Source organism: Sarcophilus harrisii, chromosome 1, assembly GCF_902635505.1.
Source record: "Sarcophilus harrisii chromosome 1, mSarHar1.11, whole genome shotgun sequence".
NCBI lineage: Eukaryota > Metazoa > Chordata > Mammalia > Dasyuromorphia > Dasyuridae > Sarcophilus > Sarcophilus harrisii.
The window spans coordinates 673,148,381-673,290,048 of NC_045426.1; the positions used below are offsets into that span (position 1 = coordinate 673,148,381).

A 141,668-nucleotide genomic window follows, 5' to 3' on the forward strand; every position below is an offset into this window, starting at 1 on the left:
TAGGAAAGTTTCGGGCACCACCCAGGCTGGAAGTAGGTCATTTTCCTTGATGTACATTCCTCATCACCCTGTGCCAGTGTCTTCTTTCTGAATCTGTATATTAGCTAACGCCCCTCGTAAGTAAATCTCCACAAGAAACACACATACCCCTGGTGTACAGTGTGTACAGAGAAGGGTGGGTATTACAAGAAAAGGGGTGGAAGCTAGACTAGGACCCCCCATTGTAGGAGTAGCAGCAGGAGAAAGGGGAATATTAACAGGATAACTAGACAAGGGGCAGAGATGCCCGGGCCCAAGACAGGCTTGGCTCACCCACTCTGACTCCCTGAAGCCGCAGCCTCCTCCCTTCCTCACCAAGCCTGGCATCCCCCACCCTGCCACGCCACTCCCAGCTCCTCTGCCCAGCAAAGCCTTTTTCCCTCTCTGGAGGGTTCCTCGGCCTCGTGGGCCTGCAGGGAGCACTCCGGTCATTCTTGTTGACACATCCTTCTGAATTTGGGTATTTACGACCCGCTGGCCCCCACAGATAACCCCAGAAATGATCCTGAGAAAGGAAAGGCCCTCAGGAGGCCTGGCTGGGCTGGGGTCCCCACGCTCTCTTCCCCTGCCTCGGTCCCGTCTCCACACCCAGCCGCCATGCTCCTAGGAACAGGATCTGGGCTCCCATCTGTGCCCCAAACCCCCGCCTGCGAGAACAGGGGCCATGGGCAGCTCAGAGGTGGAGAAGCGTGGCCCCCTTGTGGCCACTTGGCGAGTAACCGCCCAGAGCCTGCCTGATAGGGGCTTCTGGGAAGACTCCATAGTCTGGGGTCCAGGAGGCAGCAACAAGCAGAGAGGAAGCTATGAGCGTTTATTTGGGGGGAGGGGGAGGACAGGGGTCAATTCAGTGCAGGCCCCCCCGCCCCGCCCCAGGGCAGCTCAGTCCAGTGCGGGGTCCAGTGTAAGTGCTGAGGAGCGGGGGGTTAGGGCTGCTGCTTGGGGAGTCACCCCTGCCCCTCCCTCCGCTGGGGCCCAGTTGGTCCTGGAGTCACTCCCAAGATGGGAGGATGGGATCCTCCCCAGAGAGGGCTCAGGCCTCCGCGGGAGAGCCAGGGGGGTCCTGGGGGCGGCCCCTCCGGTGCCGTAGACTCTTCTCTTCATCCTGTAACAGCAACAGCCTCGTGAGGGGCCAAGGCCAGCTCATGACAGAGGCTGGGACAGGGCAGAGGGGAGACAGCGGGGGCCAGGAGTCAGGAGAGCTCAAGGCGAAACAGGAGGAAAACAGTGGCCGTTTCTACTCACAGTCTCAAAGGTGCTGTTGGGAGTCCCCCCTCCAGGGGAGCCCCCTTCATCTCGGGCTCCGTCAGGCCCGCCATCCTCCTCGTACTCTGTCAGACAGTCCGATTCCTCGCCTGGGATTCAGGAGAGAGGCACGGGTGACCAGGTCATCTCCCCGCTAATCCTGCCCCCAGCCCCAGAGGCCCCGGGTCTCCGCATCCCCTCCCTCACCATCGGCGTAGCTGTCAGACACATAGCTTTTGGTCGGCTCGATCCGGGACACGATCTCTGCTAAGTCAGTAAAGCCGGCGCTGGGGCAGGTCAGCACCTGAGAAGCACCAGAGGAGGCCGGGTGTCTGTGGTGGGGGGCGGGGAGCCACCACGGGCCTCAGTGGGGATGTGGGGCTGGGGGGCTAGGGGAGAGGTCAGTGACTCACGTCAGTGGTGCGCCGACTCTCGTTGAGGTCAGCCGAACGCCTGTCCCTCAGCATCTTCTCAATGATGTCCCCACGGCTCCAGCCCCCAAACACCACTTTCCCATGCTGGTAACCCACATCCTGCGGGGCCAAGGGGCAGGGGCTCAGGCAGAGATCTCCCCTCCCCCACCCCTTCCTCCATCGGGACTCCAACCCCAGCCCTTGACCCCTTCCTTGCCCCCCTCCCCCCCCATACTCACATAGATCTGGTCAAACTTGCCAAAGTCCATGGTTTTGAAGCAGTCTATGGGCGGGCGCAGATACTCACAGTAGGAGCTTGATTTCACTATCTCTAGCTGCCGCACACAAGACACGTAGGCCAGGCGGGACTGGATCTCGGCCATGTCCGGCACCTACAAGGGAAGAGGGCAGCCCTGAGCCCCGCCCACAAGAGCCTCTGTCCCCGCGCTCTGGGTCGGGGGCTCCCTCACCTTGACCTTCTCGGCCCAGGGGTTGAGCCGTTTCCAGAGCAGCCACCAGCCGGACAGACTGTCCCCATAGTTGCTGAGGTCAGTCTCATCCTGACTGCCCACGTCAATGGCTATCACTGTCTTAGCCCCCATGTTCCGGGCGATATCAGCTGTGGGCAGAAAAGGGCGGTCAGCCTGGATAACGGGGGCTAGAGGGAGGGCCAAGGGGTCGTCACAGCGCAGGCCTCGGGAGGAGCACGCGGCATTTCCAAGAAAGGCGCCCTCTGACGGGCGGCCTCCGGGCCCGACTCCCCCCACAGCACATGCTGCCAGTGGCCGGGGCCCCTCAGTCCCTGGGAGGGGCTGCCCAAGGCCACAGGACAGGCGGGGAAGGAGCACCTTCCCTCCCACGCCGCCGTCACAGGACGGGGAAGAGAGGCAGAGACGGAAGGGGACCAGGGCAGCGGCTCGCTGCCCCCCCCCATGCAGCTCTTTGGGAGGCTTTCCTGCCACTCTGTGTGCCTGTGCCTGCATCTTCAGGGCCCAAAAAGGGGTGAACTGGAGCGCCTGCGCTTGAGGGGGAATGGGGCGGCAGGAGGTGGGTCAGGACAGGGGAAAGAGACGGTGTGGGAACAAGAGGGTCCAGCCCTAGGGGCCGGGAGGGGCAGAGGGGTCACCAAGCCTGGTCCAGAACTGCTGGAGCTGCAGACTGAAGCCAGGGGGCACGCTGGTCTGCAGGCTCCCGGGCACAGCCATGCCCACATCCGCACATGCTCACTTGTGCCTGCCTGCACTGCCCTGCACCCACCCCAGGCCCATCCACTTGCCTGGCAGGTTGTTGATGTAGCCGCCGTCCATGAGCAGGTGGCCGTCCTTCGGGTCACAGAGTGGGGGCAGGTAGCCCGAGAGCGTCATGCTCGCCCGGACGTACCGCCACAGAGACCCTGCCCAGGGAGGGGGGACACCACGTCAGGCCCCCCACCCCAAGGGCCCCCCCTCACCTGAGGGGGAGCCAGGAGCAGAGCCCCCCGGTGCTGACCTGGGACATTGTTAACATAGCACCCATCCACCAGGTGGTGCCCATCCGAGGGGTCACACAGGGGGGGCAGGTACGGGGTGTAGGAAGAGCTGGCCCGGACGTACCGCCACACGCTGCCTGCGGGGGACAGAGTGGGAGGGGGAGTGTGAGAGGATAGGGGGACAGAGGTGGGGGAGGCGACAGAGTGGGGCAGGGTGTGGGGGAGAAAGGAGGACCGGGAAAGGGATGGAGGGCACTGGACCTAGCCACATGCAGCCTTCAGAGAAGGGCAGACCATGAGGGGCAGAGCACAAAGATGGATGCAGCAGGAAGCACTGGACCAGATGTCCCCAAACATTCCTTTCAAGGGGACAGAGAGGAACGGGACCATGAAGGGGGGGAGAGTGACCAGGGGCCTGCCAGGAATGCTATCGGATAAATGGAAAAGATTAGGGGAAGAAGGGCCCGGGGACCTGAGCAGAGATATAAGAATATAGAGTAACAAGAGGAGTACTGTGCTACGGAGGGATGGGAGAATTGAGGAAGAAGGAAGAAGAGAAGAGGGCCCATTAGGTGAAGTTTCATCCCAGGGGAACTGGGGACCTTTGGTGGGAGCCCCATGTCTGCTCCCAGCTCAGGGCTTGTGCGTCCAAACCATCCAGAGGGTCCCTGGAGGGTTAGCAGGTTAGAGGTTAGAGGTCAAAGGGGCTGGGGAGCCCTGGACAGCACCCCAAGGCAAACAGGCAGCTCAGCTGTTAACAATGTCCCAGATGGCTCAGCCCCGGCTTCCCCTGCACCCAAGCCCCCAGCCTCCATATCCCTTTAAAGCTGAAAATCATCACTTCCCCAATCCTCATCACCTTGATCCCCTCCCTGAGAATCCACTGCAAGAGAAGCACAGTCCAGCCCTCCTCCACAAGTTACCCCAGGGGGAGGGAACTGGCCCAGGGACAGCGCCAAGGTTACTGTCAAAGGGTTAGTACGTGAGTGTTCCATCAGACCAGGGCCCAACACCCTCCCTGCTCCCCACTTCCTCGACGGCCAATTCCCCCAAAGGGGGGGTGTGGATATGGGCCCTAGGAAAGGGGATCTGGGAGGGCCTACCGTCCTTGTGCACACGCATGGCCGAAGCTGTGATATCTGTGGTCACATTGAAGTAGGGCAGCCACAGATCCTGGGGGGAGAGAGACAGGGATTAGTGAGCAAAGATGGCGGACAAGGCGAGGGCAACAACGACTGGGGGGACTGATGGGAATGCCGTTAAAACCTCACTTTTCTCTTGGTAGGAATTTCACCTACAGATTTGAAGAAGCATTATAATGATAGCTAACTACAGAGCACATTAAGGTTCAAAGCATTATAATAATAGCTAACTACAGAGCACATCAGGGTCCAAAAACACTTTACATATATTATCTCACATTTGATGTTCATAACAACAGTATCTTAAGAAGGAGCCTCTTCCTCTCTCTCCCTGTGACCCCAGGAATATAACTCCAAGGATAAAACTTACACCTTTGGAAGTACATTTAGTCTCAGAAGGGAAAAGGGAAAGAGTAATAAGGGAAAGGTACAAGAAAGGGGAAGGGACACACATAAGAACAAATGTCTTTCTACGCTTGTTTCCTCAGCCCTTAGAAAATAAGCTTCCTGTGGGGAGATTGATTGGTTCTTTGTACTTCTATCCCTAGATAGAGCCTGACATATAAATGCTTATAGATTGATGGATGGATGGATGGATGGGTCTCCAAGGGGAGATTGGGACATCTTTGAAGAAGCCTGAAGACCTCTTCTCAGAATCACGTTCTCAAATGCACAAAATAAAATACACAGGATTAAAAGGAAATCAATTATATAAAAAGACAGCTATCAAAATCCCTATTCTAATTAATGAATTTTTGGTAGAATTTTGAACTGATCCAGACATTCTGGAGACCAAAGGACTAGAAAACTATACATGACCTTAGACTTAGCAATACTATCACTAAGTCTGTATTCCAAAGAAATCAAAAAAAGGGAAAAGGACCTGTCTAGACAAACATATTTATAGCAGCTTTTTTTGTGTGATGACAAAGAAGTGAAAATTGAGGGAATACTCATTAATTGGGAAATGGCTGAACAAGTTGTGATATGTGATTGTAATGGAACACTATTGTAGTATAGGAAATGACAAGCAGGATCCTTTCAGAAAAATATGGGAAGACATGTAAACTAATGCAAGATGAAGTGAGCAGAACTAGGAGAGCATCAATTCACAGTAACAGCAATAATGGAACAATGATCAACCATGAAGGACTTTTATATTCCGGTCAAGACAATGACGTCAAGCAATTTCAAAGGAACCAAGATGAAAAAAATGCCATCTACCTCCAGAATATATGAAAATACATTTTCTTCAAATCAGTTCCAAATGATCAGTGATGAACAGAACCAGCTACACCTAGCATAAGAACACTGGGAAATGAATATGGACCACAACATAACATTTCCACTCTCTCTGTTAATGTTTACCTGAATTTTTGTTTTTCTTACCAGGTTATTTTTACCTTCTTTCTAAATCTGATTTTTCTTGTGTAGCAAGACAACTGTATAAATACCTATATATATATATTGTATTTAACATATACTTTAACATATTTAACATGTATGGGACTACCTGCCATCTGAGGGAGGGGGTGGAGGGAAGGAAAGGAAAAGTTGGAACAGAAGTTTTTGCAAGGGTCAATGTTAAAAAATTACCCATGTATATGTTTTGTCAATAAAAAGCTATAATAAGAAAAAAGAAAAAGAAAATATATTTTCCATGAGTTCACACATATTGCTTGCCTTCTCACTGGATAAGGTAGAGGCAGGAGGAAGGAAGACAATCTGGAACTCAAAATTTAAAAAAAATCAATGTCAAATTTTTTTTTTTTTTATATATAGCTGGGAAATATTTAACGAAATAAATAAAAATATATTTAAGAAAAAGAAAAAAGTACCACCCTTAATCTAAGCTGAGTGGGCATGACCGGGGAGAGATTGTCACCTCTGAAGCTTGGGAGGTGTTAGACAGGAAGTGGGCAAAGTGTAAGAGATGAGAGCCTCAAGACAAGAAATAGCAGAGATGCTAAAAAGGAACATGGGGAAGGGGAAGGGAGAGGAGGGGAGGTGCAGGGGGAGACTTCAAATTTCAGGGAAGAGAGGATGTCTATTCTCCTTTACACGGGTGGGAATATTCATGAGGGAAAGGCTAAAATGGCAGCTGGGGCACAGGAATTGGTCTGGTCTGACAGGTAGGGCAGCTATAGGGCACATATGGGGAAAACAGAGTGAGAGCTCCTGCCACGAACGAGATTACAGCATGGACTCTGAGTGTAAAGATGAGGCTGCACTGAAGAGAACGGAGGTAACTGCCAAAAACTGGAACATGCCAGAGAAGGGGCGGCAGCAGCAGAGTGAAGCCAAGAGGGTCTGAAGCGGGAGGACTGATCCCGGGAGCCCAGGGAGGACACACCTGACATTCTCAGGAAGGCTCATGTGCCTATGCCCTCCAGGTAACCCAGCCTCATCTGTGAGGGATGTGTCTGCTCCTCTGGGAATCGGGTGGGAGGCTCAGAAATCTGAGCAGCAATCCCAGGCTAATAATTACGGCATCACCTTCAGCCCATGCCCAAAGCCCTGGGGCATGAGGTTTGGCAGGGCCAAGGAAGCAAGGCCCGATAAGAAGGTCATGGGGGTCATGGGGGGCCCAGGAGAGCCAGACCAGACAGAACAAGGGCAGGACAGGAGGGGGATGATGGGAGCCCGGCCAGAGCCTGCCCAGGAAGACTTTTCCCATTGAGTAAAAGGGGCTCCCGTCCGATCCCTCGGAGCCGTGGGTCTGAAGGCAGGGCCAGGCCCCGCTCCCCTTGAGGCCTCCCACAAACTCTGCCGAGCGTAGGCCACTTGCCACCGCCTCTGTCTCAGAAAGAGAAAAGCAAAAACAGGGAGCGCAGCCCTTGTGGCCATGGTACAATGGGACGGGAGAGCGGGCCAGTACTGGGCCCCAACATGGAGCCAAATGCCCGAGGCTTGGCCAAAGGAAGCAGGTAAGGGAGGCAGCAGGGCAAAGATGTCAGAGTTGGGGAGAGGGAGAACAGGAGAGAGAGGTCTGGGGATCAGGAAAAGGAGCACTGAAAGGGCAGGGGTCCTGTAAGGAGGGAGGCGGCACCTCAATCTGCCTGTCCTGGAAAACGCGGTGGATACTTCGGTTGAAAGCAGAGCCTGAGAACATGGAGGTAACGGGGTACGTGAGGTCCAGCACCGGCTCAAACACTGACGTCATGCTCTGTGGGAGACGTGGAGAGAAAGTCAGGGAGCTTGATGCTAGGGAGCATGGGAGCTACCAAGATTCACAGGGAGATGCCCAGAGGGCCTGAGGGGGTCTGAGTGGGGCACAGGGGGCCACTGAGGTTTACTGGTGGAGAGGGGAAACCGAAGGACCTGAGGCACTCACAAGGAGCCACTGAGGGAGTCTGAGGGGTACACAGAGGGCCACTGAGGTTTACTGGTGGAGAGGGGAAACCGAGGGACCTGAGGCACTCACAAGGGGCCACTGGGGGGATCTGAGGGGGGTACAGGGGGCCACTGAGGTTTACTGGAAAGGACCAAGGGACCTGAGGCACTCACAAGGGGTCACTGAGGGAGTCTGAGGGGGGCACAGGGGGCCACTGAGGTTTACTGGTGGAGAGGGGAAACCAAGGGACCTGAGGCACTCACAAGGGGCCACTGGGGGGATCTGAGGGGGGCACAGGGGGCCACTGAGGTTTACTGGTGGAGAGGGGAAACCGAGGGACCTGAGGCACTCACAAGGGGCCACTGGGGGGATCTGAGGGGGGCACAGGGGGCCACTGAGGTTTACTGGAGAGGACCAAGGGACCTGAGGCACTCACAAGGGGCCCCTGAGGGAATCTGAGGGGGGCACAGGGGGCCACTGAGGTTTACTGGAGAGGACCAAGGGACCTGAGGCACTCATGAGGGGCCACTGAGGTTTGTAACAGGCCTGAGGGGCTCAGAGGGGTCTCAAGCCCCGTGGCAGCCGGGGCTGGGGAGGAAGGGCCTGGGAGTACCTTGGCCCATTCACGAGCACGCTGCTTAGTACGACTCGCACTGCGTTCTTCTGCGTAAAGGGCCCCAATGAAGGAACCAATGGATGTGCCGCCCACCATATCCACAGGCACACCAGCCTCCTCCAGAGCTTTCAGCACTCCGATATGGGAGCAGCCCCTGGGGGCCAAGGTCGATGGTCAGCCCCCGGTCAGAAGCTGGCCTCTCTTTAGTTCCTTCCCTCCTCCCTGCTGTCTGTCATCGTTTACCTGGCCCCACCCCCTCCCAGGACGAGGGCAATGGTGTTCCCGGTCAGCACCCGCGCCAAGCGGGAGAAGTCGCTGTGGCGGTCAGCCCGGCGGGAGAAAACCTTCTCGTAGAGCTCTCGCTGGGGAAGTAAGGGGAGAAGGCGCACTCAGTGGGGGCAGCAGGGAGTCCAGGCGGCCAGCGCCCTGCTCTGGGCACCTCTCCTCCACGCTGTGTGCTCACCCGCCCTCCCTCACCCCCAGCCCCAGCTGTACCAGCTTGGCAGGGCTGCGGCGGGAAAAGAGACGGCGTGGGCAGCGCAGGTGCAAGTGGCCTGAGCACCAGCTGCGCATGTTGAGCCACTCCACTGTGCGGGTGGGCCCGGGACCCTCCTCCCGGTGCAGCAGGACCAGCTGCTTCAGGGCCCGCACGGCCGTGCTCTCCAGCCTCTGCTCCAGCTGTACAGGGAGCAGAAAGGGGACCCAGGTCAGAACAGAGCCACGGGGCCAAAGGTCAGGGATGTTTGAACCGGAGAGGGCAGGGGTCAGGACCTGGCCAAGCGTGGGTTCCTGGTCCCCCAGGCCCACGATGAGGATGCAGTCGGCCTGGCGCAGGCAGCGCACGGTCCAGGGGGTCAGCGAGCCATCTGTCTGGTAGAGCACGATGCGGTGTGTGTCCTCTTGCTGGGCCAGCCAACCAGACAACCGGAACTCCTGGATGCTACAAGAGGCTTGAAGCATTAAGTGCCAGCACCGGCAAAGGACCCTGGCCCCTACTTCCTCCCGCCCCCTCCATCTGGAGATTCCCACCTGTCCAGGGCCGAAGCCCCGAGTCGGGCCCGGATGATGTCGCTGTTGAGGAGCAGAGTTGGGCCTGGGGGAACAAGGGAGGCATCTTAGGGGACACCCCCTGTAACTCTGCATCCCATCTGGCTTCCTTCCATGGACCCCCTCCCCAGGGCCAACTACCGCACCCCCTCTTTCACACTGACCAATGGCTCTCAGAGCATGCTGCAGCTCCAGGGTGAAGGCCACCATGGGCACCTCTGCACAGACCGGCAGCACAGCCACTGTCGCGAGGTTACTGGCTGGGTTGGTAAGTTCCGAAGGAGGCGGTACACCAAGGCCTGAACCTGGGGAGAGACCAAGATGTATCCTGACCATCCATAGCCTCTCCCAAACAATCCCTCCACTTTCAGCCCCATCCCTACATCCCTCGCATGGCCTTGGAGCCCTCCCTGTCCTTCCAATCCTCTGCCTGGGCTCGAGACTCCTCCCCATTCCTCCAGATTCTCCCCTAACCCATAAGAGGGTTAGATACAAAATGGGAAGCAAATAGACCAGCTTCTTGTGGCCCAAAGGAATAAAAGGAGCGAAAACAGGGACACAATTAGCACCCAAAAGTCTCCCAGTGACTCAGGTCAGAGGACTGCATATCAAACCACTGGGCTATCTGCCTATTGGCAAGAAGGGGACCATGTGGACTTGAAGATGGGAGGCGCATGCAAAAGCCCAAGCTATTACACACTGGAGGTCTCAGGCTCTGGAAGACAGGACAGGTGCCCCTGTGATCCCAGTTGTGAGGCTGAAAGCACCTCAAAACCCCAAAACCCACAACAATAAAACTCAAGATGAAAACACCAAGCCAAGATAGGTGGGAAGAGAGGGCAGACAGCAAAGGGCTCTGGATAGAAATTTAGAAAGCAGCAGTCATCTAGAGCAGATGCATGAGAAGTGGGTCCCCTATTTCCACTGTAAGAAATGGGGGGGCATCACAGTCCCAAAATGCCATAAAGAAGCCCTGAGGAGGACACTAAAGGTTAGAGAAAGATCAGAGATTTAGAGCTAGCAGGGGCTTTGGCAGCCATCTAGCACAAATCGCACATTTTACAGATGAAGAAACAGGCTCCAAGAAGGTGCCTTGCCAAGACTGCTCAGCTAATAAAGTGGCAGAGGTGAGACTGGACCCTGTGAGGATTAAAACTGTCCTACCTACAATAAAAGAGACAGGCAAAGCAATCCCTACAGCCCCACACTCTAAATCAGAGTTTTTTCTCCAGCACTGCCTTTGTCCAGAGATGTCCTGGGAAAAGGGGATTCCTCTCTGTGGTCCCTTCTCTTCAGAGAGTAAAACCTGTGATCTGGAACATTGCTTATCCAGCTGCCTGGAAAGCAGACAAGCTGCTAAAGCAGCAGCAAGAGATATCCGGCCCAAATCCCCAGAGATGCCCAAACCCACCCAGGCTGGTGGGAAGAAAGAAGGAGAAATAAGGTAAGGGTCTGGGGAGTCCTGAAGAGAGCTGCCAAGGCCTGCAGCAGCATCCACCCCCAGACCCAAGCAAGGCAAGGACTCAAACCAGAAACAGCAGGAGTGGGCTAAGTCTAGTTGAAGAAAGGGCGGGCGGCCACCTTAGATGCCCAGGCACTCGTGGAGAAATAAGGGAAGAGTAATTACCCTTTCATTCCTTCCTTTCTCTGGGCCTGTTTTTCTCATTAATAAAATGAGAGGGCTGGACTAGGCCAGACTACCCCTCTTCATGACAAGGGTGTTCCAGGAGAGCAGAAAGGGAACATGGGGGATTCATTAGCAGAAGCTATGGAACATATGATCAGAAAGACAGTGAAACTCATGTTCATGGGAACTTGAGACTCCCCTAAAATAGGAAATCAAGATGGTATCTTGGGGTGGTCCTGGTGAGTGTGGGAGCTAACAAACCCAGCCTTATGAGAAGGAGCTTTGTTAGGAAGGTACGGAAGGAATACTGCTGCCTTCTTCACTGCTAAGCCCTTGGTCCAAAGCTCATGCAAAGATGGTCAGGATGCTGTTGTCAAGTCCTGGGAAGACCCAGTCAGAGCCAATTGAAAAGTAATGTGGTGTACTTAGAGACAGGAAGACCCGAGTTCAAAATTTCCCTGAGACTAGCTGTAAAAAAGGGACACTCGTCAGCAAAATGAGCATCCTCACAGTAGTGAGGATTAAATGAAATGATTTATGTAGCACTTTTAAGATTTATAAAGTGCTTCCCATCTAAATCAGTTAAACAAGTGATAAGACTGGAAAGCCACAACCATGCTGATTTGGGCCAGAAACTGCCCCCGAATCACCCATATGGTTCTATTGGAATCACATTATCAGAAGAGACCAAAGGTAAAGAAGGGATCTTTCTAGATCTGTTTCAGTCACAGTAAAGTGGAGATAAGAATAAATTAACAACCTAGCATATCATAAAGGGTAGAGTTATGGTCCTGGCAGCAGACCATGTCTACTCTTTGAAAGCCAAGTTAAGATCTAAGTGTGCAAATACTCAGCACTGAGGAGCTGTCCAACAGAGGTGGAATTCTTTGGCCCAGGTGACCCCAAAAAACAGAAAATCACAAAATGTTCCTCAGGTCTGGGCTGCCCCTATCAACTCTCCAGTGATGATAACAGAGGGGCACAAAGTGTGAGGGACAGGTTTTAGACCTTCAATCACCATTAACTTAATCATGCCCCAAACAGAAGATGTTTGCCCACTGAGTCAACATGCTATTGGAGGAACTGAATGATGTCAATACTGACTTTATGGCATAAACTGAAACCAGAAAATAGGGGCAAAGTTCAGCTTAAAGAAAGAAAGGTTCACAAGTCCTTCTGAGAGAGAAATTAAAGAATTTGGGGGAGTTGTTTTTGTCACAGACCCAAAAGGAACAAGAAAGAAATGTCACGGAAGGGGCCATGGTATGATCTCACTTTGCAGTGCTTGGGATGAGCACAAGTCAAAAAGCCCAACAGAAAAAAAGGAACAGCTTGTACAAGGAGGACATGGGTGGAGCAGCTCTCTCCACCTCAGGGAAGTCCTTCTAAACTAATAAAACACATCTTTGTCCTCTTTGGGGGAGGGGGATTGGGAGAGACAAGGAGAAAACCATGGGTGTGGAATTTGTTGTCAGATGTGGATGTTTGGTCAGCAAGCATTGCTTAACTCTTTTTCTTTCCTACTAGGAAAGGTTCAATGGGGAAGAGAGAGTATATAAGAGAATTACTGTAATACATATAAAAAAAATCTCCATTATCATCTATTTTTTCCATTGGGGTGAAGAGAGTCCTCCAAATTAAATCAACATGGAAGCATGGATCTAAAGGTGGAAGAGATCACATCTGTTATCTACTTCCTCATCTTTCAGAAGAGAAAACTGAGGCTCTGCAATAAATATCAAAAAACAAGTGATTTCAGTGCAAGAGTAGGTACAGCGAAAGATGGTGAAAAAATATTCAAAAAATAAGCATCTTGCTTCTGCATAAAGCCTTCCAAGAAGGGAAGCCCATTCAACTTTTCTATAGCTCTAGAAAGTTGAGAAGTTTCTCCTGACATTGAGCCTAACTGGTTTCCTGCAACTTTGCAATCAGATTGCTCCTGCTCCTGCAGTATGGGGACAAACAGAATGAGTGTAGTTCTTCCTGAATATGATACCTGGGCATAACTATCCTAGCCCTCTGATGTCATTTTTCCCCCCAAGATTTTTCTAATGTTTCAAATCATTCTACAAAGCCCCAGTAAATTCACAAGTAGATCAGCTACCAAACTGCTTGAGTAAAATTGAAGATTTCAACTGAATGTGCACCCAGCCTCATGCTTTCGTAGTTTTCCATTAATTAAAAAAAAAAAAAAAAAATGATGAGAAGTTTGCCAATTAGTGTCAATGCTGTCCAGTCTGAGTCTTGTTGCTACTGAATTTGTTATCTTTTACTTGTATGAACTGACCCAGAGTAAAGTGAGAAGAACCAGAAGTAAGAACCATATCACAAAGACAAAAAACAGCTCTGAAAGACTCGCCGAAGCTGATCAGTGCAAGGACCAACCACATCTCCAGAGGACGGAAGATGAAGCATGTTACCTCTACCTCCTGATGGGGGATGGGCATTTCCAAGGCCATCCTCCACAAAGCCATCAATGGATCTTCCTAAAGTCTGAATCAATAAGCTCTAGTGGGGTTCCCTATAACCTCCAAGAGCAAATATCAAACCCTGTTTGGCATTCGAGGCCCTTCACAACCTGACTCTTTTTTACCTTTCCGGTCCTCTTATACCTTACTCCCCTGCAGAGATGCAGTGATCCAGTGGGCTTCTGACTGGTCCTTGAGGAAGATTCGCCACTTTCCAGCTCTGGGCATTTTTACCCCCATACTGGTCCCCATACTTGGAACTCTCTCCCTCCTCACTTCTACCTCCTGGCGGTCTCTGACTTCCTTCAAGTCTCAGCCAAAATCTCATTTTCTACAAGAAGCCTTTCCCAATTCCTCTAATGTTCATATCCCCCCCCACTAATTATGTCCAATTTATCCTGCACAGATTTTCTTTTTACATAGCTTTTTGCATGGTGTCTTCTCCATTAGATGGTGAGCTCCTTTAGAGAGGGGACTGTCTTTTGCCTTTCTCTATATCCCCAGAGCTTGGCCCAGTGTCTGGCATATGGTAGGCACTTAATATTCACTGACTGATTGTTGATGATCTGCTTCATTTAAGTCATTGTGGAGATCCCACAAAGTGGTTGGAGCATCACATCTGTAGTTCACACACCAATGATAATAATTAGCTCTACTTCCATGGATCACCAGCCCAATGTTCTCCACCATGTTTCTCTTTTCTGGCTCCTCCTGGATGTCCTTACCTAGGTTATGCTCCTGCTACACAGTGCTATTGTCTTCTTTTTTGATTTTCTCCCCCCCCCCCCCCTGAAGTGCTCCCCCCCCCCCCCCATTCAAAATCTTTATCAAAAGCTCTCTCCTTCCCAATGTCCCTTTTGATCACCCCAGAACTCTTTCCATTCCTTTTTTAAAAATCATATATCATTGACCACATTCCACCAATAATGTTAATTACTCATGCATGAGTCTTCTCTCCTTTATTTGATCATTAATCTTTTAAAGGAAGGACCATGACTCATCCTCACCCTTAATAGCTCCTAACACATGGCCCTGTATGAGGTAGGTACATGGCAAAATGGTGAATTAATGAATGGCTTATTTTTATTTTAACCTAATTTTAAATGTATTTCAGAGGGGAAAACCTATAAAGCATCTATAAATGTGATTCAGAGAGTTCCTATCTCTCCATGTGGAAAAAGGAACCAAGAGACATTCCCTAATAGACAAGCTACAGATAATGGTCAAAAAGTCCCTCAAGAAAAAAATACAAACTATTAAGCTACCATTTGAAAGGCTGCTCCACATCACTAAGAATAAATTACCCAGAATCAAAGCCTCACATGGCATGCTCTCTCTCTGGGGCTTAGATGTGCTCTCATATCACTTCCCTGGCAGACAAACCATCCGGGTCTGGGAATAAACAGTTGTGTTTGATTGCAAAAACAGAATCAGAACTGAGATGGGCCAGGATAGTCTGGGGGATTTGAAAAAAGAAGATATGCTGGAAGTCCAGAGTATGAAGGGTGGAGCAATACTTCTGCACTAGCATCATCCCAAAGAGGCAAATCCCAAAGACTAAAAAGCCTTCAAGTCACAAGAATAAGAAGGAACCTTAGACTTCCCAGATTGGCACCCTCATTTTATAAAGGGGAAAACTGAATTTTAGACAGAAGAGATTTACTCAAGTTAGAGGCAGCAAGAAGCAGAATTTGAACCCAGCTGCTCGACCATCTCAGAGCCATTGGATCTATGCCCTCCAAAGCCTGCTAAGCCTCATCCTGGCCATGCCCGGGCAATGTCCAAGGAAAGGATGGACAGTTTGAGAAGAAGCTGGCAATGGTGCATTCACAAAAGGACTAGACACAAAACACGGGCCCTGCAGTGCCTGGGGGTGTGAGATTTATTCTGGCCAACTCAGATTTCAGCAAAGGGAGAAGCAGGGGAGCAGAGAGGAGCCCTCAGCAGGGCAACAAAACAACACTTTCTATGTCACAGGACCAAAGACTTGGGAAATTCCTTTGGTGTAATCTCCTTCATTTTACAGAGGAGGCAACTGAGGCCCAGAGCGGGGAAGTGGCTTGCCCAGGGTTACAAAGCAAGGAAAGCTCTGAAGCAATGTTCAGAATAGATTTCCTGAGTCTAGGGCTCTACCCACTACACCATCCAGCTGTTTAGGACATTCTGCCAACTCTCAGACAAGTATACACTGTTAAAAATACAAAAGGATATACACCATATGGTAAAGTACCTAGATTTTTGAAAAAGTTAAATGAGTTAGAGGAGGAAATAGACAATAAAACTATACTTTTCTCTCTCAGAACTAGATAAATCTAGTCAAAAGACAAACAAGAAGGAAGTTAAGGAGATGAATAAAATTTTGGACAAGTTAGACATGATAGGTCTCTAGAGAAAATTGAATGGGAATAGAAAGGTATATACCTTTTTCTTAGCAGTAGATGGCACTACCATATATATTATATAGCAAATACACACATATGTATTATTATATATTTAATAATTCTACAGTAACTATAAAATAGTATTAGGACATAAAAATCTCACAACCAAATGCAGAAAAGCAGAAATATTAAAGGTATCCTTTTCAGATTATGATACTATAAAATTATATTGAATAACGGGTAACGGAAAGATAGATTAACATTGAATGGAAACTAAGTAATGTAATTCTAAAAAATAAAGGGGATCAAAGAACAAATTACAGAAACAATCGATAACTTACTAAAGAAAATGATAACAATAAGACAAGATGCCAAAATTTATAGGCAGCCAAGACAATACTTAGGAGAAAATTTAGATTTCTAATTGTTTACATCAATTAAAGAGGGAAAGAACAGATCAAAGAATTGGGAGTGCAACTAAAATAACTAGATTTACATCCAAGGACTCTGATAAAGGCTTCATTTCTAAAATATAAAGACTCACATTTATAAGAATACAAGCTATTCTCCGATTGATAAATGGTCAAAGGATATGAACAGACAATTTTCAGACAAAGAAATTAAGTTCATTTTCTAGTCATTTGAAAAAAATGCTCTAAATCATTATTGATCAGAGAAATGCAAATTAAGACAACTCTGAGGTATCACTACACAACTCTCAGTCTGGCTAAGATAACAGGAAAAGATAATGATAAATGCTGGAGGGGATGTAAGAAAATTGAGACACTAATATATTGTTGGTGGAGCTGCAAACTGATCCAACCATTCTGGAGAGCAATTTGGAACTATGCCCAAAGGGCTATCTAACTGTGCATACCCTTTGATCTACCAGTATCACTACTGGGTCTGTATCCCAAAGAGCATTAAAAAGGAAAAAGAACCCACATATGCAAAAAAAATTTTGTGGTGGGAAGAAACTGGAAATTAACTGATATCCATCATTGGGGAATGGCAGAATAAATTATGGTATATGTATGTTATAGAATGTTATTATTCTATAAGAAATGATCAGCAGGATGATTTCAGAGAGGCCTGAAGAGATTTATATGAATTGATGCTAAGTGAAGTGAGTAGAAACAAGAGAGCACTGTACACAGCAACAAGATGATGTGATGATCCACCTTGATAGACTTCGCTCTTTTCAACAATGAGGTGATTTGGGCCAATTCCAATAGACCTGTGATAGAGAGAGCCATCTGCAACCAGAAAAAGAACTATGGGACTGAATATGTATCACAACATAGTATGTTCACCTTTTTTGCTGTTGTTTGTTTGCTTTTCTCATTTGTTTTCCTTTTTGATCATATTTTTCCTGTGCAACATGATAAATATGGAAATATGTATATAAAAACTGCACATGTGTAATATATATTGGATTACTTGCAGTCTAGAGGAGGGAGTGAAGGGGAAAGAAGGGAGAAAATTTTGAAATGCAGGGTTTTGCAAGGATGAATGTAGAAAACTATTTCTATTGTATTTTGAAAATTTGAAAATAAAAGGCTATTATTAAAAAATAATAAACTAGAAAAAGAACAAATGAAAAATCCCCAATTAAACACCAAATTGGAAATCCTGAAAATCAAAGTACTAAAAGTAAGAAAATTACTAAATAAATAAAAACAAAAATAAAATGCTTAAAGATAAACCATTAGTTAATTTGATTTTTAAAAAAGAAAAGAAGAAAACCAAATTACTAATATCAAAAACAGAAAGAGTGAATTCACCACCAATGAAAAGGAAATTAAAATTAATCAAATAAATCAAACTATTGGGGGCTATTCTGCCCAATTATATGGCAATAAATTTGATAATCTAAATGAAAAAGATGAATAGTTCTACAAAAATATAAATTACCAAGATAAATGGAATAAATAGAATACTTAATTAACCCAATCTTAGAAAAAGAAATTGAACAAACCATCAATGAACTTCCTAAGGAAAAATCCCCAGGGTCGGATGGATTCAAAAGCTAATTCTACCAAGCATTAAAAGAACAATTAATCCCAATACTATATAAACTACTTGGGAAAATAGGTAAAGAAGGAGTCCTACTAAATCCCTTTCACATCATAAATATGGTGTAGATATCTAAACCAGGAAGAGTCAAAATAGAAAAAGAAAATTATAGACCAATTCCCCTAAGGAATATTGATGCAAAAATTGGAATAAAATACTATAAAGGAGATTACAGCAATATATCATAGTTATTATACACTATGACCAGGTGGGCTTTTATAAAAGGAACAGAGAGCTGGTTCAGTATTAGAAAAACTATCAGCATAATTGACGATATCAACAACAAAACCAACAGAAATCATAAGACTATCTCAATAGGTGCAGAAAAAGCCTTTGACAAAATATTACACTCATTCCTATGAAAAACACTAGTGAGCATAGGACTAAATGGAGCTTAACCTTAAAATGACAAGCAATATTTAGCTAAAACTATTAGCAGGTATTATCTGTAATGCAGATAAGCCAGAAACCTTTCCAAACAATCAGGGGTGAAGTAAGGATACTTATTATCATCTTTATTATTCAATATCGTGCTAGAAATATGTTAGTTATAGCAATAAGACAAGAAAAAGAAAGTAAAAGTTAGTTATAGCAATAAAACAAGAAAAAGAAAGTAAAGGAATTAGAACAGGCAATGAGGAAACAAAACTATCATTCTTTGCAAATGGCATGTTATACTTTGAAAATCCAAGATAATCAACTAAAAACTAGTTGAAATAATTAACAATAGCAAAGTAACAGGATACAAAGTTAGCCCACATAAATCATCATCATTTCTATCTATTACCAACAAAATCCAGCAGCAAGAGATAGGAAGAGAAATTTCATTTAAAATAATTTAGACAGGGAAGCTAGGTAGTATAATGGATAGGGCACTGGCCCTTAAGTCAGAAGGACCTGAGTCCAAATCTGGCTTCAGACACTTGACATTTACTAGCTGTATGACCCTGGGCAAGTCACTTAACCCTGATTGCCTCACCAAAAAACAAAAAAACAGTAGACAGTATGAAATACTTAGAAGTCTATCTGCAACGACAAACCCAGAAACTATATGAATATAATTACAGAATACTTTTTACAGTCACATCTAAACAATTAGAAAAATAATTGTTCATGGGTAGGCTGGGCCAATGTAAAAAACATTACAATTCTACACAAATTAATCTATTTACTTAGCACTATACCAATAAAACTACCAAAAATCATCTTATAGAGCTAGGAAAAATAGTAGCAAAGTTCATCTGAAAGAACAAAAGGTCAAGCATATCAAGACATTCAATGAAAAAAAAAAATGTGAAAGAATAATGTCTAGTTGCTCCAGATCTAGAACTGTATTATAAAGCGATAATTATCAAAACAATCTGGTATTGGCTATGAAATAGTCATTGATCACCAGGAGATTAGGTATACATTACATTACATTAAATGACCATAGTAATCAAGTATATGATAAACCCAATTGATCAATGGTTAAAGGATATAAATAGGCAGTTTTCAGATAAAGAAATCAAACCAGGGAGGATTCTGGGAAGATGATGGAGTAGGTCAGTAAATTTCAAGCTCTCCAGATTTTCCCCCACAACCTCAGGACCAACACAGACTGGTGAAAAAAATCAATAAGAGTTGGGGCAGGATAGGGGTCTTCGTGGCACAACCCAAGAAGAATCAAAGAAAGACCCCGGGCTGGGGATTAACCCATGTGAGGTGTAAACGCTTCCATACTGGCTTTGCAGAAACACCTAGTGGGGATCATTGGGGATAGCTGGGTTTGACTGAGCCTCAGTCCCAAACCACAGAAACTTGTACCTCCCAGATGGCTGGAATTGGGTGCCTGAGTCCAGGAAAACAGAGGGGGATTAGGAACTCCAGCCTCAGCTGGGCTGCTGAGATACAGTCCTGTAACCGAAGTAACCAGCACATCGAGAGTGCAGAAGAAGTAGGGCTGGGACACTACTGACTGTGAGAGGAGCTTTTGGTTTGGGGTTCCAGGTCAGAAGGAAGAGCTGGAGTGAAGCTAGGGCCATCCACCCCACAATGCTTATACTAATACTTAAAAAAAAAAAATGAACTGGCAAAGAAGAAAGAAGCCCACCATAGAAACTTACTATGGGAATAGGGAGATTCATCTTCAGAGGACACAGAAATAAAATAAACTTCTACCCCAAAGAGTAACATTAAATGGCTAATTTATTAGCCAGGGAAAATTTATAGAAGAACTCAAAAAAGAATTTAAAAATCAATAAAACTGAGAAAAACTAAAGAAAATACTGAGAAAACTACTGAGAAAAAACTAAATAAAATAAAATAAAAACCATGCAAGAAAAACAAGAAGATTATGAAAAAAAAAAAGTTAACCAAGTAGAAAAGGAGATGCAGTCTTAAAGATGAAAATAATTCTTGGAAAATTAGAATTGGGTAAGGGGAAGCCAGTGAAGCTATAAGAGACCAAAAAATAACAAAGCAGAATATAAAGAATGAAAAAATAGGAACAGAATGTAAAACAGCTTATAGGAAAAACAACAGATCTAGCAAACAGATCAAGAAGAGAAAATATAAAAATAATTGGATTGTCTGAAAATTGTGACCAAAGAATCTTGCAAATAATGCAAAAAATAATCCAAGAAAATTATCCTGGTGATAGAACATGAGGGGAAAGTAAAAAACAGAGGAAAAAAAATCCACCAATCACCACCTCAAAGAGATCCTTTGTGGAAAACACATAAGAATATTATTGCCAAATTTTGAAACTCCCCAAATAAAAGAGAAAATTTTTGCAAGAAATAAGAAAAAAAAAAAAAAAACAATTTAAATATGCTGGAGCTACAATTACATTTGTACAGGACTTATCGGTAGTCACAATAAAAGACTGCAGGTCCTGGAATCATATGTACTGGCAATCAAAAGAACTAGGCCTGCAGCCAAAAATATTATTTCCAGCAAAATTATGCATAATATTGAATGAAAAAAAATGGACATAAGATAAGCTTGAAGATTTTCAGGACTTTTTTTCAAAATTGACTTCAATAGAAAATTTAACATATAAGAACAAATCTCAAAAATCAATTTCAAGGAACTTAAGATGGATAAATTGCTTGCTTTTAACATGGAAATGAAATGCATACAATATGTTTAAACTTGACACTAATAATGGGGTAGCTCAAAACAAAGATTGGAACAGAGTTAAGGTAAAAATAGTAATTATGTTATACAATCATACATACAAATAAGTAATTATGTTGCACAAATGAGGAAGAGTAGCCACTGAGGCATTAGAAGGAGGAGGAGGGCTCCTAGTTGTGAAACCCTATTCACATTGGCAATGGATTAAATAGACAACACTACATACATACCATGAAAGGCATAGCACCCTCCAAAATCTACAAAGAAGTAAGGGGGAAGAATGGGCAGAGGGAGAACCAAAGGATGGAGGAAGAAGGCAAGGGAGGGATCTATGGGTGGGGGAGGTTAAGTAATGTCAAGGCAAGTTAAGGAGCAGAATTAAAGCAGTCAGCAGGTACAAGGGAAAAGAGAAATACAGAGACACTACAACAAGGATCAGGAGTAGAATTTATTTAAAAAAAATAAAAGTAGGGCTAGTAATCATTGCTCTTAGATAAAGTCAAACTTAAAGATTCAATCAAGAGAGAAATCTACATTATATATCAGTCATACTAATATTGTTTTAGATGCATGTTCACATATGGGTAAATGTGTGTGTATATGTGTCTGAGTATACATAGATATGTATGCACATTGCTCTATATATGTATACAGATATATGTATGTGTATGTATGTGCAGATGCAAGGTGGGGATGGGAGGGTGGGTACATATGTATGTGTGTATGTATATATGAACATATTTGTGCTTAACTATAGTGCTTGGGGGAAGTGAGGAGGCTAAGAGGAAAAAAAGAATAAAGTAAAAAAAGTACACAACAGAGAACAAAAGAACAAGCTACAAGGAAGCAAAGAAAAGATGGATACTCATGAATATAACATCTTTTACTATTATATATCCTTTCTTGAACTGATTTTTTATTGTTATATATTTTCAATCCTCCTTGATGTTCTGACATGACACATGTTGTTTAAAATATGAAGAAAAAACTTTTTTTTTAAAAGAAATCAAACTTATCTACAATTGTATAAAAAATGTTCTAAATTACTACTGATTAGAACAATGCTTAAAACAACTCTGAGATACCATCTCACAATTATCAGATTGGAAAATGATGTCTGTTGGAGGGGATGTGGGAAAACTAGAACATGAATGCAATATTAGTAGAGTTGTGAACTGATCCAACCACTCTTGAAAGCAATTTGGAATCATGCCCAAAGGGCTATAAAACCATACATACTCTTTGATCCAGTAAGAGCACTACTAAGTTTATCTCCAAAGAGATCAGTAAAAGGGGGGAAAAGATTTATATGTACAAAAATATTTACAGAAGTCTTTTTGTGGTGGCTAAGAATTCGACATCAAGGGGATACTCATCAACCTGGGGATGGCTAAACAAGTTGTGGATTTTGATGGGATATTATTGTGCTGTAAGAAATGACAAGCAGGATGATTTCAGAAAAACCTGGAAAGGCATACAGGAACTGATGCAAAGTTAAGTGAACAGAATCAGGAGAACAGTGTACTATTCGATGAAGAATTGTAAATGATTTAGTAATACAATAATCCAAGACAATTGCAAAGAACTAATGATGAAACACACACCTATAGAGACAGAACTGATCTCGTCTAAATACAGACTGAAGCATGCTGTGTTTCACTTTCTTTCATTTTTTAAATATGAATCTTATACAAAATGACTAATGTGGAAATGTTTTACATAGTTGTATATGTATATGCGTAATCTATGTCTTGACTGCTTACTGTCTCAGGGAAGGGAAAGGGAGGGATAGCATTTGAAATTCAAAAGTCTAAAAACAAATGTTAAAAAGCTTTTTAAACATATAATTGAGAGAATATATATATATATGTATATATTTTAAACTTTTTTTAAATACAGAAGAAGCCACCCTTGCTAGAGAAGACATGTCCCTTCTTCCCAGACCTGAACCTAGGCTTTCCTAGGAGACCCTGTTATTTGTTCAGTACTTTCAGTCATGACACTACAAGATCTCTTCAAGAACCTGTTTGAAGTTTTCTTGAAACATCTGAGCTGGATTTGAACTCAGGAAGTTGAGTCTTCCTGACTCTATCTACTGCACCATCCAGCTGCCCGCCTAATCTAGAAGCCCCCTTGGTCCCTTCAGTGGAAGTCTAAAAGACGAGGTAAGACCAGCCAGAGCTGTATGCCATGTCTGTGGTCAGGGATGGGCTGGCTTAGGAAGAGCCTCAATTTCCCTGAGAGCTCAGGGGCAATGAGAAGAATAGAGGAGGAGAGTGAGTTCCCTCGGAGAGGGCAAGACTTGGGGACAGGGAAGGGTGGCAGGCCAGGCTGATGTGGCCACTGAGAGCTGGGAAAGGGGACACTACTGGGGCCATACTCCCTGATATTAAAAGGCATCAGAGTGGCCTTTGGAAAGGAATTCTGTGCCATCACAATTTTCCTTTTTAGTCTGGTCCTTGCTGCCCCATCCCATTCCAAACAATGGCAATCAGGGCCTGCTTCCAGGGGTGGAACAAAGATCCCTGAGAGGGACAGGTCCTTCCCAGCAACGGGCAGCAAGCGATTCAGGCCTAGGACCAAGAGAGGCAGAGAAGGGGGACTACAGGAAACGAGGGGCTGTCTGACAGGTCTGAAGGAGGGAAGCAGCAAGCAGGAGCCGGACGGGGCCAAGCAGGGTTCCCAGGACTCAGACGCTGAGCCTCGCGCTGTTCTCCAATCCTCCTCCTCTGTGCCGACGCATCACAGCCCTTACCTGGAAAAGGTCCCTGCAGCTGCTGCAGATTCCCAAGGATCTTCTGGCTCAGGAGGTGGATCAGCCGGGTCACAACCTGTGAGTTGCAAACCAGAGATCACACCAGGCAAGAGAATGCCCAAGTCCCCATCCACACTGACTTTGGGCATCTCCCGAGAGGGTACCTGAAGCCCAGATCACCTGAGAAGTGCCTGGAAGCCCAGTTCACCTCATAACTAAGACCCCAACAGTCCCAGCCTCCACCCTGAAGGATCATTGGAATGCCCCCTCCCTTCCCCTGGGTCCCTCCCATACCTGTGGGTACCTCCTCTTAATATGGCTCAGGGTCCCCTCAGGCAACTTGGCAAGCTCCGTGTCCCGCACTGCATGCACTGTTGTGGCCCGGGGTTGCCGGGTCAGTGCTTCCACCTAAGTCCAACCAGGACAGGGCAGTAAGCAGCCTGCTCCCCATTGGGCACAAGGATAGAGGACCCATGGGGAGGTCACTAGCAGCAGGGCCCAAGCATTAGCAAAGGAAGAGGAAAGCTAAGCTGGGAAGTTAAAGCGGAGGAAGCACTGGGACAGGATGGGAATTCAGGATGGGAAGCAGGGGACATAATCAGAGCCAGGATTAGGAAGGGTTGGGTCCTGGACAGAGGTAGCTCACCACCCCGATAAGATCCCCACGGCCATATTCCCCGACCAGTTCCTTCTTGCCACTGCCCCTCTGGATGACAGAGCGCAGGCGCCCATTGAGTACAATGTAGGTACAGTCTGAGCGATCACCCTGTCTGGAGGATAGGGACACAGCAGGTGGGGAAGATCAGAAAGCGCCTGGTTTTCCCCCAGAGAACTTCAATGATAAAGCAGGGTGGGACTGGGAGAACAGAGGCCCCAGGAAATCATGAAGGAGAAAAGGATACCCAAACAACCATCAATCACAGGGACCTTCAGCAACTAGAACCTGGGAGATTCGAGTTGAAGGATTCCAGGGCTTAGGGTGTCTAATGAGAGGAAATACAGATGGGAAATGGGTTCCGGGACAAAAGGAATTTAGGTTTAAGGTTCCAGGGTTAAGGCTCTGTTACCTGTAGAGGGCACGGCCAGCCTCCACTGAGGTCCAGTCAATTGCAAAGTCCATCTGGCGTACAAAAGGAGACATGCGGGCAGCCACGGTGTGGGCAGCGCTCAGGACCACACTTGGCTGCTCCCGCATGATCCTAGGATGGGAAGAGGAAACAGGATGGCATGGAGACCCTGCTGTCCCCTCCCCGCCTCCCCCAAACACCCCCCAGCCCTGCTTGGCCAGCCAGGGTGTCCATACGCACTCATAGAAGCCCGACTTGGAAATGCGCAGGAAAGTACAGTCCCGCTGCGCCCGCAGGGTGAAGATGAGCGGCTCCCCTGTCAGCACAGCCAGCTGCCCTACCAGCTCTCCAGGCTGGGCTACAAACAGACACACGTCCTCCGCCTTGTCAATCATGCGCTGGTACACGTGCAAACAGCCCCAGAGCACAAAGTGCAGGCTGGCATCCTAGGGCAGGGTTGAAGGGGGAAAAAGAAGGGCAAGGTTGGAAAGATGCCTCCCTTTAGGGGGACGGCTTCAAGCATGACTGACAGGCCCTCGGGCGGGAGCCACTGGCCACTGACTAAATACTGGGAAATGGAGGTACGACTAAGTGGGAGAGGAGACCTCCGAGGCAGCAGCTGTGGATCTGAAGTCGGGGACCCAGGCCCAAATCGCAGGTCTCCTACAACAAATTCCTTCACCTTTCTGGGCCTGTTTCCTCATTTGCAAAATGAGAGGGTTGGACTGGATGACATCTCTTCCAATTCTATTTTATTCTAAAATTTTTAAATTTAAAATTCTAAAACTTTGCTCTTGAGACCCCGTCAAGTCTGTCAAAACGTCAGCTAATAGGAAAAGATGAGCACCAGGAAGATATCAGGTCTAGAACAGAAAGAAGGATCCATCTTTCTGGAGGGGGAACAAGGACAGGTGAGAAGCTATAAGTAAACCAGATCTCCTGGTAAGAGACAAGGCCTCTTGATGGAACCACTTGAAGCTGGGTCTGGATCACCTTCCTGCTGACAGAGCAAGAAGTCAGAAGGAAGAAGAGAATTAGTCCTAAAGAACCGGAATATGAGTAAGAATAAATTTTTTTAAAGACCCAGAAAAAAAGAATCAGAACATAGAAAGGAACCATGTTTGCACCAGAAAGAACAGATAGTATACAGCAGGGGTCCTCAAACTACAGCCCGCGGGCCAGATGCAGCAGCTGAGGATGATTATCCCCCTCACCCAGGGCTATGAAGTTTCTTTATTTAAAGGCCCACAAAACAGTTTTTGTTTTTACTATAGTCCGGCCCTCCAACAGTCTGAGGGACAGTGAACTGGCCCCCCTATTTAAAAAGTTTGAGGACTCCTGGATACAGCAAGGTTTTGCTGAGGTAAGGAAAATAACATGAAACAATAATACCTAGCACTTATATTTACAAAAACACCTCTCATATATGACTTCATCTGAACCTCACAGCACCATAAAGAGGCATTATTATGCCCCTCTTAATGATGTAGAAACTGCGGCTGAGGGCCTGGTCATACAACTAATAAGTGTCTGAGGCAGATTCAAATTTAGATTTTCCTGACTCCAAGCCAGTATTCCATCCCCTCTGACATCTAGCTGCCAGAGGAAGTTCAGTGAGAGGTGACTGAGTCTCCTTCAAAGTCAGTGAAGGCAGCCCCAACACACGGGACTGGAGAATACCAGGGTCCCTCAAAGCGGAGAGTGGAAAGAGTGTTAGGTCAAAAGCTAATTCAACCATTTGCTGTCTATGGGACCTTAGCTAACTCTTCAAGCTCCTCAGCTGCAACACCTGTAAAAAGAAGAGGATGAGGAGCAGCCAGGTGGTTCAATGGATAGAGCACCAGCCCTGAAGTCAGGAGGAACTGAGTTCAAATCTGGCCTCCGACACTTAACACTTCCTAGCTGGGCAAGTCATTTAATCCCAACTTCCTCGGGAGGTTAAAAAAAAAAAAAAAAAAAAAAAAGAATAAATAAGATGAAGGGGATGAACTGAAGAATCTCTCCCATCTCTAGCCTTAAATCAAATGATCTGAAGGTGAAAACCAAGGCCTAGGGAAGGCCAAGAGGGCTGAAAGCAGGGGAAGGCCTGGGCCCAAAGGTCTGGGGCTGCTTCTAAGGGCCAGAGCCAGGCACTGACAGGCCTTGGCCATGACTGGGCTGGAGTTAATGGTTAACAGAGTCTGAGGGGGTCAGCTGGGTCCCAAGGCTCCCTAGGATGGAAACAGAATTCCATGCTTGACCCTCGATGACGTTTCCTCTGCTGGTGACACCCATGCCCACGGCTTATGCTGAGGGCCTCTGAAGCCCCAGCAAGGGTCCCTGGAGGTCTTTGGCACTGTGGAAGGGACAGGAGTCTGTTTCTGATTCTTCCTGGCAGGAGAGAGAACATGGGTGCCTGCAGCCTGGACTCACTAGACCACAGGCTGTTCATTACACTGCAGGACAGCTCTATTGTTGGGAAACCATTTCTCATGTGAAAGGCAGAATAGCGTCAAGAAAGAACACAAGACATGGAGCCGGGAAGGACACGGCTTTGAACCCTAGAAGGGTGACAGGGGCAGCTCAATTAATTCTTCTAATCTATTTCCTCATTAATAAAATAGGCCTACCTCACAGAATTGTGAGGATTAAATAAGATAGCATACTGAAGTTTGCAAACCTAAAAGCACTATTAAAATAATTTAGCAGATCTGTCTTCTACCCCTGGTCCCAAGTGATGCAGAACAAATTTAATTCTCTTACATGTAGACCCTTTAGATAAGAGAAGACTGCTCCAGTCTTCAAAACCAATATAGTCTTCTCATCCCTGGGCCAAGGCTTTGAATTCGCTTCCCACATCCTCATTACCCAGTTTGTCAATAATGCCTTTCTTAAAATGGGGTTCCCAAATTGAATGGATGCCCATTAGTTGGGGAATTTGACTAAGTTATGGTATATGAATGTAATGGAATATTATTGTTTTATAAGAAATGACCAGCAAGCTGATTTCAGAAAAACCTGGAAAGAGTTACATGAACTGATGCTAGATGAAGTGAACAGAATCAAGAGAACATTGTACACAGCAACAATATTATTTGATGATCAAGTGCGATGGACGTGGCTCTTTTCAACAAAGGTGATTGAAGGCAATTCCAATAGACTTTTGATAGAAAATGTCATCCACATCCAGAGAGAGAACTATGGAGACTCAATGTGGATCACAACATAGTACTTTTACCATATTTTTGATTGTTTGCTTGGCTTTTTTCCTTTCTTGTATTTTTTTTCTCTTTTGATCTAAATTTTCTTGCACAGCAAGATAAATGTGGAAGCGTATTTAGAATTGCACTTGTTTAACCTATATTGGATTGCTTGCTATCTTGGGGAGGGAGAAAGGGAAGAGGTAAAGGAGAAAAATTTGGCATATTTTGTCAAAGGTTTTGCAAAGGTAAATGTTGAAAGCTATATTTAGGGAAAAAATTTTGGAAATTTATTTGGAAAAATAAAACATAAAAAGGAAAAAAGGGGAAAAAAAATAAAATGGGGTTTCCAGGATGTAATTCAATACCCAAACTATGATATGAGCAGGGCAGAGTTTAAGATCATCACCACACTTGTTTGAGACCCCTGACTCTTGCATAAATGAAGCCTAATATCACATTAGCTTTTTGGCTGCCAGATTACAATAGATTGATGCCCCACTAAGTCTTAGATCAAGAATAAAACAAAAGTCCTAGATATTTTTCACATGAATGGACCAAGTCCCTCCTAGACTATGTTTAGACGATCAATTAGGCAAAATTGACCTTTTTTGACCAAATAAAAAGACTTTATATTAATCCTTACTCAAAAAGAGAAAGGCAAGGCAGGGGATAAGATCAGTGGTATCATGGAGGATCAAACATGAGTGTGAAGGACAAAAGCGTCTGGTACACTATCATCCCTGGGGTCATGAAGACAGGATGGAACAACAAATTCAATTTCACTTGACTAGACTCTGATTGGCAATCTGCTCTGCCGGGTCAGTGGTCAAGCTCCCAATCTTGTCATCTAATGAAATAATGAGCTACATCTCTGTAGAATTCTCCAGTTTTTAAAGTTTTAAGTTTTAAACTTTACATGCTTTTCTGCACATCAAATTCAAAATCACATTTGTCAGGAGCATTCTAGATAACAGTATCCTGCTTCTATAGACAAAGGGACTGAAGAAAAGATTGTCATCCTCCCACAATCACAGAGAGAATACGTGTCAGAAGCAGGATCGGAACTCAGACCTCCCTAGCTCCAAGCCTGGCATTCTACTCACTCTCTATCCCTGCTAATCCCCTCACAAGGACTTCATCTGAATCACCAATAAATATGTTCCAAGGGTCTGGGAGAGAGTCCTGGCCACCACTAGGCACTTCACTCTCGACTGGCACTATTTGGTCCAGTAATTCAACAACCTTCGAACATTCTCCTGGCCACAGCTATCCATTTAGTGCACAAGCGTATCATGGGAAATGTTACAAAATTTTCCACTGTCGCATAAATAAGTGAATGAGGTCAGCATAAATATATGAATAAGACTCCACCTGTTTAGTAACTCAGCCCAAAAGGGGAAATGAGGTTAGTGTGACATAACTGGTTCTGGATGAACCCAGGATGACTCTCAGAGATCATATCCTAATCAGTTTAATGACCCATCTCAGAATTAGTCCTGCAGATCAAAGCTCATTGGCTAGTAGTTTTTGGAACCCACCCTCTTCCCTCCAGGACACTCCTACCGGGAGATGCCCAAACCAGTTCATCCTGATAAAGTGAGTCCACATCCACTAAGCAGAGCCACAAGTACCCCACAACCACCACCTACCAAACGGCCAAGAAAGCAGAACCAGCCCAGCTCTGGCATGTTCTCACCCACTACTGTCCCCACGGAGACAAGGAGCTTAGAAGGACTGCAGACATTTCTCTAATCTTGCCTGATCTTACCTAGCCCCAATTTCAGCCCAGGAAAAGTTACAGAGGAACAGGAGACCAGCAATTTCACAGCTGGAATGCTCAGAGAAACTTTGTGAACTGAGAAATTCCTTGCCTTCAGGATCAGGGATCCTTCTTCCAGTTCAGGCGCAATGTGTGAATGTCCATCTGTCTGTCTGTTTTGTCTCCTTTCATATCAAACACTGGCATCAGTGTCTCATCTTGACCACTGAGATGGAGCTGGCAAAACTTCATACTTGGGATGGCTGCATAACCTTGAGCCAGGAGTACCACTACCCAATCTAGACTCGAAAGTGCCAAAAGAAACAGGAAAAGGACCCATACGTGCCAAGATATTGATAACAGTTTTTTCAATGGCAAAGAACTAGAAAGTAAGGTTGTTCATCTGGGAAATGGCTGAACAAGATATGGTATGTGAATAGGATAGAATTCTATTGTACCATAAGAAATGGGAAGACCGGAAAAGAGTGAAGGGAGCAGAACCAGGAGGATAATTTTCACAATAAACAACACTCAAGCCAAACACCTCTGAAAGACTTAAGAACTTTGATAGAAACAATGACCATCTGGGTTTCTGGAGGACACAATGAAAAATGTTATTCACTTCCTAACAAGTGCACAGACTTTAGGTGCAGAACAAGACATGCATTTGTGGACACAGCCAATGTGGAACTTGTCCTTGTTGGTTACAAGAGCTGTCTTTCTTTCTTTTTCAGTGGAGAGGGAAAAAAAGTGAATTTTTCTTGAATGCAAGAGAGACTGCAGAGGCAATGGTCCCAGAGTAGGCCAATGAGACTGTCTTCCTGGCAAGATTCTCCCTGTTAGTGATCCTAAGGATTGACAAGTGGACATAAAGCTGGTGCTTAACAAAAATGAGGGATCTCTGGGCCTCGCATCCCCTTAGCCAGGTTTTTTTGTGCTTTCTACTTACAATATCATTTTTCTTAATAGAGAAGAGTTCAATTCATTCTGCATTTATTATTGTTGATCAGCCAGTCTCAGCAAAAAGGTCTTCTATTTTTTTACTTTTATTGCCCTTACAGTACATAAATAAGCCCTCCACATTTACTGAAAAGTTGAGTTCATTCAGCCTGACAATCTTATAGTAGTCCCCTTCCAAGGCCTATTTGGCTTTGAGTATGTGCCCTCACTTGCTTCATTTTTAAAATCAACTTCTGCAGAGAGCTCTTGAAAAAAACACTGCTCCCTTGAGATGCTCATTTCTTCCTATCCTTTCTCATCAGGATAATTCACGATTAGGTCATCAGAATTTTATTCTTGAGACTCCCGGGCCCTGTGGGTAGCCTTTGCTTTCAAAGCTTCAGACCAAGAGACCTCTCTTTACTCCGGCCTTTCTGAAATCCATCTGCCTCGTCTCCAGGGGACCCACAAGACTACATTCCACACTTTCCTCCTCCCATCTAATAGGAACTCTATAGTGGTGGAGTTGCTGCTTTCTAAGGTTCCTGTCACTTCACCAACCCCTCCCACTGTGGATCCCTCCAATCAAGAACAATACCTCCTATCACCGCTTCCTCTGAACATGGCAGCAAGACAATATAAGAATCAATCAACAGTTTTGCTTTTAGGAGAAAGGACCTGTTCAGGTCTGTGTGCCGTTAATGCTCCTGTCAGTCATGCTTCTAAGCAGCTGTACTGAGAGCTCTCCCTTGCAGAGATCCTCATGCCAAGAGCATCAAGCCCTAGAAACACTGCTTTTCTTTGGGAGCTCTGTTATCATTCAGAAGAAAGAGCTCAGCCTAACTCTTTGCACAAGAAAACCCAGATGGATAAAGAGAGAATGCCCACTGTTAGAGATTACAAGATTGTGAGGATGGAAAACCCAGAGAGCAGACCTGACAGGGACTAGATCTTGACAGTTGCGGAATGGAGCCCAGAAGAGAACTGGAGGGAAATTGTTTAGTGGTTTAAAAGGCTTGAAGCTTCTCTCTGTAATAAAGCCCCATCTTTTAACATCAATATTCTTCTTTCAGTGATGCTTGACAGTCAAGTCATGAAATGAATACTAACCTCTGTGGAATGAAAGTCATGGGTCACCAAAGATCAGAGAGAATAAAGGGGCTGCTGAGCACAAACAGGGAGCAGGATATTACCAAAGAACCCCACAGAGGGAGCAATGGAAAGGATTTTATTAGAAAGATGTCTGGCTGAAGAGGAAAAAGGTTAGTCAGAGTTTAAGAGATGGATAATTCTGCATCCTATTGCTTCCCTGGGATCCATGGGAGATCTAGATGAGGTATTCTAACAAGGAGTCTGTGAATCTGAGTTTTTTAAATATCCTGATTACTGTATTTCATTCCCATTTGGTTTCCCTTACAACCCTCTGTGTCTTGTGCTAAAGAGCATCATTCTGAGACCACAGGTACACAAAAAAAGGTGAAGAAGTCCTGATCTGGAGGAAGGATGCTTAATGGACCCTCCATTGGCCCTCCCACATCCTCAAGGGCTGTGCCTGGACGGCGCACCCACACCGCCCAGCTCCCTGAGCCAAGCCATCAAAGGCAGCAAAGCAGGAAGACCTCAGGCCTTTCTCCCCCCAGTCCAAGAGCCTGGACCTTTCTCCAGTGCCACTCTCCCTTGTGATCTGTTTGTTTCACTTTTCTGTGCTTTCTCAGGAAGAATTAATCACGACTTATTAGGGTCAATGACCTGATGACATAGGAAGACAAACTGCTGGATCCCAAGTGGTTGGCAGTGTCTGGGTGGTGGCTAACCAGCACCAGGGCCAGCACCGGCACCAGGGCATGGGGGAAGGGATCAGGGACCCTCAGAGATGATGAGTGAGAACCACTGAGAACATGGGCGCAAGGCTGAAGCTGGGATGTGCTACCTTGTCTATTGTTTTTCTAATCCCTTTGGGGAGGCGAGCTCAGCTATCTGGGCCTGAGGAGCTGATGCCCGCTGCAGAGCTCACCAAGGCACAGGCCTGTGCCAGGAGGGAAGGAGGCAGGACAGGCTAAGGCTCACCTGGTCACCCTGGCGGGCGATGACCGTGCCCGCCTTTGCATGGTGCAGCAGCACGCGGCTGTTCAGTAGTGTGGGGTCCTGGAAACAGCGAAGAACAAGAGGGCTCTCAGGAGGGGCCCCAGCCTTCCTCAACCCCCGCCTCTCCCTGGCTCCCTGCCTACCTCAATCTTCATCAGCTTCACCAGCTCCCGCTTAGCCGCCTCAATGATGCTACTGGTCTGGCGACCTTGGTAGGGCCCAAAGGGGCAGTCCCCCCCAGCTGACTCATCCTCGCAGAAGCTGTACTCACAGGCCCCCGCCGGCTGTTCCCGAGGCTCCTGAGACATCAACTGGGTGGAACCAGGAAGTCAGGGAGCCCCTAGCTGAGACCCCCCCTCCCCTGACCACCTTCCGCATGCACGGCCTCAGTCAGGAGTCCAAGGAGCCCCCCAGGAGTTTAAAGCCTCAGTGGGCTTGGGGTGTGGAACAAAGAGGGGGCAGGGCCTCACCCGGGGCGTACTGGGGAGGGGGCTCCCCGAGCTCTCTTCCTGCAGGGACACAGAAATTCGGCCTCGCTCATAGGCCATATCAAAGTCAGAGCGCGGCCCCCGCTGCAGCCCTGGAAAGGGATGGAAGAAGGGAGGCCTTGGGGTTGGTGCCCCATCTCCCTCCAGATCTTCCCCTCTTTCTTGACCCTTACCAGAGATATCCACAGGCATGGAGATGCACCGGCTCAGCAGGGGGGCAGGAGGGGGCTCCAGAGAGGTTGGGGGCTTCACAGGATCCCCTGGAGAGGGAAGGAGGCACACTCAACCTTGATGGTCCCTCCTCTCCAACTCCACCACCTGGGTCTGGGGGACTGGGGGGCCAAGACAGATGGAAGGCTCTAGAAGGTCCAGGTAAGGCAAGGGCTATCAAGACAAACTCCTTCCAGCTTGGGACACAGGCTGCCACTGACCCCAGCTGTTACTGAAGGGGAGCAAGGGAGCGGGAGGACCTGGAAATCCAGTTGGAAAGGCCAAGGTGGGGACAGGAGGCTATGGCGGGCACACAAGATATTCCGAGGGCCCAACAGGAATTCAGGCAAGGAACCTGGGGGACCAGGAAGGGGGGCTCCAGTAGGGTCCAGGGGTCGGGCAAGAGGATCCCGTGCTTCTTCAGCAGTAGAGGCATTGATGACACGTTTGGGACCCCTAACAGGGCTGGTTCGGGTTGGGAGGCCGGGGCTCGGGAACAGGCGCAGCGGCTGCATCTCCTGAACAGAGCGGGTGAGGGTATGCGAAGTGGTCCTTTCCGGAACAAGCTCTGTCCCAGCTCAGCCCATCCGCCACAGCCCCTCCCGTCCCCCCCCACTCACGTGGCTGAAGAGCTCATTGGTCAGGCCCAGGTAGTTGTGAAGGGCCAAGAAGGTCACTCGCTGCAGGCGCACCATGATGATCTGAAGGTGAGCACAGAACCAGAGTCAGGGCCCTTGGAGAAGAGGGATTGAGAAGCTGGAGGAGGGGCCCGGGAGAGAGGGGGAACCAACCTGCACAACTCTCACAAGGCTCTCGGGATACTTCGCAAAGACGGCAGAGAAGGCTTCAACTGGCAGCCGCAACACCGTGGAGTCCCGGGCAGCGCGGGCAGAGACCGTCCTGTACGGACGCTGGTGCCCCTGAGGGGGCAACGCCATGGAGTCAGGGAGCCGGGCACACCCTCCAGTCCGGCCACCTTCCCCTCGAGTCTCCAGAACTCACCGTGATGACATCCAGGATGCTGAGGAGGCTGTTGACACTGTCCCCAGGGAAGACCTCCTTCACCACACACTCCTTCCCATCCTGGAAAATGGCAGCAGCTAGCCTCCGAAGGCCAGCATTCGGCTCCCACGCCCCCGCCGGTGGGCGCTGACATCTAGCCCCCTCCTTCCACGGCCCCCACCACAGGCTCTCTCACTGCCCTTGTCTCCCGGTCACCTCCCCCCTCTGGCCTGATGCTGCTCAGCCCCCAGCCAGCCCTCTGACCAGGCCTGCTCACAGGGCCTGGGAGGCAGAGCTCCAGCTGCCCGTCCTGGACCACATAGATGCTGGCATCGGGCTGGCCTGGCCGGAATACGTAGTCGCCCTGGCTCAGCCGCTGGAACACCATGTGGCGACAAAGCTCCAGGAAGAGAGGCTTCTCAAAGTGGCCAAGCACTCTGCGGAGGGAAGAGGGCGTCAGGACCGAGCCCGTGCCAGCTCCGCCGCCCCCCACTCCCCACTCACCGAACGTTCTTGAGCATGTAGAGCACCTCGGAGGGCAGGTGTGAATTGGCCACATCAAACTCGGTGAGGTCAGCCTCCAGCACCGCGGGGGGAGGCTCTTTTCGTTGCAGGGTTGGTGTTTCTTTCTGGATCCGGAGGATCCTGGGGGTGCGGGCATTATGTGTTGGGGGGGACAGACCAAGACAACCCACCTTCCCTGGGAATCCTGGGTCAGGCCGGGAGGGGAGTCCTTACTTCTTGGCAATGTTCAACATCTTGAGTTTCTTCTTCATTCGGGGCCGGGAGGCTGTGGAGATCGTGGTGTCCACCAGGGAGGAGGTCGACTGGGAAACCTGGAGCAGGGAAGGGGCCCATCAGCAGGCCCTCCCACCGGGCACACCAGCATCAGGCGGGGGGGCAGGGGGAGAGATGAGAGGGCAGTGAATGGACTTTGGGAAAACGACGTGCCCAAGGGAGGGGCCAAACCTTGCGCATGATCTTGCGTCCATAGAACAGGACCTTGTCCCTCTTGCGGAATCGATACTTGGGGGTCTCCTGGGCCTGGACCTCTGGTAGTACAAGCACAGGCCCCAGTGAGCCCATGCTCCCTCATGAGCCCACGGCTCAGTCCACACCCTCTCCAGGCTCTAGCTTTCCAACCCCTGGCCCACATCCTGCCCAGAAGCTGGCCCCCGGCATGTTCTGCCCCAGAGATGAGCACAAAGGGCCCACAGAACCCGTTAGGCAGCCTCACTCTTTGTCCGCAACCTCCGAACCAGCACAAGGATGAGGGTGGCCATGAGCAGCACGACGGCCCCGACACCAATCATCATCCCCATCACCTGTGATGAGAAACACCGACTGTCCGGTCACATACGAACCTAGAAAGACCTCTGCCTGGCGAGAACCCCTCCCCTCCTCCCTCCTCCCTGCTGTCCACACAGTGCTCTTCACCTTGAATATTCCCTCTCTGGCACCTACTGAAATCGCACCTGGGCCTCAAGGCTCCCTGTCCCTTGGCCTTCCCTGAGCAGCCAAGCCCCCGAGGAGCTTCAGCCACCGCCCCCCCACCCAAGTGGCACTCAACGTGGCTGCCCCGCATCTCACGTCCTTCCTACAGGCTCGCGGAGGGCTGGCGCCTCCTGCTCTCTCCGGATCCCCCTTAAAATCACTGAACTTCTGTCCATCGCTCCCACGGTCTCGCTGGCTGAGGGTCACCCCAAAGAAGGCTCTGTAAAGCCTGACTGGCAGAACATCAGGGACCCCACTTTCCTTCCACAGACGGGGATGAAGATGTTTTTAAGGGCCCTTTCAGCTCTATCCTTCTGGCAATTTGATTCCAGGTCTTCAAATTCTTACCAGCAAGGCTAGACTAAACAAGTTCCTACTAACGCCAGATGGAGGCAGTGCACCTTGGGAGTCAGGGCCACTGATGCCCTCAAAGCTGCCAGACTCACCAGGCTGGTCTGCAGTGGGTCCTCCACCAGCAGCTTGATGTTGGGTAGCATATCCGTCAGGGCGGCATCCTGGAGGGCAGAGGAGGAAGAGCTCCTGGGGTTGGGGGGCAGGGACCTGAGCCTCTTCCCCTCCCAGGACGGGAACAATAAGCGCCCGGCCCTCATCCCCCCAAGTCCCCCAGGCCACCTACCTGCGGTGGGGGCTGGGGCAGCTCGGACTCACTCTGGCCCATGTCTGTCGCTGGCTCCGGGGCTGCCTCGGAGGACCGGCTGTGGCCCTGTGGGGCCCTGGGAGGCCAGGGAACAGGACAGGTGAGGCGGTGGAAGCTGGGGCTGGCCCCCCAGGGCTGCCCTAAGCCCCGACACATAGCCAGAGCAGTGGCCGCCAGAGGTGCAGTTGGGAAGGGAGAGGACAAAGGCCAGGGCAAGGTAAGGAAAGGGTGGGGCTGTCCAACCTGAGCCCTAGGACCCAGAAGCAACATGAGCCAGCACCCTGCTTCTCAGCAGCAACGTGAGTCACCCCACACTCCTCCCATAACTTCCCGGGTCTTAGCCACTAAGGGCCGGCTCCCAATCACCCTCAAAGACCATCTCCTTCTGGAACACAGGCAACGGAGGCCAGGCGGGTGGAGGAAGGAGAGGGAGCCCTGGTACCAACCCCCCAGGACCGCTCCTTCCAGACATCCACAGCTCTCAGGTCCCAAGAGGAACACAGCAACAGAGGATGAGCCTGCCACAGAGCTGAAGTCAGAAGTCACTTCCTCCTGGCCCCACACCCTCGGGCAGCCCTGGAAAATCCCCAGAGCCCAGGGCTTCACAGAAATGTGGGGGAAAATTCCACCAGGGCCAGAACCCCAACTACCCAAAGAGCAGTCACCACAGGAGACACAGGCACCCAATCCTGGCTAGTCATGAGAAAATCCAGGGGAGAGGAAGCCTCTGCCCAACCCCCAACTCTTAGAGGGCTCCCTCCCTTTCCCCTTCCCCTTGTCAGAAGACATCCCAAGCAAACTACTGGGGGTTACTGGAATATTACTGGAAACACTGGGAAATTACTGACAGACACTAAGCTACAAATAGGATCACTGGTGGATCTTGGAGACATTGGACTATGACAGGGAAGCAGGTGGGCATCACTGGGGCTACTGGGGTCAAGTGGAATGTCTGTGAAAAACACCAGAAGGTGGTTATTGAAGGGCAAAATTTAAGAGTCATAATAGCTAGAATTTCTACAGCAATTTAAGATTTGCAAAGGACTTTAAATGTATTAACTTATTTGATTGATTTTCACAACTCTGAAGCAGATACTATCATTATTCCCAATTATTCCCATTTTACAGATGAGGAAATTGAGGTGAAGGGAAGCACACAGCTAGGAAGTGTCTGAGCTAGAACTCCAACAGGTCTTCCGGAATCCAAGTCCACATTCTTTCCACTGTGCTACCTGCTTGATTACTTATTCAAAAAAAATTTAAAACCCAGATCAAAAGGGCTGTTGAAATAGCAAGCTATTTAAAGAAGATGAACTCAGTGTGAGGAAATTCATGAGACAAAATGGGGAAACGCGGTAAAGAATAGTTGGGTGAAGATCAAAGGAGATGAGAAAGCGGTATTGTCATGGGCTCCCACTGCCCAGGAACTCAGGAAAACATGTCACAGATGGGCCCCAGAGATGATATAATGATGGTGCAGAACAGGGGATGGAGATCACCTTCCATACATTGCCCTCTTGGCCAAAAGCAGAGCAACTGACAAATTCTTGACCTGTCCTGATGATTGTTTCATTCTTCAAAAAGAAAAGCAATCAAAAGGAAGAATTGCAATAATGTCTTTGTCTGACCTAACAAGATGAACCAGTGGCTAAACAAGCAACAGACTTGTTCCATCTTGCACTTTAAGACTGAGAAGGAAAAGGGGGATAAAGTCAAATATGGAGCTCAAGCTAAGGGCAGCAGGTTTCCAAAAGTCCAGAGAACAAGCAGGTTCTTAGGGCCTAACGTGCTTCAAGGGAAGCTAGCTTGAAAGAAATGGGAAGCAATGAAGAATGAGGTTTCTATGACACAACCACAGATGATTCCTGTCTAAAGGAAACTGAGGCAGGGGGACGTGGAACTAAGACATGAATCCACTTAGAAGATGGAAACACAAGCCGGTAGAAGAGGTTGAGAAGGGAATCTGTGGGGAAGGCTTGAGTTCAGAGCAAGCTAAGGCTGCAGATGAATGCTAAGGACAACAAAAGGGTGATGACAGATAACAGAGGAAATGCTCTCTGGGCCTGAAGGAAAAAAGACAAGTGTTGAGTTGAAAGTCAGTATTAGTCCCAAGATGTTAAGACAGTTAACCACTTGGCCTTGATGAATTAGGGTTGCAAACAAAGTACAGATGAAATGCAACCCAAGAAGTGATGAACCTCATATTAAGACACATCTCATGACTAAAGCCAGTTTCAATGATCTTGTGATGAAGAAAGCCATCAACACTCAGACAGGACTGTGGAAACTGAGTGTGGATCACAACATAGCATTCTCACTCTTTTTGTTGTTCGCTTGCATTTTTTGTTCATTTTTTCTTTTTTTGATCTGATTTTTCTCATGCAGCACAATAAGTTTAGAACTATGTGTAGAAGAATTGCTACATATTTAACATATATTGGATTACTTGCCATTTAGGGGAGGGGATAGGAAGAAAGGTGAAAATTTAGAATACAAGGTTTTGCAAAGGTCAACATTGAAAAATTATCCATGCATATGTTTTTTTTTTAATAACTTTTTATTGACAGAACCCATGCCAGGGTAATTTTTTACAACATTATCCCTTGCACTCACTTCTGTTCCGATTTTTCCCCTCCCTCCTTCCACCCCCTCCCCCAAATGGCAAGCAGTCCTATACATGTTAAAGAGGTTACAGTATATCTTAGATACAATATATGTGTGCAAAACCGAACAGTTCTCTTGTTGCTCAGGGACAACTGGATTCAGAAGGTATAAATAACCTGGGAGGAAAAACAAAAATGCAAGCAGTTTACATTCATTTCCTAGTGTTCTTTCTTTGGGTGTAGCTATTTCTGTACATCATTGATCAATTGGAACTAAGTTAGATCTTCTCTTTGTTGAAGAAATCCACTTCCATCAGAATACATCCTGATACAGTATTGTTATTGAGGTATATAATGATCTCCTGGTTCTGCTCGTTTCACTCAGCATCAGTTCGTGTAAGTCTCGCCAATCCTCTCTGTATTCATCCTGCTGGGGCATTTCTTACAGAACAGTAATATTCCATAACATTCATATACCACAATTTACTCAACCATTCTCCAACTGATGGGCATCCATTCATTTTCCAGTTTCTAGCCACTACAAACAGGGCTGCCACAAACATTTTGGCACATACAGGTCCCTTTCCTTCTTTAGTATCTCTTTGGGGTATAAGCCCAGTAGAAACACTGCTGGATCAAAGGGTATGCACAGTTTGATAACTTTTTGGGCATAATTCCAGATTGCTTTCCAGAATACCTGGATGTGTTCACAATTCCACCAACAATGTATCAGTGTCCCTGTTTTCCCACATCCCCTCCAACATTCTGCATTATCTTTCCCTGTCATTCTAGCCAATCTGACAGGTGTGTAGTAGTATCTCAGAGTTGTCTTAATTTGCATTTCTCTGATTAATAATGATTTGGAGCATATTTTCATATGGCTAGAAATAGTTTTAACTTCTTCATCTGAGAATTGTCTGTTCATATCCTTTGACCATTTATCAATTGGAGAATGGCTTGATTTCTTATAAATTAGAATCAATTCTCTATATATTTTGGAAATGAGGCCTTTATCAGAACCTTTGACTATAAAAATGTTTTCCCAGTTTATTGTTTCCCTTCTAATCTTGACTGCATTAGTTTTGTTTGTACAAAAACTTTTCAATTTGATATAATCAAAATTTTCTATTTTGTAGTCAATAGTGATCTCTAGTTCTTCTTTGGTCATAAATTCCTTCCTCTTCCACAAGTCTGAGAGGTAAACTATCCTATGCTCTTCCAATTTATTTATAATCTCATTCTTTATACCCAGATCATGAACCCATTTTGACCTTATCTTGGTGTATGGTGTTAAGTGTGGGTCAATGCCTAATTTCTGCCATATTAATTTCCAATTTTCCCAGCAATTTTTGTCAAATAATACATTCTTATCCCAAAAACTGGGGTCTTTGGGTTTGTCAAACACTAGATAATTAAAGTTATTGGCTGTTTTGTTCTTTAAATCTAACCTATTCCATTGATCAACTAGTCTGCATATGTTTTGAAAATAAAAAGCTTTAATAAAAATTTTAAAAATAAAATAAATGTTTACCCTAATTAAAGAAAAAATACATGGGGGGAAAAGATATCTCAAAGATCACAGAGAACAGGAGAGACACCAGACAGATGAATCAACTTTTAATAAAAGGAAGAAGGTGGAAGCTATAAACTAAGGACCTTTGAGTTCGATTTCAAATCTTGGCAAAATTCTATAATATATTATCAGAGGGGTGATTTGTGAGCATTTGTGGGGGAGGGGCAGGGGAAGTCAGAATCACCAAGAACTAGCATGGTTTCATCTGGAACAAGTCAAGCCTGACTAAGCTCCCTTTATTCTCTGACATGGTTAATAAACTGAGATAAGGGACATGTTGAAATATCTGATTATCAAGCAGTAAACCAACCAGTAAAAGCTATTGGACATGGAGTGACTTTGAGGAAAGAAGTTGGATGCAATTAGAACTATTGTAATGGCAGGACCCAATTTTTTGATGTCAATTTGAAGCAAGAAGGGGAAGGTTCCATTGAGTGCCCCCACAGATATGTGCTGAGCTCGGCAATATTCAGTGCCTTAGATGAAAGCATAGAAGGCAGGCTTAGAAAATCTGTAGATTACACAAAGCTAAAACCCTGAATAAAAGAGACAGGATCCAAAAAGATCTCATTAGACTAGAACAATGGGTAGAATCTAGTAATGAGGAGTTTAGTGCAGATAAACAAAATCCTAAGTTTAGGGAGTCAGAAAAAAAAAAAAAAAACAACAAGCTTCCAAAAATGAGACAAGTGGGACATGGAGGAATGAGGGGAAGAGAAGAATAACTAGAGAACAGACATTGTAAACAAGATCTGGGAATATCATTGGCCTGCACATTCCAAATTCTTCAAAAGAGATTTGGCAACAAAAGCTAAGTAATCTTAAGCGACGAGTGAGGGAGACAGTGCCCCTGAGAATCAAAGTGATGATCTGGTTCTACTCTGTACTGGTCATGAGTTGGGAGTATTATGTTCAGTTAAGGTGCCACATTTTTGATTAACTAGACTGAGGTTGAGGACAGAGGGATGTGTGTGTGTGCATGTCTGTGTGTGTCTGTGTGTGTGTATGAGACCAGAACAATGACAAGACTGGAGAGCACGCCATATGACAAAAATAAAGATGGATATTCAGTCTAGAAAGCAAAATCTTGGGGAACAAGACAGCTATGCTTTTTAAAGAGCAGCTGTGGAAAGTGGGTGGAAACGGGAAGAAGTGAACAAGGGGAAGGTTTCAAATAAAGCCTAGCGTAAATGAAAACGAACGAAGTAAACAAATTAAGCCTCTCTGGGCATCTGTGCCTTCTGGCTTTCTTTAAGTGCCACTTTATGAGACTTTCTGACCTGCCTCTCATCCTAGTGCCTTCACTCTACTGGTTATGTCCAGTATATCTGTCTAAATCGCTGTTTACTCACTGTCCCCCATTAGACTGGGAGCTGCTTCTGGCACACAGACATTTAATAAATTCTTATTGATTAACTAACCATCAGAGTGGTCAAAAAGGAGACCCTGCTTTGGTAAAGAGTAGATTCCCCTTCACTGGAGGTCAGATCAAGAAGAGGGTTTTTGTCTACCTGTCAAAGGTTTCAGAGAGAATTCTCATCCAGATACCAGTTGGACTGGAGGGCTTTGGAAGGTCAACAAGAGGATTCTGTCAAAGGGGTGGGGAAAGCACAAGACTAAAAGGGATTAAAGGTGCTTAAGAGACCAAGGAGAGTCAGAGGGCTAAGGGTCGAGGAGATGGCTAGAAAGGGGTATTGGAGGGAGGGATATGAACCAATGAAAGTAAGGATTATGAGTCTTGCGGAGCTGGAGGACTGAGGGAGGATCTAAGAAGAATTCTGAAGACAGAGAGGGCTGAAGAGATAGAAGGGACTGTGATGAGAGCTGAAGCAGTGAGAGTACCCTGAGATCCATCCAGAGATGGAAGAAACCTGTTTCTAGAGGTCATACCAGAGATCATGTAATCTAAGCTGCTCCCAGATCTCTTCTGCATCATCCATTCTGACCATCCCTTGCCTGGATCTCTGACCCGTTTGTTGCCTGAATTCACTCCTCTGCTTTTTCTTCTTATTTTACATAATTTGTTAGTGATTTTACCCTTTCATGGGTTCAATTTGACCATCTCTAACCAGACAAATCCCAAATCTACACATTTTGTCCTGATCGCTTGTTTGAGCGGAGGTCTTCCATGATCAGTTACCTGCTGGACATTTCCACTGGATGTTCTGTAAAAATCTCAGACCAACCATGTCTAGAACAGAGCCCATTAGCTCCATCCACCCCACCCTCCAGATACCCCTAATTCATCTCCCTCTCTCCAGGCATCCAGGTTCACAATCAGAATCATCTTAGAGTCCCTATCAGTTGCCATGTCCTGTTGATTCTGCTTCCACAACCTTTCTCAAGTTCATACCAGCCACCTCTGTGAGTTGGAGGAGGAGCTACCCTGGGGGACTCAGCTAGAAGTAGCCAGTTCAACAACACGGCTTCTTTTCTTCTTCCCCTTCCCTTCCCTCTGTCCACATAGGCTATCATGCTCTTACCAGTGGGTGCTCTACGCAAAGGGGTGTAAATTTTGATTGCTGAAAACTCAAAAGATACCTAGGAGTTTATAGGCTAGGACCATGCCTTAAACCCAAATCCCTCTGGCTCTCATTAATTGGCCAACAGTAGACCCTGGGTCACTGTTTGGGCCTCAATTGGCTCAAGTTGAATGTAAACAGCAGTCGTTTCCATTTTGGCCAGAAATCTAGGTCTTCCTCTTCCAGACCATTATATTTTTTCTTTCTTTTTTCTTTTTTTTGGTCAATTCTCTGCCTCATTTCTTATCTAGTCTTCTTACCTTATCTAGCATTGATTAGACATTGCCTAAGTCAAACTGAAACATGGGGCAGCTAGGTGGCACAGTGGATGGAGCACCAGCCTTGAAGTCAGGAGGACCTGAATTCAAATTTGACCTCAGACACTCAACACTTCCTAGCTGTGTGACCCTGGGCAAGTCACCTAACCCCAGTTGCCTCAGAAAGAAGGAAAAAAAAAACCAACCCTGTTAAACATGTTAAAGACATTAGCTTAAAAAGGACAAGGTCTTTGCATTGGGGGTCACCTCAAATCATCCTGATCTATATCTGGCCATAGGACCAGATGACTCTGGAGGAGAAAGTGAGGCAGGTGACCTTGCCCAGCCTTCCCTCACTAAAATCACTTCATGGCATCACCTCCCTGATGTCCCAACAATCTTCTCTGTTCACATAGCCACCAAACCTTTATCCCCTTCTTTTGTAGGGTTTAAGAAGGCTGTGGGAAGGAGGGGGAGACCAAAAATGGCTCTTAGGTGACACACAAGATAACTTGGGAAAGTAAAAGTACTCCCCTTACCCCCCTATCTTTGAGCACCTCAAGCAACCCCACCCAGATGAACCCTATTTCCTTGGCCACTGAATAAATAGGCACATGTAATTTCAGACCATTGTCAGAGGCTTCAAAAGATACTGGAGGGATGGGTTAATGTCCAGGTATGAAGAAGACAGAGGTCAGATACTCCCTCTGACACAAGCTGGCTGTCACTTAACTCCTAATTGTCCCACAGAATTCTCTAAATGATGTTATAAACTGCAAACCAGGCCAATCCACACTGGTAGAACTGGGGAATTTCCTCACCAAAAGTTCCCTACGTGTTCCCTATATCAATTACATCGCAGATTCAATTTGGAGGAAAAACTGTGGGAGATGAGGTGCCACAGAACCAGCAAAGGGTGGCTGTCTCAACGCAAGGGGAAAAGAGAGAGGAAAAGAACAGTTTCCCAAATGTAAGCCTGTGGGTCTGATCTCATTAGGAAAGAAGGTGGGATCACAAAGAGCCTGCCGGGCTTCATCAGGACAGGCTAAGGCAGAGCAGCCTCATTCCCACTTCCGAAGTGGTTACCAGAGATTGGTAGGCCGGGAAACGGCCCTTCCCCTCAAAGTTCGCAAGGCATTTCATAGCGACTCTCGGGCTGCTGTGAGGGAGAGGTGCGGACTGAACGCCGGCCCGAGCTGGAGCAGTCGTCAATGGCAGAGCTTCGCCGGTGACTCGTACAGAGACACCACCTGCTGGCTTTCCAGATTAGACAATAGGGGTGTGATGGGTGCGATGGACAGACGGCAGCCAAGTCTGAGCCTCGCTCTTGGGCCCTCACCAGCAGCGAGGCTCTGGCCAGTGCTCCCCCCGACCACCTCATTCAGAAAGGGCACGACCCCGAGAGGGGAGGGCCAGCACAACAGACAGACACCGTCAGGACTGGGAGAAACCCTGCCAAGCCAAAAATAACGCGAAGCTCGACGGCAAGAAGTGGAAGGTCTCGCGCCGAAGCCCAAACAACCCAACGCCGCGGATGCACAGCCCCCAGGAGAAGCGGCCCCCAAGGGCCTGTGAGAAACGGCCCTGGCGGGACAGAGGGGGCGGCGCTGCCCGGTAAGGTGCCCGAGGGAGTCCGCGGCGGGGTTCGGAGGGACTCCGGGCAGCGGGGAGCACGGGGGGAGGGGCCCTGCGCCTCGGAGGAGCGGCTCCCGGTCCGACACTAACTCCTGCCCAGCCAGGGGCCCCCAACCCCCAACGCTCGGTGCTCCCTTCTCGGCCGCCCGGGGCAGCCGCGCCGCGGCTCCTCTGCCTGGGGGGCATCCGCGAGGCGCTCGAGGGCCGGCCCAAGCGGGACGCCCCGGCAGGTCCCGGGCTGGCCCCGGGGAAACCGCAAGGGGGCCGGGGCGCGGCGCTAAATGGGCCGACCCCCGCACGGGGAGCGCCCTCCCCATGTCTCCCCCGCCAGACGCTCCTGCCCCCGGGAAAGCACCGGGTGCCTGGCGGCGCCGTGTCCCGGGCCCGGAAGACAGAAGCTCCTGCCGGGAGGAGGGGGCGTTGGGACTGCCGGACTTCGCATGCCCAGCATCGGGCGCACAGCAAGCGCCTCAAAGAGGTTTCGGTTGGATTCAATTGACTCGGGGGATGGAGAAAATGAAGGACAAGGAGCGGACAGGGCAGGGACGTGATGGGGACGAGGCGGAGGCGGAGGGGGGGGCGACTTTGGGGATCACCCCCGTCCTCCCACTTGTCACTAACACCGCCCCGGGATCACGCGCCGGGGCCCAGGACTCACCGGGGCCCGCAGCCGCCTCAGCTCCGCGGCGCCGCCGCCGCCGCCAGTCCCTCCACCACCACCGCAGCAGTGCGGCCCCTTTAAATTACGGTTCACGGCGCGCCGTGATGACCTCATGGTTCCGTCCCCGCCCCTTCTCGGCCGCCGTACCCCACGGTTTGCTGTGGAATACCTCCAAGTTAAAAATGGCTGCCGAGACTGCCCGCCCGGGGCATGGGCTCCTTTCCACCCCTGCAAGATTAAGGCCACCACCTCCCCCCACCCTCAATAGAGAGGGTGCCCGAAACTCCTCTCCGCCCCCACCGTGACGCAGACTCAGAAACCAGACATGGCGGGGACACCGTGTTCATCCTTTATTGTTCCCCCGCACCCCTTAGTCCTGCTACAAAAAGGCCCGGGCCCGGCCCGTTCCGGCCCCATCGCCCCGCCCCCCCCACGCCCAGCCGAGAGGGGCCGTACCAGCAGCTGCGCTGGGGCCGAAGTCCCGCTGCGGCTCCAGAGTCACCTAAAAGCAAACCCTAAAACCATAAATAAGGCGCTCAAAGCGTCCAGTCCACTCCCATGTGGGGCTAAAATCTTGTCCTCGCGTAGCTTGTCCGCCGGTCAGTTCACAAGCAAGTTTTCCTGGGCAGGTTCCCTGGGAAGAAGCAAAAAGACGTGGGTGGGAGGCGGGGAAGGCGAGCTCCCCGGGCCCCCCCCAGGGCCCCCCCAGACCCCCGGTCCGAGTACCTGGAGCAGCAACAGCACAGGAGGCTGCAGGCGGAGCCGCTGCCGCGCCGGAACTTGCCGGAGGTGGGGCTGTCCTGGCACTGGGCGATGTAGGCCTGGAGCTGGCTGCCCTGGGCCTCGCCCTCCGACTGGTGCTGCTGCAACAAGCAGGGAGGGCGGCCGTGAGGGCGTGGCGGCCGCCGCGGGCACAGCGCGGGCAGCCGGAGCGCGGGCAGCCCGGAGCGCGGGCAGCCGGAGCGCGGGGCCGGAGCGCGGGCAGCCGGAGCGCGGGCAGCCGGAGCACAAGCGTGCGTGCGAGCAGAGGGCGGGGCACATTCGGGTGTACGGAGAAGGGGATGTTCGGGCCCAAAGGGCTGTGCCCCTGCAGCAGCAGATGGCTGCCCCAGTGTGCCTGCAGGACCCGAGACATAAGCAAGCACCAGTCACCGGGAGGCTGCCACAAAGCTCTACGGATGGGTGTGGGAGGTGTACTTGTGAGATGTAGCTCCTGCCCGGCCTCCGCATCCCAGAGGCCGAAGGATCCAGGATAGCAGGGGGGGGGGGGGGGGGGGGGAGCAGGGCTGAGGCGGCCAGGGACAAGGACATTTCCAACTGGGCCTTACCTTGATGGTCTCATAGGAGCCGGTGATGAGAGCAATGAAAAGACTGAGAACCATGTAAATGAAGAGGCTGATGAAGGAGTAGAGATAGAGTTGGGAGAAAAGCCAGACCAGGCCACTGTGAGCTTGCATGGCAGCAAAAGTCACAAACATGTCGTCCCCGTTGATGAGTGAGAACAGGCACTCTGACACCATAGAGAGGGAACGAAACTGGAAGAGAGCAAAGAGCAATCAGGGTGAAAGAAAACCACTGGGACTGGGGGGCAGGAAGGGGAGAATGGGGAAAAGAAACACAACCAGGATAGAGAGCCACAATTAGAGAAGCTTAAAGGGCCCTTTCTTCTCCCAACAGCTGATCCCAATTGTCCCATTTCTCCCTCCCTTACATCCTCTACCAAAGTCCTCCCTTAAATGGTCATTCTCCTGGACCCCAAGACAGCCTAAGAGAGAAGCAGAGTGGCCACCCAAAAAGCCCCTTCCCCCAGGAAAGGGCCTGGCCCTCCTTCCCCTGCTGATGTCCTTATGAGCACCTTCATGTGGTACGGTCCCAGTACTATCCAGCCACAGAAACAGTAGCCCAGGTAGATGACCGCCACACAACAGCAGAAACGCATGACGCTGGGCAGAGCCACTCGAAGCGTGGCAATGAGGATCTGGAAGAGACCACAGCGACCATCAAGGCTACCACAAAAGCTGGCCAGCCAGCCCTCCCCTCCCCCCATCTCCCATGTGAGGGCAGGCAGGGGGCCCACGGTCACAGCCCTCACAGCCAGGGCAGCAGAGTCTGGGCTCCCATCTCTCTCTTGCCCCAAGACAGGGAAGGGTTGGGTGCTGGCCTGGCTTCAAATCACACCCCCTCCCCAAGGGGCTGGGCAGGAGCCAATGCTGTGAATGGTGGGAAGGGATCTGGGCTCACATTATATTTCTGAAAGAAGGTAAGATACCGGATGACGCCAACCCAGACCAGCAGAGTGGAGGTGCCCAGCAGGATGCTGCAGACGTCATAGCTGGCCAAGTTCTGGGGGCACAGGGAGCTCCATCAGCTCTACGGGGTACACAGCCCCCGCCTGATGCAGCAGCCTCCTCGGCTATCCCCCTGCATACTGACCCCCATTCTGTGCCATGTGAGCAGATGCATGCGTGTGTGCACCTACTTGTGGACTTGGAGACAAAAGAGCAGTCAGATGGGAAAGGGGGCAGTGCCCAGGGTGGGGACAGCCAAGGAACCCAGAGGGTGATCAGGATGTCTACTGGCCCCAGAGGACCCATACAGACACGGGAGAGAGCACCCAGCAGACACCAGAGGGACACTGACTCACAAGCTTGGCGACCAAGGGGAAAGAAGGGTGACAAAGACAAGGTAGAGTTTTTAGAGAACAGGAGCAACAAAGATCTCTTGGGGACACAAGCCTAGCTGGGAAAAGGGGACAGACTGTGGGCTCTATGGTGGTCCTAACTTGAAATGTCTCCAGAGAATCTGGATCCCACAAAAGGAAAAGGGGGACCTTTTACCCAGACAATGGCCTCTTCCAGGCTTGTCATGGTTCTAATGAAGGTCATGTGGAGCAGGAATAGGGGTCCCTTTGGAAATGCATCATATTCCCCACTCCCTTTATCCCTTTTAGAAGTGGGAGGGCAAACTTCCGTCTCCCCTTCTCCCTACACGACCTCCCATACCCCAAGGAGCCATTCCTCCCCTTCTGCTCTCCCCTCCCTCCAGCAAGGGGACCTGCCTGACTTCTTGGGACTGGGAGGCCGTGTCCCCCAGCCCACCTTGGCCTCAATGCCAATCTTCATGATGGTGCCAGATATGGTGAGTATGTCACTGGCTACAAGAAGAATGTACCAGCCATTCACAAACTCCAGCCGTTCCCACAGGCTCAAGACATGGCCCTGGCGGTGACGCAGGAAACGGGCAAATTCCTGAGAAATGGGGAGAAATGCTTCAAAATGCTACCCAAGACCCCAGATTCACTTCCTTCTTCCCAGTAATCCTTGCTTTGGGAGGCAATTCCAAGACTATGAATGATGGGAGGGTGGCCCCAAGACCTTGAGTAACAGAAGACAGTGATTAGGGAGAAAGAAGAAAGGGTGACCCTAAATCTCACAGTTTGCAGCAGGAAACCACGCAGCAGGGAACGGGCACAGAGCAGGAAGGACAGGGCGCAGGTCAGAATCACTACCACATCGAAGAAGAGGCGGAACCGGTTGTCTCCTGGAGAAAATATGGTGTTTTGTGGGAGGCAAGAAAGTGGAGATCAAGTCTCTGAACAGGAAAGGGACAAAGGCAGAGAGAGCAGAGGGTCCCAATGGTAAAGAAGCTGAAGGGACAAGCCTGAGGCTAGGTTCAGGGTCTTACCGTGCCCAAAGACGCTGGGATGTTTGCACTCCTGAATGTGGGCACTGGTCTCTAAGCGGATAGGGACTCGCCCACTGTGGGCTTTGTTGTCAAATGTAATCTGGAGATAAAAGAATATCACTGATGATAAATGTGAGCGGTGCTGAAAAACGGGCAAGACCTGCTGAAACTAGTTCAGGATGAAGCAGAATGATAGTCATAACCTCAACAGCCAACAGTTACAAGGGCTTCCTGTGTGCCGGGCACTGTGCTGGCGCTTTACAATTATCTCCTTTGATCCTTACAACAACTCTGGGAGGAAGTGCTAATTATCAACCCCATTCTTCAGCTGAGAAAACTGAGGCAAACAAGTCAATTAAGTGACTTGCCCAGAGGATCTGAGCCCACATCTGAACTTGGGTTTTCCTAATCCTAGCCCCAATGGCCCTTGGCTGTCTATATACACTGATGATAAATGGATCAATGAAAAGGACAATAAAGCTGACCAGGAGACAAACCAGTGAACTGCCTCCACCTTCATCACCCAGGCACGAGGGGGAGGGTCATCATCACTCCACCCCAGGGCTCCCAGCCTCAGCACAAGGTCAAGTGCTCTTATCACAGGGTAGCCCTACACAGACTTGTGAGGTGGCAGTGAAAGCAATAATGACCCCATTCTAAAGAGAAAGAGGAGGCTCCAAAGGCTCAACCTCCTGCTCTCCCTGCTCCAGGGTCCAGAGGGATGCTGCACAAACCCTGTTGGAGGTAATCCCACAAGCCCCAGGCCAGACTGAAGACAGCCACAGTCAGCTTCCCAGCCCTTCCCTCCAGTCTGGGGTCTGTGAAGGCAGTCACAGGATGCAGGAGCAGGTCTGCAAGGGCCCTCAGAGCAATTCACAGAGAGAGCAATGGGGGAAGCTTAGAAAAAGGAGTTAACCCAGAATCATACAGCTATGAAAGGAGCCTAAAAACTCCAAATCCAGTCCTTCCCTAACTCTGCTGCTTCCAAGTTCCAGCACCTTTTTAAACCAGGATGATCCCTTCACTCTCGTTGGAGCCTACCAAGCTCCCCATGTATTGTCTCCCTGACCTTACTCCATCCTACTACTTGTCCCCCATCTTCAATGCCGACCTCTACCGGGCCCACTCTGGCTCCAATCCCAAGGACAACTCATCACTAACTCACAACTCAGTAGCCTCCCACCCTTCAGGACTTAAGGGCATCAACACAAGGCTGGCACAGAGAAAGCGTGCCTTCGAGCCTGGGCTCACCAGAACAGTGAAGGTGTAACAATCCGGGATCTCGTTGTTGATAATGGTCTGCAGGTTGATAGTCTTGAGCTGGAAGCGGATGGTGACATTGATGAGCCTGAGAGGTGGAGGGGAGAAGACGGAGTGAGAGGGACGGGACAGGAAAAGCACCGGCTTCTTTTCCTTTGGGAAAGCCCAACAGGCCTTGCTTCTTCGGGGCAGTGAGGAGCAGTCAGGGAGGCTCTGCAGACCTTGTCACTATGGCTTCCTGACCCACCCCTGAGGAAGTCCATCTGCAACTGGAGTCAGTACATGCCTCCCTTCCCCCAGAATCCCTTGGAGGGGGTTGGGGGCAGCAGATGAAGACAACCAATAGGCCCATTTCACAGACCCACAGAAAAAAGGAGCAGAACCTGCAGAGGGAGGAGCAGGGATCGGGAGGCAATTACTTGTGAAACTTGAGAGTGAAGTTCTTGTAGCTACTGCCCTGGGCCAGAAGGGACTCCTCATCTGGGGGCTGAGGATAGCGCTCGGCAGGGTCCACCCTGACACAATCTGGAAAGATAGGATGGGCATTGTGGAGGCTCTCTGCCCCGGCCCCTTACCTCCAAGGGAAGGGGCAAGTAGTCTCTCCATGAGAGGCTCCACAACTGGGACTTCAAGTCTCCAGGCCTCCAAAGCCCAGCACTGACTAGCCAGCAATTCAGGGTCCTGTGTCCTAAGGGCTCCGGGGCATTGGTTCTGAGAATCAGAGAACCAAAGGAATATGTTTTCCGTGGGGGGGAAAAAAACAACACTGAATTTGAGGTTACAGGCCTTAGGTTCAGTTCCAGCTCTGCTATTTATAGCTGGGTAACCCTGGGGAGTAGCTTGACTCATCTCTCTCCCTTTCTACAAAATGGGGATCCTCATGCTTGTACTTCCTCCCTCAAAGGACTGTGGGGAACAAAGTGCCTCACAGTAGTTCAGAGATGGAAGCTATCAGGATTATTAGTAGAGGAATGGATTCCATACACTAAAGAGATCGAGCTGAGTGCCAAGGAATGGAGAAAATGGTGAAAAGAGACCCTGAGAGCCCTTTGATTTTTGTCACGATGGATCTTTTTGCCTTTGCTTGTCTTTGGTCATGGGGAGGTAGAGAAACATTTCCATGGCCAAAGGCTTTAAGGAAAGGAGGGGAAAACCCAGGAGAGTAAAATAATAGGTGAACCTTGGAGGGGATGGGACCAGGCATTGGGAGGAGGCTCCAGGGGCATTCCTGAAAGATCCCCACTTCAGTCTCAGCCCTTCTCCTTCCCTCTACCCCTCATATCCATACCCCCCATACTAACCGGTGATCACCATCGGATCGATGTCAAAGGTGTCATTGGCAGGATCGATGTGCCCATGACGATAATATTGTTGGCACAATGCCAGGGCCGAGCCGTTGGCTTCAGGGCCGCCCCCACCTGGCACATAGGCATATCTGCCCAGGGACTGCTCAGGGATCTGCAAGTACTGGCAGATGGCAGACAGGTGGCAGAGGTAGGAAGGAAAGGAGTCATTACCCCTCCACCCTGAGCTCTGTCCCTATCCCTAAAATCCCCAATCCCAGATTTATTTTCCGCCATATCTGCGTCCTCTGTCCTCATACCTGATCCACAGCAAAGATGATGGACTGGTTGAGGTCGGCCTGAGTGTAGACAGCATAGCTATCATCAGCTCCATCTGTGTAATCCTTGAGGAAGAGATGTTTGAAAGCTACCGTGTTCTCCTCTCGAAACATCACCACAATCTGGTTACTGAGCCCAAACAGGATGAGCTGCCAAGGAGGGAGGCAAAGAAGAGGTGCCAGGGTGACGGTGAGGTAGAGTTGCCCCCACTTGCTGTGGCTCCGACTTTACGTCCCCAAGTCTCAAAGGAAAACATCCAACCCAAAGACAATTACATCTCCTTTTTAGTTTGGGATGAAAATGGTATGGGGGTAGGGGCAAGGGAAGGAGAGAAAGAAGTCTCCTCACACACAAGAGAAGACCGGCCCTGGGAGAAGGGTAAGATGGGTGCCCACAATCTGCAAACAAGGATTTCACCAGGGCTAAGTAAAAGTGCACCTTTCCATCTTTCTCTTCCCCATACTTCGAGTGTTCCCCTTATTCCCCCATTACCCTCAGGTGGCCCCCAGGGGCACCTGGATGGTGACGATGAGGATCTTGGCAACCTGCAGCATCAGCTTGAAGGGCTTTCGACCCTTGGCCCGGAACTTGTCACAGGGGCTCATAAAGAAATATTTTAGACGCCGGCGCAGGTCTTCCTCCTCGCTGACATGCAGAGACTCTCCTTGGGACCCATAGCCAGGACAGGAACTGGGACTAAGCAATGGTGCTCGCTCTAGGGTTGGAGGGAAAGGGCCCTCAGAAACTGTGACTCCACATTCTCCAATTGATAAGTGATCAAAAGATACTTTTTAAGGGAAGAAATCAAAGATACCAATATAGTTATTGGTATTAGAGAGAACTCCCAGGTTCTACCTTATATCCATTCAGCTGGGCAAAGTAAACAAAAGAAAAAAAAAATGCCAAATGTTGGAGGGATTGTGGGAAAATAGGGTATCAGTCCATTTATCAAATCCGAATCAGTTAATTTAAAGTTATTAAATGTAAGAATATCCTGCAACCCAGTAAAACCAGTACTGGGATTATAGCCCATAAAGATCAAACAAAGAAAAAGACAAAAATATTTTTATCTGAGTGGCAAAAAAAGTGGGAAACTGAAAGGGTACCCAGAAACTGAGGAACAGCTAGACAGATTATGGTCTATGAATTTGGTGGAATAATATCATGCTGTAAGAAATGATTATGGGGATTCTATCAAAGAAATCAAAGATGACTTGTATAAACTGATGCACACTGAAGTGAGCAGAACTAAGAAAGCAATTTATTCAATAATGGCATTACTGTAAGATAAACAACTTTAAAAGAACGCTGATCAATACAATAACCAATAACAATTCCAGAGGACTCGTAATAAAATAGACCATCCACCTCCTGAAAAAGGTTACAATGAAGACTGAAACATACAGTTGGGGTCATGGCCGGGAGGGGGGGGTGGTTTGTTTTCTTTCACTATGCATGTGCATAAATTGTTAATATTTCTTTCACTGTCAACAGGGGAAGGGGAGATGGGGAGAAGTTGAATTTTCACTGATTGAAATTAAAACAAACAATAAAACAAAAAAGGCCAGCCCTGACATTAAGGGTTATTACTGATGACCAGCTTCACAGAAAAGAAGCTCAGACTTTCACTCTGGGACAGCCCAGCCCATCTGAATTCCCTCAGCATCCTTTTCATAAGCACCATAAGAGAAAGAACCTCCTCCTTCTTCAGTCCAGGAAATCCCTGAATGCTTCTCAGCATATTTATCCTCCCTAGGTCTGTTCTCTCATCTACAAAAATGAAGGAGTTAGACTGGATCATGTTTGTGATCCCTCCCACCCCTTACACTAGGATCAATCATCAGAGAAGCCAAGAAAGCCAGCAGGTCATATCTCTGGCACTTAACCCTGACTTGACCAGTCTCCCTCCTGCTAAGTAATAAATAATCACATTTCCACTGTGCTTTAAGATTTGGAAATCATTTTTCCTCAGAACTGAGTTTAAAAATGTATTAGGGTAGCTAGGTGGCACAGTGAATAGAGCACCAGCCCCGAGTTCAAATTTGACCTCAGACACTTAATACTTCCTAGCTGTGTGATCCTGAGCAAGTTACTTAACCCCAGTCGCCTTAGCAAAAAATAAATAAATAAAAAATAAAAAAAATAAAAAAAAAACCAAACAAAAAAACAAGAATTGTCCTCATTTTGTAGATAAAAAAAACCTGACACTTTAAAAGGTTACATAATTGTCTGTCGATTCTACAACAAACAACTTCATTAATTCCAATGTTTTCAACCTCTCCAGTCTGGGGCTACACAGGCAGATAAGGCATCAGCTGGCAGAAACTCCCAGGGAGAATGGAAACCACTGATGGGAATCAATGTCCCACCTAGAAACTATCCCTTTCATTTATCAGGCCTTCTTCTCAATAACAAATTCCTAAAAAGGGTCTTTCTACTCACTGCCTCTACTCCCTCACCAGCCACACAGTCAACAAACATTAAGTACTTACTATGTGCCAAACACCACACTAAGCATGGAGATACAAGGGAAGATGGTCCTTGCTTTTGGAGCTCAAGTGATCTGATCTCTGACCCTGTCACTTAAATGAAACTCTTCTCAAAAAAGCCATCAAGAATCTACCTGTTAAGTCTGATTGTCTCTCCTCCAGCTCTTATTCCCTTGATCTTCCCTCCATTTCTTCCCCCCAGGACAGGACAGGACAGGGCAGAACAGTGACAAGAATTTCTTCAATGTTCTCCCAGCTTCCAGGCTCCCCCTTTCTCCCAAGGCTTTTGACACGATTGCTAAATCAGACTTTTAAACGCGTAACCCTGAATTCACTGCTCACCTGCTACTATAATGAGGCTAAAACAGATCCCTTTACTCAGCAGTTTTTTACAGTACAGAACCATGATACCTCTTGGTTGGGTGTTCCATGGAGTTGGACACACCTGAAATAAGATTTCACAACCACTTGTGGATAAGGAAAAATCCACGAGAAAGTGGCACTAGAGCTGAACTCAGAGGGGGAACCATGGAGTCTAAGGGGCAGAGCAGTGTACCCTGGACCTAGCAGACACAAGTTCAAAGGCAAGGAGTCTGTTGAGAAGACAGTCAATTATGCAGCCCAGACTGACTAGATCATAAGGTCCAAGAAGGGAAGGAATGGGCAATAAGGCCAGAAAGAGAGCCTGAGTGGAAACATGGCCTTAAAATGCCAACAGAGGAGCAAGCAATTTATTGTGTGCCAGTACCTCTGCAAAGGCTCTGAGGTGAGAGACAGATGTGAGCATGGGAAACACCAGGAGGTGGCTCAGCCGGCTCCTCCAGTGCAGTAAGAAGGCTAAGGCCATAGGAAAGGTGATGAGAGGCTGATCCAGAAGTCACCTTGGGAGAGAAGGGGAGAGTGTCTTTACCCTAAAGGTCTCTGCCAAAGATCTCATATATAAGGAACTTCTTCTAATATATAAGAGTCATTTACCAAATGATAAACACTCAGAAGATACAATGGATAGAGTGCTGAGCCTGGAACCAGTAAGACCTCAGTTCAAATGTGGCCTTAGACACTTTCAAGCCACACAAATCTGGCCAAGTCACTTAACCTCTGTTTGCCTCAGTTTCCTCATCTGTAAAGTAGGGATAATAACAACACCCTCCTTAAAGGATTGTTGAGAAGATCCAATAAGATATTATATGTAAAGACCTTTGCGAAACATAAGAGTGACATATACATCTACTCTATTATTATTAGTTGAAGGAAATGCATCAGCAATTCTTGAAGAAATGCAGGCTGTCTATATAGTCATGAGAAAAACTGCTTCAAATCATTAATTATTAGAGAAATCCAAGTTAAAGCAACTCAAGTTTCAGTTCATGCCCATTAGATTGGTAAAGTGTATAAAAAGGGTCGGAGGCTTCATAAAAAAGAGGCAGTAAAACATTATTGGTGCAGTTATGATTGCTTGAGAGAGCAATCTGGAGCTATCAAAATAGGAGTGCCCTTCCAATTACAACTACATACTCCCCTTACTTCCCAAGGAGATCAAAAGATGAAAGTTCTGCATGTCCAAAAATATTTACAATAGCTCTTTTCATAGTGGCAAAGAACTGGAAATCAAAGAGGTATCCATCAATGGAGGAACGGTCAAACAAATTAGGGTAGAATGTAACAGACTATGCTGTAAGAAAAGATGAAAAAGACTATTTCAAAAAAACCTGGAAGACCTGTATGAATTGAGTCAAAGTGAAGTGAGCAGAATCAGGACAATAATTTATACTATGACATTTATACTATGACATTTTGTAATTGAACAATTTTGAGAGACCTGAGTGCTCAGATGAATGAAATAACAAGCTATGATCTCAAAGGACCAATGAAGAATGCTACTTTTGGACATGCCCAATATACACTTGACTGTGTATATTTGATATAAGGGTTTCAGTTTTGTTGTTTTGAGGTTTCCACCCATCCAGTGGCATATGAGGAAAAAGGGGATAACTGCTTGATGATTTAAAAAAATTAAGAAAAAGATTTCAAAATTGATTAAATATTGGAGATGAAGAGAGTGAAAAATGGAGGATGATTTCTGACCTCAGTGACTAAAAGAGTGGGGTACCCTCAACAGAAACAGAGAAAATTGGAGGAAGGGTAGATGTAGGAAAGGTTAATGAATTATATCTTGAACATGATGAATTTTGAGATGCCTTTTGGATTTCCAGTTAGAGATATCTAATAGCAGTTATAGGAGAGAGATTATACCTAGATATATAGATCTGAAGGTCCACTGTATGTGTGTGTGTATATATACACATATATATGTATATATACATACATATACATAATAAACCTAAGATTGCCAAGAGAAAATATCAAAGACAAAACCTCAAAGGAGCCTCATATAACTGTTTATTATTTGTAAAAATAAGCCTTCCTCCCTTTTTCCAGGGATAGCATATTATACATGTAAAACAATGCAGAAGGGTTGGTTTTGTTAAACTGCATTTTATGTTTCTTTTTCATTCCTTATTTCAAGAGAGGCCTCAATGAGTACCAAAGAAGGGATGGATATATTTAGAATTAAAGTGATGTAAAAACAAAAGACATCAATTTAAAATGTAAAAGGAGTAACTAAACAAATAGGAGAACCCGGAGAACAGTGTCTCGAAAACCTAGGGAGAATATTTAGAAAGAGGCAATGGTCTATAGTATGAAATGTGAAGTGCTGCTGGAGGTCAAGAAGGGTGAGGATTGAGAAATGGATTTTGCAATTAAGATATCATACTTAAGATCACAGGGAAGAATACAGAATAGAATGGATTGAGAAGTGAGGAGGAAATAAAGAAAAGAAGTACAGTGATTTTTTTTTTTTTTTTTTTTAAGATTCTGAATGGGAAAAGAATGAACTATAGAATAGCTTTGAGGGAGCACAATGGGGTCAACTGGAAAGTTTTTAAAAGTGGGAAGATCTGGATATGTTTGTAGGCAGCCCCAAAGAAACCAATAGTGAGACAAAGGGAAATTGCCTTAAGGACCCAGCAGCCATTGGGAGAAAAGCTAAAAACAAGAATTGACCTTAGCAAAAAGAAATACTTTTTCATCAGTCTGAAGCAAAGAAGAAAAACTTTCTCTTTCACCCATGATTTCAAGGTTTTGAAACAGCAGGTTTAAAAGGACAGTAATGTCATCCAAAGAAATAAGGAAGTTGGGGATAAGGGTGAATTTAGGGGGAAATAGAATTTCAGCTTTGGACCTACTGAGTTTGATTTGCCAACAGGAAGTCCAGGCTGAAATGTTCAGCTGGCAGTTGAGAAGGAAGCACTGGATTTAGAAATTTGGGAGTCATTATGGAGAAGTGTTAATTGAATTCATGAGAATAGATGAGAACACCAAGGTTGAAAGTAAAGAGCAAAAAGCTCAGGACAAAATACTTGGGGAGACACCCATGCTTAAAAGTGTGGGAGTTTGGTTAACCAATTCAGAGGAATGAGGATTGTTCAAACTGGGAGGTCGAGAGAGAGGAGAAAGCTGTATTGAAAGGGAGGAGAGTTTGTTCAAAGCAGGTCAACAGTCAAGTATTAAGAGCCAACTATGAAGGGAGAGATTCCTAATAGCTGAGGAAATCAGGAAAGACTTCTTTTCAAAGGTGTGCCACCTTTTAAATGAAGGGTTCTAAAAAGCTTAGGTAGAATTGGAAAGTCTTGTTAGGAGGGCTTGTGCAAAAAGCCCAGATGTTAGGGACAGAATGCTGAGGCTGGGAACACTTGGGAAGCTGGTTTAACTGGAATGTCATTCGGAAAGAGGAGGAATATGAAGAAAATTTGGAAAGTGCCAAAGTGTCTGTTCTTTCTTCTTCTTGCTCCCTTCCTGTATGGTAGAGAAGACCTTGTCTTCAACTTGACTGACTGGCTGTCCGACTTGGAGGTCTCTTTTGGACACCTCAGTATTGTCTGCCATTCTCTCTTCTTTTAAACCTGCTGCTTCAAAACCTTGAAATCATGGGTGAAAGAGAAAGTTTTCCTTTTCTCCACCCACAATCAGTTGCAAAATCCTGTTAAATTCCTCACCACCCCTCATCTACATTCACCCAGCATCATCAGCTTAAATCGGAATAACATTTAATCTGGATTTTTTTTTTTTTAATTCATCTCCTTCTTTCCAATCTTTCCACTTTGCAATCCATCCTTCTCAGTAGCCAAAATAATCTTCCTAAGGTACAAATTGGAACATGTCATTCCTTTGCTCGGGAGGAAATTTCAGCAGCTCCCTCCAGGACAAGAGTTCTGAGCATGGGGTCCACAGATCCCAATACCTGTGAATAAATTTCAAAAAAATCTGCAAACATGGATAGGTAATTACAACTTTCTTTTTACTCATCTCAAACTGAAAAGTAGCATTTCCTCCAATAATTTAAAAACCTTCTTCTGGAATGGATGCCCTAGGTTTCATCAGTCTGCCAAAAGGGTTCTATAAAGCAAAACAGATGATGAAGCGGTGCTCTGTAGTTTAGTCCCAACCTCGCTGCCAAGCCTTATTGTATATCACTCTCCTCACAGAGTCCCCACTCAAGCAGTCAGGCCACAAGCCTTTCCCGCCTACCGCTATTTGCAGGGGTCCCCCACCCCCCACCCCAGACAGGCAGGCTTCATCTCCGCTTTCCAGGACCCTTGTTGTTTTCCTTTGAGGATCAGTCCGGGTGTTCCCCACTCCTCACAGCTTTGCCTGATCCATTTCGTCTGAAGCGCGGCCTCCCTTTCCAACTTTTCCTACGTCGCTTTGCCGGGATCTCTCCTCGGACCCCGCCGTTCTGGACCCCGCGCTAGCCCCTTTTCTCGGTCCCTGCCAGGCCATTCTTCCCCGAGAGCGTAGCTCGCCTTGGGAGAGGGGCAGCGCCTTGTTGTCAGATGGGAGCGCCCACGACTCGGGACTCACAGACTTCGTTTCTGAGGCGCCCTGGCAGCGTGACCCTGTCCAAGTCTCGGCTTAACGCTTACAGGAGGCTCCCCTGGGGGCCCCCGCACGGGCTGGGCGGGGGGGGGGGGGGGGCGACAATCCCAGACAACTCCTCCACCAGCCCGCTCTGGCTTCTCCTACTCTGCGCTAGGCAGGGCGTCCCGGAGGCACAGACAGCTCGGAAACAAGCCCGAGGAGCGGGGGCGCGAGTTCCAATGCTGCCTCTGAGACGCGGGGTCGGCCTCGCCTTCCTGCCCCACCTCCCCGCGCCCCGTAAGCCCCGGGGCCCCCGCACGGGCTGGGCCCGGCTCCCTGCGGCTCCCTGCGGCTCCCTGCGGCTCCCTGCGGCTCCCTGCGGCTCCCTGCCCGCTCGGACCCGGTAGTTTGCACGTCTGTGATTGGCCCCGTCCGGCCAGCGGCCCCTGGAGGGCAGGGCCAGTCCGTGGCCCGGCGCGGGGCTGGCACACAGCAGGCACCGCATAACTGCGACCTGGCTTGGCTGGGGGGGTCCTCGCGACCTCCTCTGGGCCGAATCGGGACTCGTCCCCGAGCCGGCTGAGCGAAGCGGGAGAAGCTCGGAGTCCGGGGCCCAGCGCCGAGAGCTTGAGGCTCCTGCCGCCCTCGGCCTGGCTCCCGTGCCCCTTACCTGAGCCGCTCCGGCCCGCGGGGTCCGCCATGCCGGGCCTGCCGGGGCCGGCGAGAACCGCACGGCTGGGACTAGAGGATTCCCGGCTTCGGTCGCCGCTCCAGGCGCGGCTTCAAACCCGCCGCGTCAGCTGACCCAAGCCCCGCCCCCAGCACGTGATGCGGAAACCCATGCGGGCTAGCACGATGACGCTACACACACCCCGCCCCTTCCGCCTACAAAGCGGAAGGGTCGAGGGAGGCCTGGCACGTGACGCGGGCGGGCCCTTCCCGCGTGACCGAGAGGCGGGGCTGCCCCTCGCCCTTGTCCCGGCGGCTGACGAGATGGAGGTCGTTCTTCTTCGGCTTCCTCCGCCCGTGTGCGCGTGTACGTCCCTACGTGCACGTCTCTCGATCTGGGGCCCTCCACGTGTCTGCACCCGGGAGCGCGTGTGCTTCTAGCCCCGGGCCCACGTGTGGCCGTGCGTCCAAGCAGGGCCGGTCCGGATCCGCTTCCATCCGTGTTCCCCGTGGGCCGCAGAGCCGGGTCCAGCTTACACGTTCACAGCGTCACGTGTGCCATGAGTTTGCCCGCCGCTCTGTGCGGGCGGTGCTGGCCGGCACATCGGTGCAGGCCCCGGGGATCGTGTGCCTGGGCGGTGGGCCTCTGGGCCAACCCCCTCCCCCCTTTTTTAGGAACCCTGCTCCTCGGGGTGTAGGGTATCCTTGCATCTCCAGACGGACTCCAGACCTCCCGGGGAGGGGAGAAAGGAGCAAAGAATAAGTGGGGCCGGGAAGAGAGCCCCGGGCTTTGTCCCTCCCCGGGAGTGCGGCTCCAAGACCCTATCGGCGCCCCCATCCCTCCGTGCACAAAGGCAAACGCCACCGGCCCAGCCGATGGCTGCAATCTGCCCCAAAGATAATCTCCCAAAGTGGAAAGGGCCGTCTTTCCCAGCTGCACCTCTAGGGCCCCAGGCTCCAAGGCACAGTTAGTTCAAAGGCACCACACTAATTTAGCTGAGAGTCAGTTCCAGCCTCCAGGGTGGAGGCCCTGAGTCTTCTTTGATGGGAGGGACTTTCCCACCCCGAGACAGAGACTTTAAGAACAGAGATAAAGGAGGAGTGGGGGGAAAGCAGAAAGACAGGAAAGGGACAATCAGACCCAGAAAAGAAAAAAAGACAAAGAAAAAGGCAGAGAAAAACTAGGAAGCAAAAACAAGCAGACACACAAGCAGAGACAGCGCATCTGGACACAGCCACAACAAGGACCCACAAGACATCAGTGGGAGGATTTTACTAACACCATGAGCCTCGGACAGTACATGCCTCGACCCCATTGCCAGATTCCCCTCCCACCCCAGACCCAAACTTCCCCAACTACAGCCCTCAGGCTCCCTGTCCCACCCCCCACCCACCCTTCCCCAATCCTGCCCTCACCCCTCAGGCCCTAGCGCTGCCTCTTCCCCTTGTCCCCAGCTGGGCCCCTAAGCGAGGGAACTTCAGTTATCTCCATTATCTCCATCATCGCCATCGCTATTGCCACTGCCATCACCATCACCACCATCATACTTGCCACCTTCATAGGTGGCATCGTCATCGAACTCCTCAGCACAGTCCCCACCTCCAAAGGTGGCATCGTCATCGAATTCCTCACCATAGTCCCCACCTCCAAAGGTGGCATCGTCATCAAATTCGTCACCATAGTCCCCACCTCCAAAGGTGGTATCATCATTGAATCCGTCACCATAGTCACCACCACCATAGTCATCTTCATTGTCCTCATCACCATAGTTAGCACCTCTAAAGGTGGCATCCTCATCGATTTCTTCACCATAGTCTCCACCACCATAGTCATCTTCATGGTCCTCAGCAGCAGGAGCCCGGGTGGAGGGGGCCCCGGCAGAGGCCTCCTGGAGTCCCTCCTTGTCGCCCTCGTGGATGCCCTTGTAGACGTCATCCTGGACTCGCTCATAGACTTCATCTCCATCACCCCCGTAGATGCCGTCCTGGGCATCTTTCTTCATCTCCTCTGGGATGCCTTCATAGGCGTCATTCTGGGCACCCTTGTACACATCATCTCGGCCACCTTGGAAGACATTATCCTGGGCATTTTCCTGGACCCCCTCCTGCATTTCCTCATAGGTATCATCATGGACCACCTCATAGACTTCATTTTGGACATTCTCATAGATGTTTCCCTGAGTACTCTCCTGGATGTCCTTGTAGATATTCTCCTGAAGGGCTTCAAAGTCAGCCACTTGTCTGCCCTCAAAAACATGATTCTGCATCCCCTCATATATGCCTCCCTGGACACCGTCATAGATACCACTCTGGGCACCCTCGTGGACCCGCCGATGCTTGGTGAGGCTGGAGGCCTGGCCAAATCCCTTGCCACAGATTCGGCAGCGGTAGGGGCGCTCGCCAGAGTGCACGTGGAGGTGCTGCAGGAGGGCAGAACTCTGGCCAAAGGCCTTGGAGCAGTGAGGGCAGGCGTAAGGCCGCTCACCAGTGTGCGTGCGGAGGTGGTGCTGCAAGTTGGAGCTCTGGCCAAAGGCCTTAGAACAATGTGGGCAGCGATAGGGGCGCTCGGCTGTGTGTGTGCGTTGGTGCTGTAAGAGGGCCGAACTCTGCCCAAAAGCCTTGCCACACTGGGGACAGGAATAGGGCCTCTCACCTGTATGTGTACGCAGGTGTTTGAGGAGGCCAGAGCCCTGCCCAAAACCCTTGCCACAGACTGGACACTTGTGCGGGCGGGCACCACCATGGGTGCGTAGGTGCTGGGCTAGCAGTGAGCCATGGCTGAAAGCTTTGCCACATCGTGGGCACAAGTGTGGTTTTTCACCGCTGTGGCTGCTTCGATGCTTCAGCAGCGTGGAACGCCAGCCAAAGGCCTTGCCACAGGCGCTACATTGGTAGGGGCGAGCACCAGTGTGTGTGCCACGGTGCTGGGCCAGCGTGGCTCCATGGCTGAAAGACTTGCCGCAGTCAGGGCATCGATATGGCTTCTCCCCGCTGTGTGTACGACGATGCTGGCTCAGCCCTGAGCTCCGACGGAAGGACCGCCCACAGTCCGGGCAGTGGAAAGGCCTAGGTGGGCTGGGTGGCCGAGGGGCACTGGCACCAACACTGATGCCAGAGCCTGCTGCCCCAGGAACTAGGTTTGCCAGACCTGGGGTACCTTCAAACCCAGAGCTTAAGTTGCTGTCCTGGCCTGGGAGACCAGACTGAGTAGAGGTAGGGGCACCATCTGGGTCAGAGAGGCCTTTGGGCGAATAGGTAAAGCCCTTAAGACCCTCAGGACCAGGACTAGTGCTGGGGCTGGCAGGTGAAGGAGCACCCTCTGGAGTGGGGAAGCGGCCCTCAGGGGTGGGGGTCCTGTCTGGGCCAGGGAAGGGGCCTTCAGGGCTGGGAGTATTGTCCAGAGATCCCTCTGGACTGGGGGCTCTATCTGGGACTGGACTGTCCACCACATCTGTGGGAAGAAGAGAAAGGATAATCAGGAGCTAGGGAATTGTGATAGAATGTTTCTTACTCATAGAAGGGATTCTTCCCCAGGGAGTTGGAATCGCAGATTTCCTGCCTTCTTCCCCCAGTGGCCTAACTTTTTGATTACAAGAGTTCAAGTTAGGCGGCATCTCGAGATGATCCTGCCTGATCCCTTCATTTTAAAAAATGGGGAAATTGAGGCTAGATAGGCAGGGACTTGCTCAAGGTCACTCTTTCAGGCATGGAATTTCAAGCCGACCCCTCTGAGCCCAAAGCCCCAGTTCGGGCTGCCCCCCAATCACTAGCTGCCCCGGCTCTCCTCTCCCCTCCTTCCTTCCTTCCTTCCTTCCTCCCTCCATCTCCTAGCAAAGCTGGTGGTTCCCAGCAGGCCATCCGGGCTCTCACCTGCAAAGGGGCTTAAGACACAGCTGTCTTCTTTGTCGCTGTCCAGGGTCTCCCGGGGGGCCCGGCCCCGTCGCTTCACCTCTCCTCTCTCCATCCGAGTGCACACCCCACCAGCCTGGAGGACACGGCTCTGGCCAAGAAAGGAAAGCCGGGCTCAGGGGGAGGAGAGCTCCACAAACATCCACCCAGGTCCCCGAGGCAATCCGGGGAGCCCTCCCTGAGCGGGAGCGCTCCCTCCCAGAGCGGGGGTCTGAAGTGAGCCCGGCCTGAGGCTCCAAGCGCCCTACTCCCCTCCCAGAGCCTCAGTTTCCCGCCCCCCCCACCCCCTTCAAGAAAGAGAACTAGCTTCAAGGCCCGGAGGTGCTGGAGATGAACTGGGCCCATCCGGGGAGTATCCCTCCTCGCCAACCACCAACGGGAAGCCCCAGGCCGGAATGGGAGATTGGGGGGGGGGGGGCGGAGATGAGAGAAGGCGCTGCTCCCGCGCCCCCCGCCCCCGCCCAGATTTTGGTAGAGGAAGCGGCGGACTCGAGGCCTGAGGGCCCGGCTCCTGCCCTTCCCCGGCCCCTCGTCCCCCAATCCTGGGATTAAGAACTCACCACAGCCCCGCTCCCAGGGATCCGGCCTCTGCCGCCCGCCCGCCCCGCCAGCCGCCCGGCGCCTCCCGCCGCCCTGAGTCCGAGCCCGAGCCCGAGCCCGAGCCCGAGCCGAGCGGGAGCTGCTGGGACTTGTAGTCCGCCTGCCCGGCCGCTCCACTCGGCCGTCCGTCGGTCCGCGGGTCTGGGGGCGGGGCTGGCTCCGGCAGGGTCACCCCGACCGACAGCCCGTCCGAGCGAGCGCGGGCGCGGGCGGCGCCGGCGCTCCAGACTCCGCGGCCCCTGCCCCTCCTCCTCCTCCTCCTCCTCCACCTTCTCCTCCTCCTCCTCGGCCGCCTCCCCCCGCGCTGGCCCCTGGCCCCCGCCCCGCCCTGCGCCGCGCCGTCCCTCCCGCCCCGCGCCGTCCCCTCCCTCCCTGCCCCCCGGGGCCTTCCCACCCCGCGCGGACCCGGCGCCAGCCCCCAGCGGCGTCCCTCCCGTGGTGCCTTCCCCCCCCCCTCCCGCGCCGAGTCCTCCGCTTCCCCGGCACCGGCCCCCCCTCCCACCCTATTCGGTCCCCTCCCTCCCCCGATCCTCCCAGTCCGCCTCCTCCCCCCCAGCCAGTCCTGGCCCCCTCCCGGCACCTCCCCCCCTGCGCCGACCCCCCCCCCCCCCCGCCTCCTTCCGACGCCGCCCACCGGTCCTGGGGCCCCTTGTGGGGGAGGGGCTGCTCCCCAGCGCTGGCGAATGTGGGAAGAGGAGCCGTTTCCTAGAGTGGTTCGACTTCTTTGTCCTGCCCGACCTCGCTGAGGCCAAGAGCTGCCCCCCCACCGGGCTCCCGCGCCCGGACCTCCCCTAAGGGCAAAGGAGAGGAGCCCCCTCCCCCAGCCGCGCTCGGGCCGTTCTCTCTCTCCTCCAGAGAAACACACAGACCGATCCTCTTCCTCCCCCCCCCCCCCACCCCCCTCCCCGCCCTCAGCGGTCAGTGCCTACAGTGGCCGAGGGCCAAGGCGCGGCGTTCCTGGAGCACTCAGACACCGCTGCGGCCGGGCCGCCTCTGCTCTGTTCCAGGGCCAGACATTTCCTCTAGACAGGCCTAGAAAGTCCTTCCTAACTGCAGGTGCGAGGCTACGGGGTCAGAGGGGGCACAACGGCGGCCACAGATCCGGAGGAGCCCCAAGCCCAGACCCCCGGCCAGGCCTCGACTTCTCCCTACGTCCCCAGCCCGCTCTGACCCAAGGGAGGCCCCCGCGGAAGCGGATCATCTCTTCTGGTTCCTCAATTCCCCCGCCAGCGGAACTCGCTCCTCCCGCTTCTCCTTCTCCCTGTAGCCCTCCCAGGTACCTCGAGGGCCCCCGATTTCTTTCCTCCTCCCCCCCAGTTTGCTACAAAGTGGCTTGTCTCTCTGGCAGATGACAGCAGCCCATGCTATCTGCAGGCCGTGTGTCAGCCTGGGGCCTAAGCTAGGAACTGGGAGCCGGAGGACTAGCTCTTTACAACTTTTTATAAAGAAGTGATAGCCAAGAGCCTGTGAGACAACTTTGCAACCACAAAACTCAATTAGAAGATTGTAGTTACAGTGTCCTATATCTCCAGTCTCTCAATCACTTAAGCGGTGGAAGCACAATCAGCCCCCTGCCCGTACCTTACAGAAAGCTCCAGGCATTGCCAACCTGACTGGGAGACATTGTTTTCAGTTCTGTCCACCTCTGGGGACTGTCCCCGTGGACACCCTTGCCTCTAATGCAGGCCCCTTGCTTTCTTCTGGATTTACAGTTCTTCAGCGCTCAAGTTGTGCAGAGCATAGAGTTCCTTCTTAGCTCCGGTATCCACGGGGTTTTCGTCATCACTAGCCCCAGAAGGCATACATGAAAGTCACATAGGGTGAGTGGACTCTGAGGTGCATCATTAGAAGGAAAGCCTCTATCAGTGGCATCCAAGATCCTTTAAAGAACTTAATACCTAAAAATACAAATTAGCCTAGAAGCCTCTTCCATCTGCTTTCACTGTGACTAGCAGTATCCTAGAATGGGATGCTGTATCTTACAGTTTTTAAATGTTCAGAGCAGCGTTGGGCAATTCTTTGTGACCCCATCTGGGGTTTTATTGGCAAAGAAACTGGAGTTTTCTCTCATTCCCTTCCCCAGTTCATTTTACAACTAAGGAGACTGAGGCAAACAGGGTTAAGGGAGTTGCCTAACGTCACACACCTAATAAATGTCCGAATTCACATTTGAACTCAGGAAGATGAGTCTGCCCAATGTAGGCTAGCACTCTATCCACTGTGCTACATTGCTGCTCTTTAGACATTCTACAAACAAGAAATTCATTACTGATGTTCTGAATGTGAACAAGGACCAGTAAACTGAGGAAACTAAGTAAACACACACACATAGCTAAATTTATATAGAATTTTAAGGTTTAGAAAATATTTTACATGTTAGTCATATGATATAATCAAAGATTTGATGGAGTAAGAAAAAAATAAATATTTGTTAAATTCCTACTATGTGCTAAGCATTTTTTGCAAATATTGATTCTCACAAGTTTGTAAGGAAGATGCTATTATTATGTCCATTTTACAGTTGAGAAAACTGAGGAAGACAGATGTTAAGTGACCTGTTCAGGAACCCACAGCTGGTAAGTATCTGTAACTGGATTTGTACTCAGTTTTTTGTGACTCCAAGCCCAGCATTCAATCACTTTGGGGCAATAATAAATACAATTTCATGGGAAATTGAGTCATCTTGCCTTGGTAGAGGAGGTGGGAAAGGGTTCATATTAAGACAAGGCAGAAGGACCACATTGAACAGTTACAGGTTGAGAACCAATCAGGAAGGAAGGAGGAAGTAGAGGCCTTCTGTGGAGAACTTAGGATCTTTCAAAATCAAGCCTGCATGAAGATAGACTTAGGGAAAAGATAGTGAAAAATATTTTGGATAATGTGATTGGAGACATTGAAATGAAATGAAAGAAATGAAAGCCGCCTACATTATTCTGAATCTTCAAACCATATACTTGGAGAAGACTAGAAAAGGCCTTTTTCTTTTTCATTCATGTCCTACTTTTTGAGACCCCATTTGGGGTTTTCTTGGCAAATATACTAAAATGGCCTCCCATTTCCTTCTCCAGCCCATTTTACAGATGTGGAAACTGAGGCAGAATCTAGTAATTTGTCCATGGTCACACAGCGAGTGAATGTTTGAAGCTGTTTTTGAACTTAGGAAGATTCATCTTGATGATTCTAAACTTGGCCTTCTTCTACTATCTATGTGAGAAAAGAACCTAATTATTGAGAATATTGCACAGTACAATGGAAGGGAAGGAAAGGAAGAGAGAGAGAGAGAGAGAAAAGAAGAGAGAGAGAGAGAAAGGAAGAGAGAGAGAGAGAGAGAGAAAAGAAAAGAGAGAAAAGTAGGAAATTGGTAAATCTAAACAGAGAGAAAAGCATACTAATGAGTAGTTATTTCCTGATTAGGTTGTCTGTCACCATGGACTGACTTGCTCTCTGGGTGATTGTGGGCAAGTCATTTAACCTATCTGGGTCTCAATTTCTTCATCTGTAGAGTGACAGTTGAACCAGATGAGTTCTCTTCTGCATAAAGGTCAATAATCAATTAAAATAAAGGTCAAATAAAGTAAAATTAATGTCAAATTAGAATAAATTTGAAAAGGCATATATGCATTATAACTTCAAACTGAAGTATAAAAACAAGCCCTTTTCTAAGAAATGGAAAATGGATGAAATCAAAGATACTGATTTCATCATGGACATATATAAAAAAAAAAAAAAATTTAACCAATGTAAATCAGTCACTACAACAAGGAGGCTAAAGAGCTCAGAAACCAGAGTACAAACTCAATAGCAAAATATTATAGGGATACAGGGTATGAGAAAGATTATGAAGCACTATTGTCTCACAAAACAGGGAAGTAGTAGAAGGGAAAACAGATGTACTAAGTTTGGTAATGCATTTTTTAGTTTAGTGTAAAAAGAAGTATATTTCTTAGTATAGAAAGAAGTAGAAAGAAGTGTAGAAAGTAGTATATTTTTTAAACATTTTTTATTAAAAATTTTGAGTTCCAAATTCTATCCCTTCTCCCTCTCTTTCCTCCCTTCTCCCTGAGATGCTAACCAATCAAGATATAGATTTTACATATACAATTACACAAAACATTTCCATTTTAGGCATTTTGTACAAGAAGACAAAAAAAAGGTGAAAAACAGCATGCTTCAATCTGTAATCAGTCAATATCAGGCCTTTCTCTGAAAGCAGATAGTATGCATCGTGATTAGTCCTCTGGGATTGTCTTGGATCGTTGTATTGCTGAGAATATTTAAGTCATTCATACTTCTTCATCAAACAAATTGCTGATACTATGTACAACTTATTTTTTTTTTTTAATTTAATAGCCTTTTATTTACAGGTTATATGTATGGGTAACTTTACAGCATTAACAATTGCCAAACCTCTTGTTCCAATTTTTCGCCTCTTACCCCCCCCACCCCCTCCCCCAGATGGCAGGATGACCAATAGATGTTAAATATATTAAAAATATTAAAATTAAATATATTAAAATATATTAACATCTACTGGTCATCCTGCCATCTAGGGGAGGGGGTGAGGGGGGTAAGAGGCGAAAAATTGGAACAAGAGGTTTGGCAATTGTTAATGCTGTAAAGTTACCCATGTATATATCCTGTAAATAAAAGGCTATTAAACAAAAAAATAAAAAAATATATAAAAATATATTAAAATTAGATACACAATAAGCATACATGACCAAACCATTATTTTGCTGTACAAAAAGAATCAGACTCTGAAATATTGTACAGTTAGTTTGTGAAGGAAATAAAAAATGCAGGTGGGCATAAATATAGGGATTGGGAATTCAATGTAATGGTTTTTAGTCATCACCCAGAGTTCTTTCTCTGGGTGTAGCTGGTTCAGTTCATTACTGCTCCATTGGAAATGATTTGGTTGATCTCATTGCTGAGGATGGCCAGGTCCATCAGAACTGGTCATCATATAGTATTGTTGTTGAAGTATATAATGATCTCCTGGTCCTGCTCATTTCACTCAGCATCAGTTCGTGTAAGTCTTTCCAGGCCTTTCTGAAATCATCCTGTTGGGCTTTTCTTACAGAACAATAATATTCCATAATATTCATATACCACAATTTATTCTACCATTCTCCAACTGATGGGCATCCACTCAGTTTCCAGTTTCTAGCCACTACAAAAAGGGCTGCCACAAACATTTGTGCACTATGTACAACTTTTAAAATATGGTGGTTTCATTGTCACCAATGATAAGATTGCCATGGAACTTTTATAAGATTTTTTATATTTCCCATATATTACCTTTCTAGTTTAATCTAGAAATATATTTGACAAAACAAAACTATCACTTGCAGATGATATGTTATATTTAGAAAATATTAGAGAATCAACTAAGAAAACTATTTGAAATTATTTTTAGCAAAGTTGCAGGATACAAAATAAACTCATATAAATTATCAGCATTTCTATATATTACCAACAAAGTCCAGCATCAAGAGATAGAGAGAAACCTACTTAAAATAACTATAAATAATATGAAATACTTGGAAGATTACTTGTCAAAACAAATACAAGAACTGTATGAACATAACTATTAAATACTTCTAACACAAAGCAAGGTCTAAACAACTGGAAAAACATTAATTGCTCTTGCATAGGCAGAGCCAATACAATAAAAAAAGGACAATTCTACTTAATCTACTTATTCACTCAATTTTTACAAATCTGAAAAAATTAAATAGGAATCACTGGGAATTTTAGAAGTTGAAGGATGCTACCTATCTTCTGACAAAGAAGGGATAAAAGGAGACATACATTTTTGGACAAGGCTAATGTGAGAATTGATTTTACTTGTTTATGCATATTTTGAAGATGGTGTTTTTGTTTTTCAATTGGGAAGCTATCACTAGGTTGTCAAAAAATTAAAAGTCATTGAAGCATTTTTTTTAAAAATGTTCAGAAGGATAGAAGAATAAACAGAGTTTTGAAAATTGTATATTGAATTTATTATATACTTATAAAGCAAGCTATCCTAAAAAGAGATTTGCAGTTTGGTATAAATTGCTTTCTCTGTTCTAATTTGTAGGGGAAAATAATTCTTTTTTTTTTGTTAAATTTAGATTTTTTAAAAATTGTGTATAGGAACGTTGGTTTGTTTTAAGATTCAAGCCGGCACAATAGATTAAGATCTGTTATTTAAGAGAGAGCTAAGTCTGACTGAGTTCTTCCTTGGACACTTATTGGCTGACTCTGGGCAAGTCTTAACTCTTTAAATGATTTAACCCCTCTGTGTCTTTGACAATTCTTTAACACTACAAGTTGTAGTTACCAATATGTACAGAGAGTCCCCCCAAACCAGTGACATTACAAGTCTGGAATAGCAATAATAAAAAGAAAAAACCTCCACCTGATTCCCTATAGTACTTCAAAAAGAATTTAAAATGTCACAAAAGAAAATTAAGTCAAGAAACCAAATTAACAAGCATTTAAGTGCCTTACTATGGACCAAGTACTATGCTGAAAAAGTTAACTGAACACATCTAAATACATGTAGACAATGTGATTTTAAAAACAGTCAAGGGATCAATTCTCTTTTTAAAAACTTTTTATTCCTTTTGAAATTAAATACATAAAGACAAAAAGAGAACATTTCCAAATATACAGAACAACGAAAAAATTCAGCTCAAAACGATTAATTTTCATTTCATACTGTTTTAAAAAAAAGTAAATAAGTACTATACTTCATTTTCTTTATTAAAATCTTTTTAGTTTTCAAAATACATAGATAGTTTTCAACATTTCAACATTCACCTTTGCAAATGTGTTCCAATTTTTTTCCCTCCCTTCCCACTGCTGCCCTCCCTTAGACAGAAAGTAATCTAATATAGATTAAACTATTTTTTATCATACCACATTTATCATGCTGCACAAGAAAAATCAGATCAAAAGAGAAAAAAACAAACAAAAAATTTTCACCCACAAAAGGTGAAAATAACATGTTGTGATCCACCTTTAGTCTCCATAGCCCTTTCTCTGGATCAGATGGCTCTTTCCATCACAAGTCTTTTGGAATTGCCTTGAATCACTCATTTAATACATAATTTTCAAAGCTAACTTTCCTGTGCTTCCTTCTAAGTTTTCTTTTGTCCTCTCCTATGCACTTTTTTTTTTCTTCCTCTAGCCCCACCCTGCTCTAAAGAAGGCTACCATTAAATACAAATATTTATTTTTTATTATTACTATTATTTTTATTATTAAAGAGAAGATGCTTGATTACATGGAATATAAAAATAAGAGCAATGGCTGAAAATCACAATGAGGCAAATTGGCATAAGGATTTATTGATTCTCTTTTGCTGAATAAGAATTTATTAAAAGTCTGCTGTATCCTAATCATTATATTAGGTGCTAAGGTTTCAAACACTAAAATGGAGTAGTCTTACAATGAGTTTAAGTTTATTTTCTACTGAAGCAAAAGTAGTTAAGGGAGGGGGAGGATCCTGGGAAGATCGCAGAGTAGACTGGTAAATTTAAAATTCTCCAGATTTCCGCCACAAATAAAACAAAGAGCCTCCAAGCAAACATGGACTGGTGAAAAACCAAGAAGACTTGGGTCAAAACTGGGGACCTTCAGGTACAACCTTAGAAGATCTGAAGAAAGACAGGGGAGTAACCAATGTGAAGTGCAAATACCTTTAGACCAGCTCCTCAGAAACACCCAGTGGGGAGCCCTGCGGGGACCTGGGTGTCACTGGAACCTTAGCAGGAACCACAGAACCTTTCAACTCCTGGACTGTTTGTGGATTTGGAGTATGAGTTCAGGAAGGTTAAGGGAATTTTTGCTAAGTGGGAATGCTAGGCCTAGCTGAGCTTCAGCAACTGAGCCCTGGGTGAGAAGTAACTAGCATCCATGAGTGCAGAAGCAGTAGGGGTAAGGATGCTGGTGGCTGCAGGCACTTGCTGGAGGGTAGAGCTCTTGGTTTGGGAGTCCAGGTCAGAGGGAAGAACTCAAGTGAAGCTAGAGGCACCATTCCCCCCCTCACCCCACTATTAGAGGTGCTTGCACTAATAATACCTCTTTTTAAAAATGAACTGGATGGCAGCTAGGTGGCACAGTGGAAAAGAGCACCAGCCCTGAAAACAAGATAACTGAGTTCAAATCTAGCTTCAGACACTTAACACTTCCTAGCTATGTGAGCCTGGGCAAGTCACTTTAACTCCAGTTGCCTCAGGGGAAAAAAATGAATTGGCAAAGAAGAAAGAATCCCACCATAGAAATTTGCTATGGGAACAGGGAAGACTATGGGAACAGGGAAGACTGGGGTTCATCTTCAGAGGAGGACACTGAAGTTTAAAAAAAAAAAAAAAAAAAAACTGTTTCTGTTCCGGAGTGACATGAAACAGCTTTCTACTCAAAGAAAATTTATAGAACTCAAAAAAGAATTAAAAAATCAAATGAGGAAAAACTAAAAACTAAAACTAAAAATAAACACGATTTAAGAAAACAAGAGTATGAAAAAAAAAGTCAATCAACTAGAAAAGGAGATACAGAATCTCAAAGATGAAAATAACTCTTTGAACTACAAAACACTTTCCATTCAAATAAAAGTTAGATCTAAACAATTGGAAAACTATTAAGTGCTCTTGGGTAGGTCAAGCAAATATAATAATGACAATACTACCTAAACTAATCTATTTATTTAGTGCTATATCAATCAAACTCCCAAGAAACTTATTTTAATTACCTAGAAAAAATAACAAAATTCATCTGGAAGAGCAAAAAAGGTCAAGAATTTTAAGGGAACTAATAAAAAAAATAAATGAAGGTGGTCTAGCTATACTTCATCTAAAACTATATTTTAAAGCAGTGGTCACCAAAACCATTTGGTATTGGCTAAGAAATAGACTAGTTGATCAGTGGAATAGTTTAGGTTCCCAAAACTAAATAGTCAATAGCTATAGCAATCTAGTGTTTGACAAACCCAAAGACCCCAACTTTTGGGATAAGAAGGCATTATTTGACAAAAACTGCTGGGAAAATTGGAAATTAGTATGACATAAACTAGGCATTGACCCACACTTAACACTGTACACCACGATAAGATCAAAATGAGTTCATGATCTAGGCATAAAGAATGAGATTATAAATTAGAAGAACATAGGATAGTTTACCTCTCAGACCTGTGGAGGAGGAAGGAATTTGTGGTCAAAGAACAACTAGAGATCATTATTGATCACAAAATAGAAAATTTTGATTATATCAAGTTAAAAAGGTTTTGTACAAACAAAATTAATGCAGACAAGATTAGAAGGGAAGCAATAAACTGGGAAAACATCTTTACAATTAAAGGTTCTGATAAAGGCCTCATTTCCAAAAATAGAATTGACTCAAATTTATAAGAAATCAAGCCAATCTCCAATTGATAAATGGTCAAAGGATATGAACAGACAATTTTCAGATGATGAAATTGAAACTATTTCTACCTATATGAAAAGTTCCAAATCATTATTGATCAGAGAAATGCAAATTAAGACAACTCTGAGATACCACTACATACTTCTCAAATTGGCTAAAATGACAGGAAAAGATAATGACAAATGTTGGACGGGATGTGGGGAAACTGGGACACTGATACATTGTTGGTGGAATTGTGAATGGATCCAACCATTCTGGAGTTCAATTTGGAACTATACTCAAAAAGTTGTCAAACTGTGCATACTCTTTGATCCAGCAGTGTTACTACTGGGCTTATATCCCAAAGAGATACTAAAGAAGGGAAAGGGACCTGTATGTGCAAAAATGTTTGTGGCAGCCTTTTTGTAGTGGCTAGAAACTGGAAATTGAATGGATGCCCATCAGTTGGAGAAAGGATGAGTAAATTGTGGTATATGAATGTTATGGAATATTATTGTTCTGTAAGAAATGACCGGCAGGATGAATACAGAGAGGCTTGGAGAGACTTACATGAATTGATGCTAAGTGAAATGAGCAGAACCAGCAAATCATTATATACTTCAACAACAATACTATATGAGGATCAATTCTGATGGAAGTGGCTATTGTCAACAATGAGAGGATCCAGATCAGTTCCAATTGATCAGTAATGAACAGAACCAGCTATACCCAGCAAAAGAACACTAGGAAATGAGTGTGGACCACAACATAGCATTTACACTCTTTCTGTTATTGTTTGCTTGGATTTTTGTTTTTCTTCCCAGGTTATTTTGACCTTCTTTCTAAATCTGATTTTTCTTGTGTAGCAAGACAACTATATAAATATGTATACATATATTGTATTTAACATATACTTTAATGTATTTTTTTTTACTTTTTTTTACTTTAATGTATTTAACATGCATGGGACTACCTGCCATATAGAGGAGGAGGTAGAGAGAAGGAGGAGGGGAAAAGTTGGAACAGAAGTTTTTGCAAGAGTCAATGTTGAAAAATTACCCATGCATATGTTTTGTCAATAAAAAGCTATAATAATAAAAAATAAAGAAAAAGAAAATGACTCTTTGAAAATTAGAGGCAAAATTAGGACAAGGGAAAGTCAGTGAAGCTATGTGAGACCAAGAAATAACAAGACAGATTATAAAGAATGAAAAAATAGAACAGAATGTGAAACATAAGAAAAACAAATCTGGAGAATAGATCAAGAAGAGAAAATACATGAATAATTGGACTGCTTAAAAGTTGAGACCAAAAGAAAAAAAAACACTCAACACAATAATGCAAGAAATAATCCAAGAAAATTGTCCTGCAGTGATAGAACATGAGGGGAAAGTAGAAATTAAAAAAAATCTATGATCACCACCTCAAAGAAATCCTTTGTAGAAAAACGCAGGAATATTATTGCCAAATTTCTTGTTACACAAATGAGGTATAGAGGAAAAATAGACACAGAGACATTAGAAGTGGGAGGAGATTCATAGTTCTGAAGACCTACTCACATCAGGAATCGATTCAACAGGCAACACTACATATACACCATGAAGAGTATAGCATTCTCCAAAATGTTTGTTTTTTTCTCATAGGTTTTCAAAATATATGAAAAGAAATAAGGGGGGAGGAATGGGAAGATGGAGAAACAAAGAACAGGGGAAGAAGACAAGGGAGGGATCCTTGGATGGAGGGAGATTAAGTAATAGCAAGGCAAATAAAAGAACAGAACTAAAGCAAAGAGTCAGTAGGCATTGGAAAGATATGTGTATGTGTAAGTAGGGAGAGAGGAGGGTGTGTGTGTATGTGTGTGTGTGTGTGTGTGTGTGTATCTACATTATATATACAAAAATTTATTCTTATCTATAACCTGCTTGGGGGTGGGGGGGGGATGAAAGGGGAAAAAATAAAAAGGATGCACAGCAGAGAACAAAAGAACAATTTACAAGGAAGTAACAAAAAAATGGACACATGAATATAATTTCATAGCTACTAGTATATTCTTTCTTGAACTGATAATTTGTTGTTATATATTTTGAATCTTCCCTGATGTTCTGTGGGACATGGGACAAAAGTAGTTAAAGAATAAGTTAACATTATGTTTATGAACCTATGCATATAATGTATATATACATGCATGCATATACCTATATATGGACACATAAACACATGGTAAAACAACATAATTTGGGGTGGGGTGAGAGCATTATCAACTCAAGATATCAAGAAAGGTCACCCAGAGGTAGGGCCACTTGCCTTGAGTCTTCAAGGGACTGAAGGATTCTAAAATGAGGATATGAGAAGTGAAAGGGTTCTGGACATGAGGAGAACCTGTGTGAAAGCACAGATAACACAAATGTATGTATGTATATATATATATATATATGTATATATATATATATATATGTAAAACCCTACTATACATTTTCCTAATTATCCCTTCTTTCTCTAGAAAGGGAGAGCATTCTCCTTCATAGGTTCTTTGTAGTTGATTTGAATATTTACAGTACTCAAATACGTCACATATTGACAGAAACAAGTTAATATTATCTGTTGTATTTTTATTGTTTTTTTTTAATTAAACATTTCCATTTAAATCTGGCTCTCTACTCTAGCAGCTCACAGGGCCTATATTATGATGAACAATATTTTCTTTTTTCAAAAAATTAAAGCTTTTTATTTTCAAAACATGCATGGATAATTTTACAACATTGACTCTTGCAAAATCTTTTGTTCCAAATTTTCCCCTACTTCCCCCCACTCCCTCCCCTAGCTAGCAGGTACTTCAATATATGTTAAATATGTTAAAATATATGTTAAATCCAATATATGTATGCATATTTATACAGTTATCTTACTGCACAAGAAAAATCAGATCAAGAAGGAAGAAAAAAAACTAAGAAAACAAAATGCAAGCAAAACGGATAATTTTTCAACATTGATCTTCTGTTCAAAATGTTCCCCTCCTTCCCTCCACCCCCTCTTCTAGGTGACAAGCAATTCAATATATGTTATACATGTTAAAATTTTTATTAAATCCAATATATGTAAACATATTTATACAATAATCTTGCTGCACAAGAAAAATCAGATCCAAAAGGAAAGAAAATGAATAAGAAGACAAAATGCAAGTAAACAACAACAAAAAGAATAAGAATATTATGTTGCGATCCATACTCAGTTCCCAGTCTTCTTTCTGGGTGTAGATGGCTCTTTTCGTCACAAAACCATTGGAACTAGCCTCAATTATCTCAGTGTTGGAAAGAGTTACATCCATCAGAATTGATCATCATATAATCTTGCTGTTGCTGTCTACAATGATCTCCTGGTTCTCCTTATTTCACTTTGCATCAGCTCCTGTAAGTCTCTCCAGGCTTCTCTAAAAATCATCCTGCTGATTGTTTCTTATAGAACAATAATATTCCATAACACTCATATACCATAACTTATTCAGTCATTCTCCAACTGATGGACATCCATTCAGTTTCCAGTTTCTAGCCACTGCAAACAGATCTGCCACAAACATTTTGGCACATGTGGGTCCCTTTCCCTCCTTTAAGATCTCTTTGGGATATAAGCCCAATAGGAACACTGCTGGATCAAAGGGTATGTATGCACAGTTTGATAATTTTCTGAGCCTAGGATGAACAGTATTTCCTTAGTTCTATCCAGTTCCCTCTTCATTATTTTAACCAGCTCATCGTTTTTAATAGTAGTATTCTATCACAATTATATGCCACAACTTGGTTAGCCATTTCCCAATTGACAGGCATCCCTTCAAATTCCAGTTCTTTGTCACCACAAAGAGAGCAACTATGAATATTTTAAAACATGTGGCTTCTTTTCTTTTTTCCCTAATCATCTTGGGAAGTGAACTAAATAGTGGTATTGCTGAGTCAGAGAAAAAACATATTTTTCTAACTATTCATAATTCCAGATTGCTCTCCAAAATGGTTGGATCAGTTCATGGTTCCACCAACAGTGAATTAGTGTCCCAGTTTTTCCACATCCTTTCCAATATGTTCCTTTTCCCTTCTATTATTTTAGCCAATCTGATAGGTGAAAGACGATTATCTTTGGTATGAAGGAAAGGCCAAAAAATTTTATGCAGATTTTCCAGATTACTAGGTGTTGTTTCCCTAAAACCCACAATCTGGAAGGGATAACCATAATTGCTAACATTTATGTAACACTTAATATGTGACAGATAACTATGTTAAGTGATTTGAAATTTTGAATCACATTTGATCTTCACAACCATTCTGGGAAGTAAGTCGTCTTATTAGCCCTATTTTACAGATCAGGAAACTGAAGCAAAGCAATTAAGGAACTTGTCCAGATCACACAGCTTGTTTGAGGCTGGATTTAATTCAAGTCTTGTTGACTCCAAGCCCCCTGAGCTCTATCCAAATTTTTTACCTAGCTGCCTATATTGTCAGACACAATATATGCAAACACATATCCAGTCAGGATGTTTGCCACTGTTATAATTATACCAAATGCAAATGAAAGAGGGATCCTCTAGAGATCAGAGATTCTCTAGTTTCAATATAAAGATTACATGTTAGCAATGGTATTGGATTATCTGAATGGACTCCACAGCCACACTAAAGATATCAGTCCAGCAATCTACAAAGGACAAGCATATCATCCAGATTGCTCCATTGAGTTATATGGTCTGTCCATCCTAGATGCAAGAAAAAAATAATTAAGGAGGCCTAGGAATGAAGAAGAAGAGCATCTTGGATCACAGAGACAGAGCTAGAAAGAAACCTTGAAGGCCGTGGAATATAATACTCTTATTTTAAAGATGGGGAACAGAAACCTAGAAATGTTCAATAATTTGCCCAATGTTATAAGCCAGATCATGTTGGGAAAATGGAACTCAGTTCTTTCAGAGTCACTGTTCACCATTAACATTAATTATTAACATTAATATTCTTCTCCTGATCTCATATGGCTTCAAATTGTGGAACTCCAGCTCAGAACAGTCAAAACTGTGATTCACTGATGTAGCAATGAGTCAGAGCCCTGCTCATCCAATTCCTTCATCTTATACAGGAACTAAATGAATTTTCAATAGGTTAAATGACTTACTGAAGTCCATCTGTAGTGTTCTTTTCTTTTCTCTAAATATAATCATTCTCTGGGAGCAGGTTTCTTGAGGAGCTTCTGGAGGCAGCCTTAGTTTCAGTTCAGAGTAATAATCACCTCAAGGCCCAGTTAGTTTTCTTAAAGGCCTATCTCACTCCTTGGTTCCAAGAGCTCTTGCAGCTTGTCTGCCAGCTTCAGCCGCCAGCTCTCTCTAAATCTTGGTTCTACTCTTCTCAACTGACTCCAGGAGCTCCTTATATATGATCTCTTAAAGGTGTGAACCCAAAGGTTGACTCCTCCTCTGAGAGAGTGGGATTGTGGGCTTCTGACTTTTGAATCTCCTGAACTTGTGAACTTTAATATGTGAGCTATATATGAACTCTCAAAGGTGTAAACTTAAGCACTGTTTCTATCGTTTCCAGTGAGTTATCTACTTGTTTCAAGTTCTGGCCCATAACATCCATCCAAGTAGGAAATCCTGCAAGACAGGATTTGAACACAGGTCTTCTGACTCCAAGAGTCCCTGCTGATTCTTGTCCTTATATGCCGTCATGCTGCCTCCAGTAATTCAGTTTCAATAGTGCCAGTGAGCTGGCTGTACCAGAAGATGGTATTAGGTGAAGGGTGGTATTAAAAACAATCCTAACGAGATAGGAGAGTCTTATAATGAATGAGGTCAAGCTATGATAGACTATCATGCTCCACTATTGCACCAAGGTTCACAGAATGCTAAGAAATACAGAAGAAGGCTTTCAGTACATTGAGGAGGTGTTCTGTGAAGGATTTAGAGAAGAACATGGACAAACATTGCCCAAGATGAGATTGCCTAGTTGGGTTGCAAGCTGCACCAACAGAGAGAATGTGAATGCTGATGAGATCATACATTTATTGAAGTATTCCAAGAGCTCTCCCAATTCTGACATTCATTGTTCTAAGGGTCTTCCCAGCTCTGACATCCTGTGTCCTAAGGGCCCTCCCAGCTTTGACATCCTGGGTTCTAAGGACCCTCCCACCTTTGACATCCTATGTTCTAGTGACTCTCCCAATCCAGACATCCCATATTCTAAGGGCTATCCCAGCTCTGACATCTTGGGTTCTAAGGGCCCTCTTAGGTTTGACAGTCTTTGTTTTAAGGACCTACCCAGATATGACATATCATGTTTTTAATGCTTCCTTGAGCTTGATGTCCTGTGACCTTCTCTATCAGCCTATGAACTCCCCAGGAATGTCCCATTTCCCTTCTCCATCCCCTGTTGACACAACCTAAGACGCTGCAAGAGTGTCTCACAAGACAGCTTCTAGTTCAGCTCCTCTTACAGTCAGCCAGCCATCCTCACTCCTACTAGAATCACTGACCATGAGCTCTGTCATTGCTCAGAGTTTCTTGAGCTCAATCTCCTTCCAGGTCAGAAAAAATACCTTCCACAGATTCCTTGACAGTAACTGACTCAACCTCTCTGGGGATACCTCCAGTGGCAGTCAATTCTTAGTAATTCCTTCCTTATTTGGTGCCACAATAATGCCTCTCTGTTTTTCCCCAGTGTGTCCATTTCATCTCTCTGAAGAAGTCACCCAAGTCTCATCCTCTTTTCCATTGCTCCAAGGCAGTTTGTGTCCTCCCTGAGTCTTTTCTCCTTATTCCAATTTCCTTCAACATAGCCCCACAGGACTGCCCCCACCCCCATTCTAGTCACCCTTTTTCAGATCCACTCCAGTTTATCAATATCCTTCCTAAAAGATGGCCACACAGGTACCTGGCCTTGGGCCTCCTGTTCACTGAGATTGGCAGCAATGCTGTAGCAATTACTGGGTGTAAAGAGATAGGCAGAAGGGAGCTGATGCTCCTATTTAAACCAGAATTCTCAGGAACTGAGCATGGCAGCTTTCAGGAGGGAGTTCCCAAGGTTGCCCCCTCCTCTATCATTAACTATATACTCAGGTTACAACTCTTCAAATTAGAGAAAACTTTATTTTCCTTTTGCTCTAAGAGGGAGGCCACAGTCTGTGACTGGGCGAGGCAAGATTTGTGACAAGGAAGGGACAGTTGTCTGTAATGGACTAATGGTAGGTAGAATCTGTGATAGTCAGGGAGCTTGCCCACAGAGGCAGGACTGGCACTCCTCATCCGGGGATCACACTGCTTCTGCCTGACCAGCGCTTCTGGAGCAAGCCCAGTTTCACATTGCTCTCCTGGCAGTTGACCCCTGGCCTGACACACGGGCCAATGTATTTGAAAGGGTAGCTGTCTTTGTATTCGGTGGAAAAGTCCCGGTCCTGCGTAGGAGGCAGGATGTGGGCATCTCCAGTCTAAGGAAACACAGAAAGATCCCCCTGTGATATCAAGGATTCCCCATCACCTCTTCAGGCAGTCCTTCTAACTAGACACAACCAAGGCAGTCATCAGTTTCATCTGTGGCCACTGTGAAGTCTGTCCAGGGCAGTATTGGGAATTGGGGCCAAAGAGGTCCTAGGGACCAAACTTGTGAATTGAGAAAGGGGGGGAAGCAGATGGTGGTGATCTAAGGTTCCCCCCCCAGCCCACCTCTCACACTTGGTAATAGATGGGAGTAAATTGTCCTAAGTAGGGATTAAGGAGACAATCTGCCTTTCCTTCCTCTCCCCAAGGCCCTGGGCCTGTTACCTTTTGCTTTATATCTTTAGACACTAGATTCTTCTTGAGAGAATGGAGCCCAAATGCTCCCGAGGATGTCAGGAACTCCATCTCTGTGGGGAAGAATTAATGGTGAAAGTGGGGCTTGAAATCCAGGAGATAGGGGACAGACCAGAGATCAGGGGCAAGGAGACCCAGAGGCCTGAAGGGGCTGACAAGAGACTAGTCAGCCTATATTATAACTTCAAGCTTCTAGGTTCAATTTATCCCTAAAAACCCAGCCTCTGAGTAGTCCAGCAGGAGGCCCTAGCCTGAGCAGAAACACCAAGCCCCTCAACCAAAGCTGGCCCTTTGCCATAGCTGGCTCACCGTTGGTACCCATCTTGATGTGACTTTTCAAGAAGCTGTGACTTCTGGTTGACTTTGACGAAGGTTTTTTTGGGTATAAGTAAGTCTTCTGGTGTGTAGTGACCATGTACTGAAGATGGGGAATTTTATCCCCAAAAATCACATGACTTTTCCCTCCTTTCACTCGCTCTATGGGATATTTAGGCTTCACCTAGGAGGGAGCACAATGGAAAATGAGCCGCAGGTGCTGAGAAGATTCAGGACTGGCCTCTTTAGAAGGCAGGGCACATTTGGGGCAGCTGCAAGAAGGAAAAAAGTCAGTCAGCCAAAGGAAGGCTTGGAATGCCAGGCTAATCATTTTAGGAACTAAATAACTGGCTAAGAAAATGATATCTGAAGGGCTCTGGAATCCGTGGAACCTGAGTTCAAATCTTGCTTCAGACACTTACTAGCTGTGTCTGGGAAAGTCACTTAACTCTAATTGCCAAGAAAGAAAGAAAATGGTATTTGGGAAAAAAATCTATTTTTTTTTTTAAAGCAATGTGGTAAACAAGAAAGAGTGTGACTTCTACAATCAGAGGACATAGATTTAAATGTATCCTCTGTGGGCTCACTAACTGGGTGTGCACTCACTAACTGGCTGTAGCAGCCCGCTGGCAAACATTAAACAACAGAATCTATGGGGGAGAAAGGGAAGAATGGGCTTCTAACACACTTGTAAATTTAATCTGTGATATTACCATTTTCTCCAATGCTTTCTTAAATCTAGTACCTGAACAAAATAACAAATCAAGCTCTGATTTGTAGCATTTCCTATTTAATTTCCTTTATTATAAAGGATGGCTCATTCTCCAATTACTAAATGTTCAAGGGATATGAACAGACAATTCTTAATGAAGAAATTAAAACCATTTCTAGTCATATGAAAAAATTCTCCAAATCACTATTGAGCAGAGAAATGCAAAATAAGACAACTCTGAGGTACCACTACACACTCAGATTTGCTAGGATGTCAGGAAAAGATAATGACAAATGTTGGAGGAGATGTGGGAAAATTGGTGTATTGATACATTGTTGCTAGAGTTGTGAACTAATCCAGCCATTCTGGAGAGCAATTTGGAACTGTGTCCAAAAGGTTATAACACTGTGTATACCCTCCATCCAACAATGTTTCTCTAGGCCTGTATCCCAAAGAGATCTTAAAACAAGGAAAAGTACCCACATGTACAAAAATACAGTGGCAAGGAATTGGAAACTGAGTGAATGTAATCAGTTGGAGAATGGCTGAATAAGTTATGGTATATGAATGTTATGGAATATTATTGTTCTGTAAGAAACAGTCAATAGGATGATTTCAAAATCTGGAGAGATTTATAGGAACTGATGTGGAGTGAAATGAGTAGAGTTAAGAGAACAATATTCACAGCAATAACGAGATTATGCCACGATCAATTGTGATGGACTTAATTCTTTTCAATAATGAGATGATTCAGGCCAATTCCAATAGACTTGAGATGGAGAAAGCCATCCACATATAAAAGAGAGGATTGTAGTGGATCACTACATAGTTTTTTCACCTTTTTTGTTGCTGTTTGCTTACTTTTTTTTCTTTCTCATTTTTCCCTTTTTGATCTGATTTTTCTTGTGCAGCATGATAAGTGTGGAAATTATGTATAAAAGAATTGCACATGTTTAACTGATACTGGATTATTTGCTGTTTAGGGGAGGAGATGAGGGAAGGGAGGGAGAAAAATTTAGAACACAAGGTTTTGCAAGGGTGAATGTTGAAACTATTTTTGGATATATTTTGAAAATAAGTTATTATAAAAAAATTAAAAGATAGCTCTCTGGTTGTGGGAGGAGAGAGAGAAGAGGGATACAAAGAGAAATCTAAGTAACATGGAAATGGGAGATAGCAGTAAGAATCTGTGTTTTAAAAAAGGCTGAAATTAAAAACTACCTATGTACATGTATACTTCAAAATGTAGTAGTGAAAGAAAAAGAAGGAGGGATGGAGGAAGGGAGAGAAGGAAGGAAGGAAGGGAGGGAGGGAGGAAGGGAGGGAAGGAAGAATCAGAATTTCATAAGAAAAGTGTGGTCAATATCTAGGAAGGCTCCCAGTAGTAAAATTACCAACAGCCTCCAAAACACATATAATGCAAAGAATGCTAACCTCAAAAAATTGACTTAACTCCCCCTGGCCTTCAGCCCTCAAGGGAGGGGGTCAAGGAGAAAATCTCTAAGGTTCTCATTAAAATTCTGCCTTAGGATTTGTTTACTAGCTTTGTGATCCTGGGTAATTCACTTCACCTCGGTTTGCCTCAGTTTTTGCAACTATAAAATGGGAATTATACTAGCATCTACCTTTCAGGATTGTTGAAAGGATTAAAGGAGGTAACATTTGTAAAGCATTATATAAATTCTAGCTATTATTGTGATCTTGTGTGTTCTCTATTTCCACCCATCCCCTTAGTGGTAGTGATCTACCACTAAGAACTCTGAGAACCAGAAGTCAGCTAGATGCCCCAAGGATGGCCCCTTCCTGCTCCTTCTCAGGCACAGAAACTGGAAAAGGAAAGATTTTCCTCTTCCCCCAAAGCCCTGGACAGGACCTTTCCCCAGATGCCAAGGTCAGAAATTACAACAGAGTGGTTAGAGAGATGAGGAGGGAGGCGAGCAGATTTACAAACTCTTCTGGTTCTCCTATCTCTCTGACCTTCTCTGTCTCCTTTGCTGGATCCTCCTCCATATCATGCCCTCTTAATGGTGGTATCCTTCAGGGCTCTCTCCTAGGCCCTCTCCTCTTCCCTCTATATTTCACTTGGTGATGTGATCAGCCCCCATGGATTTACTGACCATCTCTAACCTGATGATTCTCAAATCCAGCCTCAACCTCTCCTCTGACCTCCAGTCTCACATCTCTAACTTCCTTTCAGACATCTCAAACTGAATGTCCAGTTTCCAGACCAGAACTCATTTTCTTTCTGCATTCTCACCCCCTCCTACCTTCACTAATAGTGTCAAGGGTACGAGAATTCTCCCAACCTTGGAGTCCTCCTGGGACACACTCTCTGATCTGGTGGCATTGGCCTTCTGGCTCTTCCATAAAAAAGATTTTTTCTCAGCTCTGGGCATTTTCTCTGGCTCTCCCCATGCCTGAAATGCTCCTCTGCTCTGACTACTGGCCTTTCTGGCTTCCTTTAAGTCCCAACTAGAATCAAACCTTCTATGGGAAGCTTTCCCCAAACCCTCTTAATTCTAGCACCTTCCCCCAATTAATTACTTCCTATTTATCTTGCATAGTTGTTTGCATGTGGCTTCCCCATTAGACTGTAAGCTCATTGTGGGCAGGGACTGTGGTTTTGCTGCTTTTTGTATCTCCAGTATTTAGGATAGTGCCCTGCATTTAGTAGGTACTTAATAAATGTTTACTGATTGGTTGATCGTAGATAGAGAGAATCCTGGATTGGAAATGGGTAGACCAGTGTTGTTCTTCCATCTTTGCCACTCACTCATCGTGTGACTTTGCACAATTCTCTTCCCTGTTTGGGCCTCCATTTCCCTATATATAACAAGAGAGGAAAGTGATCTGCCCTGCATCCTCTCCTTCCATCCCCATGTAAGCAACTGTACATTGAGAAGGTGATTAGAGAGGTACTTTAAAAAGTAACATTTGTCCCCCCAAAATGCTTCAGAAGAATGGCATCCCCAGTGTGTGTGTGGGGAACTGACCCAAGTAAAGGCATGATGGTGGTTGGTGAAGTTGCTTATTTCCCGGCATCTTTCAGGATCTCTGTCTCCCATCATCATTATTGAATCTTTTTTAGCTCGGTACTTGAAGGTGGGCTCTGGATAGAGGAAACATATGTGGGTCCAGCCATCCCATCCATCGTCATCTTCCCACCAGCCTCCTCCAGCCAATAAGGACTATATTCCTCCTCCCTTTCCTATCCCAGCCTGTTGAAATCCTATCCATCCTGTCCCTAGTCCTGACTCTCTGTCCTTCCTTGCCCTAGAGCTACCCCAGATGCTGCCCCTGCCTACCATTGGTCTCCACAGAAGCCATGATCTTGTAACCTGGGAGATAAGCACGGGTTTGGCCATCACCAGACTGGATGTTCACCTGTAAAATATTGGCTGCAGCCTCTTTCTTGTTATATCTGCCATGGAGAAATAGAGGAAGAAAGAAAGGCAAATCCCCCTACACCAGGCATATATTTGAAGTATTTGAGTCCCCTCTGGAGTTCTAGATCCCACCAGGTATCTACTGGCCCAAGTCACTTCCCAAATTAGCTCTACACCCTCAACTGTCTCCAGCCATCCTATGGAGAAATGGATAGCACTAAAATCAGGAAGACTGAAGGAGGGGACAGTGGTGAGGAGTGGGAGTGGGCTTAGATCCCACCTCAGACATTCCCTCTCTCTCCCTCTCTTCTGTCTCTCTCTCTCTCCCTCCTTCCCTCTTTCCCTATTTTTCTCAAATGTCTCCAATTTTTAAAAAATCCTTCACTGGACCTTCCCTTTCCTTCATGTTGTTATCTTCTATCTTCCATTTCTTAGTCAAACGTCTTGAAAAACTTGTCAATACCCACAGACTCCACTTCCTCTTCTCTTATTCCTTTTAAAAATTAGTATATTTTTATCCATACAATTAATTTTTTCCCTTTTTTCTTTTAGATTATAGATACTTTGCAGGCATTTATTATCTCTTCCTCCCATGGCACCCCACCACAATTGAACAATAAAAAGAAAGTCTTCATAACAAATATGTGTAGTCCAAATATATGTCTCATTCTACATTTTAAGTCAATTTATCTCTAGCAGAAGGTGAGTGCCACCTTGTTCACTCCCAATCCTTTCCCTTTGCAATCTGGATTCTAACTCCATCATTCAACTGAAATTGGTCTCTCCATAGTTACCAGTGATTTCTAAATTGTCAGTTCTGCTGGTCTTTTCTCATTACTCATGCTTCTCTACCTTTCTTTTATCTTTGGCACTGTCTGGTCACTTCTTCCCCTAGAGATTCTTTCCTCTCCTACACAGACTTTTGTGATGATCTCTCCCAGTTTCCGTTCTGTATGACTTCTCATTCTCTTTTCCCATCAATCATAAGATATCCCCTAACTATGGATTTCTCCAGGGCTCTTCCTTAAGCCTCTTCTCTGCTTCTCTACACTCTTTCTCTAGGTAAACTCACCATCTCCCATATATTTGACTATTATCTTTCTAGAAATGGCTTCCAGATCTATATATCCTGCCTCAGTTTCTCCCTTGAGCTTTTATCATTCATCACCAAATGGCTACTGGACATCCTAGACTCAATACATGCAGAACTGGATTTATCATCTTTTTCTACAGACACTCCTCTTTTCCAGGCTTCTCTATTTCTGCTGAAGGCACCATCATCCTTCCAGTTTCCCGAGTTAATAATTTTGACATTATTCTAAATTCCTTCTTCTTTCTCACTTAACATATTGAAGCAATTGCCAAACCCTGCTCTTTTTACCTATATAGCCATCTCTCCTCTCTGACCCCTTGTCCTTACTCACCCAGCTAGCACCCTAGTTAAGGCCCTTAACCCTTTTCACCCAGATTTTTCGCAACATCATCCTATCTGATCTCTCACTTGCAGGTGCATCTATACACTAAAGCCAAAGTGATCTTCCCTAAAGAGAAATTTGACCATGTCTGTCCCCTACTCAATTTTGGTGACTACTAGTCAAATAAACACTCCTCTATTTGGTTTTTAAAGCCTTTCACAGCCCCAGCTCCATCTATCTTCCCAACTTCATTGACCATTACTCCTTTTCTGACCATGTTCTTCATAAACCCTAAATCTACCTGTCTATACCTCTCATGGCTATCCTTCCTGTCTGGAACCATTCCTTACCTGTGACTCACAGACTTCTTTTTTTCTTTCAGATGCTGCTGAGCCACTATATTCTGCATGAAACCTTTCCCAATCCCAATGACTAGAGTCCTCCCTCCCTTCCAACTTCCCCCACATTTATTTTTTGTGACACTCTTTTTACTTTTTCTACATATACTTATATATCTACTTCTTGCCTTCCCCCATTAAAATGTAAACTCCTAAAAAGCACAGATTTTCATTCATTATATTTCCATATCAGCTCCTAGCACAAGCCTGCCACATAATGGGCACATTATACATTTCTTGTTTAACTGAGTGATAAACATTTCCCAAGAGATCCGGGGAGGAATAACCCTGTGTGGTATGAGGGATGAAGAACAAGAAGAGGAAATAAGTAGGAGAAAAAGAAAGAGGAGAGAAGATAAAGGAAAAAAAATAATAAGGAGGGAAAAGAAGGAAGGGGGAGAAGAAAGAAAAGAAAGGGTAGAAGAAGAAGAAAAGGAGATACATGGAATGAGGAAAAAAGGAGAGAAAAAGAAAGAGGAGAACAAATGAGTTGAAAGAAAGGGAGGAAAGTACAAGAGAGGAGTGGGAAGGAGAGAAAGAAGAAAGAAGAAAGAGGGGAAAGGGAAGGAGCAGAGGAATGGAAAGGGAAGAGGAAAGGAAGAGAAGAGGGAGAAGAGACAAGAAAATATTGGGGAAGAAGAATAAGTAGGAGAAGAGGGAAGGGAAAAAGAAAAGGAAGAAAAAGAAGAACAATTCAGAAAGGGATAAGAGAAAGGAAGAATGATGCTTGGGAGAAAGGGAGGAAAACTAGCAAATAAAAGTGGATTTGAGGTCCCTGCCAAATATTTGTATGTTTAAGGAAGAGACGGTCATATCTCTCCAGCTCTGGGGTCCCTTCTAGCACAAGTTTATAATGGTGGAATTAGGCACTGGCTTGGGGCACAAAGGGCCAGCAGCCTCCTAAGAGCATACTTGAGGAACAGCTTCACTGGTATCAGCAAGGGGTGCCAGGGACTCTTCCCTGACTAAGCCAAGTCATGGATTTTCTCAGGACTGATGTAGGGCCATACTCCCAGAAAATGGGGCCCCATAACAGAAGTCTGAGACTAGATTGCCAAATTACCTGGTAGGTTTCATCCCTGAATTTGGGGCCACTTCCCAACAGGATCTTGGCCATACCTGTGCTGGGGCAGGTCCTGAAGAGGATAAGACTTCTTCTGCTCTGACTGGATTCCCTGGAAGTCAATTCTGCGGTCTCCTAACTGCAGGATGGACTTCAGCTGCAGACAGAAGGGCACAGTCAGTGGGAGTGATGAGGCCGGAGAGAACATACTATTTACTTCTCATCACTGTCCTTGGTGAGACCAAGGTTTACCTTCTCACAGATGTGGGCCGGGGAAGAAGGTCTCCCTTGGAATTCCTTTTGATAGGAGCTTTCTGGATGAGGTTCCGTTCCCCACTTCAGAGGGGAGGGTCCTCCTAGCAACAGTACAGGGGAAAGGAGATGGGGAAGAAGAGAGGCAGAGGAAGGAGGGATCAGAGAATCAGGAAAAAGGTGAGGTCAGAGTGAGAGATGGAGAGCCCAAATCAGAAAGAGAGAAGCATCAAAGCAAGTAGGCAGGGCAGAGAGAATAGAAAGCAAGAGAAAAGAAGCAAAGAAAAAGGAAAAAAATAGAAATCAAGGGAGACACAAAGACAGAGACAGAGCAGAAGAAAGACAGATAGGAAGAAAAAACCAGTCAAAAAGAAGAAGAGATAAATGCAGGAGGGAGAGAGGTAGTTAGAGAAGTATAAGAAAGTTAGAGAAGTATAAGAAAAAGGGTACAAAGAAGGAAGGAGAGAGAAAGAATGACCGAGACCCAGAAATAGAAACAGAAGGTCCAGGATAAAGAGAAAAGAGGAAGAAGGAGAGAATATAGCCAGGGACAAAGACATACAGAGACATCGTCTGTCTTCTTCCATGATCACAGCAAAACTGAGAGCAAAGGAGGATGGGGATTATTAGCTTCATTTTTGCAGAAGGGACATTGCAGCCTTGAGAAGGATGAGGACTCATCCAAATTCACTGAGCAAGATAGTGACAGAGTGGAACAAAATTCTTCTGACTCCCAGACCCAGCCTCTTTCCGCTAAAGGAGGGGAGGTCAGGACAGGTAGGGGGCAGAACTAAAGTGAATCTGCCCAGCTTAGGTTCTGGTGAAGGCTGAACCCTCATCTCCTGAACTGATAACTGACAAAGGGGCTTAGGAAGTCAAATGTGGTGGGATCTCCAGGGAGAGGAAAGTCCTTCAGCCTTACCACCTATTGCCTCCTCCTGATCTTCCTGGGAGCTAGGGACAGGAGGCCAAGTGGAACAAGGCGGGTAGGAAGGTGAGAAACTGAGACTATGGGCCCAGTAAGGGCAAAGTGGTAACAAAAATCCATGTAAGGACGGGCCATGAATAGGGCTAGGATCCAGGGCTTAGAGATAGGGCAGAATTAAGGTGACCCCCCCTCACCGAAGTGTAGGGAAGGAACTCGGGGTTGGGGGTTCAAGTGCTGGGGCACGAAGACCTGGCAATTGTGAGACAGAGGGATTCCCAACTTGTTCCTGTCTCCAGTGGGGAAGCTGTCTTTATCAAACAGTTTGCGGGATTCCTTGTGAGAAATGTAGGTCTCAGTGTCTGGATAGGCATATTCCTTTTGGAAAATGGTCTTGAAGACGTTGATTCGGGGGTCCCCGTGCATCTTCAGGCTGCTGGATAGGCTCATCCGATTGATGTCTGATGATGTGATGTTTATGTCATGAACAGGAAAGGTTACCTGCATCCTATTTTTAAACTCATTGATGTTTTCCAAGTCCTGATGTAAGAGTCTCTTGCTAGACTCTGGCACGAAGGGGGCAGCTGCATAGAAGCCCCAGTGGGGAGGGAACAAACTCCTAAAAGTCGTCTTCATACAACTCTCCTGCGGGCGGGTGTCTGCCCCAATTTTGAAGTGGGAGGACCTGAGGAATTCATCTCTGGAGAGAGGAGCAGGGAGGAGGTGGGGGGGGCTCTCAGCCATCCTGGTCTCACAGAATCAGGAAAAAAGTTTGGGCACAGGTCAAATTTCAAGGGCTATATACAACTGTCCTGCCAATGGAAGGAGAGGACAATGGTTAGCAGTGTTGGATTTCTGTTATTTATTTAGTCACTCACTCATTGAACACACATTTATTAAAGAACACCTTTGTAAAAGAGGAGGAACAGTATTTACACAGCTCTTACTACTTGCCAGTATTTTCCAACTATTTCTCACCCTTTTCAGCTTTCTTTTATGTTTTCCTCATTAAAAGTTAAGTTCTTTAAGATCAGACAATCTTTCTTTCTACTCAGGTTTGAGTGCTCAGTTCTTAGGCCAGAACTTGGCACATAGCTGACCCATGAGAAAACTTGTTGACATTTACTAAAGGCTACTGGTACAAAGAGTTCTGGGGGAAATACAAAGTCTAGGTAAGGCTTTGTCCCTGTCCTCAAAAAACTTACAGTCTAGTGGGAAAAATGGTACCAGCTGGTAACTATAATACCCAATATGACATAAGGGCAGTACAGAAGCATCAAATTCTGGGTAAGATCTGAGGGGGAAAGGCCTTGAATGAGTCAGAATCCAGGCCAGGTCAGCCTCATTTCTCTGCTATCCTATCTTGTGGCTGGGACAGGGGGTGGGGGGTGGGGGAAAAGGAGGAAGCTTGAATCAAGCAGTATTGACAAATAGGCTTTTGGGACTGGTGAAGTCTGAAGGGACTTAGGACACTAAAATCCTAAAGTATTCTCTATCCACACCCTGGAAGAGTGGGAAAGTCCTGTAGAGTTTGGCAATTTGGAGCTAAAGAACTTTAATTTGTTTTGAATGATTGTTTGTTGAATTTATTTGAACAGAGCTAAAATGCAAGAGTCAATGGAGCAACTAGGTACTGCAGTGGATAGAGCACCAGGAATAGGGTCAAGAAGACTCATCTTTCTGAGTTCAAATCTAGCCTCAGACACTTACTAACCAAGCAAATCACGGAACCTCAGTGACTCAGTTTCTTCATGTGTAAAATGAGCTGAAGAAGGAAATGGCAAACCACTCCAGTATCTTTGCCAAGAACCCCACAAATGGGGTCTAAACAACAACAATCCAGGGGTCAGTAATTAGCCACTGGGTGAGGATAGAAACCTTTACTTCAAGCCCAGCAAAAGAATCATGATAGAGTCTGAATGGAACGTCAAAGCTCAAGGAGAGCTACCCTGACTAGGAATCCCCTCTACCTTATCCTTGACAAAAGGGCATCCAGCTGCTCTTTCTTCCCTTAATACAAGGCTCAAGCACCACTTTTGCAGGGAGCCGCTTCCAAATCGTTCTCCATCTGCTAGTGTCTTCCTCCTCACGCTACTTTATAATGAACTACTCTCTATACATTTGCATGTGTTAGCTTTATGTTTATGCTGCATATATTATATATATGTATATTTTTATATATTGTCTTTTCCATTAGACAATAAGATCTTTGTAAGTATTGTTTCGTTCTTTGCCTGCCTTCCCCACAACCTTTTATAGGGCCTATCACATAATAGAACCTCAATACTTGTTGATTGATTATTGATTGATTGAAGACTTCCTATGATGGAACATTTAACTCCTCCAAAGGAAACCCATTCCATTTTGGGATAATATAGAGAAATTTGGTCCCTATTTGGAGCTTAACAATTCATCTGTGTACCTCTAGATAGTAACTCCCTCCCACCATTTAATCAATTTAATTGGTCTTAACCATTTTGGATATTGTTTATTAGAGGCATCATGACATGTAGCAGGAAGAGTTGTATGCTATGGGCTCTGCCCACACAGCCTGTGAGACCCATCCCAAGTCAAGGTCCTAGGAAGTCTCTCTAAGACTAAATTTCAAGAAAGCAGCCTGCTTTAGTAGAGAGAAATTCCTTCTCTGGGAGTACCCAGTATGAATGAAATCACAGGTAGATTCTCATTCTATAGTCTTTTTTTACATCATGAATTACAAAATCAATTTGAGGACAAATTACTTGCCTTGGGTACCACATATTCTACTTCTAGTTTTGCTGATCCCCCTTCTTTGAGACATTCCATATTATCAATGTCTTCCCAAGACTTGATTCTAGAATAGTTCTATCTTCCTGGTGGCCTACTTGACCATTTAAAGGTTTCTATCCTCTCCAGAGGGAATGTAAATAAAGCAAGAGGCCTTCTGTATCCTAACCCAGTGTAGCCTCTGGCTCTCCTAAATGCAGTTTTACTAGGACTGAATTAAGAAACAGGGCCAAAGAGTTGGGAAGAGATGGGATACATTCAGATGTGGGAATCACATTTTAGAAAGATATTTCCTAATGTCTGGCAAAGATTTGGGCAGGTGAGAGTGGGAAGGGGCAGAAACCAAAATAGTGGAGAGTCCACCCAATAGAAGACTGAAGGAACCAGGGATGTTTAGATTGGGAAAGAGAAGATAAAAGGAGAACATGATAGCTGTCTCAAGTATTTCAAGGAAGAGAAATTAGGCTGATTCCATTGGATTCCTTAGGAATGAACTGGGAGCAAAGTAAATGGAATTTAGGCCCGAGGTCCTAAAAATTGAAGCTATCTATTGGAGAAGTTGATTAGGCAATGCCAGAAGGATGTGGATTCCTCTTCCCCCAAGGTTTTCCCTTAAAGACTGACCTGCCTCTTATCTGGCATATGACTGAGCAAATTTTTGTTTGGGTGTGGGAAGAAACAGCTTGCCTTTTAGCTCAGAGATTCTGTGACCTTGGTGGGGTCAGGAATTTTGTGGTTTAGAATTTCAGAAAGCCAGAACTTTAGGTCTCTTAGCCCAGTGGTGTCAAACTCAAAGAGAAACAGATCTCTTGCAGGTCACATTCTGACTTAGAAAATCACAAGTTAACATTATCTATGTTGTATTATATTTTTATTGATTTTTTAGTTATACATTTCCCAATTACATTTTAACCTGGATCTGTACTCTTACAGTCCAGAGGGCCTGTTTAACAACTCTGTCCAAGATTATTCTAGTTTCATTTTACAGAGAAGGTTTTAAGTCCAGTCTTGCTGGGCCTGAGACCCTGTCCTGAGCCCCGTCCCTGGAAACCTCCTCCCTTTCCAAGGGCCAACCACTCACTTCTCCTTCCAACACGGTTTCACAGCCTGGAGGATAACAGGCTCCAGGATCCCACCAACACATTTGTGACCCCCTCCCATCTACTACCCACCCTGCCACCTCCCTCTTCCTCTGCCAGACTCCACCATATCACAATGGATCCTTGGCAACCCTTAATTGCACCATGAAGGAACCCAGGAACACTACTAGGTTATTGGTGGAATTGTGAACTGATACAACCATCCTAGAGACCAATTTGGAACTATGCCCAAAGGACTATCAAACTGTGCATATCCTTTGATCTCTATTGGGTCTGTATCCCAAAGAGATCATAAAAAAGGGAAAAGAACCCACATGTGCAAAAATGTTTTTAGCAGACCTTTTTGTAATGGCAAGGAACAGGAAACTGAGTGGATGCCCATCAGGTGAAGAATGGCTGAATAAGTTATGGAATATGCATGTTATGGAATATTACTGTTCTATAAGAAATGATGAGCAGGCTGATTTTAGAAAAGCTTGGAAAGACTTAAATGAACTGATGCTAAGTGAGGTGACTAGAACCAAGAGAACATTGTGCACAACAAGATTATGTGATGATCAATTGTAATAATAGCTTTTTATTTTTCAAAATATATGCAAAGATAGTTTCCAGCCCCATCCTTGCAAAACATTGTGTTCCTTATTTTTCTCCCTCTCTGCCTTCCCTTTCCCCTCCGCTAGACATCAAGTAGTCTAATATAGATTAAATGCAATTCTTCTAAACATATTTTCACATATATCATGCTGTGCAAGAAAAATCACATCAAAAGGGGAAAAAAATGAGAAAGAAAAAAAAAGGAAACAAACAACAACAGCAACAAAGATGAAAATACTATGCTGTGATCCACATTCAGTCTCCATAGTTCTCTCTCTAGATGCAAATGGCTCACTCCATCATAAGTCTACTGGAATTGCCTTGAATCACCTCATTGTTGAAAAGAGCCAAGTCTATCACTGTTAATCATGATATATGTGGAAATATGTTTTTGAAAACTATTTTGTATGTATTTGGAAAAATAAAAAGATATTATTTTTAAAAAGGAAGGAAGGAAGGAACAAAGAAAGAAAGGAAGGAAGGAAGGAAGGAAGGAAGAAAAAGAAAGAGAGAGAAAGAAAGAATAAAGAAAAGAAGGAAAGAAAAAAGGAAGGAAGGAAGGAAGGGAGGGAGGAAGGGAGAAAGGGAAGAAGAGAAGCAGAGAGGGGAGGAAGGAAGGAGGGAGGGAGGAAAGAGAGAGAGAACCCAGAGCTAGAAATAGTTCAAGATTCTGTCCCAGCCTTCCTTCAGGCCCAGAATGCCTTTTCAATTCTGAGTTTCCATGTTCCTCTGGAAAATGTAGGAAATAACATCTTCTCCCAACCCCCATCTCCTAGTTCTGTGAAACGTGCCTTGTAAAGCTGTCAAGTACCTTTGGATTCGATTAATAGTATTGCCGAGTGCCAGATATGGAAAGAGCCCTGGACTTCGACTCAAAAGCAATTCAATCACCAGGTAATTTTTTTTTTTAACCGGAGGCAAGAGATAACCTTTTCTGGCTCATACAGCTATGCTCTTGATTCTGTCTCTCTCATGGATTCAAACAATAAAATTGTTCTTCCTGTTTCATCTCTCTCCACTCTCCATTCTGGACCAAACTCCATGCAGCTGCCAAAATGATTTTTCCTGAAGCATGCATCTGCCTATGATGTCACCTTTCTAACTCAATAAACCCTAGTGGTTCACTCTTACCTCCCCAGGAACAAATATAAAGTTCTTTTTTGACATTTTAATCTCTTTACCAAAAAAAAAAAAAAAAAAAAAAAAAAAAGAAAGGAAATTAAATCTCTTCTTAACCAGGCCACTTTCCACTCATCCAGTCTTCTTTCAATTTGCTTCTCTCCAAAACTACAATCCAGCACACTGGCCTACTTCCTAAGGTTAAGTGACTTGCCTGGGGTCACACAGCTTGTCTGAGGTTAGATCTGAACTAACCCTAAATTCGCTCTCAGACTGTCCATGGTGTCACAAAATACTTCATCTGAGCATTTAGGAAGCTAGTTTATATTATCTTTAAAGTCCCTTCCTATTAAATGCAATAAACATTTATCAAATGCCTACTATGCCTCAACTGAATATATCTCTGGCACTAGAGTCATTCAAATGTGGCCTTAAGTTACTTAGCCTCTGTTTCCCTCTTCTGTAAAAGAAGGATAATATTGCCTACAATGCAATGATATTGTGAGAACCAAATAAGATGGTATTTTTAAAGAACGTTGCAAATTTTGAAGGGCTATTATGAGGCCCTGCTTTGAGATCTCTCTAACAAAGCTGCTGTTTTACTCTCCATGACTCATTTGGGATTTTCTTAGCAAAGATACTGGAGTGGTTTGCCATTTCCTTTTCCAGCTCATTTTACAGATGAGGAAACTGAGGCAGGCAAGGTTAAGTGATTTATTCAGGATCACACAACTAATGTCTTAGGCTGAATTTGAACTCATCTCCCTAAATCCTGGCCTGGCATTCTGTCCACTGTACAACCTCACTGCCCTAAAAAAAAAAAAACTAGACTACACTAGACTAGAGCTGTTGAAAATGGATTTACCTTGCCCAAGATATAGTAGTAGTTGGGAAGTTGATAGAATTCCTGCAGAAGCACATGGGAATAACAAATACAAGCTTGTACAGAGCCTGAAACAAGAGTTCCCAAGAATGGACTCCTCCAGGGTTAGGGTTTACCTCCTGGATAAGCCCCCAGGACTCAACTTGAGTTCCCAAACTTAAGTTCAAAGACTGCCCCAAATTTAAATGTTCAGACACTGATCTCCTAGAGAATGGGGAGGATGCCTGGATGCAGCAAGCATAGGCTTCAGAGAAAATGAAGAACATAAGCCATAGAATTCTTATACAGCATCTGAAAGAATGCTGAGTTTGGAGTTCCAGGCCTGACTGTTCCACTGTTTGAACTTGAGGAAATCACCTTAACTTCTCTGGGCCTCAGTTTCCCTCATTTGGAAAATGAAGAGCCTGGACCAGCTCAGCATGAAAGCCTCTTCCCACTAAAAGTTTTTGCTCCAATAAATTATTCAGCCAGTACAAATGAATCCAAGGTAAAAGAGAAAGGTTGTTAACAGCACCCCAAGGGTGTTTTCCTCAGAAGGAGGGGGTACATAATGAACTCTTTGAGTGCTTTATAAAGTTTCTATGTTTGTTCATGGACTCCTGTACCTCCTTGGGGTCTTATTCATTTCCTGAAGGGTGAACTAACTCATCTGTAAAATGAGCTGGAGAAGGAAATGGGCAAACCACTCCAGTGTCTCTGCCAAGAAAACCCCAAATGGGGTCACGAAGAGTCGGATGCAACTGAAAAACTACTGGAAAAAAAATTGACTTTCCAAAGTCCATACTATATACTGAAGTATCTATCAGAGAGTTGAGGGCTTTGTTGCCTATATTTGGGGAAACCTAGAATTATATCTAAGCTTTATTTAAAGGATTTTCCCTGAAGTGAAAATCTAGAATTAAGAAATCAGGATATCTAAACTTGATTTTGGAAATCTGCCCTGGTATGGAGAGCAATGAGCCAAAGATGGCCTGGTCTAAGAGCCCAGACTGGGCCCCAGGCAGGATTTATACAAGCAAGGTTAAGTATGGAAGAGGTCTTTCTTCCAGTATGAAAATCTACCTCTAAAGTTTCACACTTGGCCTTGTTCTGGATACTCAGTGATCCTTTAACATCTAACAACTAATCGAACCACAGCTGAGTCAGCCAGAGAGCCAGAATATCCTAGCAGCCCCTACTGGGAAGGAAGCCATCAGAGAAACCTGGGGCCCCTAGAAAGGGGAAACTATGGGGCTCCCGAGATAACAACTGGTACTCTTCCCAGTGGAAGCAATAGCTGACAGATCGATTGAGCTAGAGGGAGAAAGGGACAAATTACCTGGAAGATCAGAGAGTACCAGTTTTTCAATCCTGTCTATGCCTAGCCTACCTGTATGAACTTGGACAAATCACTAACTGTTGGGATGCCTTGCTTTCTTCACCTATAAAATATTCAGCTCAGACCAAATGACCCCTAACATTCCTTCCAGTTTTAAGTTTATGATCCAAGGCTGGAACAAAGAAAATACCCCAATTCTTAAAAAGGAGAAGGGGAAAAGAATTTTCAAACTAGCTATCTCTGTGATAATCTGTTCTAAAATTTTTCCAGGAATTCCAAGTCAAGCTCCCTTGTCTATTGTTTGTAAACTCTGTTCCTTTCCCTGTGTTCTTTTTTTTATCTTTCCTTCCTTCCTTCCTTCCTTCCTTCTTTCCTTCCTTCCTTCCTTCCTTCCTTCCTTCCTTCCTTCCTTCCTCCTTTCTTTCCTTCCTTCCTCTCTTTGTTCTTTTCTTCCTTCCTCTCTTCTTTCTTTCCTTTCTTCCTTCCTCTCTTCCTTCCTCCTTTCCTTCCTCCCTTCTTTCTTTCCTTCCTTCCTTCCTTCCTTCCTTCCTTCCTTCCTTCCTTCCTTCCTTCCTTCTCTTCCTTCTCTTTCTTTCCCTTTCTTTCTTTCTTTCTTTCTTTCTTTCTTTCTTTCTTTCTTTCTTTCTTTCTGGAAAATTGGGGCAAGTATAAGATGGAGAAGGCCTAGATTCAACAGCAGTTTGTCTGAAATAGGCCTTTGAGTAAACTGCAAACTCCAGATGAGTCAGTGGTCAGTCAGTCAGCCAGAAAAGCTAATTCCATCTTGGGAGGCATTAAACTGAGCACTGCTTCAAGAAATAAGGAGTTGATAAACCCTTCATAATCTGGATCCTCCTCCCCCACATTTCTAGGTTTCTTATGCCTTGTGCTCCTCCTCCACTTACCCCACTTCCCCTTCCACCCAGTGACATTAGCCTCTGTCATTCTTCACACAAGACGCCAGCAATTTTCTTCTGCTATTTTCCAGGCCCTAAATGTTCTCCCTTCCTATCTCTGCTTCCAGGCTTCCTTTAAGTCCCAGCTAAAATCCCACATTCTATAGGAAGCCTTTCCTATTCCTCTTAATCCTTTTTTTTAAAAAATTATTATTCCTTTTTTATTATTCCTCTTAATCCTAGTATATTTCCTCTGTTGATTATTTCCAATAGCTTCTGACAATTTTTTTTGTACATATTTGTTTGTTTATTGTCTCCCCTTCCTCATTAGATCAAGAGCTTGTTGAGGCAAATAACTGTCTTTTTACCTTTCTTTACATCTCTACTTCTTAGCACAGTGTCTGGCACATAATAGATGCTTAATAAATGTTTATTGACTGATTGGTTGATAAACCTTCTGTGTCCTGTCTTGCTTAGATTACATCTGAATTCAGTTCTGGAAAACATATTTGATTACTGATAAGCTGGAGAATGTCAGAGGAAAGAGTAGCCAGAAGGTCAAAGGGCCTGAGCCCTCAAATCCACTGAAAGAACCAATTCTGTTCAGTCTGGAAAAGAGAAAGATTCAGGAGAGACAGGATAACATTCTTGAAACATCTGAAGGGTTGTCATATGAAAAGATTAGATTAGTTCTGCTTGGTCCCAGAGGACACAGGAACAAATTGATAGAAGTTGTAAAGAGACAAAATTAGAATTGTCCTCAGGAAAAAGTCCAGAGCACTCAAAACTATGCTAAAGTAGAAGAAGTTGTCCCTCAGTCTCTCACTCACAGCTCACTCTTTGCCAAACGCCAACATCTCCCCCTCACCAAGTGCTGCAGTGTCAATTACATATAGACTTCTCTATTTGAAACTAGGTTCTCATTGCAGCAAGGCAATCCTTTTACAATTTCACTATTGGTCTTCTATCCCACTCTCCACAATCCCTTTTCCAACCTTTCTCTTCTTTTCCTTAAATGTTCCAAGATTTCTGAGATGTGCTAGTAAATGTTTAACAGTTGGTGCTCTGGGGGAAAATATGTCACTTTTAATTTGATTTTACATTATTAATATTCAATCCATTACCTTCTTAAGTCTAGCCAATTAACAAAACAAATCAAACCCTGACTTGTAACTGTTAGGCTGAAATTTTAACAATCTCTTCCAAGCCAGTTGGACCTGGTCTTCAGCATACTTCTCTCTATTGCAATCTCTTTTAAGAATCTCCATAATTTCTACAATGCTTACCCCCTCTTTCTAATGTCAAAACTATTTCCTCCTTTAATCTAGTATCTGATGAAGAGATGAGTCTTCTCCTCACTAAGGCTGGATCTTGATCTTTGTTTCTTTCCCATCTTCTCTAGCAGATTGCTCCACTTTAACTATCTTCTTCTAATTTTCAGTCCCTCTCTCTACTAGTTCTTGCTCTGCAACTCACAAAACATGCCTAATCTCTCTCACCTTACAAACAAAACAAAACAAAAACCTTCAATCATCTCAGCAGATTCTGTCATCCTTTCTTGATATTCTCTTATTTCCTTCCTTCCTTTCCCAGATAAACAACCTGAAAAAATTATCTACATTCAGGGCACCCACTTCCTTACCTCTCATTCTCAATCAACTGAAACTGCTCTCTCCAAAGTAGTCCAATCTAATGACCTTTCTCAATCCTCATCCTTCTTGACCTCTCTGCTGCATTTGGTTCTGCTGCCCTCACTGTCTTTCTGGATACATTCCTCTGCCTTTTTGTAACCCTTCTCCAGGTTCTCTAGTCATCGTCAAGCTTAATAACCCAGGGTGAATCCCAAATCTGATCTGGGAAGTCTCTGCTCTCTCCTATTTTTGCACTTGGTGACCTCATTAGCTCCCCTGGGTTCAACTGTAATCTATGTAGATGATAGTAATACTACTTAGCATTTATATATCACTTTAAGATTTACAAAGCACTTTACACATGTTATCTCATTTTACCTTTACAACAATCCTGGGAGGTAGGTGCTATTAGTATCCTCATTTTGCCAGTAACAGAACAGAGGCAAACAGGGTTAAGGGACTTATTCAACTACTGAATACTGGATTTGAACTCAGGGCTTCCTGATTTCAGGACCAGCTTTCTATCCATGACCTTGGCCAAACCACTTCCCTTTTTTGGGCCTTAGTTCTCTCAGCTGTCAAACAAAAAGGTTTGGACAAGACGTGACTTCTAAGCCCTTCCAGCTTTCCAATCTCAAATCCTTTGATCCATAAAATGCTGATAATACCTTTTATTCAGAGTTGGAATCTACAAGGAGATAGATAATAATGTATCCAAAGTGCTTGGTAAACTTAAAATGGCTTCCTAAATTTCAGCTCTCTTGACACTTCAGTTTGCCCCGGCAGACCCCAGCAATTCCTCCCTTTGCAGAGCAGGAAACTCTTTAAGAGGCCCAACAGCTACCCAGGCACAGGCCCCTCCCCTGGGTTTCCAGTCTCATTTCATGTTACTTCTCTAATTACCCTCTCGGTTTCAGCCAAACAAGGTTACCATCTGTTCTCTCTCTTGTCTGCATCTTAGCAAAGGCTGACATTTAAATGCACCTCTGTCTGGAATGTTTTCTCTCCTCATCTCTCTGCCTCTTAATTATTAGTCCTAGTTTCTGACACCTCCCACCCAAGGCTTTTCCTAAAGTTCCCAGTTGTTAGTTGCAGCTTCTTCTTGAAATTAAATTGCATTAATTTCATCTAATTCCCCCAGGAGAATCTCCCTGAAATCAGGGGCTGTTTGTGTCCCAGGAGTCTAGCACAGTGCCTGAAGAAGGACACATTGAGTAGGGTTTAGTAGTCATGATATTCATGAGTAAATATTTGTTGAAATGAATCACAGTGAATTGATATGGACGAAACGATAGTAACGAGGGCCTGCGCTAGCACACCCTTGCTACCTTGTTTTAAACCCTGGGAGGTAGGGGCTATCCTTCCCATTTCACAGATGAGGTCCAGGAGCTTGTTCCTTTCTGGCCCCCTTTTCCTCCTCTGTAATATGAGGAAGCTAGCTGGAAACTGGCCTACAGGAGCTCCAAAGCCCTTTCTTCCCTGCCCATCCCCCTCGTCTTGAAATCTACAGGATGGAAATCTAAACACGAAGTTAAGATAGAGCGGCTCAGGTTAGAGGGAGCCAGAAAACTACCCGGGGCGGGGATTTATGAATGGCCGATAAGCCCCGCCCCTCGCGCGCGAGCACGCTCCACTTTCCCTCTCCGAGTGCCCGCCCCCTCGCTCCGCGCGCTGACATCACATCAGCCAGCCCGGAAGTGTTGCCATGGCGGCGCTGAGCGGCCTGGTGTCTTCGCTGGAGTCCTATAGAGGCCGGGACCGCTTGGTGAGGCCCAGGGCGGGCTGGGACCGGACCTCAGAGCGGGGCCGCGGGCTCCTCCTCCTCATGCCTGGGCGTCAGCCCGGCCCTCCTGGGGCCGGAGTCCCGACCCGGGTTCTGTGGGCCGGCCGGCCCTGCGGGCCCGTTCTGAGGAAGCCCCTGGGTAGAAAGAGTGGAGGCCTCCTCGCGTTTCTGCCCCTAAGGCCTCTGGGAACGGAGAAGACGTGGGTTCCGACGCCCCCACTCCCAAACCCTTGCCCCTCAGGCTCCGAACACCCCCCCTCTCCCCCTCCCCCCTCCCCTGCCTCGAGGCCTCGGTTTCCCCTTCTTGTCTTTGAGTGGTTGGACAATTAAAATGTGAACCCCCCACCCCCCTCCCTCACGCCGCTGGGATAGCAGAAAGCGCCCAGGACTGGGAGCTACGAGACGCTGGCAAACTCTTAAGAAGCCCAGCTGGGTGCCCATGGCTCTTAAGCGCTGGGATGCAAACACAAGTTTAGGGCTATCCTCGGAGTCCTGGTCTGTGGCAAAACCACCACCTCCTCTTCTCCTGTAAAATGCTGTTGGGCGACATCGGTTTTTAAATATATATATATTTTGACGACCATTTCAATTTGACTAATTTCTTTTGTATTTGGATGGTTTTAAAAATTCATTCACAAACGTTATTCTTCAACAGACTGTCAGAGAGACTCATGACATGACAGAAAAGGATGAGGGCCCCTGGACTAGATGAAATCTAGACTTTTCCAGTTGTAGGTTTAGTGATCACAGGCTTAGAATTGGAAAGAACCTTGGAGGCCGTTTGATTCAAGCTCATTTTGTAGCTGAAGTAGAGGAGACCCAGAGAAGTAAGTGACCTCAAACTCACTATGATATTTTTAATGGGGAATTGAGGGGTTGACTCTAGAACCTCTAGATCCAACGTCAGCCTGGTTTCCATTGCACTAAACCGGGTTGTCCAAAAAATCCTAGCTCTGCCATTCGGTATTTCAGTGACGCTGGATTAAATCACTTCTCTGGGTCTCAGTTTCCTCATCTGTAAAATGAATGGGTATGAAGAGATTATTTCTAAAATCCTTTTGAACTCTAAAACTTAAAAGTCCACATTAGTATGACTAGACAATTTAAACTTGTCTACAAATCAATAGATACTATATATCTGCATATTTATCTGTATTATATAAATTCTGCATTTGAGACTGGAACCCGGCCTTCCTGATCTTGAACCTCTCTGTCATACCATGTGGTTTGAGGAAACCACTTAATTTTTCAGTTGCTTAGGCAATTCTCCAAAATTTTTAAGTTGCAGAGGTGATGCAGACCCACATTAGTAGAGCCTCCTTATTTGGGAGTTTCCTATACCCTTGAAATCATAAGTCTAATCTGTCCCTGTCCCTGGTAGGTGCAGAGCCTATACTCCAAGGCATTTGTGGGAACAAAGATAAGACCCTATGCTGCTTTCATAGAACTCACCCTCTAATAGGTGATCAGGCCATGAACAAAACTAAAAATGTTTTTTTTCTCTAAAAGATCAATATTACTTGTTCCAAAATTAATGGTTATTGAATTGTGTTTTTAAATTTAAAAACTGATAGCTTTCTCTTCAGAATAAGTTTGACTAGAATTTATGTTTCCTGGCTTCTTAGCCAGGGCTCTGACCTTCATAAAGTGCTGCCTACATTGTGCTACTTATTATGAAATGTTTGCTGTTAACTTAAAACTTTAGCAAAGGCTACTCTTACCAATTTTCTGTAATTCTGTGACAGTAGGGGGGAGGAAAAAAAGTAACAAGCAAAAGTAACAAGTATAAATCATTGCAATAAAGTATAAATCATTTTGGAGAATTGTGTTATGCATTTGAGTGACTAATATATTTACTAGTCAAGAGAATGCTAGAATATTACTGTATGTTGCCTAAGGAAGTTCCCATTATTCATTTTTGAGGGGGATATGCTGTACAGATTGCTACAAAGTACTTTTTGTTTGTTTCTTAACTCCCTTTTTTATCCCACTCATCTTTCAGATAAGTAAGCATACATATATTCTCTGGTTTACACTTATCAAGTAACATTGAATTAATTATTCTCCTGGGGCTTGGTTTCAAATTCATATCTCCAGTGCTTCCCAGGCTACCTGAGTCACATGTTCTTCACTTTTTGGTAACACATGCATATGGAACTATGTTGCTTTAACTTCAAAATAGTTCTACCATTTTGAACTTCTACTTTTCAAATTTAATCCATTAGTTCAGTTTTGTCACCTATTAGGAATACCAGCTAGGTTTTAACCCTAAATGAATTTTCAACATTTTATGATAATACTATCTACTTAGCAAAATATGAGCTGCCCAGCACTATGGTAGCCACTCTAGCCGGATGGAAATGAAATACCAAGTTAAGAAATGGCTTTTGTTGTCTGGTTGGTGACAAAAGATCAACATATATTATGGAGCTGAAAACCAAGATAGTTCCTAAAAGTGATGGTTGGCTACTACAGATAAATTGATGCAATCATAAATCAATGCCCCACTTTCTCATGCTTGCTGCCTCTGCTTTGCTACAGATTAGGACTTTGAGCTATGGCTGTCAGCTGATTGGTGGATTTCTGACCGAGCAGTCTTCTGTCAAGTCTGAAGTAGGAAAGAGGCTTCTGGGGATATCTGCACAGCTCAACCACTGCAGGACCGTCTTGCGGTTGTTTGATGACCTGGCCATGCTTGCATACAGCAGGCAGTATGGGCTGGGTGCTAAGGTAACCACACCAGAACTGTTCCATAGATATATGAAGATATATTCAGTTTGGCTTATCAGAAGATTCTCATCTTTAAAAAAAAAAAAAAAAAAAAAAAGCTGCCTAAAACCACTGTTGGTTCTTACAAGAGCTTATAATGTTGCTTGTGCCTTTGGGAGAGGGGTAAACATAAAGGTAAGGGAATACATGGATTATGATTAAGGGATTCCCCTTTGGGCCTTTGGAGGGATCTTTTTAGTGGTAAATTATTTACTGTGAAGGCCTATAATGTCTGAGATCTGAGATCACTTCCAGCTTTAAATCCTAAGAACCTGTAGGATTCAGCATGGAAGTCTGACACTGCCATGTGTCTCTGGACAAGTGATTTCATCTCATTCAACCTCAGCTATCTCATATATAAACTGAAGGGGCTGGACAAGATGATTTTTGAGAGTCCTTCCAACCCTAAATCATTTATTACCTAGTGGGAATGGTGAGCCCTGTGTTGATGACTGCAGGGAGTACAGAAAACTATGAGATATGAATTCACATTTTATTGGCTATTACAGTCTAATTAGACAAAGAAGCTCACATTCTAATGGGTATATTGGACCAGTTAGACACAGAAAAATATAACCAAGATGACTTCTCAGGTGCCAATTTGAGTTTCATAATCTTATACTTTCTCAGATTCTGCCTTGGTACAGTTTTAAGTCCCATTACCATTTTGGTCATCCTCCTATGGATTTGTTCCAACTTGGTAATGTCTCATCTAAAATAATTTATTGGCATATTTGTTTTTACATCATAGACATTTTTGGATATACTATCTCACCTGACTCTTCTAGTCCTCCCATGTAACAATAAAAAGATCAGTGACCAGGGCTAACCAATTTGGTGACTACATCTGTGTATAACATTCCATACATACTCACATCTACCTTTCTCTAGAACAATTATGACTACTCTGTATATAGCATTCTTCCTCACTGGATTTCTTAAAATGTAACTCATTCACTCATTTCCAGTTTGCCCTGTTTTTCATAGTTATAGTTAGCTAATACAGCAGAGAGCTCTATAGAGTAGCTCCATAAAGAATTGCCTCTAGTTAATAGGCAATACATTTGCATCCCAAGGGATTTTAGAAGCAATTATTTGCCTTATATATATTTTTAAAGATAAAAATATAAAGAACTAGAAAAGATAGTCAATAGCAGGATCTGATAGGAAACCTAGCCCTTTCTTAGAGGCTGTGTCCTGGGGAGGGGTGATTGACATTTGATGTCCTCTTCAAACTCAGGAATTCAATTTAGCAAATATTTATTAAATTCTTGATATATGCAAAACAGTAAAGCTTGGAAGTTATAGAACTGGCCTTCAAGTCAGGAAAACCTGAGTTTAGATCCTACCACTGACTCTGCTTTGTGATTTTGGGCAAGTCACTTGACTTAATGTCCTAGACATTTTTAAGCCTATACTCTGTAGAGAGGTACAGGTGCCAACCTGTATTGGTAAAGGGATTTTTCTTGAGAGAACTCCCTATAACCATGTCAAAGGTCCAGCCCTTAGCTCTATCCCTGTATGCCAGATAGCAGAAATTCAAAGATAGCAAGTGACAGTCTTTGCATCAAAGGAACATATCCATGGCTCCATATGAGTGAATGCAGGGAGAGAAAGTTTCAAAACGGAGGGAAGAGAAAGCTTTTTTTTTTCTCTTAATAGTATTTTTCCAAATACATATATAGTTTCAACATTTATTTTTGTAAGATTTTGTTTAAGTTTTTTTTTCTTTCTTTCCTTTACCTCCCTCCTCCCTGAAATAGCAAGCAATCTGATATAGGTTAAACATGTACAATCATTTTAAACATTTTCATATTTGTCATATTTCCCCAAAAGGGAAAAAAAAAACACAAAAAGGAAAAAGCAAACAAAAAAAAGGTGAAAATACCAGGTTTTGATCCACATGCAGTCTCCATAGTTTTCTTTCTGAATGTGGATGACATTTTCCATCCCAAGTGATGCGAAAACTTTCAACAAGGGTTTCACTAAGGAGTTGGCAACCAAGCTAAGTCTTGAAGAAAAGGCAGACAGTGAAAGGAAATGGGAAGAATGAGGGCATCATAGGCCCTGAGGATGGCTTGTGTGACTCCAGTGACATGCCAAACTCAGGAAGAACTGGAAGATCAACTTGGGCCAGGCTATCTAGAGAAAGAGAGAGAGAGAGAGAAAGAGTGTGTGTGTGTTTGTATGTGTGTGTGTAAAAGACAGGGAGATGTGTGTGGAGAAAGAGGTATGAGAGGCTCATGAGATGATCTTAGCCATATGGGACAGGGAATCCCCAAAGGTTTTCTGATAGAAGAGTGAGAGGATTGGCATGAATTGAAGACAGGAAAGTCAGTTATAAGCTGGTAAAATAGCACAATAAGAAATGAAATAGGGCTTGGGCTAGAGTGGTAGAAGTACAGTATAGATGCAGAAAAGGTGACAGTGTCTGCTTATATTGGGTGCTGAATAAATGCTAGCTGATTGGCAGATAGAAGAAATCATGTTAGAATCAACAGGATTCTGCAACTGATTAGATTTTGGGGGTGAAGGCAAAGGAAGGTTATAGGACAAGGAGAATGATGATGTCAGCATTAAAAATAGGGAAGTTGGGTGAATGGTCAGGCTAAGGGGAGAAAATGAATTCATTTTGGACATGTGGAGCTAGAGAGGCCATAAGTGGACCCAGGTAGAGCAGTTTATCAGAATATTTAGAGGTGCAGAAACTGAATTGAGTGGCAAAACTGAGCTATCTATGTAGATTTAGGAATTGTTTTTTAAGGGTTTATAATTGAAACTATGGGAGTGAATGAGATAACCAGCACAGAGGAAAGAGAAAGAAGAAAAAAGGGCCTATGAAAAGCACAGGAGAATCCCTAGTTTAGGGAGTTGAAGAAAAAGGGTGATTTGTGAAGGAGCAGGCAGACAGGAGGAAGAGAACCAGGAGAAAGTGGCTGGGCCTCTGAGAGCCTGAGCTACAATCCTATCCCTGGTCACTTTCCTCATGGGCAAGACAAGTTACTTCCTTTCTCTAAGACTTCAGTAAAAGGAGGTATTGGACTAGATGGCCTCTGAGGTTCCTTCTAATTCTATACCCATGATCCTTTGAATTGACTAAAAAGAATGCACCCAGAATGATGGTGATATGGGAATGTGGGATGCTTCATTTGGGCAGAGGATGATTGAAAAAAGGCTCTGAGATTTACTGGAGAAGTCACTAGTATATGGAAAACATTGAGAATTAGGTGAAAAAGGTGACTAAAAATATCCATTTCCTTTGACCTACAGCTGCACTGCTAGACATTAGGCATCCCAAGGATGTCAAAGACAGAAAGTCTCTCATAGACCAAAAGAATCAATCATAGCAGTACTTTTGAGTTAGCAGAGACGTGGAAAGCATGAGAGGCAGAGGGTTAAGTGGAAGTGGTCATTAGATGGCAGCTGGCTTCAAAGTCAGCAAGACCTGAGTTCCTCGTTCATCCCCAAAGCACATGGACTTTGGGGCTAGACATGTCATCTTGGTTCCTAAGCAGTAAGATCACTTCTAACCTTCAGTCTATGAACTTGTTAATATTTGAAAACTGAATTTCAATAGCATTGTTTCCCTTGTCATCCTATGTATTTTATTTAAAACATTTTAAAAACATGATTCTGAGAAACAGGTTATCTATATACTGCCAAATGGGTCCAAGCCACAAAAGGATTCAAAATCTTAAGAATTCCTACCCTAAGACTAACCCTGGCTATAGGTAAGGAGGGATCTGCCTTGATAGAAGTGATTCCTCACCAGTGCTTCCTAATGAAATCATAGAACTGATTTTAAAAACCTCAACTGGAAACTTTAGATGCCCATTGATGGGGGAATTGCTAAATCATCTGAGGTACATTAATCACATAATGGATTATTACTGAGCCATAAGAAATGATAGATATAGAAGATTCAAAGAAGCTTGGAAAAACCTAGGTAGTGATGCTGAGCAAAATGGTAACAGGAAAACAAGGAGGAACCTAAGAAAGAGAAAGTGAAAACTGAAATTATGACAAAGCTGGGCTCCCGGAAGAGAATTGGGGAAATGGGCTGCAGGTGTGGGATATTGCTTACAAAGTCAACCAAGGCTGGTTAGTGGGTTGGCTTTGTTCATGTGGTTTTCTTTTCTCCATGCTTTTAAAATCTGTTTTACAGAGGATGGTTCACTGAGTGGGAGGTGGCAATGAATGTGATGTAAAAACAAAAGTTAGCAGTAAGAATAAGGTTTTTTAAATAGTGAGAGATAATGGTGACTTTTGAGAGAGCAGTTTCAATCAAGTCAGTTTGGAAGTGATTTAGCTATGAATGAAAGAGGAGGAAGTGGAGGTAACAATGGGTGTAGATTTTTTTTTTTCCTAGGAGTTTAGCCATGAAAGGGAAGGGAAGATAATGAAGGATAGTTTGAGGAGGTGAAAGATATCAGGAGCATTTTTGTTTTAAGGATGGAGAGATCTGATCTGATTCTTCTCTAGGGAGCTGATTTATACTGATAAACTGGAGAGGGACTGATCAGTCACCAAACATTTATTAATCAAAGTTCTTCAATACAACAAATATTTGTTTAACATCTTCTGTTTATTTACAGAGCACAATGACAGTTGCTTAGATTTTAATCTAGTGGAGAAATAAAGATGTAAACATAGATAACTTTTAAATAACATTATATTATATTGTTTATGTATTAGAAAGACACAAGTAAAGTGCTAAGACTTCATGTAGTAGATGGCTTTGAGTTGGTTTTTTGGAGGATGGGTTGGAATCCAACAGGTAAAAATGAGGAAGGGACACCCTCTAGGCCAAGGGTTTAACTTGGGGTCTATAAATTTAAAAAAAAAAAAAAAAAAGATGTTTGTTAACTATATTTCTTTAGTGTAACTTTTTTTTGGGGGGGGGGGTAATTCTGTGCTTTGGATTTTTTCTTTCTTTTTTTTTTTTTTTTTTTTTTTTGCTGGACTGAGAATTTTAATAATAGCTTTCTATTTTCAAAATACATGCAAATACATTCAACATTCACCCTTGCAAAATCTTGTATTGCAAATTTTTCTCTCTCCCTTCCTCCCACCCCCCTTCTCTATACTGCAAGCAATCCAATATAGGTTAAACATGTGTATTTCTTCCAAACACATTTCCACATTTATCATGCTGAAAGATGATCTTTTGATCTGAAAAATCAGATCAAAAGGGAAAAAAATGAGGGGGAAAAAAAGCAAGCAAACAAAAACAAAAAAGGTAAAAGTACTACGTTGTGATCCACACTCAGTCCCCACTGTATGGTTTTCTCTATCACAAGTCTATTGGAATTGATCTGAATTACCTGATTATTGAAAAGAGCCATGTCCATCACAGTTGATTATCACATAATCTTGTTTCTGTGTATGATGTTCTCTTTGTTCTACTTATTTCACTCAGCATCAGTTCATTTAAGTCTCTCCAGGCCTTTCTGAAATCATTCTGCTGATTGTTTCTTATAGAACAATTATATTTCATGACATTCATTTACCATAACCTATTCAGCCATTCCCCAGCTGATGGGCATCCACTCAGTTCCCAGTTCCTTGCCACTACAAAAAGAGCTGCCACAAACATTTTTTCTGCTGTGAATTTTTACTGTATTTAGAAATAGTATTTTGAAAACAGTTCCACAGACTTCACCAGACTGTCAAAAGGATCCATAAAACAAAACAAAACACAAAAAGGTTGTTTCCTTGCTCTAGGCAAAGAGAACAGTATAAACCAAAGGTACATGAGCAGGAATACAAGGAGGGCCAGAGAATAGACCAGTATTGTTTGGCAGGTAACAGCAGGAGAAGTCAGGAAATGTAGGATGATGCCAGAATATGGAAAATCTTGAATGACATAATTGGGAGAGAGCAGGAAGTCACAGGGTTTTTCCGCACAAAAGTGATCTAATCAGGTCTTCTGTGTTGGTTAGAAGGAAGCCCTTTTTGCAAATGGTACCCATCCCCTCCTTTCCCTTTTGAAGAATGACATTTTCATTAAGGCAAGTCCCTAATCTCCCAGTTATTATAGATTAGTTACCCCTGTGGTCCCTCCTAGACCCAAGGCTTAGATCCTGTATACAGCAGTGAAGTCACAAGGGCTGTGCCTCCTAAGACAACTGGTCACAGCTATCTGCTTGGTACTGTTCCTACTGGTAAAGCCATCTTGGATTTTTAATATCAGAAGGTGCTTGATGTATATGGAATCAGAGCAGAGTACCTTGCATGTTTTCAGGGAAATTTCTTGAAGCTTTCTACTTTTGTAGGAGAATTTTTTTCTAAACTGATAGTGGCCACTTGGATCTTAAATGTACTTTGGACAGTGTCAGAGATGCTTTGACCTCCCTTTTCTAGACTCCATGCAGATCTCAAAATCCTAAAGTACTATTCCCTGGGACAAGTCACTACTGTTGAATAAAAACTACTTTCCAAGCATCTTTCCCAAAGACAGCTGAGAAAACAGCCTGGTCCTCCTGGTTGCATTTTGGAGACTGGCTTTCCAAATAGATCATAGTTTGTTAGTTCCTCCTACCCCCAAACAATATTGCCCCATATTACAGCATGGGAAAGGAGACCACAAGCCGTTGTAGTGCTCGACAATCCAGTCCTACACCATTTCTTAGCTCAGTGTGTTAGAACAGGGGACAGAGGTGATTTCTCCTGCCATTGGTCAATATTCCCTATGTAAGGTGGATTCTCTTTAAAAGGACGGCATTCATCTGGGGGAGGGGGTGGGAGGTAAGAGGTGAAAAACTGGAACAAGAGGTTTGGCAATTGTTAATGCTGTAAAGTTACCCATACACATAATCTGTAAATAAAAGGCTATTAAATAAAAAATTTAAAAAAAAATAAAAATAAAAGGAGGGCATTTCCCAACTTTTTCAGATCTAGGGTGCCCCCGTGCCCTGACCACAGAAGACAGCACAGGCAAAATGCCGAACGAATGGGAAAGCCCATGGGTAGTCCAGGAGTACAGAGGAGGAAGTTGTCCCTGCAGCCTGATGTGGTAGAAAGGTGGAGGCTGGACTTCAGGGAGTCTTCAAGATATGCCCAGGGTTTAGAGGAGTGAAAAGGAGGCCTTTGATGCAGCAAAGTACTTCCTGTCTTTCCTCACATCCAACCAGTTGCTGATTCTGTCTATTTTACTTACACAAACCCTCCTTTCTTTTCCCAGGGCTGCCACCCCTCATTTAGGCTCTTTTGGGGTCTGTCAAGTCAGAGAGTGTAAACGGCCTGGCTGGAGCAGGGGACTCATAAAGGGGACCAGGAGTAGAGAGGCCAAAAGCTAGGGTGGGGTGAACACTGCTTCTGCTTCAGCTCGAGGGCTGTGCTCAGCAACAAGGAGACACAGAGGGAGGGAGGAAGCCTCCACAGCACCGCTGCTCTGAAACATGGTGTTTGTGCAGAAATGATTCCTGTGGGAGAATTAGCTGCAGCTGCAGGACATAGCAAAAGCCAGCTGTTGTCTTCATAACGCCACGCTTTGTTTCTATTGTCAGAAAGACTGGATGCTTTTGCTTTTTTGCCTGAGCAGTTTGGCCCGGAGAATTGGCAGGGAAGAGAGGGAAGGGAAAGAGCACTGCCTGGTGAAGTCACTGAGTTAACTATAGTGTGCCAGGGAGGTTAGAAAACACACTTTTGACCAATGGCCTCCCCTCCCTTGCCCTTCCTTCCTCTCTTTCCTCCCTTCTCTCCTTCCCTCTCTTCTCATTTTCTCCCTTCTTTCCTCCCCTTCCTCTCCTCTCTTCCTTTCTCATCTTTCCTCTTTCCTTTCCTTCCCTCCCTTCTCCACTTTTTCCTCCCCCTCCTTTCTTTGCCTTCCTTCTCATTTTCTCCCCTCTTTCCTCCCCTTCCTGTGCCTCTCCCCTCTTCCCACTCCTTCCATCTGTGTGCCTCTGTAGGAGGAAGATGCTATCATCCGCTGGCTGTCTGTCATCAGTAACTTTGCTGATCAGCTCTATTACCCTTGTGAGCACGTTGCCTGGGCTGCTGATGCTAAGATTATTCACATCAACTCTACAAAGTGGTGGATACTAAGCACAGCCCTTTGGGGCCTTTCACTTCTCCTAGGAACTCTACGGTGAGTGCAAAGATTGGATTATTTGCCTGCTCCAATTCGAGTTAATCTCCAGGAGGAAACATGTGACTTTAGTTCAGAGATTTCTCTAATGGCTCCACCAAACAAAGAAACACTTGAGCTGACAGCCCAAGTGGATGAGGCCGCTGGTGACATATGAGCTGTGTGAATTAAGAAACCTTCTTTCTATTGGTCAAGGATGTCCAGGTGCCTGGAGCCAGGCACCGTCATCTGAGCAGGGTTTTAACTGCCGCCTTCTTCTTAGCCTGCTCCTTAGGGAGTTTGAGCGTCCTTGGCCTTCTTTTCTCTATTCATGACGAAATCAGACCTTTCCCTCTCTGACCCCAGGAAGGAGAAATAATTCCAGAGAAGCTGGCTGCTTTGCTTGTTTCTAAGGGAGATAAGCTCCTGCAGAAAAATCTCGTGTCCTGCTATATTCTTAGCAAAAATGCCTAAACAAGACTATCAGTATTTATTTGTGAGTTGAATTCATCCAAAAGCTTCAGTATCTAAAGGTCTTCAAAGAAGAATTTTCCTTGTAAATCATTTTATATTTACAGAAATGCTAAATGCACTTTAAAATTGCTTGCTAAAATTAATGGGTAGGGAAAGACATTTTCCTTTTCTAGAATACTAGTAATCACCTTGTTTCAATAATTAGTCATTTAGAAAAAACTTTATAAAGTGTTATTAAAAGTGTCTTTATTTTAATCCTGGAGTAATTGTTAATGAATCACCTTGTTTGTTGGGGGCACAGTCTCCTTGGCCCTCCCAAAAGGCCATTACACTAAAAGGACAAAGAAATGGCTACATAAAGAAAATCAGAAGAGTTTCTCAAGAACAGTTCCTGTCTTCAGCAGCAAAGCAAATATGAAAATAACAAGTACTCTGCTTTGTGAGATATGTCAGTGGAGGTTTTCGGTTGCAGGTTTTGCCCATAGTCTTACTTAATATACTTAATACCTGTGTGACTTTAGGCAAGTCACTTCTGTTCAGATGATCTTTGCCTTTGGAGGGTTTTAGATCTAAATCCTCTGGTCTTCCTTGCTTCTCTGAGAGTTTAAGTTGGCAGCCACTTACCCATCATGTTTGTTTTTCCTGATTCATTTTTCTGGTCTTTTCAGATCCCTGAAAATTATACTGAATCTGAGAAGAAAATTGAGAAATCCTGAAGGAAAATCTAGGTATGATTTCATTCCCTTTCCTATTCTTTCTCTCATAAGAAAAAGAAAATGTTCTTCAGTTACATCAACTAATTTTCATTTCAAATATAAAGAACCATAAGAGGAGTGGGATAACCGGAAGATCAGGCTAGTTATCTGAAAGAGAAGTTCATAGAATTGCTGTTCTTGTCATCACTTCATAATGAGAAGGAATAGTAATTTCTGAACTCAGTCATATTCTGTCAAATGTTTACCAGCTAGATCTGGGGTGGGGGAAGTACACATGACATACTTTTAAGTTTAATATGCATTAATGTTTTTTCCTTCATCTAAATGTATACCGACCACAAATCCAGCCTTGATGTATAGCATTTGCCAGTTTCTGAGTTATAAATGCTCTCTGAACATTTAACAATTAGCTGAAGAGCTAGTTTAAGCTGACTCCATCATATCCCTGCCTGAATCTAAGATTATGGCCCATAGAGGCATGATTGTCACCTTGATAGAGATTACAGGACGTCAGATATGAGGAATTTTAGAGGCCATCTAAGCTAGGGGCTCTTAAACTTTTCTGTGTCCTAAACCTCTCAGGCAGTCTGATAAAGCAGATGAAGTCTTTCTCAGCATCAGCTTTTTAAATGCACAAAATAAAATACATAGGAATACAAAGGAAACTGAATATGCTGAAATGCAGCTATCAAAATATTCTTTCAAAAAGTTCATGGACCCCAGGCTAAGAACACCTTTGGCAGAAGGGAAAACTGAGGCTCAGAAAGGGGAAGGGAGCAGCTGGGCCCAGGTGGGAGGCCCAGATTGATCACTCTTACACCTGCGGGAGTAAAGCTCAGCCCTCCTTATAGCACCGAGGCAGGACTTGGCCCACACAGCCCATGTACAGGGTTCTGCACTGGGGTCCTCAGATTTTAGTCCTTACTATGAGGTCCCACAGCAGGGCATCCGACTCCTCCAAGCCCTAAAATAGGGTGAGGTACTTGCAGGGCTGTTGGTAGCAAAGTGCTTTATAGCCTTAAAGTGCTATAGAAATGTTAGTGTTACACTTATTAAATTTGAGAGCAGATACAATAATGACTATACTGAGGAAGTAACTCATTTATATATCAAGGATCTGCGATATCATCGGAGTGAGAACTGCCTCCACTGAAACAGATTGTCATCTATGAGTAACTTGATAAAAGAAGCCCCTTCTTTGGGCTCACATGTCCATGGCTCAGCTTCACCCCTTACAGGGACTGTGGCAGAGGCCTCCTCCCTGGGCTCCAGCCTCCAGATGTCATCTGTTTAAATTGCAAATGTCCAGGTCTGACCAGGTCACTCCCTTCTTCTGGAAGCTGCAGTGGTCTCTGTAGCTTCTAAGGTAAAACACAAGTCTCACTGATCTCTTGCCTTTTTATCATCTGCCTTGAGTCTACTTTGACAAGTTCTTTGATGATACTCTCATTTACACACTTGGGTGCTGGCCCCTGGCTTTTTGGTTCTTCCTTGTACATGAGATTCCACCATTTCCATATCTTTGCCCAGACCATCCTTAGTCCCTGGCATATGTGCCCGCTATTAACCTCTGCCTGGTAGAATCCCTGACTTTTAATAAAGTTCAGCTCAAGGACTGTCTCCTACAGAAAGCCTCTCCTGACCCCTCCTGAAGTGACTTTGTATCTCTTTGTTTATAAACATGCTGTTTCTTATCCCTTGCCCCCTAGAATGGAAGTTTGCTAGCCTCTTTAGGTCAGGCTAGGATAAAGTCTGATACATAGTTGATGCTTAGTAAATGCTGGTTGAATTAATCAACTTGCATGTTGAATAAGGCTCAGAAAGTTGCTGTAGACCTGAGAAGTCATGTGACTTACCCAGGGTCACTCAGCTAGCCAGTGTCCAGTGAGGATCTGAAGCCCGGGCCTCCTAACTCCAAGTATTTGGCTACCCCTCAATCATACTTGAGATTCATGCATATAGTTTTTCACAGAGTTTACAAAGTAATTGCCTCATAATTACCCTGTGAGGTTGATAGGAAAATATTCTCCTTTACAGTCTCTGATAGTGCTAGTGTTAGGCTTCGACAAGTTCTCCTGACTCCAATTTTAGAGCTCTCTCCATAATTACTGTGCCATCTCTCCAGCTGGTCATTGGAAAGGCTTAATTTTCTTGACTAAAAAAGTCCAAAATCACCTTAGAAAGAGAAAGAGCTGCATACCAGAAAACTCAGATCCTAAGTCAGACTCTCTTAACTAATTTTCTGTGTGAAGTTGGGGAAATCTGTTAATTTGTCTGTACCTCAGTTTCCTTATCCATAAAACAGAGGAAGTAAAACAGAGGAAGTAATAACTACCTCAGCCTCCTGATAATAGCATTATGGCAACTGAAAGAGATAACTCTTGACAAAAGACTATGAAGAGTTAAAAGCCTTATATAAATATAAGGTATGATATTTTCTCAAGAGACAGTTGGGCTCATATCTCTAGGACCCTCAGGTGGCAAATGCTTCCTTCACAACAGCCCTATGAGGAAGAAGAGAGATGGAGGTGTATGAAAGTACACCCCTAAGTATGTGACTAAGTGGGGTTGCTGCGCCAACAGAGAACCTCCCCATGTCCCACCCCCAACTCCTGGGCTAATATTTTGCTCTTCATCATCCTGCCTTCCTACAGGATCCCTTCCCAGAACAGAAGCATTTTCTGTTTTGGCTGCCTCACACTTGTTTACATCTCTCTTCAGCCCTTAATATGAGTGGTTTGCAGAGCTGGCCTGGACCTTGGAGATAGGTCAGATTAACAAGATTGTGGGCCGCATTAAGGATGGCTTATCTCCCTCTGTAGCCTGCTTTAATTGGGCCACTTAGAGTACAGTGGTCAGTTCTGGGAGCCATGTTCTAGGAAGGATTTTAATAAGCTACAGTGTCCAAAGGAGGATCCGGAAACGCCTTGTGAAGATCAGCTCAAGGAATCAGAGACATAGAGCCTGGAGAAGAGAAAGCTTAGAGGGGAGACAGTAACTGACTTTTAATACTTGGAAAGACTCTTGTATGTGTAGGTCTGTTCCTTCTGGTCCCAGAAGACAAGTCCTAAAGCAATGAAAAGAAGCTGCCAACTGGCCAATTGAGTCTGGGTCTCAAGAAAAGCTTCCTAATCATTAAGCGTGATTCAAAAGTAGACTTGGCAGCTTTTAGAGATAGTGAGGGAGGGGAAGTTTCAAACAACCATTAGATAACTCCTGCTTGAGTGTAATTTTTGGAGTCTGGGTTGAATTAAGACATCTGCTGAGGAGGTCCTTTGCAATTTAGAAATCTTGGGTTTCTGTGACCCGCTCTCCTATGTCAACAATGACAACATTAACAATATAGTTAACAATGACTATTAGACATGACTTTTCTAGAATAAACAACTAAGCACTTAATGCCTTTTCTTTTTCTGTCTTCTACAGTAAATCTTTTAGAAGAGAAAAGAAAATGATTGCAATTCAGGTGAAGTCGGAAATATTAACCCTTCTTAGCAATTTGGCTGATCTAGCCAATGCCATCCATTGGCTGCCTCCAGGATTCCTCTGGGCAGGACGATTTCCTCCATGGCTGGTGGGTCTCATGGGCACTGTGTCTTCTCTCATCAGTATGTACCAAGCATCTGGGCTTCACTCTGAAAAGTCTGATGACTCTTGACATCGATGATTGGTTTGAGAAACACTCAAATGAGACTGAAAATTCTTGGCATCAGAGGCTGTTGGGATCAAAGCTGGGCTTTTAATTGCTCAAAATAATAAGATGACTGGGAAACTTAAGAAAGAGATCCAAAAATTGCTACTCCTGATCTGGGTTGGATTAATTTAAAGGAGTAAGACCCAATGGAGGCATAGAGCTGAGGGCTTCTTCAAATAGGACAAAGAGAAATGTCTTTTGGCCTCTAGTTATGCAAAACTTCAGCACTGTCATAGTGGATTCAAAGGGATTGTTCTGGCACTGCCACCTATGGAAAGAACCTTGCTTTTCCATAGTCCAAAGAGAGGTAAAGGAACCTGGCTGAGCAGGCTCTGGCAGCCTCAGCTCTCTAGTTGTCCCTTCCCCTCAAATCACAAAATAGCAGGCTTTTTATGGGTGAGGAATTGTGGAATTGCTAGTATTTGTGAGCAAAGGCTAGGACTGTCTAGGACTTGATCTACAGAGAGAGAACCAAAACCACCTTCCTCAGATCTGTTTAAGTTTGGTGGGGAAGAGCTTGGTGAAGGTTGGGCTATTCTGCAGGCTATGGGCTTCTCAGGGACCAGCCAACATTAGTAACTAATTGGCTCCTTTCACCTCACCTTCCATCTGTTTTTAAATAATAGCATGTTAGGAAGGAGGATTTCTTTTAGCTTGGCTGACAGAAAGTCTCTTCTCACTTTTTTTGTTAGACAACAGGAAATGTTTCTTTTGCTGACATTTGAAAAGCTGAGAGATGTAGCAGAAAGAATGCTGGGCCTGGGAGCCAGGAGCCTTGGGTTCCTATGAGGGCTTGGTCAATTCCTCAAGCCTCTCCGGGCCCATTTCCTAGCCTATAATAATATTTGCTCTGCCTTCTTCCACAGATAGAACAAAGATCAAATGAGATATCTAAAACACCACACAATCATGAGGCAATATTATCCTTGGAGTCTAAAAGCAAATCAACTAGATTTTGTTTTTGAAAATAAGTTTTAAAAATATTATGTGCAAATGAGAAATGAAAGTTTGCTCGGATAATCAGGAATCATCTGATATGTATCTAATAATAAAATGGAAGGTAGAAGATCAAGATTTGGCTGGCCTCCTCCTGTGGTCTGCTGTTGCTACTGTTTACACACAAAGATGCTGATCCATCATCCACAGCACACACATGCAACAAGCAATTTCTTAATTCTCTTCAATAATTTTTAAGTGCCACCCATGAGCTCAAGGATTCAAAGGCAAAAATGAAAACACCTTCCCCTATATGTGACTGGAGCTGGAGTAGAGAGCAAGATAAATAAGACAAAAAGTGTAAACTACTGAAGGCATGTACATTTTGCAGGGGAGGGAAAACACAATAAACCTAATTCTACTGACAGTGTAATACACGTCCAAGAACAGGACCAATTGAGCTGAAGTCAGGTGAGGGTTAGAAAAGCACTGACTGGAAGGATTAAGGAAGGCATCATAGAGGAGATTGTGCCTGGGATAGGCCTTGAAGAATGGATAAAATGGCAAGAGAGAGAAATGGAAGATCATGGCATTTGGGCCTAGAGGATCTCTAGGTCGAAGCTCTGCCACTTATAGTTATGTGACTTACTAACCATCAGTCCTCATTGCTTGAGAGAATCATACTTACAGTTGCCTATCTCATGATTTATCCAATTTAATTAGCAATTAAGTGCCTAGTGTGTGCCAAACATTGTGCCAAGTGCTAAAGATACAAAGAAAGGCAAAAAACAGTCTCTGCTTCTAAAAAGCTCATTCTGAGGTGAAGACAATGAGTACATAATTAGGCACCTGCAGGGTACATGGAAGGTCATCTGAAAGGGGAAGACACCAGCGGCTGGGAAGGGATTGGAGGGGAGAAAAGAGACACCAGGAAAAGCTGCCTGCAGAAGGTAGCAAAGCTTTGAGCTAAGTCAGGACAGCAATGCAGGAAAACTAAAGAAATGAGGGGTCAGAGCATTCCAGAAATGGGATCGTAGCCTGTGCAAAAGCACATAGAAGACAAGCATTCACTGAGAGCGTACTAAGTGCCAGGGATAAAAAGGAAGGCAAAAAGGTGGTCCCTGTTCTCAAGAAGCTCACAAGTCTGAAAGGGGAGACAATATACCACCAACCATGGACATACATGATACACACGGTTTATGGATGGCCCGTGTCTCTGGATTGTAGGGAATGGAGATGGGGGAAAGAGGAAGAAGACTGAAAAGATGTAAGGGGAAGCTTAGTGATTCAGTAGATAGACCACAGCCCAGGAGTCAGAAGGATCTGAGCTCAAATCTAGTCTCTGACACTAGCTGTGTAACCCTGATTTCCCTTTCCTCATTCCCAAAGAAAAAAACTATAAAGAGCTTTACTTGCCAACAGAGGAATTTGTATTTGAATCTAGAGGAAATAGGAAACCACTAGAGCTCAGTGAGCAAAGGATGTCACTGTCAAACTTTCATTTCAGGAAAATCCTTTTGATAGCTGAGCAGAGGATGAATTGGAACAAGAGAGATTTAAAGGCAGAAGATTGCCTTATCCAGGTGAAAAGTGATAAGGACCTAATTGAGGCCCTAACTCAGGGCTGTGATTGTATGAGGTAGAGAAAGGTATACAAAAGGTATTTTGAAGATAGCTCTGGATATATGTGGTGATTAGTTGAGAGGGGAGGGCATACCTGGTGGAATGTGGTGCCCTTAAGAGTTGATTTTGGAAGAATGAAGTTTGGGAATTAAGATTTCTGTTTTGGACATGTTGCCTTTAAGATGTCTATATTTTGTGTGAAACATGGAGAGATGCATGACTAGCTGAGTCGAGAGACTAGATTTTATATATATTTGTATATATATATATATATATAATCTGATATATGTTATAGAGATAACTGAACCCATAGAAATTGATGAGCTCTCAAGTAGGGTGATAATAGAATGAGAAGAGAAGGAGCCCAGCACTGAGTCTTGGGGTGTATACTCAAGGTCAGTGGAGACTAAGAAAGAACAGAGACAAGAACCAGTAGTCTCATGAAAACCTAGAGAGAAGAAAATATGCAGGAGAACACCACAGGCAGTGTCAAATGTTACTTAGAAGTCACAGAGGATGAGGCCTGGGGAAAGAATTAAGAAACCATTGTTGACTTTGGAGAGACTGTTTCAGTTGAATGAAGTCGGAAGCCAGATTTGCAGGGAGATTAGAAAATGGGAGAGGAAGTGGAGGCACCCGTTGTAAACAGCTTTCTCAAAGAATTTAGCTACAAAGGGAAAGAAATATGTAGCTGGCTAGGGTGGTTGGATCGCAGGATCTTTTAAGGAGAAATGAGCATATTTTTAGATACTAAGGAAGGAGCCACTAGATAAGGGAGAGCCTCTTATGAAGATAAGTGAAAGAGATTGGGAATAATAGTGGGGACAATTTTCTGGAGAAGACAGGAGGGGATAAGATCAAGGGAATATATAGAAGGATTTGCTTTGGTCAGAACAATAGTGTCTTAATCTGAAACTGTTAGGAAGGAGAAAAATAGTGGTGAAAGATGTGTGAGTAAAATGAAATGAGAAGGGGAGAAGTTTTTATATTTTTATAGGAATACATACATATATATATATATATATATATATATATATATATATATATATATATATATATATATATATGAAGTATGAGGTCCTGAGGAGAAAAAGTTTTAGGGAGGAAATGAAGTGAGAGCAAAGATTTTGAACAACTGCTGTAGAGAGACTTGTGAATTACGTATGTGTACGTACGTGTGTGTGTGTGTGTGTGTGTGAGAGAGAGAGAGAGAGAGAGAGAGAGAGAGAACATTGGATAGGAGAGCACTAATGGCTGGGACCACGAGGAAAAGCTTTATGTCAGAGATGGCACTTGAGCTGACCTTAAAGGAACCTGGAGATTCCAAAAGACTGAAGTGAGAAGAGAGAGTGTTCTACATATGGAAATAGGGAAAAGGCAAAGACACCAGTTTGGTTAAATGTAGAATGTGTGTGAGTGGTTGGGAGCGATAGCATGAAACCATACCATGAAAGCATGATTGCAGTCAGATTGTAAAGGGCTTTAAAGCCAAGCAGATGAGTTTATTTTTTATTCTCAAGGCAAGAGGGAACTATAGAGAAAGCAGCTGGATGGAGGATCACTTAGACAAGCTAGGTAAGAAGCTCTTTTAAAAAAAAGATTACTGTTATAGTCCCAAAAGTCTGAATTAGTGATTGTCAAAAAGCATTTATTTCACCCACCACAGCCAGGCACTGTGCTGTGGTCAGTGAGTGGAAAAATGAGTGAAGGGAACAAACGGATTTTAGGGGTAGAATCAGTTAACTACTGATTGGACAAGGGGTTGAAGAGCTAAGGTTGTCCCTAAGGTTATGAATGTGAATGACCAGAAATAGTGCTTTGGACAGAAGTAGGAAAGTTAGGAAGAGGGGCACGTTGTTTTGGATATATTGTGTTTAAGATGCAGATGGGACATCTAGAAGATGTCCAACTGGCATTCAGTGATAGGGAACTGTAGCTCAGGAAAGAGAAGATGGGCTCGATGAATAGATAGGGGGATCATCTTCACAGAGATGACAATTGAACCCATGGGAGCTAAAGATATTACCAAGTCTAGAATATAAGACAGGACAGGGTTGTTTTGAGGAAAGCTTTTTAGTAAATTGCAAAGTGCCATGGAAATGTGAACTGTCATCTTTCCTATGCAGGATCTTAGAGCTGGAAGAGATTTTAGAGGTCATCTCATCCACCTATCTTATTCTATGGATGAGGCTACCAAGTCCAAGATCTGTTTGAAATGACATGCCCAAAGGTTACCTATATAGGAAGAGGAAAGCTGGGATTAAACCCCAGTCACTTGACAAGAGATCCAGAAAATGGTGCTGATATAAGAAAAAGGGATACTCTCCACTCTTATGGAGATAATAGTATTAAGAAATAAAATGATACATCTCCAGTCTTCAACTTTCTTCTGAGTTCCAGACATGGATGTATCATATTTTTAAATAGCTTTTTTTATTTTTCAAAATACATGCAAAGATAGTTTTCAACATTCACCCTTGCAAAACCTTGTGTTCCTAGTTTTTCTCCCTCCCTCCCCATGCTGCCCTCCCCTAGACAGCAGGTAATCCAATATAGGTTAAACATGCGCAATTCTTCTAAACATATTTCCACATATATCATGCTGCACAAGAAAAATCAGATCAAAAAGAAAAAAAAAAACCTCATATCCTTACAAAATGTCTCCCCCAGTATCTTCACTGGCATATCAAACACAACATGTTAAAAGCTGAGTTCATTATCATCCTACTCAAATCAGCCCTTACTTATGATCATGTTATCCTCAGCTATAGCACTCTACCTCTCATATTTGAAAAGTTAACGGTTATTTTTGAATGTTTCCTTAATCTCATATCCAGTCTTATTACCAACCCTTCTTGCCTTCTCTAACTTTACAGCCACTATATACTGATTCTTCTTTCAGATCTTCCCCTCTCGAATCTATACTTCATATCATTGCCAAAATATTTCTTATACTGAAATCTAACTGTGCTACTTTTTTTGCTTCACGAGTAAAATTCAAACTGCTCTGCCTGGCATTTAAGGCCCTCCCTTTCATAACCTGGTCCCATTCTACCTTTTCAGTCTTATTTTAGCCCCTCAGTTCATTCTGTACTCCAGTCAAAATGTTAGACAATTCCCCAAACTTCCCTGCCTCTGGCTATTTTCTAGGCCTGGAATGCCCTCCCCTCACATTTCTCCGCTTACTGAATTCTTGTCCTTTAAAGCTCAAGACACTGCCTACCCTCGAGGAGTCCCTTAGTATGGAACGTTCATCTTTGTCTTAATGTATTCAGCATGTATCAGTGTGGATTAGAGTCCTTTGTATTTTTGTTTTGTCCGCCTATCAGCCTCTAGGCTCCATAGAAATAGACTTTACGGCTTATCTACGTTTTATCCCTTCTAGGGCAAGGCTCTCAGTAGTATACTCAATAAATGTTTGCTAGTTTTGTAGCCGACCGGGTGATGGATGGAACAAGGTCACTGAAGGGACAGCAGAGGGTGGGGTGGGATCAGGGCACAGGTCAAACCGTGAATCCTAGTTGAGCACTACTTCGTTGCCCAACAAAAATAGAAATACTGCATATAAGTGATCTAAAAAGGATCGGGTACAAAACACAAATGGTGGGGTATCTTTTAGTGGGTTACAATTCTCTCGGCGATTTTTGTAGAGTGCAACAATGAAGCATTAAGAGGCTGCTTCTATGGCAGACTGCACGAAAGGAGGCTTAGTGTCCCCAAGGAACTGGCACGTTGCCCCTCGTCTGCCTTGGCCGGCCCACGTCCGCAGCACCATGTCTAGAAGGCACCAGGAAGCTCATCCTAATCTTGGTGCCCATTTGAAGAGCTGTCACGTGAGGGGGGGGCGGAATCCTAGTCTTGCTTTGTTTAGCCCCAAGGGAAGAAGCCAAAGGGTGTAAATCCCAGAGACTGATAATTAAGTTCCTTTTCGAGAAACACACCAAACAGCCAGAACCAGTCCCATACTGCAGTGGGCTGCCTTGAAAGGGGAGAGGGAGTTGGTTCCACCTCATTAAAGCTTTGCAAGGAGCCTGGACTTCACGACCCCTGAAAACGACCAGCCTCTAGGGGCCCCGGAGAACGGAACGAGAAGTGCTCTGAACTACATTTCCCAGAATGTCCTGCAAGCTCTAAGCAGCTCCATTTTCCGGATTCGCCACGGGGCGGGGATCGGTCTCGACCCCAGGGAATCAGCCTGCGCCCCACTTCTCTGCCTGGTTTCCTCCTCTATCAGACAAGGCGGGGTTAGACTAGCCGGCCCCGCAGAGGCCCTTTCAGCCGCAGCGCTAAGGCCTCCATACTTGGAAGCGAGTCTGCCGAGAATCGGCCCTTCCCCCGCCCCCAGAACAGAAGGAACTAGTAGACGATAGAATCTAGTGTCGGGTATCTTGCCCCGGGATGTTATTTTATCTTCCGCTAGTTTCCCTCGGCTTCCTAAAAAGGCGTAGCTTGGTCTGGGTGGAGAAAGAAGGTTGCTATGGAGACACATCTCATAAATGGGCCCTGGCGTATTAGAGAGTAGGCCCCCTCCCCCAATCTCAGCAGAGCGTCGCAGAGGATGCCGGGAACGGTGGTCACAGGATACTTTTGCGCCGGCGCAGGCCGGCCCAGCATCTGGCACCACTGACCCCCTCGTGTTTGTGGCCTTCCAGACCCTGTGACCCTGTGAAGGGCCAGCCCCACATTTGAGCCTTCGGAGCTCACGTTGGCTATTCTGAGCCAGGAAGGCTATGGCGCTAGTCTGTGGATCTGAGCTGCGGGGGGCGGGAGAGGGAGGAGGGAAGGGGAGTGTGCTTAAAGGGGGTCTGTGCAACAGCAAGCTGGGAGGAGGGGCGGGGCCCCGAGGAACAAGGAGGAGGGGCTTCGGGGCGGGGCCCCAGTCTGGGAAAGCGGGTCCGCAAGTTTACTGTGGAACTGGTGCACAAAGGAAGGCGGGAGCACCGTCTTAGGTTCTCAAGCAGCTTGTATTCTCGGGGGAGACTACGGGACAGCCACATTAAATGGAAAGGGGGGAGATGCACTCCAGGTTGGGGAGAACTCCCCAGGGCCATTGTAGTGGGGAGCCCCAAAGAAGAGCCGGGGCTCATTGGCTCCAGGCTGCTGGCACTCGTTAGGCAAGGCCCCCCAAAAGAGGTCCTAGAGAGAACGTTCGGCAAACGCGGGGAGTGGGTAGCAGAGGAGGAATAGAAGAGAAACCCCACCCGGGGGGGCGCGGGTATCTGGCCTAACCTGAAGTACTGGCGATGGGAGGGGCAAATCTATCCCTTCCCCCTCCTTGGACCTCTCAGCTGGGGGTTTGGGGCCTTTTCTCACCTCCTCCCATTTTATCTTTCTCTGTCTGATCTTGACACTCTCCCTATCTGCTGGCTCCTACCCTGTGATTTACTGCCAATACATAGTCTGGCTTCTGCTCTCCCCAGAGCCGAAGGGGGAATTTTTAATTGCCAGGTCCAATGGCCTGTCCTCATTCCTCATCCTTCCTGACTTCTCTTGTCATCCCTGACTTTTTCCTTTCTAGGTTTTGGTGACCTTACCCTCCCCTGGCACTCTTACCTGAATGCCCCTTTTCAGTCTCCCATGAAATGTCCCTATAGGGGTCGTGCACACCCACTCATAAAGACTCTGTCCTAGGCTTTGTGCCCTCTATGAACCAGAGCACTAGAAAATATCGTCTGTGTCCATGAGTTTCCTTGTATCAATGAGATGATTCCCAGATCTACATATGGAGGAAAACTTCTCCCCTGAGCACCAGAGTCATATAATCCAAATACTTTTTGCATAGATTGAACTGGATAACCATAGATGTCTGAAACTCCACATGTCTAAACCAGAATTCACTATTCCCCTCATCCCTCCAAAAAATCCTCCCTTCTTTCAAAATTACCTTTTCAGGCCACTACCATCCTCAAAGTCACTCAGGCTTGCCACCTCAGACTCACCCCACCCCTTGCTGATCTTGAGGAAGTACCTGGGGTGGGGAATATAATGAAAGGGTGGAATGCTAGAGTTTTTGTGGAAATGGAAAGGACTTCTTGTTCCTTCTCTCTTCTGGCAGAGGACCTTGATAGGAAGGTGACTGGAAGCTGATAGGAAAGTTAAGTGAGGGAAGGCTGGTGTCTCAAGAGTGATATAAACAGATCTGTGGGGAGAGGGGGATGGAGAGGAGGGTCCTGGGTTAAAAATTTTAAACCCCACCCTCCTGTTTAATGGAGAAACTCCCAGATAAGTAATCTCCTCCTACAATTCAATTGGATATCCTAACCTGGGGTATGGTCACTACCCTCTATTGGAGGGTCCCCAGCTCTAGGCCAAGACGACCCAATAAAATCGAAAGTTGTGTGCCCAGACCTTTGCAAAAGTCCTAATAGGATTTTGCCCACTGAGAAAGATATTTCTCAGCATAATAAACCCATTCTTGCCACAAATCTCGAACCTGTATTCGTTGGGGTTTGCGAATTCTTTCGCAAATCCTGCTGACCACCAGGGGATACCATTGCTGTCAGAGGGTGTCTCAACCCTCATTTCTCACACCTCAACAAGAGAAGTTGGTTCTTGCCCTGAACATAGAAAGAATGGCAGAATTCTGAAGAGATCCAAGGCTAAGGAAGATGAATTTTGTATTCAGTTCATGTAAAAGTGGAGCTAGATTATGGGGGGCCATCAGTAACAGGCGGAGTTTATATTGAGACTTAGGAAGGGTGGAGATCTGCTTCACCTTTGCTCCCCTTGACCTCTATCTTCATAGAGAGCTTGGAGGGTTTTATTCAATTGACATTTGTAACCTGGTCTGTCTTGAGAGCTACAAGGTACTTAAATAGCTACTAAGTGTTAACCTCAACAGAAGAAGACACTGTGCTTTGTTCTGAAAAAACAAAATGAAGTTGCTGTCCTCCAGGAACCACTACCTTCTATTGGAGATATACTGTATCAGCGGATCAATAAGCAGTCATTCAACAATGTGGCAGTCAACAAACATTTATTAGGCTGCTACAAAAAGAGCTGCTACAAACATATTTGCACATGTGGGTCTCTTTCCCTCCTTTATGATCTCTTTGGGATACAGACCCAGTAATGACACTGCTGGATCAAAGAGTGTGCAAATAACCCTTTGGGCATAGTTCTAAATTGCTCTCCAGAGTGGTTAGATCAGTTTATAACTCCACCAATACTGAATTAGAGTCCCAGTTTTCCCACTTCCCTTCCAACATTTTCCTTGCCATTACAAAAACATTTTTTGTAATAACTCCCTGGGAGGGAAAAAGAGGGATAGTAGAGAAATTCTGGAGATATTTTTTTTTAAGATTTCAGTAAAATTTCTTTTTAAAAATGCATGAAAATTGGTGGGAGAAAATGGGGTGAGTTTTCAAAATGCAAATGATAAAGAAGAGCTCACTCATGGCTGGAATATTCTCCCCTCCAACTACTGATTTCCTTGGCTTCTTGTAAATCCTGTTATCCTCTCTCTTTTATTAGAAACCTTCCCCCACTCTTAATTTTAGTGTCTTCCAGCAATTATTTCCTATTGTGTGTTATGGCAAGTTCTAATTCAAAATGACTATTCAGACATTTCTCAAAGTGAAAAAACAGAAGCTTTAATAGAATCTCCGGAGAATTGGGCAGTCTGCTCACTGTCTTCTCCAGAGAGAGGAGTCAGATTTCACAGAAGTTAGGGGGAATTATAGTGTCGTAAACCACAAGAATCCATGACCTTCTATCCTTATCCAGTTAATTTTCACTACCTTGCTCAATGTTTGCTCAAGTAGAAGTAGCATGGGTTTGCTAAATTCTAGTCAGGCTGATATAGTTGACTTATTGCTGATGTGTTTACCTAAATTGATGGTGGTCAGTTTTACAAGGTTTACACATGCTTACTTGAGCTAGTATGAGCATTCTTTTATAAGGTTTGTACAAAGAATTTCATTTTCCAAACCCATCAGACCTTCATAAACTAAATTTAGGTTATTGGTTCAATCTACCTTAGTTAATAATTTTATGAGGAACCAGATAACCCCTCATAATAAAGAGATTTGTTTAGAGGTACTCCATTAAGCAAGAGGAGTTAGAAGGTTTCTAGAATAACCAAAGAGTTTACCTCAGGCTTCCTCAATTAACAAATAGAGATAGCTAGTTTGGAGACTTATTGAATATCTCCAAGCCATTAAATGTCATATTTTTCTCTAAGCAATTAGGTAAAGGTCCAGGGGGTTATCTCAGGTATTTCTGCTAGAAAAGCAATCTTTTGCTCTTCTTTCCAGAACCTTAATGATAAACAGATCCTTGGTGCTGAGTCTTGAATTTCTCGAAGTAGTTATTCAGTTTCCCATTTCACCCAAATTTATCCTGTATATAGCTTGGTTCTGCATTGTTGTCTCCCCCATCAGATTATAAACTTCCTGAGGGCAGGCCCTGTCTTTTATCTCTTTAAGTATCCCTAGTGCTTAACACAGTACAAGACCCATAATGGGTGCTTAATATTTGTTATTTTTTGTCCTTCATTCTTAAAAATGACACCAGGGAGGTAATGCCATGTCATGTAAGTGAATTTGATTTAAGTGAGGGAGGGTTGTGCAAATTTACCTGCCTCGATTTCCCCTCCATAACCATCTGGGCCCAGTAGCCAGATATAGATCAGGACAACTGGAAATGGCCCTGGATGCAATGGGATATCTTGGCCTTTTTAAGCTAACATCTACAAATTCTTTTGAGACAACTTGTGACAACAGCCTTATATCCCAATATGTTTTGGGGGTCCACTACCAAACCCCAACATTTGGATGAACCAGACAGTATATAAATATATTTTGTATATATAAACTATACAATATACAATATATTTTGGGAGTTCAGGGCTTCTGTACCCCCACACCCTATCAAAAAGGCAAGGGCTTCCTGATATCTTTGGAACCAAGAAAAAATATTTTTTTCCTCTTTGTTCCAAGGAGAAAGGATAGATTTCTTTCCCTCCTCCCAAGATTATATTTTTTTCCAGGTATCTTTGACGATTGTCCCCAAAAGGCCTGGTACAATCAAGTGAAAATTTTTGGTCTCCTAGCAGGGAGAGCAACAATGACATTGTCATATGAGCTTAGATCAAGCTACTGATCTGTCTCCTCCATCTCTCCTGGGAGCTGTGCAAGGCTCCTTTATTCTACCCTCTGGTCTTCCTTGAAAATCCTTTTTTTTTTTTTCCTGAGGAAAAAGAATTGCATTCTGGAATAGCTTTATCCCTTTCACAGATGCTCATTTTCCATTTCTTTTTCCACAAAGAAGAGTTCTCATTTTGAAAATTATACAAATGGAATCAAAGGAATGTATCATGAATGCCAAAGAAAGGAGCCTCCAAAACTGCATCTGTCTAGGTCAATGGATGAGAAGTGATTATAGCAAACCAAAAAACCCAGCCAACTAGTCGTCAGTATGTAAGCTCCCAGATCAGCTAGGTGGCTCAGTGGAGAGATTGCCAGGCTTGGAGTCAGGAAGACTCCTCTTCCCGAGATAATTTCTAGGTCTGTGATCCTGAGCGAGTCCTAAGTGCATGGTACAGAGTTTTGCTTTTGATCCCATTTTATTTGAGTTAAAGGCAGAGATGACAAGCTTATCAATCATACAGATGAAACAAAAATGGAAAAGAAAGCTAATTTGTTGGATGGAAATCCAAAAGGATCTCAACATTATTTAAAAATCTTTTTCTGGTATCTTTTTAGATAACAGGAGGATGCTCATTTAATACAGTAAAATTTAATAGCATAAAATCCTTCACTTTGGTTAAAGGAGACCAATTATACAACTACAAAATTCAAAAGCTATAGTTAAAAAACAGTCTACACAAAAGCAAACTGGGCATTTTAATACACCTCCAGGTGAACATTCATTCTTTGGGTCAATTCATTGAACCAGCTTATTGGACTGCCAATTAGTTCACATCTTTCTGTTTTGTCCAAAAGGAAGGACAATAGATGAAGCCTTGTTAAATGCTTTGCTGGAATTTGAATATAACATGTCTTCAGTATTTCACAGAGACACTAATAAGTACCCTGTCAAAAAAGGAAGTGATCGATGTTCCTTCAAGTAATTACTGCTTCCCTTTCTAAAGTGTTCACAGACCATCCATTTAATAATCCTTTCTTGAAGTTTGTCAGTTAATCAAGTTCTTAGGATCTTGTGATCATAGAGTTTTGGCCCCAGAGATTGCTCAATTCAACAATGTCATTTTACAGGAGAAACTGAGGCTCAGAGAAGGAGGTAACTCCCCAAGGCCTCATGGAAGTCAGTGGCAGAACTGGGATTGAATCCCAGGCCTTTAATTACTGTTTTCAGTGTACCTTGCTGCTATCAACCTGCAATTTGCAAAATTCAACAATTCCTTGAAAATCAGAATGAGTTTTGCCCCCTCAGGAATATATTCTCTCTTTCTCATCATAGCTGCCTTTGGTCCTGCTCTCAAATATGCATAGGCCTCTTTAATTCTTCCAATCTGGCTCTTGCATTATATTTCCTTAAGGAAAATTGCTCTTAAAAGCCAGAACTGAACAGTTTGTTGCTTCGTCCAAAGGATTTTTCTCATTCTTTGTATTCCCTAAACTCCTCTGCCTTATTTGAAGGCATTGACCATTCCATCTGGAATCTGTCCCCCTTTGTCACTAGCCTTTTTCTCTTTTAATTCCTTTGATTGCTTCTTCTGTTTCTTTTCCTGTCTCATCTTTCTTCTCCTAGCCATTCAACTGTGGCCAATGCATCAATTGTTCCTTAGAGCATTCATCTCTCTCTGCCCTTTTTCTCTCTGTATTCACTCAGAATAAGCCAGTCCTTTCAGAGGGCTTTGGCTATTCCTTTACTGAGGGATTGGTGACATCAAGCTTAGGGAAGCAATGTCTGACAGGCACTAGGGTTTATAATGTATGTAGGATTTGAGGAACCACAGTCTAATGAACTGATTAAAAAAATAGGCCTTTTGATATGTGAAGTGTAACTGTGATTTATAAACAAGGTGGCTGGAACTGGAGATTTCTGAGTTGCATAGGGATGAGAAGAAATTGTGGTTCCTGGAAGATTAAGCAGGTAGCCTTGTGCAAGCTAAATTGAAAAGAGTAGCAGGGAGCCTACAGGAAGGAAATTAATTAAGAACCTTTTGAAATAGCCAGGCATGAGTTAATGAGGGCCTAAATTCTGATTCCAGCCTGTTCCACTAATCTCTGCTTATACTGGGATAGTTCTTTTCATCCCCATTACCTTAGCTTAGACCATGGCTCTGCTGACCTCTTCTTCACCACTCTTAAGGGCTTTTCCTCACTCTCTGTGTTCAGTGTTTTTCCCATATTTACTTCAGAGTGTAAGAATATATGACAGCTCTTAGAGCCATTTATTCCTTGTATCTCAATTCCTCCTACCTGATTATTCATTGACCCAGAATTCACTTTGAACAATTTTTTTTTTTTTACTTTGTCTTTTAGACATGACTAGGTCCTTAATATTGTTTTCTTTGAATGTAAGCTCTCCTTTGTTTTTAAGTCAGGAGTTCTTTTTTTTATTAAAGTTTTTTATTTTGAAAACATATGCATGAATAATTTTTCTTTTTCTTTTTTTTGCTTAGGCAATTGGAGTTAAGTGACTTGACCAGGGTCACACACAGCTAGGTAGTGTTAAGTGTCTGAGAACAAATTTGCACTCAGGTCCTCCTGACTTCAGGGCTAGTGCTCTATCTATTGCGCCACCTAGCTGCCCCGGGATAATTTTTCTACATTGACCTTTGCAAAAAAAAATTTTCCCCTCCCCACCACCTCCTCCCTTAGATGGCATGTAATCCAATATAAAACATGTTAAAATATATGTTAAATCCAATATATGTATACATATTTATATAATCATCTTGCTGCACAAGAAAAATCAGATCAAAAAGGGGGGAAATGAGAAAGAAAATAAAATGCAAGCAAACAACAAAAAGAGTGAAAATGCTATGTTGTAGTCCACATTTAGGTCTATCTGATTGTAGTTGGCTCTCTTCATCACAAGATCAGTGGGACTGGCCTCAATCATCTCATTGTTGGAAAAGAGTCAGATCCATCAGAATTGATCATCATGTAGTCTTTTTGCCGGGTACAATGATCTCCTGGTTCTGCTCACTTCACTCAGCATCAGTTCATATAAATCTCTCTAGGATTCTCTAAAATCATCCTGCTTATCGTTTCTTATAGAACAATAAATAATATTCCATAACATGCATATGCCATAACTTTTTCAGTCATTCCCCAACTGAAGGGCATCCACTCAGTTTCCAGTTTCTTGCCAAAAAGGGCTGCCATAAATGGTTTTTGCATATGTGGGTCCCTTTCCCTCCTTTAAGTAAATCAAGAGTTCTTAATATTTTCGTGTCCTGAATTTAGTTCATTTTTTCTTCTTCCTTATGGGAATTTCATTTCTTTGCAAACTTCAAGGTAGCATAGAAAGAGATAACTCTTCCAAACATAACTAGACTGATGAAATCATTTGCTGTGATTTTTTTCCAAAATCAGGTCAAAAAAGAGAGACAAGCAAAGTGAATCATGGTTAGGAAATCCACAAAATCACTTGTGATTTTTTTCTAGACTAGATCAGGATAGAGAGATAGAGAAATTTGCAGATACTAGGGACAGTGTTTGTCCAGGAGCATACAATAATGCAGGGAAAGGCAAGAAGAGGTCCCACATTCACACAAAGGGACCTAAACTTGTGAAGAATGTAGAAATATAGAATTCAACTTATTATGCAGTTCCAGATCAAAAATAAAGGGTAGAATGAAGAAGAAACCTGTGTTTTAGGGATCTTGTTCCAGGGTGAGGAGTTATTTAGGTTCTGGTTGTGTCCCAAGCAAGAAGCAAATTCAGAAGTTAGCAATATCTGTGTAGCTCTGATTCCAGGAGCAGAGTAAGGTCTTTCAATTACATATGCCATTTTACTCTGAAGTCTGCAGAGAAATAACAAGGACAGGAGTCTGAGACCAAAGGGAATACCAAAGTTCTGTCACTCTGAGCCATCAGAACTAAAAAAAAAAATTTCATTACTATTTTACTTTCCAAATACAAGTAAAGATAGTTTTCAATATTCATTTTTGTGAGACTTTGTGTTCCAAATTTTTCTCCCTCCCTTACTTCTCTCCTTCCCAAGACAGCAAGTAATCTGATATAGGTTAAATATTTCAATTCTTTTAAATATATTTCCATATTTGTCATGAGCAAGAAAAATCAGATGAAAAGGGAAAAGTCCATGAAAAACAAAAAAACAAGCAAACAAAAAGTGAAAATACGATCTGCATTCGGTTTCCATAGTTCTCTCTCTGGATAGCATTTTCCACCCCAAGTCTATTAGAATTGTCTTGAATTGTTGGGAAGAGCCAAATTCATTACAATTGATCAACACATCTTATTACTTTATTCAATGTTCTCTTGGTTCTGCTCACTTCATTCAGTATCAGTTCGAGTAAACTTTTCAAGGCTTTTTCCATCAGAACTTCCTAGCTGACAATTAATAGCCAGATCCAGCATTAATCTTTTGAAACTTCAAAGGGCAAAACTACAGACATATTGTTCAGACTCAACCTGGGTTGAAGAACTTGAAGAGCTGAGACCAGAGAAGTGATCTGAGCTTACCCTTGATCAGACTATTTTGGGAATACTGAAAGTTTGCAGGTCCCCAGCTTAAACTGTTTCTGAGATTTTATAGTAACACATTAAATAAAGTTCTCCAAAAAAGTAGCAGCAGAATCAACCCAGATATTCCTCCAGAAATGTGCAGAGAGCTTAAAGTTAGAAAGTAGATGGGCAGAATGAACAAACCAAAAAAAGGCTATTATAATGACAGGGACATTCAAGAACTAGAAGCAAATGATTCCAAAACATCTACAAGGAAATCCCTCACATCAAATGACTAATGGGTAAACAAATTTTGCTACATGAATGTAATGGAATATTACTATGTTGTAGGAAATGATATATATCATAAATACAGAGAAGCATGGAAAGATCTATATGGACCAATGCATAATGAAGTAAACAGAGCCAAGAAAGGTATATGTATACCTTTCTTGGCTCTGCTTACTGTATATATATATATATAAAATGAGAGTATTAGAGGAAAAAATTTGGAAAAGAAATGACGGTTATGGAAGAAAGAATTTGAAGGATAATTAACAGCTTGGCACAAGGAAAAACAAAACCCCCAAGTAGCAAACTCCTAGAAAATTAGAAGAGACCAAATAAAAGCTAATGACTCCTTGGAATAAGAAATATTAACATAAAGTGAAAAGACTAAAACAATAGAAGAAAATGTATGAAATTCAATAGCCAAAACAACTAATCTAAATATAGATCAAGGAGAGAGAATTTAGGATCACTGGAAAGTCATGACACTCAAAAAACAAGAGGCTAAGCATAAAATTTTCAAGACATCATAAAAGGAAACTGTCTATATCTCTTAGAACCAGAGGATGATGTAGAAATAAAAAGAATTCACTGTTCACCTTCTGAATTCTCCAAATGAATTAAGCAATTTAGCAGCACCATTATACAGGAACACAGAGCTTGGAATACGATATTCTAGAACACAAAGGATGTAAGCTTACAAGCAAAAATAATGTGTTCAGTAAAACTGAGTATAATCCTATTGGGAGAAAAATGAACCTTTGATGAAATAGAGGATTTCCTGATAAAAATCTGTACTCAGACTTCCTGAGACATTGGAGCTTCATAGAAACTTCATAGAAGTTCAAAAGCTATAAGAAAAACAAAAAGATAAGCATGAATGAAGAACCATAAGGCACTAAATAAGCATAAACTGTTTGTATTCTAATATGAGAAAATGATTCATGTGTCTTCTCTGAAACTTATCATCAGGTGGTCAAAGAGGGAGTCTAATTAGACTACAGGGAGTGGTTCTGTTACATTTTAATGATCATGAAAAATGGGATAGGAAGGGAAGCAGAACACCCTGAGGGGTGGAGAAGCAGAGGAATATTAGGGAAAATTATATAATTGGTGTGTACAAGTCTATACAAATAAGGAAAACTGAGGGGAGCAATTGCTTTCTTGAACTGGAAAAATATACTCCCTCCTACCACTATCACCCCTCCTTTTTCCCCTTCCCTCCCCCAATGTGCACATAGAGAACTAGGTAAAGAAATACATTTTACTCAATACAGAAACAGGAAGGAGAGAGAGAAAGAGAGGGAGAAACTTAGAAGGAAGTTACAATAAAGGAGGGATTATTCCTAAGCAAAACAAATTCAAATTCAATTCAAAATACAAAAATATTTAAAGCTCTTTTTGGGATGGCAAAGATTTAGAAACTGAAGGGATGTCCATTAATTGAGGAATAGTTGAACATTTTGTTGGATATAAATGTGATGCTGTTATGTTATAAGAAATGATGAAAGGGATGGTCCCAGAGAAACCTGGGAAGACTTGTGTGAACACATGCAGAATAAATTAAGCAGACTAGAAAAGTTATGCAATAACAATAATATTATAAACACAACTTTGAAAGACTTAGGAACTCTAGTTATTGTAATGACCAACCTAGTACCAGAGAATTTAAGAGGATTTATGGTGAAACAGGCTATGTACCACCAGATAGAGAGATGAAGGACTCAGTGCAGAATGAGATATACATTTTTGGTTATAGCCAATGAAAAATTTTTGTGTTTCAATATATGGTTATAGCAGGGACGTTTCTTTCTTTTTCAACTGTGAGAGAAATTTTTGCTGATTGAAAAACATTTTTTTCCTCAATAGTATTTTATTTTTCCAAATACATGTAAAATAGTTTTCAGTGTTCATTTTTGTAAGACTTTGTGTTCCAAATTTTTCTCCCTCCCTCTCTTACCTCTCTCCTCACCAAGACAGCCAGAAATCTTCTATAAGTTAAATATGTGCAAAATAAATATATTTCTGGAGGCAGCTAGTTGGTGTAATGGATAGAGCACCAGCCCTGAAGTCAGGAAGATCTGAGTTCAAATTTGACCTTAGACACTTAACACTTCCTAGCTCTATGATCCTGGGCAAGTCTCTTAACTCCCATTTCCTCAGCAAAATAAATAAATATTTCTGTATTTGTCATGTTGTGCAAGAAAAATCAGGTCAAAAGGGAAAAAACCATGAGAGAAAAAAAAAGTAAGCAAACAAAAATACAACAACAACTAAAAAGTGAAAATACTATGTATACTTTTTCCCATAGTTCTCTCTCTGGATATGGATGGCATTTTCCAATCCAAGTCTATTGGAATTATCATGAATTATCTCATTGCTGAGAAGAGTCAAATCCATCGTAGTTGATCATCATATATCTTATTTCTATGTATAATGTTCTCTTGGTTCTACTTCACTCAGCATCAGTTCAAGTCTTTCCAGGCTTTTCTAAAATCATCCTGCTCATCATTTCTCATAGAACAACATTTTTCTGTTATCTTCATAGTCCATAACTTGTTCGGCCATTCTCCAACTGATGGGCATCCACTTAACTTCCAGTTCCTTGCTGCTACAAAAAGAGCTGTGACAAACTGAAAAAACATTGATATCATATTACTTGTCTTCTCAGTAAGTGAGGAAGTGCTGGAAGAGAATAAGAGAATTTGGAACTCAAAATTTAAAAAAAAGAAAAGATTTAAGATATTTTTGCAAAATGCTTGTTGACTTGACTCTTGGGCCTTTGAAAACATCTAATAAAACCTATGGACCCTTCCTCAGAATAAAATTTTTAAATACATAAAATTAAATACTTAAGTTTACAAAGACAAGCAATTATATTGAAATAGGCATCAAAATATTAAGCAACAAAAACAAGCAAACAAAATATGTTCATTGTGCCTTGGGTAAAAACCTCCTGCTCTAAATACTATTTGCTGAGTTACCAAGCACAGAGTTATGCAGCACTTGTACCCTTCTTAGGGTTCTGGAAGAGAGGACCCTGAAGATCAGACAAAATCCCGAGGAGCAGGGACTTCCTTAGGACTGTTATCCAGAGTAGTTGATCTCAAAGCTTCAATGACAACTGACCTTCCACTAGCTTGTACATCATTATGACACAAATTAAAGACTGATTTCCAAATGATGACATTACAAGATGATCAGTGTTGAGGCAATGACCCAATACTTACTCTGGTGGATGGAATAGTAGATGGTGCTGATAATTCTCCAAACCTTTGTTTATTCTTTGTTTTTGAAGAAAACTAGTGACATCATGGGTGATATCTTGGCTTTTTGGGTGAATTGAACTCAAGGGAGGCAGAGTTACATAAAGTAGTCAGCCTCACTCTCTCTTCCAGTCATAAAAATCTACAAAGGTCTTCCTGACTTTTGTTGACCTGGGATGCAGCAGATAACCTTAGTGTCTTGAACGTCTGACCAAGCTCTAAGTGCTCCATAGCATCTGCTCTAGCCACCTTCGTAGCCATTGGAATAAATTGTTCTCATATGTCGTTTCCCTAGAAGAAAGTCTTCACATATTTGGGGTAGATATCCCCTTAACTCACTGATGAGTTTATTTTTTAAAATTTTTTTAAAGCTTTTTATTTTCAAAATAAATGCACAGATAATTTTTCAAAATTGACCCTTTAATAGCCTTGTGTTTCAGATTTTCCTCTCCTTCCCCCACTCCCTTTCCTAGACAGCAAGCAATCCAATCTATGTTAAAATATATGTTAAATCCAATATGTGTAAATATTTATACAGTTCTCTTGCTGTACAAGAAAAATCAGATCAAAAAGGAAAGAAAATGAATAAGAAAACAAAATGCAAGCGAACAATAACAAAAACAATGAGCATTCTCATTGTTATGTTGTGATCCACATTCTCACTGATGAGTTTAGATCTGTTGGTTACCCCTCCACCTGGTTTAGCCTGTCTGATGAGACAGTTTTACTGAGTGTGGCTGTTGCACATGCTATACCTTCTTGTAGACATCAGTGAAAGTCTTTGAGTGCTAGGTGGACATCAAAGGTGGATGACCAGAACGACCTGAGTTCAAATCCTACTTTATTCATTTACTAGCTGTGTGACTCTAGGCAACTAATTCAATCTCTGTTTTAGTTTGGTCATCTGTAAGTGTCTAAAATAAATGTAAAATGGAGATAATAGTAGCACTTTCCTCCTAGTATTATTGTGAGAATATAAATAATATAAAATACTTTGCAAATTTTAAAGTGTTATTGAGTTTTTTTGTTAAACATTTATATGGTATCTACTATGTGCCAGAGACTGTACTAAGCACTTTACAAATATCTAATTTGATAAATATGAATTATTTTTGAATCTTCCAGAAGACTAGAAAGAGAGAAGCAGGGTGCCAGGCCCTTCCTTTTGGGGCTTCCAGGGGAACAGAGGGAAAGCAACAGTGTCCCAGAGAACTGAACAAATTCTTGGGTAAAAGAAGGAAGTCAACCTCATTTTACAGATGAGGAAATTGAGGCCCATAGAAGGGAAGCCAAGAGCACACTAGTAGTTAATATCTGTACTGAAATTTGAATTTAGGACTTGTGTTTTCAAACCCAATATTTCTTCTACTATATTTTATTACATTTCAAGTTTTTCTTTTTTGAAATCAACACATACACCCAGTTTGGATCTTACAGGACCTTTCTGTTCTCATAACAACTTTTGTCTCCTGCAAACCAGTCTGCAAGTTATCAGTGCTATGGAATAAAATGCTTGAATTTGGAGCCTTGAAGAGATATAAATGAAGTGGCAATGTACCTTCTTACTATCTTCCTAACCTCCACTAAACTTTAGTTATTTCTTAATTTTTAATTTTTTTGTAATGATAGCTTTTTATTTTTTAAAATACATGCAAAGATAGTTCCTAGACAGCAAGTAATCCAATGTAGGTTAAACATGTACAATTCTTCTAAATGTATTTCCATATTTATTATGCTGCACAAGAAAAATCAGATCAAAAGGGGAAAAAATGAGAAAAAAAAAGAACAAGCAAGCAAACAACAACAACAAAAGATGAAAATATTATATTGTGATCCACATTCAATCCCCATAGTCCTCTCTCTGGAAAATGGCTCATTCTATCAAAAGTTTATTGGAATTGGCCTGAATCATTTAATTATTGAGAAAAGCCAAGTCCATCACAGTTGATCATCACATAATCTTGTTGCTGTGTATAATATTTTTTGGTTCTATTCATTCCCCAACTGATGGGCATCCACTCAATTTCCATAATCTTCAGTTTCTTGGAGTTGATTTATTATTCTCCCATTTTATATTTGAAAATAATCCTCCTTCGTGGCCCTCTTCAACAATGAGATAAACCAAATCAATTCCAATAGAGCAGTAATGAATGGAACCAGCTACACCCAGCGAAAGAACTCTGGGAGATGACTATGAACCACTGCATAGAATTCCCAATCCCTCTATTTTTGTTTGCCTGCATTTTTGATTTCCTTCACAAGTTAAGTGTACATTATTTCAAAGTCTGATTCTTTTTGTACAGCAAAATAACTGTATGTACATGTATACATATATTGTATTTAATTTATACTTTTAACACCCTGCCATCTGGGTGAAGGGGTGGGGGGAAGGAGAGAAAAAACTGGAACAAAAGGTTTTGCATTTGTCAATGCTGAAAAATTACCCATGCATATATCTTGTAAATAAAAAGCTATAATTAAAAAAAAAGAAAATAATCCTCCTTGAAGGAAGCGATAGAAGATGGAACTTATTTATAGCTATCACTTTTCTCCCAGCACAGGTACTATGGAACATTCCTATTTTTTTGTTCCTTTCACATTGTGAGAATGTCTGAAACTGAGGTGTTGACCTGAGACCAAGGAATTATTATTATTTTTTTTTTTTTTTGCTGAGGCAATTGGGGTTAAGTGACTTGCCCAGGGCCACACAGTTAGGAAGTGTTAAGTGTGAGATTAGATTTGAACTCAGGTCCTCCTAACTTCAGGGCTGGTGCGCTATCCATTGTGCCACCTAGCTGCCCCTCACCAAGGAATTTCTAGAAAATTAAAACTCACAAAGGATGGTACCCTGGATTTTATTTTATTTTATTTTTACTGTTTTTTTTTAAATAATTATAACTTTTTATTGACAGAACCCATGCCTGGGTAATTTTTTGCAACATTATCCCTTGCACTCACTTCTATTCCGACTTTTTTCCTCCCTCCCTCCCTCCACTCCCTCCTGCAGATGGCAAGCAGTCCTGTACATATTAAATATGTCACAGTATTTCCTAGATACAATATATATGTGCATAACCGAACAGTTCTCTTGTTGCACAGGGAGAATTGGATTCAGAAGGTAAAAAATAACCTGGGAAGAAAAACAAAAATACCAACAGTTTACATTCATTTCCCAGTGTTCTTTCTCTGGGTGTAGCTGCTTCTGTCCATCCTTGATCAATTGAAACTGAGTTAGATCTTCTCTTTGTCAAAGAAATCCACTTCCATTAGAATATATCCTCATACAGTATCGTTGTTGAAGTATATAATGATCTCCTGGTTCTGCTCATTTCACTCAGCATCAGTTCATGGAAGTCTTTCCAAGTCTCTCTGTATTCATCCTGCTGGTCATTTCTTAAAAAAAAAATAATATTCCATAACATTCATATACCACAATTTACCCAATCATTCTC

General features: G+C 44.3%; 5 protein-coding genes and 1 long non-coding RNA gene across 14 annotated transcripts; 2 read left to right on the forward strand and 4 right to left on the reverse strand.

Moving 5' to 3' along the window:
- Positions 1–835: 835 nt before the first annotated feature.
- On the reverse strand, positions 836–45,929 carry PNPLA6 (patatin like phospholipase domain containing 6). Of its 6 annotated transcripts, none has more exons than XM_031948348.1 (37): positions 45,861–45,929; positions 36,592–36,688; positions 36,401–36,469; positions 35,698–35,785; positions 35,430–35,512; positions 35,199–35,296; positions 34,965–35,105; positions 34,738–34,897; positions 34,461–34,541; positions 34,250–34,378; positions 34,079–34,159; positions 33,814–33,976; positions 33,422–33,508; positions 33,231–33,340; positions 32,904–33,059; positions 32,743–32,820; positions 25,036–25,241; positions 24,796–24,927; positions 24,375–24,498; positions 24,023–24,136; positions 23,729–23,804; positions 9,466–9,606; positions 9,284–9,347; positions 9,026–9,194; positions 8,750–8,932; positions 8,498–8,616; positions 8,252–8,408; positions 7,354–7,470; positions 4,266–4,335; positions 3,183–3,299; positions 2,971–3,087; positions 2,165–2,313; positions 1,934–2,086; positions 1,695–1,814; positions 1,489–1,585; positions 1,282–1,391; positions 836–1,141 (listed from the first exon to the last, which is right to left on the reverse strand). In XM_031948348.1, the coding sequence occupies exons 2-37, from the start codon at positions 36,631–36,633 to the stop codon at positions 1,070–1,072; spliced, it is 4,173 nt and encodes a 1,390-aa protein (XP_031804208.1). In that variant the 5' UTR covers positions 36,634–36,688; positions 45,861–45,929; the 3' UTR covers positions 836–1,069. The 6 variants fall into 6 exon arrangements, 5 of the variants coding, with proteins under 5 accessions (XP_031804208.1, XP_031804207.1, XP_031804209.1 ...); XM_031948347.1 differs by having other exon boundaries at positions 32,904–33,071; XM_031948349.1 differs by lacking the exon at positions 3,183–3,299 and having other exon boundaries at positions 32,904–33,071.
- Positions 45,930–46,194: 265 nt separating this feature from the next.
- MCOLN1 (mucolipin 1) lies at positions 46,195–61,662 on the reverse strand. Of its 3 annotated transcripts, none has more exons than XM_031948354.1 (14): positions 60,509–61,662; positions 52,945–53,144; positions 52,411–52,578; positions 52,109–52,274; positions 51,227–51,332; positions 50,799–50,895; positions 49,548–49,647; positions 49,297–49,403; positions 48,962–49,111; positions 48,105–48,206; positions 47,719–47,841; positions 47,192–47,398; positions 46,590–46,723; positions 46,195–46,497 (listed from the first exon to the last, which is right to left on the reverse strand). In XM_031948354.1, exons 1-14 carry the CDS (start codon positions 60,537–60,539, stop codon positions 46,464–46,466), a joined length of 1,725 nt encoding a protein of 574 aa, XP_031804214.1. In that variant the 5' UTR covers positions 60,540–61,662; the 3' UTR covers positions 46,195–46,463. The 3 variants fall into 3 exon arrangements, with proteins under 3 accessions (XP_031804214.1, XP_031804213.1, XP_031804215.1); XM_031948353.1 differs by having other exon boundaries at positions 46,590–46,726; XM_031948355.1 differs by lacking the exon at positions 52,945–53,144 and having other exon boundaries at positions 46,590–46,726.
- Positions 61,663–61,765: 103 nt separating this feature from the next.
- ZNF358 (zinc finger protein 358) lies at positions 61,766–65,058 on the reverse strand. The gene is made up of 3 exons (XM_031948352.1): positions 64,977–65,058; positions 64,378–64,507; positions 61,766–63,958 (listed from the first exon to the last, which is right to left on the reverse strand). The coding sequence occupies exons 2-3, from the start codon at positions 64,469–64,471 to the stop codon at positions 61,986–61,988; spliced, it is 2,067 nt and encodes a 688-aa protein (XP_031804212.1). The 5' UTR covers positions 64,472–64,507; positions 64,977–65,058; the 3' UTR covers positions 61,766–61,985.
- An 851-nt stretch (positions 65,059–65,909) lies between these two features.
- On the forward strand, positions 65,910–88,582 carry LOC116420812. 2 transcript variants are annotated; one of them, XR_004231263.1, is made up of 4 exons: positions 65,911–66,292; positions 66,729–66,836; positions 67,538–67,592; positions 88,433–88,582. It is a non-coding gene; the product is annotated as an uncharacterized LOC116420812 (long non-coding RNA). The 2 variants fall into 2 exon arrangements; XR_004231262.1 differs by having other exon boundaries at positions 65,910–66,836.
- TEX45 (testis expressed 45) lies at positions 81,530–94,703 on the reverse strand. Its single transcript, XM_012542309.2, has 9 exons — positions 94,536–94,703; positions 90,886–91,500; positions 89,764–89,867; positions 89,568–89,668; positions 86,555–86,670; positions 86,243–86,358; positions 82,532–82,721; positions 82,193–82,275; positions 81,530–81,858 (listed from the first exon to the last, which is right to left on the reverse strand). Exons 2-9 carry the CDS (start codon positions 91,430–91,432, stop codon positions 81,673–81,675), a joined length of 1,443 nt encoding a protein of 480 aa, XP_012397763.1. The 5' UTR covers positions 91,433–91,500; positions 94,536–94,703; the 3' UTR covers positions 81,530–81,672.
- Positions 94,704–102,677: 7,974 nt separating this feature from the next.
- Positions 102,678–120,798, forward strand: PEX11G (peroxisomal biogenesis factor 11 gamma). The gene is made up of 5 exons (XM_012542316.3): positions 102,678–102,760; positions 105,320–105,508; positions 113,458–113,636; positions 114,758–114,817; positions 118,232–120,798. Exons 1-5 carry the CDS (start codon positions 102,701–102,703, stop codon positions 118,461–118,463), a joined length of 720 nt encoding a protein of 239 aa, XP_012397770.1. The 5' UTR covers positions 102,678–102,700; the 3' UTR covers positions 118,464–120,798.
- The last annotated feature ends 20,870 nt before the right edge of the window (positions 120,799–141,668 follow it).

What these genes read in the sequence shown, in the direction of transcription:
- PNPLA6 (XM_031948347.1), bottom strand. Translation starts at nt 36,633, where the DNA reads ATGGGCCAGAGTGAGTCCGAGCTGCCCCAGCCCCCACCGCAG. An exon ending in AGCTCTGCCTCCCAGGCCCT is followed by an intron (nt 34,542 to 34,737) that starts GTGAGCAGGCCT and finishes GCCATTTTCCAG; the next exon opens with GATGGGAAGGAGTGTGTGGT. An exon ending in GCATGCTCTGAGAGCCATTG is followed by an intron (nt 9,348 to 9,465) that starts GTCAGTGTGAAA and finishes TTGTTCCCCCAG; the next exon opens with GCCCAACTCTGCTCCTCAAC.
- ZNF358 (XM_031948352.1), bottom strand. Translation starts at nt 64,471, where the DNA reads ATGGAGAGAGGAGAGGTGAAGCGACGGGGCCGGGCCCCCCGGGAGACC. An exon ending in TGTCTTAAGCCCCTTTGCAG is followed by an intron (nt 63,959 to 64,377) that starts GTGAGAGCCCGG and finishes TTCTTCCCACAG; the next exon opens with ATGTGGTGGACAGTCCAGTC.
- MCOLN1 (XM_031948353.1), bottom strand. Translation starts at nt 60,539, where the DNA reads ATGGCGGACCCCGCGGGCCGGAGCGGCTCAG. An exon ending in TCATCTTTGCTGTGGATCAG is followed by an intron (nt 52,275 to 52,410) that starts GTATGAGGACAG and finishes GCCATCTGCCAG; the next exon opens with TACTTGCAGATCCCTGAGCA. An exon ending in CTGTGCTGTTGCTGCTCCAG is followed by an intron (nt 46,498 to 46,589) that starts GTACTCGGACCG and finishes GCTTCTTCCCAG; the next exon opens with GGAACCTGCCCAGGAAAACT.
- PEX11G (XM_012542316.3), top strand. Translation starts at nt 102,701, where the DNA reads ATGGCGGCGCTGAGCGGCCTGGTGTCTTCGCTGGAGTCCTATAGAGGC. An exon ending in ATAGAGGCCGGGACCGCTTG is followed by an intron (nt 102,761 to 105,319) that starts GTGAGGCCCAGG and finishes GCTTTGCTACAG; the next exon opens with ATTAGGACTTTGAGCTATGG. An exon ending in AATCCTGAAGGAAAATCTAG is followed by an intron (nt 114,818 to 118,231) that starts GTATGATTTCAT and finishes TGTCTTCTACAG; the next exon opens with TAAATCTTTTAGAAGAGAAA.
- TEX45 (XM_012542309.2), bottom strand. Translation starts at nt 91,432, where the DNA reads ATGGCTGAGAGCCCCCCCCACCTCCTCCCTGCTCCTCTCTCCAGAGAT. An exon ending in GGCTTCTGTGGAGACCAATG is followed by an intron (nt 86,359 to 86,554) that starts GTAGGCAGGGGC and finishes TCCTCTATCCAG; the next exon opens with AGCCCACCTTCAAGTACCGA. An exon ending in CTAAAGATATAAAGCAAAAG is followed by an intron (nt 81,859 to 82,192) that starts GTAACAGGCCCA and finishes GTGTTTCCTTAG; the next exon opens with ACTGGAGATGCCCACATCCT.